General features: G+C 53.6%; 2 protein-coding genes across 4 annotated transcripts; both read left to right on the top strand.

The window, feature by feature from the left end:
• The first annotated feature begins 31,839 nt into the window (after nucleotides 1–31,839).
• Nucleotides 31,840–38,440, top strand: LOC136571422 (collagen alpha-1(I) chain-like). Its single transcript, XM_066571798.1, has 6 exons — nucleotides 31,840–32,608; nucleotides 34,993–35,265; nucleotides 36,010–36,041; nucleotides 36,274–37,037; nucleotides 37,406–37,658; nucleotides 38,321–38,440. The coding sequence occupies exons 1-6, from the start codon at nucleotides 31,840–31,842 to the stop codon at nucleotides 38,438–38,440; spliced, it is 2,211 nt and encodes a 736-aa protein (XP_066427895.1).
• A 20,754-nt stretch (nucleotides 38,441–59,194) lies between these two features.
• Nucleotides 59,195–117,832, top strand: BCOR (BCL6 corepressor). Of its 3 annotated transcripts, XM_066545484.1 has the most exons (15): nucleotides 59,195–59,766; nucleotides 78,483–78,612; nucleotides 80,106–80,184; nucleotides 81,099–83,930; nucleotides 84,630–84,683; nucleotides 85,147–85,330; nucleotides 93,305–93,586; nucleotides 93,983–94,336; nucleotides 99,998–100,326; nucleotides 100,657–100,926; nucleotides 106,882–107,048; nucleotides 113,805–113,950; nucleotides 115,089–115,166; nucleotides 115,377–115,527; nucleotides 116,706–117,832. In XM_066545484.1, the coding sequence occupies exons 2-15, from the start codon at nucleotides 78,527–78,529 to the stop codon at nucleotides 116,998–117,000; spliced, it is 5,307 nt and encodes a 1,768-aa protein (XP_066401581.1). In that variant the 5' UTR covers nucleotides 59,195–59,766; nucleotides 78,483–78,526; the 3' UTR covers nucleotides 117,001–117,832. The 3 variants fall into 3 exon arrangements, with proteins under 3 accessions (XP_066401581.1, XP_066401582.1, XP_066401583.1); XM_066545485.1 differs by lacking the exon at nucleotides 84,630–84,683; XM_066545486.1 differs by lacking the exon at nucleotides 93,983–94,336 and having other exon boundaries at nucleotides 59,196–59,766.
• Nucleotides 117,833–139,799: the final 21,967 nt, after the last annotated feature.

Raw genomic sequence — 139,799 nt, 5'->3', positions numbered from 1 at the left:
GGGACACTGAGGCACAGAGAGGTTATTGCAAGGAGAAATTAACTTCCATTAGGGAAAGATAGATAACACCTGTGATTGCAGAGATCTGACCATAATAGCCAGGAGGCCCTTGCCAAAAACTGACATTTCTATTTATTATTGCAGTGTTGGAAAAGCCATGAGTAGAGACACAAAAAGGATCTGCAAAACATCCACCCCACACCAGGATCACCAATAGTTCCCTGCAACCCATCACAGACTGTCATCAATGGCCTGCAGCTGTGTTATATTCAGTAAAAAGCAGCTGAAAAGGGCATGGCTGGGTCCTTGTGATAGCAGGGAATGTATAAAATTGCTAAAACAGATGTGAACACTGCCTATTGCTCCAGTGAGATCTTGGACACCAAAGATGTCCTGCATGCAGTGCATGGGAAATTAGATCTGTGTTTCCCTGAAGCCATGGCAGCCTACAAAACATCACACCAGGGGCAAAAACAGCTGCTCCTGGCCCAGGAGAGCCCAGCAAAAAACAGCTGTCTAGTGTCAGAGGAACAGGAGCGTTGCTCCCTGCCTCATGGTTGGTAGCTGAACTCTGAGAAGTGGCTGCTGCAGGAGTGCCCAGGCTTGGTGTGAGTGTGCCTCAGTCCTGGGGCTGCTCTGGCAGCTGGGAACAGCAAGACTGCAGCAGCAGCAGCCTGTCAGTCCCTGCCATGGCCCTTGCTCACATGCTGTGGGGCAGTTTGGCAGATGTGATTCCTGCACAGCCACTCCATTCCTCCAGACCCTGCTGGAATGGCTTTGCTGCCCCTCTCTGTTCCTGCACCACTGCAGGCAGCTACAGCAACCCTCACAACTGAGGCTACTGGCATTATCCTCCCACCACACACAGGATTCCTGCCTCTAAAACAGAGCAGGGATGGGATTAGCATCTTCTCCCTCTCTTGCTATGCCAGCTTTTGACAGACAGAGGGATGGGGGAGTAGAAAACGGGGTAAAGATAGAGCTGTGTGTTTTGATAGGAGTTGTCATTACCCTGATAGCAGTGAGGTTATGTGGGGACACGGTGGCTCTGACTTGCTGCAAGCCACTGGCTGGAGGAAAGGGTGGCAGAGGAGTTCAACAGCAGGTGAAGGGGCTCTCCCTTAGCACAGACCATGGAGTGCATGGGATAACAAACCTCTGCTTCTGCTGGCACAAACATGTAATTAATGCACAAACCCCTGGAGACTCAGGTCACACGTTTCATCCTATTGAATCCCACAGCCTGCAGGACCAGGCACAAACTTTAATCCTGTTTAATGTATCATTCAGGAATGAAGCAGGCCACTTTTACCTGTCTTTTAGAAGACACATGTTTTCATTGTATATGTTCCAAGTAGAAGTTAAATATCCAGAAGCTATGGCCATGGAGTTTTGGCGTTCCCTCTCATCAGTTTGGTTAATTGCTCGTTTCATTTACTAGCTGGGTTTTTAACTTTCCCATGGATCACTTGGCTCTTGAAATTCTGTAAGTATTGAAAGTCAGCAAATTTTAGGAAGTGTTCTCTGGAGGAAAGTCCTGGAACTCTTACAACAGGCATAATTTTCATTTGTGCAGGTTTAGTGCTCTCACAGAATAAATAAGCATTAACTATCCCACAACTGCGCCAAAATGCAGTCAGTTTGTAGCCTGCTGTGTGCTGCACTAGGAGCCTGAGCATTTTACCTTGCAGGCTAAATGCCTCTGTGAACAGAAATTGGGATCATTACTCAGGAGATACTTTCCAGATGAAACCTCACTCAAAAATAGCTAAGCCTGAATTTAATACCTGTAATACCAAGACAGTGGTATTTGCATTTAAACACTGACTTCAGTGTAAGGGAACTCATGTGGGAGAAAGGTGTATTTTTAACTAACCCTTCTAGCCACTGGGTGCCACTAGTGACTTGTTGGGTTGAGGGAAGAGCAGCTATCCTGAAACTTTAGGGGAACAGCCCACACGTAAATCCTCACAATACATTAATACATAGGAAGTTGACCTTCAACTGATTCAATTTACTAAAAAAGCATCCACCCTGTGTGTCTCTGATTTCCCTCTGTTCTAATTCCCAGTGGCTGCATTTCAGTGCAAGGGTATCATTCAGGGTGCTGGGTCAGAGGCCATGTAACCAGCTCTTGGAAAGCCTCATGAAGCAAGCAAAGCACTCAAGTTTATGCTTACATTTATGACAACTGAGCAGTGCCTTTGCAATCAGTGAAACTGCTCACGTGCTTACAGACAAGCACATATTTGACTGGATTAGTGCATGAAGTGACTGGAACTGAAGGCATGGCCAGCAAAGGAGCCCAGTGAGCTACTGCTCTTGCTGCTGGTTATCCTCCCCAAATTCATCCTTTGCAATGCAGATGCAATTCCAGACCCTCACATGCGATACATGTAATGACTGCTATTAGTTCTTAGCAGGGGACAGGATCAGACCCCTGGGTTTAATGGTCTGCTTTTCATCTCTGTAATCCCCATCCCATCTCTCATTCTGCTTTTCACTTCAAAATTATTTTGCCTGCCTCCCCCTCCTCCATTCTTATTGTTCTGATGTTCCCTGCCACGATTTCTCCAAAGGCAGGATGGCAAGGCAGCTCATCTGCAACAGTCCATTTCCACAAATTGGCACATACAGGTGGAAATATGTACATGAGTTTATTCTACACCTGAAAACATACAGGGCAAAATAAACCCCTGGAATCTACTTGAACACTGTACCTACAGAGAGAACTCCACTGTTTTATTATCTGATTTAAACCAGAGTGATTCAAATTCTGTGTAGGGACAAGCCTTAATGAGCCAGTCATTTGCACCTGTACACGAAACCCCTACAAACCAGGCTGAAATAGAAACTGGGCCCTCAAATAAGAAATCCAACAGAGGAACAGGTTTCTGGGGCCAATGAGCTACTGTGTGTCAGCTACCTCAGAGCAACAGCCTGGTTACAAATGCCCTAAGCAGTGGTACCTGCAGTGAGCATATCCTGTGTCTGTGCCAGCCCTGCTTCTCACATCTCCAGTGTGAGAGCAGGCACACCAGCACTGCATTGCCCTGCCTGATGTGCTGTGGATCACAATAAGAATGCCCACAGACCCCAGTTCACCACCTTCTTCCTTTCCTCCAGTTCCAGGGCTATCCAAAGTCCATCAGTGGCTCTGCTCACCCTCCCTGTGGTGGCCCTGCCCTCGCTGCTGCTGCTCCCACGCTCCCCTCTGTATGTCACTCACGCCTCTCTTCCCACTTAGAGCTGACTTCTCCTTCCTGCTGCCAAGAACCGTCTCTATTTGAGACTCCATTTCAAACCCATGATTACCAGGAGCCTTTCTCTCATCTCATCTCTCTCCAGCTCTTTCTCACTCTTCGTTTCTTCATCTGCATTTTATTTTGGTCTGCGAGCGTGTGCTCTGGGGCAGGGAAGCCCCACGCTCACTGCACTGCAAGAATGATGTGACAGTGTGATCCTCACTGTGCAGAAGTGACCTGGAAAAAAGGCATCTCGCCATCTGAAGGCAGAATGGACAGTGTTGTGATGAATTTTTAACTATTACCCCTGATTCCGTGGTTGGGAATGCTCCCATGAGCTCCTCCTGCCACTGAGGCAGCCTTCTGGATCAAGAGTGTGGGAGAAGAGGAGCAGAAGTGTCACACAGCTGCCTCAGGTCTCCCAGCTGATCCACCCTGCTCTGGGCCACCTCCTAGCAAGGGCTGGGAACCAGGCTTGGGGCAGCTGGGTGTGTCAGGCTGCAGAGGAGCACATTGATGGGAAGCTGTGGGTGCAGACAGGCTGCACAGCAGAGTGAAAACGTTCCAGCCAGAGTTTCATTTTCCAGTAGCTGTACTGGGTAAATAGGGGCAGGACACAGATGGGTAATGTGCATTGCTGAGGCCAAGTTCATGGGCTGTGCTCAACTGCTCATACTCGCTGGGACTCTCTTTTTAATTAATAAAGATTTTTCTCCTTCAGACATTTTAAAAATTACTCAGATGGTTCCTTCGAGCCACAGGTTTCACACAGGTTGCAAGAAATCACCATTTAATTAAATAAACATCTCTTTGAACAATGACCCTTCCCCAAAGCAGGAACCTCCTTGCCATCATTAGAGCCCCACATAAACTGTAGCAGTTAGCAGCCTGCTTCGGGATTACAGTGTTCCTAGCAAGAGAAATTGCTCCTGAGATCATTTAACCTCCCTGGGGAGATGACAGGAAGGAATTAATCTTCCGCTGCTAATCCGCCCTGTGCTGCTGGATCAAAAAATTGGCATCGATGGGGGTGCCTGCGCAGGGGAGCCTGCAGTGGCATTTACCATCCCTCCCACCTCCTCCTCCAGCGCTGCTGAGGAAACAGGGGGCAGCTATTTCAGGAAGTCTACGTAACATACTATTAAACCATTTGTGCTGGCTGTGAAGGAGATTTGGTTTCTGGCGCTCCCATCCAGTCCTAGCTGTGTCAGCAAGGTGAACGCTGCAGAAGGGCTTTCACTTCAGTCCCAGGAATCAGGCTGCTCGTGGGTTTTGTCACCACTTGCCATCTATTTTATTTGATTTTATATCAGTTTGGTTTATATTATCATTGTTATTATATTTGTTAGTGATTTATATGGATTATTCACCAGTGCCCAGGTACACCAGGTTTTATCCCCCAGATCGCTTGTAGGAAATAGAATGTACTGGCACGACTCTTTGCCTTTGTGTCAAAAGCAGTTCTGCCTGGAATGGAAACCTCCATTTTTATTTGTTTTTTTTATTTTCCTGGTGAGTAAAACGGACCCAAGAAACAATTCAATATGTTTGTGAGCAATCTGCAATCAGAGAAGGTGTTCAGGTTCACAGAGTTGAGGTGGGGCCAGTCCTGGAACAGGGACAATTCCTTGGGATACAGCACCCAGCCACACAGCGAGAATAACAAGTAGTGAACGCCCTTAGCAACTGGCTTGTGGAAAAAAATTAATTTGCTAAAGAGCATCGGCACTAAGTCGCCTTGAAGAGTTGTAAATCACAAGGCTGTACAAAGGGAAACCTGCTCCTGCACAGTCTGTGGGCAGATACAGACTATTACCATGGATTCAACTATTCCTAACTAATAAGAACTTAATAGGAGTTCAGAAAATGCTAGGCTCATCCAAATCAAAGACCAAGCTCTTGCTGATGTTGGCAGAGACAGGATGGGACCCAATGGGCAGATTTTTCACAGTAGAGGACAACAGGTTGTTTCCTTCTCCACAGCATTCAGGTTTTCAGCCCAGGACAACAGCTTGTTTCCTTCTCCATTCAGGTTTTCAGCCCAGCTGCCCCTGACAGACTTTGTGCTCCCACAGCTCCCAGCTCAGCAGGACCAAGGAGATCCAGCAGGATGCCCAGCTCAGGCCCTGGCACAGAAGGTGCTGTGGATAGAAAAGCCAAGCCCAGAGCAAGACAAAGCTGCAGGGAGGGCTCTCAGGAAGGCTCTCACCATCTGGGTGGTGTAGGAGCAAAGTCAGACCCTTCTATGGCTAAACCCAACCCTGACACAGGATCTTTTCTCCCCGACTGATCCAGACACCTGCAAAAGACAGGTTTTCTTTTCACTAGCAGCACACCACCAAATGGGATTTGCAGCAAGGAGGAGCGAGGGATAACAGCCCATCCCTCATACCCAACAGAGCCTGCAGGCTTCTTTTGCTGCTTTCAAGTTTCCTGTGCATTAATCCCCACAATAACACACGATTACCAGAAAAACCTTAGAAAATAGGGGGCAGGGGAATATGGACACTTTTCAGGGAGAAAGGTATAAAAGGAAGCAAAAAACAATCACAGTGGAAAAACATAGGTCGTTTGCTCTTCCATTTTTCTGTCAAATGGTGATTAGAAGAGAAAATGTTCTTTCTGTACCAGTCAGGAAAGGAAGAAACATGTTCCATTTCTCTCTCAAAAAAAAAAAAGTCCAGTGAAATAAGAGTGATGCCATTTCTCTAACTCAGAAAAGCAAAGCAGTCTCCAGGAGTCTGTGAAGGTTTGTGAAGGTGCCCTTGCAGTTATTGTATTAAACACTGAAGAAAGCTTGTTTCCCAAACGTGTAGGGTGGCACAGATGACTCCAGCAAGCTGCTTGTCAGTTCTTGGGTATCCCCAGCTACCCAAACCTGCCTCTTCCAGTGTCTCTCACCTGCAGTTTAAGAAAGTTTTCTGAAGGTTTGGAGAGTTTCTCTGTAGCTGCTCCCCCATCTCTCTGAAGATCATAAAATCACTAGGATGAAAGAGACCTTCAAGATCATCAAGTCCAACCCAGCCCTAACACCTCAACTAAACCATGGCACTGAGTGCCACACACAATCTTTATTTAAACACATCCAGAGATGGTGACGCCACCAGCTCCCCGGGCAGACAATTCCAGTACTTTATCACTGTTTCTGTAAAAAACCTTTTCCTGATATCCAACCTTTATATCCCTTGGCACAGCTTAAGACTGTGTCCTCTGGTTCTGTTAGTGTTGCCTGGAAAAAGAGACCAGCCCCACCTGAGCACAGGCACCTTTCAGGGAGTTTAGAGAGTGGTAAGGTCACCCCTGAGTCTCCTTTTCTCCAGGCTGAGCACCCCCAGTTCCCTCAGTGGTTCCTCACAGGGTTTGTGTTCCAAGTTCCCCTCCAGCCTCCTTGCCTCCTCTGGATGTGCTCAAGTGTCCCAAGGTCCTTCCCAAACTGAGGGCCCAGAGCTGGGCACAGCACTCAAGGTGTGCCCTCACCAGTGAGGAGCAGAGTGACCTCCCTGCTCCTGCTGGCCACACCATTCCTGATCCAGGCCAGGAGCCATTGGCCTTCCTGACCCCCAGGGCACTCTGCTGGCTCATGTTCAGCCGGCTGTCAGTCAGTACCCCCAGGTCCCTTTGTGCCTGGGCACTGTCCAGCCACACCGTCCCCAGTCTCTAATGCTGCAGGGGCTGATTGTGGCCAAAATGCAGGACTTGGCACTTGGGCTTATTAAACTTCCTCTAACTGGACTCTGCCCATCCATCCAACCATTCCATGTCCCTTTGTAGAGCCCTCCTACCCTCCAACAGATGGACACAAGCTCCCAGCTCAGTGTCATCTGCAAATTTACTGATGAAAGACTCAATCTCCTCATCCATGTCATCAATAAAAACATTGAACAGAACTGGCCCCAGCACAGACCCCAGGGATGCCCTTAAGCCTCAGCAGTGCTTGTCCTGGTGTGTCTTGCTGTGGCTCTACTCTCCAAATGTTGGTACTGGAGGAAACCAGGGTTCCCTCTGAATAAATCTTTTGACTTCTCTGCTCCACAATAGGAAGATACAGGTAGGAACTGGGATATACAGAAATGCATTTGTGGAGAACACATATTTTTATGTTCTTTATTTCTGGTCTGGGATCATGGGTTATTGTATTCTTGAACAAATGATAGCTCAGATGACACAAACACAAGTTTCAGCTCACTTAACAAGTATATTTCTAGTTCATCTCTTTCCCTCAGCATTTCTGCATTATGATGCCTCTTTTTTTGTACAATGAGCACTTCTCTTTAAGCCAAAAATAATGTTTGGATGTGTTTAGGATAAATCTCTTCTGCATTTTGCTTCATTTACCTATGTCAAGGCAAGTCCAAGCAGACTGCTAATTTAAGAGCTGGGGTAACAAGCTCTACACAACTGGACCATGTCACTGAATTTGTGGCATAGGCACAGACTGGAGCTGTCTGATCAATGTGCAGCCACAAATGAGGCAGAACTCACAAATGGCCACGTCACCCCGTGGGCTCTGGCACCACAGTTCAACAAGTCCCAGTGCCCAGCCATGGTCTGTATTCATTTTGTGGGTGCTGAGGACATGCACCAAGCACAGTAAGGTCTCATCTAATACCAGGTCACACAAGGAGTCACTCAGGCTGGTGGGTGTAAAAGTCCTTTAATCCACCTGGCCCTTTGACAGACAATTCGTGTTCCCCATCTAACACAACATGGATAAAAACAAACAAGCAACCCAGTACAAAACATAAGCAGCTGCAGCAGAATATATATTTCATTTTTACATTAAAAACTACTTACAGTGATAGATGACAGCACAGTACAATCCAGAAACCAGCTGCCTAGATTATGCATTATATCAATATTTATTTTAATTCTAAAGAACCATAGTCTAGGGACTTTTACTAAAATAGACACTGCAAATGGTATCCTGATGGATTATTCTTCATTCCAAAGTAACTTTACTTGGACATCTCTGAATTCTGTTTGTCACTTGTTCTTCTCTCAGTTTTTCAGCATGCTGAAAAAAGAAATGATAGAATAAAAATAGAGCTAACTGTGTAACTGAGGTGAGAATAATCTTCCCTGGCAATACAGCGCAACTGGTCTCCAACCGTAATTACTGCCTTCCTCATGCTCTAACAATAGGTCTGGAATGGTGTTTTGGGGATAGAGGGCTTTCCTTCACACAGCCATTGCTGTGTCATTCCCTGTGTTTGGTGCTTCTTCCCTGCCCCCCTTAGACCTTTGCCAGCACCAAACTGCCTCAGCACACACCACACACGTGCAGCAGGCTGTGATGCGCAGAAGTGTCAGAACTCAGCACATCCCTCCGGCTGTCCAGAGCTGCTGAGGACCCCTCCAGGGGGCTTGGAGACCCTGGCATGCAGCCCAGAACACCTGGGGATTTGATTTTGACCCCTGGAGCAAGTTGCCAGCTTTGTATGAGGACCTGAAAGTCACAGAGGTTTGAATAGTATAATAATAAAATCATCACAGACTGAAAATGTAGATTTTAGGATTTTTGGTATGGGGGTTATGGGGACAAGATGGAGGAACTTGGGCGCGTCTAGCCTTTCTTCTTCTTCTTCTTCTTCTTCTTCTTCTTCTTCTTCTTCTTCTTCTTCTTCTTCTTCTTCTTCTTCTTCTTCTCCATTTTCTGCTGTGATGTTGGCACTTTGGGATTGGTCTAGAGTAGAAGCTCACTGTCTAACATAGGGGATAGGTATTGGGAATTAAGTGTAAATATGTTACACGTAGTTTGTAGTATAAAAGGACAACACTGCCTTGGGGGTGGTCAGAGTGCCTGTGGCTGCCTTGCTGAGCAGACCTCAAACTCTGCTGGGCAGGGGCAGCAGCCAGAGCCCCCTGAGCACAGGAGCTTGGGCTGCCTCTGCAGTGACCCAGGATAGCAGCTCCTTGAGGCCACTTCTTTCACAATAGACAGGGACTCAACATTCAGAAGCCTCAAAGACCATAAATAAGGACATTTTGCTGTTTCACTAATCTACAAGGTTTTTTCTTCTGCTCTTCCCTCACAGAGACAGAGGTGAAGTAGCGTGGGAAACACAATTCAGGAGTTATCAAAAAAGAACACGGACAATTTTCACTCCTTGAAAATGTGTTTATGTTTTCGTGTCATCTCCAATGCATAATTGCTCTTTTTGGTGGGCAGCATGACTAAAATGTAGCATTCATGTCTATTAGAAATTGGAAACAGTGAGCCATTTCTTTGGTGCAGCCCTGTTTATTTGCAAGCAATTGGTTTGTGGAATGCAAGAGGAATCAAACAAGAGGAAACAATTTCTTTTCTTCCAGTTTCAACTTTGTTTCTGGAAGAACTTTAACCCCAGAACTCTCTCTGAGCATTTTCTCAGTCCTGCTAAAAGTGGTGCTATGATTACTGCTTGCTTGCTGACTTTCCTGAAGCTGTCCATGTGATTTCTCTTACTCATCATACATACAAGCATCTTCTTCTACTCATTTCCACAGCCACCTATTTCAGTTTAATCAATCTCTTAAGATGGTGGTTGCACACTTCATTTCCCATGTAACTGTATTAGCCAGGTTAATTATGATGTTTAAAACCCAGTACTTTGTTGAGGATATTCAAATAAATGACAATTCCTTTGTTATTGCTGTTACTGCAATGATCCAGAATCACAGAATCATAAAATCACAGAATCACAGAATGGGTCAGGTTGGAAGGAACCACCATGGGTCATCTGGTCCAACCTCCCTGCTCAAGCTCTGGGAGCACATGGCACAGGACTGTGTCCAGATGTGTCTGGAATAGATCCAGTGAGGGAGACTCCAGCCCTTCTCTGTACAACAAGTTCCAGTGCTCGGTCGCTGAGCAGGAAGAAAATTCTTCCTCATGTTCAGGTGGGTCTTCCTGGCCATCAGTTCCTGTCCCATTGTCTCTTGTCCCAGTGCTGGGCACAAGGGAGCTGAGCCCTCCCTGCAGACACTGATAGGGATCAGGGCCCCTCTCTGCCCTCTCTTCTCGAGGCTGGACAGGCCCAGCTCCCTCAGCCTGTCCTCAGTGAGATGCTCCAGCCCCTCCATCATCTTCATCACCCTCCATTGGACCCAGTCCAGGAGCTCCATGTCTGTCCTGTCCTGAGGAGCCCAGAGCTGGACACAGCACTCCAGGTGATCCTCACAGGGCTGAGAAGAGGGGCAGGATCACCTCCCTCAGCCTGCTGCCAGTGCTCTTCCTAACGGACCCAAATCCTTTTGAGATCCTTTTGGGCTGCAGTTTCAGAGGGAAGCAGCCGCTGCCGCAGGATGGCTGCTGTGCACAGAGCAGTGCCAACATCCTGCTCCTTGCTGAGGCCTGCACCCTTACACTGCCTCTCCACAGGGAGCTAGGGCAGGACCAGAATGTCATCATCTTCACCAGCACCAGAAAAGGCAGGACCTGCCAAGACAGAGGCTGCATTTCCAGGGGATCCCGAGTGCCTCTGTTGTAGGGTCTGGCTCTGAGGCAGATCCCTGTGGTGGGATACAATTTTGTCTTGGGCAGCTTGCAGCAGGCCCAGAGCAAGCTCAGCCCCAGTACAAAAGCTTTTATCATCTTCAGACTGCTGGCTCCAGGAACGAGCATTTCTAAAAGTCTTGAGTTGAAAAGTTGTCTAATCTCCCAGCAAATCTAAGAAAATCAATCCCACCTCAGAAACAAGTTTACTAAAATGCTATGATGCTTTTATTATTGGCATTAAACCACAGCCAAATTTTACTGGGAGGTGCTCAGTGGTGACAAGGCTTTTTCTGCCCTTGCATTATTTAAAGGTTAAAAGTAGAAGGGTATATCAGTTAAGTTATAGGACAATATATAAATGTATGTAAAGATAATGATCCTTCAAATAGTGAACCCCGAAAAGGGCTGCGTGGGTGTAGCCTAAGGAATGACATAAACATCAACCAATTATTTTTACATTTTCTCTTTCTTGGTGTAAGCTTCAGCAGCTGGGTCCCATATGAATATGTCATGACAGATGACAGTGGTACGAGCAGATGAACCCCAAGGCAACCCACTGTCCTGTCAAGGAGAAGGCAGAGCTGGGTCCCCTCAATATGCATAGGCTGTGTCACTGACAGCAATTTACTGTTGTGGTCAGGCATCTGGAGTCTGTATGCTTCCCCAAGAAGCAGGTTTTGAAATAGTTTTAGGCATGAATACCAATAAATTTTGTCTTCAGTAAGAATCACTGAAAAAGGAGAGCCCAATCTTCCACAACCTGGTGAAATTTTCCCTTTCTAATCTAGCATTTAAAACCATGCTTAACTAAGCCCTGCCAGCTGCCTTACCTGTCCTACCTAGCAACATTAAGCTGAAAAGATAGGAAAAGAGGTTACTGGCATAATTTGTAATAAATGCTTTCATTTTATAATTGGTTTAGACCTGTGGTTTTTTCTGGCTGTATCCATATGCTTCAAGACAGTGAAAATGGAGGCAAATGTACAGTTTCTTCTTTTAAAGGTGAGGTTTCCAGCATGAGAAGGGTACAAAAGGAGTGGCCAATCCATTACCTTCATTAGGAGCTGTATAAACAAAGCAGCCACCCTGTGATGCTGACAACACAGAGCCTGTTCCTCAAACGGTTGGATCAGTTCTTCTTCTGGCTTGCACCACAAAAAAAAAAAGCACAGTGACTACCACAGACTGTGTCTGACAGTGCAAAGCAAGGGCTGAGTCTTGCTCCTGGTGTTTCTGTAATGTGAGGAATTCAAGAGCCTCATTTAAATATTAAATCCTTCCTTTTCCATACCCCATTTTTAGTCACTTTCTCCATTTGAAATATCTCCCCTGCTCTCAAGCAGTGACCAAAAGCTTTCCATGGTATTTTGAAGGTATGCCAGTGATTTCTTATGGCAGGGATTCATATTAGGGGAAGCTGGTTTGCATACCACTAAAATAAATTGAGCTCAATCGAGTAAAAGGGGGGATGTTAGTGCTAAGGTCACAGCTAAAGCCAGTCTGGAATTTGCAGCCAAAAGAGGAATCAAATCCCTCTGTATCAAACTTCTCTGGCTGAGTTTAATCTCCAGATTTTAGAGACTAGACCTTGCATAAGGCACAGAGGGCTTAACATTATTTTCTGGCACATCAAATAATTTCTAAATTATGTTCATTTCCTTTCTCATTTAGTTCTAAATAATTGTAAATACCAGACTTTATAGATGGAAGATGTGATGGCACCTCAAGGTTTCTGCTGTTTTGTACCTGGGGAATTTTGGGCACCACAAATCATTCCTCCTGCCCCGGCTGGCAGGTCTGAATTATGCCGAGTTTAGCCAAAAGGAATGGCTGGGTTTGCCAGTAATGTGAGTTTAAAAGCCTTCCACCTCTTGCATTGCTCACCTGCTAATAGAAGCTACAGAGGTGGATTTTCAAGGTAACAGGGGAGTGAGATGTGTGGGACACAAGGGCTGTGCACATGATGTGACGAGCAAGTGACGGCACTGGGTGTGAGTGCTTAAGCCCCACTAAGCCCCAGGTGCTCCAGTGCCTCTGCAGAGAGGAGGAATGGACTAAGCCTGGCTCTGGGCCCTGAGCTTCTGCACCAGATCAGCAGCACTTGCAGCTGTCCTTGCAGAAATCCTGCCCACGTCACCTTCTGCTCTCCTGCTCTCAGCCCGTGCCAAGGGAGCTGCACCTTTGTGCTGGTGTGTGCCAGCCCTAACTGCCCCACAGAGCTGAGGCAAGAGCCAGGGGCTTCCCCTGAGGGCTGACCCCATGGGGTTAAGGGCTGCTGGGCTTTTACCCCTCCAGGAACCCAGCCCTGGTCCTGCTCCCCCAGGCTATCCCTGGAATACTGTTTATATAATACTGGGAATCTCAGCTGGCAGGGCAGGGGAGTGCAGGCAGCTGCAGCAATGGGATTGTGTGGGGCAGCATGGAACGGGGTGGGGGGGAGAGCTGACATGAAAGCTGTTCAGGGTAGAGGGGCTGCCCAGGCTTTGTCAGCTCCTCTGTTTCTCCCTGCTTGGGTCCAGATTGAGTGCAGAGCCAGTTTTCTCACCTCTCCCTCCCCCTTGGAGCTTGTTAGTCCTGCAAACCGACAGAGAACATTACAGACAAACCCCCACCTACACTTCAATATCTTTACCACCTCTTCTCATGCTGCCCTCCTTACTGTCCCACACATACCCCCTTTCTCTTTCTCTTCTCCCTCACTGCCTTTATTTTTTTCTCTGTGCCCATAATATATCAACTCTCCGGTGATTCTGTATAAACAAGCAGTGAAAGAGCTCACCAAAGAGTCAGAAAACAGAAGAAAATAGTTAATCTGTGCTCTAGCAGAATATAGAATTAATCCAGGACATAGTCTGGAAAAGGAGAGAGAGAAGGGGAGTCCAGTAAAGAGGTCATACAGAAAGCAAGGTGGTATGTGAAGATTTAGGGCTTGGCAAGACACTAGGGGAGGAACAGAGATGAAAATACATGAGCTACCCATGCCATCTGTCAATGTTTGCACAGAAATCCCACCAAACCAAAAATATTGTTTAAAATCCATTAAAGTTGCTGGTGGCACATCCCACCAACAAAAACATTAGAAAGCCATGAAGTCTCTAGCCAAGGCTTCACTTGGGGTTTGAAGCCCTTAACCGCAGTTTCACCTTTGGCGTGTCACCCCACAGACTTCTAGAACCCACAGGCTTCCTCCCTCCCTTCTCACTTGAAACCTTTAACCTGAACCCTGCACACAAACCTCTCCTGCCAAGAAAACAAAATTCAGCATTGTACTTCCTCAGTGCACCACGGAACTCACACCAGCACAGGCAGTAGGGGAGAACTTCTCCAAACCATCAACTCTCCTGCAATAGATTCCCACTTATAAACAAACAAACAAACAAAAAACATTTGTGCCATCTCACATTGCTCCCTCCCACCAGCTGCTGAGACCATACACCCTGAATTCCTGCTGCTTCTCAGGGCACCACACAATTTCTCCTCCTGCAAACCACACTGCACAGTTTGAGTTTACAGTTATGCAGCTTGTGTGGGGACAGAGGGAGGAGGTGTGTGGGTTGTGGGTGGTGGATGGGGCTGATGTAATGTGGAGAAGGTGAAATCATGCTCACAGATAGCTGAGGGTGACAATAATCAAATTAATTGATTATTCCTATGGCTTTGGAAGTGCCTGGTGTAGGTAAGACACTCTTTTTTTTTCTCTTTTCATAAATTCTGAGAGAGGATGAAAGTGGTGGTAAGGAGTAACCACTAAAACATAACAAAACAATAAGCTGTCTTTCTTCCAAAATTGTTGTTTTGTTGACACATTGAGATCACAACTGTTGGCTTCATTCTCCCACTGTGAATGAGAGTGCACTTCAGTGTTGGCCAGGACGTGGCCCTATAATCTCATGAAGATCTGGGCTGCTGCAGCATTGGGTAGGAGGAGCAGATGGCCTGAGAGTGCAGTCATTGGTTCAAAAACAGAACTCAAGTGCATTTAGCAAATGTAGTAAATTGTTCTAAAATGAATAATCTCACAGTGCAGAAACAGTAGAAAATATCTTGAAGTGCACCCTCTGCTCACAGTTTTCACCGTCTTCCAACATTACTGCACGTGCATGTTTTAGCATTTTTATCCATTCTTGGCTGACCAGCATTAAGCTGGAATTTTTCTAAATAGCTGCTGATTGCAAAAGCACCCACTTTTCTACACAAGCTGTAGCTGAGTGCCCAGAAATGAAGGCCTTTGTAATCAGTGGCTTTTTCTGAAAGTGCCTCCCATGAGATACCTCTCCAGTGCACTGGGCTTTGTCTTTAGAGTTCTTACAACATGGGGAGGGAGCAGGAGCACCATTTTTCTCCTGGTGTCAGTATCTGCAATGAGTGTTGTAGTTGGTTTCAAACTAAACAAGGGTAAGTTTGGAACGGAGCATTCTGCACATGGGGAGATCTGGATCCTCTTTGCACTGCTATAAAGAAGCAAATATGATCTATCACCATTTAGTAGGGTACAGTCTTAAATGGTTGGCAGCTGGAGTGGCAAAGAGCAGAGCTTTTTCAGACAGAGAGAGCAAAGCCCCTGCTGAAGCCCAGCAGTGCTGCGCTTTGCAGGGTGGGCTGGCCAGGTGCTCCTGCTCCTCTGGCAGCCAGATCGATGCTTCCAGCCAGACACCACCCTCAGAGGATGCTTCTCAGCAAATCACAAGGCTCTGGGAGAATCTCTTTGCTCATCAAATGCTTGGCTTTTCCTGCCAGGGATTCCCCAAAATCCAGTAATTTACCAGTTGTAATTTTACTGGGTCCCCAGTTCAACTTACCTCATTTAACAGAAACCGTAAGTTTAAAAAAACTTTTAATATAATCATGGACATGAACTTAGTAGAGCACAGATTAGAAATCACCCTGCATGAGAGCTGGTTTGATGGCCTCTGGGAACCAAGGTAAACCTTTCCAGCGATTCAGCGACTGGGACAGATTTCTGGGAGACTTTGGATCAAGCCAAAAAATTCTACATCTGCTCAATGCTACTCACAAGGTACTAAATATTGTGTTAGTATTACAAGGGCTGGATCACTATGCATGGCACAGGAAGGGTCCACTGTTTTGAAGTTAGTGTTTTACTAAGCATCAGTGGCCAGACATGATGGCAACAGAGAAGTAGAACACAGAAGAGCAGTTGCACCAGGTTACTGGCATGGTTGTTGGTGCAGAGACAACTGACTGAATAAAATAAAATAAAATAAAATAAAATAAAATAAAATAAAATAAAATAAAATAAAATAAAATTACATAGTACAGCATAAAGCCACGTTACTCAAAATAAAGTAATGAAATCCCCCGCGTGTTGTGAGGGTTTCCCATCCGTCAGGAAATAATTTCTCCAACAGGAGGAGCTCTTTGCTTTGGTGAGACGGTGTCAAAGGCGTGGCCACGGTTTTACTCCAAACCCCCTCCTCCTCCTTCCCCTCCCGCCCCCGTTCTATACGAGAGCGGCAGCTTAATTGATTTGATAACAAAATAAACAGCAGCCGAGGGCTGCCCGCGGGAGACGGCACAGGAAGGTGATGGATGCCCGCCGCACGACTTTCCCTGGCCGCCGCTCTGCGGGCCCGGCGGGGAGGGGGATGAGCGCTCCCTGCGCTCCGCGGTGCCCGCACCGGCGTTCGGCGGGGCTCAGCTCACTCCCGGCTCCGCGGGGCTCAGCTCACTCCTGACTCCGCGGGGCTCAGCGAGCTCCCGCACTCCGCGGGGCTCAGCTCACTCCCGTCTCCGCGGGGCTCGGCGCGCTCCCGGCGCTCCGCGGGGCTCAGCTCACTCCCGTCTCCGCGGGGCTCGGCGCGCTCCCGGCGCTCCGCGGGGCTCAGCTCACTCCCGCACTCCGCGGGCCCAGCGCGCTCCCGCACTCCGCGGGGCTCGGCGCGCTCCCGCGCTCCGCGGGGCTCGGCGCGCTCCCGGCGCTCCGCGGGGCTCAGTTCACTCCCGCACTCCGCGGGGCTCGGCGCGCTCCCGGCGCTCCGCGGGCTCAGCGCGCTCCCGGCTCCGTTCGGAGCCTCTCTGCGGTCACGGCAGCGCGCAGCCGGGAGCGGGGCAGTGCCGGGCAGTGGGGACGGCAGACGCGGTATCAAGTCCTGCCCTGGGGGCTTCTGAGCGGAGCGAAGGGTCAGCGCCTGGGCTTTCTCCCGGCGCCACGCGGGTGATGTTTTATTGTGCTTGGATCCCCTCGCTGCGCCGAACCTTCGAGGGGGGAAACGGCCCTCACTGATTATTCTGGGAGGGGATGTCCGACCTGAGTTTGTAGGGTATTTCTTGCCTCCAGGGCGGGCGCTGCCGGCGCCTGAAACGTCCCAAACTCAGCGCGGGGAGAAGCCGCATCCTACCCGCGGGTGGCCCCTCTAAGCTATCCCTCTAACCTCGAGCACTGTAGGGGTTCGTCGCCGGCCTGGCATCTCCCACCCGTGCAAAAAACCCCCCCGCAGCCGCCCCAAGCGATAGTGGCTGGTTTGCAGAGCAAAATAATCTGCTTTCCGTAAAGGCACTTCGCTATAATTCTGGGAACCAGCGGGCCGAGAGCCCGCCTAAAGGTTGCCACGGAGGGAAACCGCCGTGGGGGCTGAGCTTGCCCGCAGGGCATGTTTGTGACGGGGAAAAGTGGTTCCCGAGCAGCCGCAGCGGCAGAAGGAAAAGCTGCCGAAATAGCTGCGCTGAGCGGCGCTCAGGCACCGCCGTGCCCTCCCGAGGGGACTGCCCGCCACCTTCGTCTCCGGCGGGCTGCGCTCGCCCTCCCGGGAATATCCCCGCGCTGACCAGCGGGTCCCCGTCCCTGCCGCAGAAGAATCACCGCGCCTGCCCCTCCGCACCCTCCGGGGTCCCTTGGGCGGCCGCAGAGCGCTCGGAGCCCGGCGGATCCCCCGCGCTGCCCACGCGTGTGCGGGGGGCACGGATGCAGAGGGCAGTGGGCAAGGATTCCATCTGCTCCCTCCCGCCTTCAGGGATTAGCGCAGCCACGAGCAGCACCAGCGTGGAGTTTCCAGCGCCTTGTCCGCAGTTTCAGCTTGTTTTTATTCCTAATTATTTTTTAAAGACACGATGACTTCTCTGTGTGGGTTGCGCCTTTTTTTTTTTTTTTTGGTTGGTTGTTTGCTGGGGTTTTTTCCCCTCGGGTTTTGTCTGCTCTGCGCTGCGATGGGGATTTTTAGCTGTAGAACCCAAAACCGGGAACCGTGACTAATTTAGGGGTGTATTTCTTCAGTGCATTCATTTTAAGACAGTAAAACTTAAAAGATGGAGTGATCGGGCCGTGAAAAGGAGAGAGAGGCGGGAACGCGGCGCTGCGGCTCCGGTGAAGTTTAAGACACGGCCGGTCGGTGTGCGGGGCTGGGGGCGCGGGGGGCGGGCAGGCAGCGGTAACGAGCAGCTTGCCGTATGATTTAGAGCGATGATGAGGTTTATCATTTGAACACTGATGAATTCAGGGAACATGAGAGCTGCAATTGACGTTCCTAAAAACAATTAAATCGGTGGGGAGTACTGCTGGAAAATCGATACGGCCCAAGGTAATACGGTTTGACTATAAACAGATTCCTCCCGTAGTAATAAACCACGAAGTGAGTGTGAAGTACCGCGATTCCCTGGCTGAAAGGAGCTCTTCTCCCTCCAAAACACATCCCCCCTCGCCCTCGGCAACGCTCCCCGGCTCCCGCCGTGCGTCCTGGGGAGCTGGGGCGACGGTACCAAATACCTTTGTGAAATTCTCCAGCAGCAAACGTTCATAACCGCGAGGGGAGGTCGGGGAAGGTATTTAAATAGCTTCCCGAATAAGTAGCGAGCGTCTTTGGTCTTGGACGAAAATAAACTGGGAGTTAAGCTTTAAATATCCAGGCTTGATTTAAGAGCGCGATGCACTTGGCTGAGTGCGCTCTCGGGGTGGCCCCCCGGGAGGAGGCCAAGGAAAGGAAGGGGAAAGGGAACGGTGAGGGAAAGGAAGGAAAAGAGGAAGAATGAGGAATGGAAGGGAAAGGAGGCTTCCGGGCCCCGCTCGGGCTGTGCCGCCCCCGCTGCTCGCCGCTGAGCGCGGAGGCGACGTTTCCTGCGTCCCCTCGGTCGGATTTAGGGGGGTGTGGGGGACCTGGCCGACGCCACGGCCCCGCACCGCGTGGAGGTTCCCAACAGAGGGCGAGGGAAGCTCGTCTGGGCTCCGAGTGCGCGGGGACCGGGATCGACAGGGGGGCCCAGGGACACCTCGGCTCCCGGGACCCCCCCCCGCCCCCACGACACTAGCGGCTCCCACTGGAGAGAGGCTGCGGGGGATAGAGGGGAAAGCGGCGCCAGGCAAAGCCCGGGGGCGTTCGCGGAGCTGGCTGCTTTCATTTCGGCTTTGGCTGGCGAGCGGGGCCGCCGAGCCCCGCTGTGCCCGCGGCTTGGCACGGGCAGGCAGCGCCGGCTGCCAGCGCTGCGCCGCCCTCCGCGGGCTGCGATCGCGGGTTCGCACAGTAGCGGCTGCACGCCGGGGGTGGCCAAGGGTGGCCCGGGAGCCGGGCGGTGGCCGAGCCCCGCAGGGGACGCCTGGCAGGGCCCGGGGGCCGCGGCCGTGCGGGGGCGGAAAGCGGCCGCATCCCGCGGGACCGCCGCGCTCCGCCGGCTGCGAGGGAAACAGGATCCCGCTGCCGTACGCTGCACGGGAGCCTGTTCCTGGCAGCCGCCGGCTTCCCGGTGCCTCCAAGGAAGAGGATACAAGTTGAATATTGTTTGTGCGGCCGGGACAAAATATCCAGGGCTGACGGGGATAGGGGGGAGGGGGCAGGGATTGTGTTCGTCCGCCCGTGATGAATAATCCGGGCCGGCCTCCCGGCTGTGGCGGCCAAATCGCTCTTGGATCTGCCAAGAGATCAGCCGCTACCTCTGCCCGCGGTCGGGCGCCGTTGGCCTTTCCCCGGCTGGCTCTGGCAGCACGCACATCGCAGCCGCCGAGCGCACGGCGCTGCCTCGGCCGGGGCCGACCGCCCGGGGGCCGGGCCGCAGCCCCAGCATCAGCCCGGGACGGAGAATGGGGGACGGGAGCATAAAGCGTGGCAGCGAAGTTTGGGGAGGAGTGGGGGGTTTCCCCGGTCTGGGGATGCCCGGCAGCAGGTGGAGGCGGCCCGGGGCGGGGGGCACGGCGGGGAGCGGAGCCCCGGGCTCCGCCGTGCGGGACCTGCTGACCCTTCCTCCCCCCGCCCGCCCGGCCGTCTGGTGGGAACAAACACAAGCTGTTCCGGACCGGGGCCGCGCAGCTGGCCCGGCGGTGGCGGCGGAGCGCTGCCAAAGAGGCCGCAGGGAAGGTCCTCGGGTTTCCCGCAAGCGCACACACGCGGCCGCCCGGGCGCGGCGCTGGGACCGCTCCCAGCCGTAAGCGGAGGGGGCCGTGTGTGTGTGCCCCGGGGGGGCGGGGGGGTGTCGGGCGTGTGCGGGTGGTGACGTGCCCGGAGAGCAGCCGGGGACGGCGGGCGGCTGCCTGTGTGTGGAATTGTGAGGCGGCGAGCGCCTGCGAGACGATGTGCGTGGGGAGCGGGAGCGCGCTGCGGGGGCGGCGGCGCGCGTGTGCCTGCGTGGGAATCCCTGTGCGTGTGCGGTCAGCGTGAGCGTGTGTGGCTGTGTGACAGCCCGTCTGTGAGAAAGGGAGCTTGAGAGGTCCTCGGCGTATGTCCCAGCTGAGAGATGCAGCGAATGTGTGAGAACTGCCGTGCTTCCCCCGGAAGATGCAGTGCCCGTGCGGGAGGGCCATCGAGTGTGCGTGGGAATAAACGCGCGTGTGACACGGAACGTGTGCGTGACACGGCACGATCCAGAAGCGGCACTGTGTGTGCCACACGGGGCGTGTGCGTGACACGCTGTACGAGAGGCGGCGTGCCCGTGTGACTCAGCGTGCGACCGTGCGAGTGCACGCGTGGGTGAGAGCTGCCGAGCCGCTCGGGGGGCGGACGCGCTGCGGGGCCGAGGGAGCCGGGCAGAAACTGCTCCTCTGCCGCGCTGGCGCCCTGCCCGCGCCCTGTCCGGGCGGCCCCCGCTGCCGGGAGCGCCCTCGGAGTCTTACTTGCCACCGGCGGTCCCGTCCCTTCGCCGGACGGAGCCCCCGGGCCCATCCGCCTCCGCGCAGCGCAGCGCGGCCGGCGCCCGCCGGAGGAGGGAGCTCCCGGGGCAAGAGCCGCGGCTGGGCGGGCAGCGGGCCATGGAGGAGGGACCCCACGCCCCTCCCCTCCCGCTCAGCGCCGAGGGCCGTTCTGCCCGTCCCCACCTTGTTTATGTGCGGCAGGAACTGGGATTTTCCATCTGCCTGCTCCGCTGGCCGTGACCTCCGCGCAGGGCTCGCAGGCAGCGGCGCTGGGGAGCGGGCCCGGGCCGCAGGGGCGGCGGAAGCCGCTGCCGCCTCCCCGGAGCAGGACGCTCATCCTCGCAGGGGCTCCCGGTGTGAAAAGGGGACGATGGCAACGGCGGGGGGAAAGGATGAAACCGGCGGTGGGAGGCCCTGGAGACCTGCCCTTCCCGGGGAGCCCTGCCAGTCCTGTCCTGCCTCTGCACGTCCAACCACTTCGGCACAAGTTCGCCTTTTCCCGCCCCGGCCCGATCCCTCCTGCCAGGGACAGCATAGGCCCTTAGAGGGGTTTCGGGGGGAGGGAATCCCCAGCTTCCTTACACCACAGGGAGCAGGCAACCCCGCTGTGGCTGTTGAAGCGCTGACGAGAGCAAGGCCCTCAGTTCAGCGCGGAAATCTGCTCCGCTGGATCCCAGAAACACGAGCAACTGCTTGGGAAAGATGCTGCGCCAGTACGGGCGCCTGTTCCCACTTGCGGTGGTGTGACTCTCGCCCGAAAGGGCTGGCAGGAGGGTGGGACGCGGACACCGGTCCTGCTTGCTCGGGCAGGGAGGGGAGAGGGAACGCCGAGTAGCCCCGGCCGTGTCCGGGTCTCGGATCCGCTCGCCCTCGCCCGCTCCCGGACACGGCTGGGATCACCCCGGAGGGGCAGCGGGTGCCGGCGGGCTCCGCAGGGAGGCTGCACGGAAGCAGCGCTGCGAGGGAGCGATGACTCCTCTCCTCCTGCGCTATAGAGCAGGGGCTGGCTCTGTCTGAGCAGCCAGCAATGATAAAAGCTGATTTACAGGTAGGGGTGAAACGTGCTCTGAAAATCTCGTGACACTTTCCTCCGGTGGATTCAAATAATATATAAAGACCGTGAGGTGGCGATCTCCCGGGTAGCTCCTAGGATGCGTGGCGTTGTTGTTAACACATGTTTCAATTTTGGATTGAGACTGTCAATTACCCGCTGAGCTGTGAGTCTTAGCCTCAGGCGGGCTGGGAAGAGGGGACGGGTGTATTTATTAACCTCTCAAGCCTGGCGAAGATGCGCTTCCAGCCTCTTACTCGGCCTTTCTCGCACCTTCCCTCCGACCCTGCAGGTGCCACCGGGGCTGCCCCGGCGGCTTCCTCTGCCCGTGGCAGCCGTACTTTGCCTCCTCCGGCCCCTGCTGAGGCTCTCAGTCCTCACACGGGCACAGCACCACGATGAGCCCCACAGCTGAGGGAGAGGAGGCGGTTCGCCCCGGCTGTCTTGGCCGAAACGACCCCGGACGGAGCGGGGAAATGCACGGACAGCCTTTCCCCTTGCTTCCCAAATACATTCTCTTGCTCGGTCGGAAAAACAGGCCAGCTCTCCTCAGCGTAGTCGATTGGGTTTAGGGTTTTTTTCCCGGAGCGGAAGAGACCCCCATCTCCCCGGGAGCATAAGCAAACCGCTCCGAGAGCCCGCTCCAGAGGCTGAAGCGGAAGGGCTGACAATTAACATTTCCTCTGGTAGCAGAGATCTGCAGGCAGATCGCTCGGGAAGCGCATCGCCCCCTCCCGCGGCGTGCCCTCGCCGCATCGCGCGGTGCCTGCTAAGCACTATGCGCTGTTTGCAGAGCAGATTTCCTTCTGGAACAGCCCGCCCGCTGCCCCGGACCCTGCACCGCACCGCCCCGGGCACGCTCCGCTGGAGCAGCCCGGGGAGCCCCCCAGCACCGCGGTTTGCCCTTTGGCGTCTCCACCGCTCCCCTGCAACCACCTGAAAACAAGCCACGCTAACTCGCTCAGCGCAGCGCCTCTGCCGCTTTCCTTTTCCTTTCCCTTTCCCTTTTTCTTCCCCGCCCTGACCTCCCAAACTTCGCCGGTCGGGGCCGAGTCGAGCCCGGCGACCCCCGCCCGGCCCGTCCGCCTCTCTCTGTGCTGGGAGCCGCGAGTGCGCCTCTCCGCACCAAGCCTCCGTGACGAGAAAGGCATCGTAGGCAGCCTATAAATAATTTCCATTATGTTCAGCTGACAGCGCGAGGCGATTAATTTTAATAGCTGTATATTTGCCTGTTTCTCCTAATGCTCTGTAATGAGATGAGAAGCCATCCAACCCCAGATGGCTCCAGCCGCCTCGTTATTTATTTATTTTGTGTGTGCGTGTGTGCAAAAGAGGGGCGAAGGGGAGGGGGGGTGGCGGTTCCTGCGGGACCGGCAGCCCCCCCCGGAGCTGCCCCTGTCCCCGCCGCTCCCGATGTCGCCCCCGGGACTGCCCGCGGGCCGTAGGAGCCATCATGACACTGCACATTCGGCCGCCGGGGCTCCGCCACTCGTGCTCGGGGCCGTGGCGGGCAGGACCGGGGCCACCACCATCGGCTGTGTGCTTCGGGAATATTTATTTTATTTATTTATTCTCTCCGGTCGCGCAGAGAGTGGCTGCGGGAGCGCCGGGGGCCCATCGGCGCGGGAGTAAATGCAGCGGATCGATGTCGTTCGGGGTGAGGGGCGGGCGAAGGGGACCACGGATCAAAGCCCATCCTATTAACCTAAATTTCGGCTCTGCGTGGCCTGCGTACCGGGGGCCGGCGGGAGGGGAGCGCTTTGTGGGAGCCGGGAAAGAGACCACGCCGCCCGCCGCCGGCACCAGCCAGCGACGTGGTGGTGGTGGTGGTGGTGTGTGTGTGTGTGTGTGGCGGTGTGACAAAGCCTCGCCGCGCTGAGCAAGCTGTCCCTCAGCCCAGGCGGCGGGCGGGGGAAGGGAGGGAGAAGGGAGGTTTCGACATGTCCGAACGGCGGAGCGAGTCCCAGATTTGGGGACTCCAAAGCGGGGGAGGGGGAGAGGGGGGGCATTCCCTGGTAGGACGAGGCTGCTTAACCAGGTGGAACACTACCGAGGAGAGCACCTGTGTCTTTTTCTAAAAGGCGTGTACTGATAATTACGAGAGTTAATTGCATTGCTTTGAAGGTCATTTGAAGTTACGGGGCTGTGTTGGGTTTTTTGTTGGGTTTTTTTTGTTTTTGTTTTTGTTTTTTTTTTTTCCAGGCTAGCAGACAATGCCCGTGCACTGTTTTAAATGTAAATCAGAGGGTATCCGCATAAACCTGTATTGTAGGATCGAGGCGTAATGGATTCACTCCGGCTGTGCCTGAGCTCGCCACAATACAGCTGAGCAGCCGAGCTGCGAGCGCGCCGGGGTTTCTCTGCGGAAACGCAGTTGCCGAAGAACATGAAAAGCATTAAATCGTGACGGGAAGGGGGCGACGGGAAGGGGGCGGCGGGGGCGGGGGGGATGCATTTACGGTGCGTGGAGGGCGGGGGGGAATCTCGGGACCGAAAGATGCGTAGCAGCGGCGCAGCCACCCGTCGCTAGCAGCCAGGAAGTTTCTCACCCCGGAGAGACACGGGGCTGGCGTGTCACGCACCGTGGCACCGGCGGGGAGGGCCCTGGCATCGCTCCTCCCGCGGGCGTGGAGAGGCATCCACGTCTCTCGTTCCCTGGCATGCCCCACCTGGGGCACGGCCGTTCCCAAAGGCTGCTCGCTCATGCGGAGGGCCGGGGGGAGAAGGGCTGAGGGAGAAGGGCTGATCCCCCCCAGGCCCGGAGGACTTGATTCCCACACCCCCCTCCCCTGTGTGGGGCAAGTTCCGGCCCGGCCCGATCCAGAGGAATGTGGCAGAAGGGAGACTGGCCCTTAGCCCATCTCCAGTGCCTCTGAGCCTTCATTAATCGCAGGGCCCGGGGCCGCGGCGTACCGCCGAGCTGGCCTGCCGTGAGATTAGCCCGGCGCCCCGGGGTACGGCTCTTCCCGGCGGCGCTGACGGCCAGCCCGGCCCCCGCTGCCCCCGCTCCGGCACCTGCGAGCAGCTCCGCCGGAGGCAAGGACGTGCGCGGGAGTCCGCAGAGAGCCTTTCTTCTCTCCCCCTTTCCCCACTAATAACAGGGCACCGCTCGCAAGACGGTCGCGCCGCACGGAACAAGCGTTCATTGATTTCCACCGCGGGGCTGCGGGGGGGACGCGGGGCGCCATGCCGCGCTCCTGGCCCCGCAACAGCGGCGGGAGGGGGGCACGAACCGGGCGGGGACCCCACCGCATCCCAGATGGGAGGGTGTGTGCACATCCGCGGGGCCGCCCGTAAGGGAAGGCGTTCCTCTCCCTAAGGATGTGCCGGTGGTTCAGACGAACGGAGGGGGGCCGCAAGGCGAGCGGCGGCCGCGGAAGATGTGGTCTGTCCCTTGCCGCGATGCCGGGCCACCCTCATGCAGATCGCGCCGTGTCACCTCCCTGATGGCAACCACCACCCGCCTCTCCAGAAAAGTCGTCAGCCCGGTACCGCCGCTTCCCCCGTTGTCCACGGCAACCGGCGTATCTGATTGAACCTCGTTGTAGGCAGTGACACCCGCGTAATGGATCATCCTGTCAGTGCTTTTTTATCACAGGCATTTATTTTGGTCACGGCTGGTGATAACTTTGGTGTTTATCCCTTGTGTCGTTACGGGCCCTGCCGCGATCTCCTTTCCGCCCTCCCTCCCCGGCGGGCGGGCTGGGGGCGGACAGGCTGCTCTGGGACGGCGGCTCCCCCCGCCCGTCCGGGAGCTGCTGCGAGGGGTGCCCCGATCCCCCCTGGGCTACCGATACCCCCCGCTACAGCCCCGGGCTTCCGTGGCCTCGGCCGGAGAGGGATCGATCTGTTTGGTTTGGTTTGGTTAAGCGCCCTCCCCCGATCGCCCTGGCCTCTCCGGGGCCGGGTTATCTTGGGTCACGCTGGCGCGGAGCGCCGGGTGCGGTAAGAGGCTCCGGCGGAGCCCTGGTGCAGGAGGGAGCCGGGGGAAGAAAGTGCCGTTCGCAGTTCTCCATCAATCCAGACACTTCAAAAGTAAATAAAGCAGGGCAGGGAAGGGCCTCTAGGGAGGGGAAAGAAGAGGCCTCTGACAGGCGATTGTCCAGGGCGGAGCCAGGGCTATTTCCAGCCCGGGAATAACAACACTTAGGCTGCGGTGGCTCCGACCCGCGTGTCCAGGAAAGACCGGATCGGGGTGTTTGTTTTGCTTTTAATTATTATTTTGACGGCGGGCTGACGCAGCGCAGGCAAACAATAACCCCAAGCCGTCCGAGAGGGGCACCGGGGAGCAGCGCCGCCCCAGCCGGGAGGGAACGAGCCCAGCGAGGGGGCGGGCGCGGGGCCAGGTTTGCTGCCTCCCGCGGAGGTCGGGGCCGGAGCCACGGGGCCGGAGCCACGGGGCCGGGAGGAGCCCGCTGGGGCTGGGGCTGGGGCTGGGGCTGGGGCTGGGGCTGGGGCGGCCCCGCGGGGAGGCGGCGCGGGGGGCAGGGGGGGCGGTGAGAGCAGGACCGGGGCCCCCGGCGCGGGGGTGTGGGGGGAGGCCGCCGCTCTTATCTGGGTCACTGGGGTTAGAGGGAGCAGCTGATAGAAACAGAGGAGCTGAGCTCCCGCTGCTGCAGAGATAGAGCCGCGATATGGGCCAAGCAGGCACCGAGCTGGAGGAAGGGCGGGAGGGAGGGAAAGAGGGAGGGAGGAGGAGGCGGCGGCTCGTTCCGGCTCCCGAGCCGAGCCCAGGTGCGCTGTGGTTTCCCTGCGCTCAGCGCTGTGCTCGGCGGCCCCCCTTCCCTCGCTCCCCATCCCCCGTCCTCCTCCCCGTCTCCCTCCAACGTTTAACCCTTTCCCACCTCCGCGGGGCTGGAGGCTGAGGCGTGCGCTGGCCCGGCCGCGTCCCCTGCGGTTCCCCACTCCCTCCGTGGCAGAGACTGATCACGGTGGGGGAGAAGCGGGGGGGGCCGGGGGGTTTGGCCTTGTGCTGCCGAGCACCGCCCTCGGGCAGCTCCCGGGACCCGGCTTTGTACACACACACACACGCATACACACACTCGCGCACACACACGCCCAGCTGCGCTGAGCCGAGCCAGCCCCGGGCCAGCGCCCGCCTGCCGCCGCCGCTGCCCGTGCGGCCGATCTCGGTTACAGCCAGCCACACAGCGGGGTTGGCTGCTGCAGCCGCCGCCTTCCTCCTCCTCCCCGGTCCCCGCCGCCCTTTTCCTTCCTGCTCGGGCTGAGCTGCCCCGGAGCTCCCCCGGCTCGCCGGCGGCGGCCAGTCCCCGCTCCCGGGCCGCTGCCGGCGGGGAGGCGGATGCGGAGCGCCCGGCGAGGGGAAGGGTTCTCCGAGCGCCCCCATCTCGCGCCCAGCCCTTTAATCAATTTCACCCTATTAATTATTAATTTTACGCCAGTCAAGCTTGCCCAGGAGGAGCGAGGAGGGGGAGGGGAGGCTGATGTCAGTCGGAGGCGGCGGCGGGGCCGTGTGCCAGGCTCCGCGCTCAGCCCCGGCCCAGCAAGTTTCGGCTCTGCTGGCTCGGGCAGCTCCGCTCGCCGAGAACCGGGGGAGGCGGCGATCCCCATTCCGGTGAATGATGCGGTCCCCCCCTCGCACACACATCCACACACGCTCTCCTTCTCTCTTTTCCGCTCCCTCCCCTTCTCTCCCCGCCCGCCCCCCGTGTAGACACATCCATACAAGGGCCCATTGCATCGTAGCGATGATGGATCGTGCCTAGCGGGGGTGATTTGGTGTTGATCGCATATTATCACGGGCAGGTTGGACTGGTTGCTGATGGACGGCTTTCTAGCAAGCCGCTCCTTCCGACGCTCGGGGAAGCAGCTCGATCGAAAAAGCAGCTTGCTTTTAACTCCTTCTCTCACCAGCACACGTAGGGCAAAGCTTAGCATCTGTCGCAACAGCTCTCCGGATAGCACTTTTCCCTCCTCCCGCTCCGTTTTCGCCGCGGCAGCCCCGCCGCCGGCTGGTTCTCCCCGGCACCGGACGAGCACCGGGCCGGTCGGGGAGGCTGGCGAAGAGGGAGGGATGGCCCGGCTCTCCCGCGGGCGAGCTGCCTGCCGGGCGGCGCAGTGCCCTGGCAGAGAGAGAGAGATGTGCCTGGGGGTCCCCACACCCGCCCGGGGAGAGCCCCCAGCCCGCCGCCCGGAGAGAGCTGCTCTGTGTCCCTCTCCTCCTTCTCGCCTGTTTTTTATGTAAGTTCCCGCAGATACAAAGGCAGTTTCGCAATGCCTCCCGTCTGCGAGGAGCGGGGACCTTGGCTAACCTTTCGAAAAACTGATCGCAAGTGCCTGGGAGCGGCCCGCACTGGCAGCACGAGGCACCGGGACAGGGTCAGCGCTTCGGTGACAAGCACCGAGGTAGCCATGGATCCTTTCCTGCGAAAGGCCTGCTCGCAGCCTGCCTCCTCAGAAACGCTTCGTGCGAACGCTTATTCTCTGGCGAGAGAGGAGGGCGGTGGAGGGGAGGCTTAACCCTTTCGCTTCGCGCCGCCAGCCGCGTCCCAGCCGCCTGCCCGCTCCGAGCCGTGCCGTGCCGGGCCGGGCCGGTCAGCCCGGGGCACCTCCGCAGGACCAGGTGGGGCAATGTCCCGGGATAAACTGCCTCTTCTCCTCGTGATGATGCAGGACAGGGAGCCACGAATTGTATTTTTATTTCTTTATTATTTATTTTCATTTAATGATTATTTACTTTAATTTTTTCTCTTTTCCCCCCCTTTTATTTATTTATTTTGAACACGGGACTCGAAAGCGATGGTGCAGCGAGCTGCCTCCTTATCTCGCTCTTCGCTGGTAGTTTAACTCCTTCCGCCAGGCCCAGCACAGGTTCCTCGGGCCGGGGATTGTTTTCTGTTTGGAAACTGGAGAAGGGGGGAGGCTATCGGCAGGAAAGCAATAGCTCGCTCTCTCTGGAGAGCTGCTCTCCAACAGGCAGCGCCTTGAAATCTATTTAAAGAGAGGGAAAGGCGGGGGGGGGGGGGGGGGGAAGAACAAAGGGGGAGGAGGAGGAGGCCGAGCCAGAGCCAGCCAGAGAGGGAGAAAGCGATGGATCAGCCGGTTTGCAGCGTACATCAAGCTATCACATCTGTATATGCTCCGATCGATGAAAAGGATGGATAATATTTGTCAGCTGCAGACCTTTTTCTTCTCACTTCCCAAAGAAAGGACGGGGGTTGGGGGAAGAGAAGTAATAGGGAGTTTCAAGGCCAGAGGCACTTCCTGGTACAGCCAAATAGAAAAAAAAAGGCTAGGGATTATTATTAATTATTTTTATTATTCTTCAGCCGTCAAAAGGACGATCAGGGGACCGTGCAGCCCTCTCTGCCCGCTTCTTCACGCTCTCACTCCTTCCCCCCCCGCCCCCCCCCGCCTTTTTCTTTCTTTCTTTCCTTTTTTTTTTTTTTAACTCTGATTCCTTGTAGGGCTCCAAAGATTTAACCCTTTGCTTGAGGCTTGAGGTGGGTGAGGCACAAAAGCAGACCGTGAAAGCCTTGGACTGGAAAAAAAAAGAAAAACAAAAAAAACCACCCCAACACAAGCTCAGCGAGAAGTCAGTAAAACGCACCGTTACACACACAGAGACGTGGTTTGGCTTTTAGGGAAGACAAGGGGGGGAGGAAGAGCGAGAGAGACGTAGCCTCGCTCTCCACCGCCCCCCGGTTCTGCCAGCCCCTCGCCTGGTGCCTGCAGTTGCACTCTGAGTAAATAGTTCCCACACATGGTCCACATTTTGCACAGCAGCAGCGTGTTTCCTCTCGGTCTCTCGTTGCTACTCTCCGAGCAAAGGAAATAAAAGAGAGGGAGAGAGCTCTAGAGGAAGTTAAAAATCAGACGAGCTGAGAAAAGGCTCTGTGTCACACACATCCTGAACGAAAGCGAAAGCCCAGCATTTCAGCCCGGTGAGGGCCAAGCTCTCACCTCCTCAGTAATGTCACTAGCATACGTGTTGGACACCCCGCAGCTAATCGCTTACACCCGGCCAGACGGGCTTGGGGCGCTCACAATAGCCGGGCTGCCCGCGGAGCCCTGCGGAGGAGCCGGCTGCCCGCTCACCTCCTGCTCGCTTCCCGGAGCGGCTGCAGGGTCGCAGCTGCACGCAGGGAGCGCCCCGGGTGAGCCGGGCTTCTTCCTCGCCACCGGGGCCTTCTTCTTCCCTGGAAATGGGGGTGCCCGGCAGCTAAGCCGTGTGTGCAGAAATGGCGATGTCCTGGAGGGGGGACATCCCTGGAGGGGCGGTGGGACGGGTGCGCAGGTTTGGGGTGGGGATGCTGGGTGTGCTGGGTGAGCTCCTGGAGAGGTCACCGCTGTGAGAGACAACCCCACCGTTCCCTGCACTGGGGTCCACCCCGGGCCTGCGAGGAGCTGCTCTCTCCGCTTGCTCGGGGAGCTGGTGCAGGGCGCAGAGTGGAGTGTGCTGCTGGGAAACCATTATCCGGCGTTCTCCTTTTCTTCTCCTCCAGGCCCTGGCTCCGTCCCCGCCCGCCCCTGAGCCGGGATCAGCCAGATGATCCTCCGGCCGTCGGCTGAGTGGCAGCCGCTTCGTGGGTAGCATTAGGGCTCGGCCACTCCGCGCTCCCGTGACCCCGCCGTGTCTCTCTGCCTCCATCGCAGCCTCTCCGAAGCCCAGTACCCCATCAGCTCTCGCTGTGTGATATTTAAAAGAAGGGTTGCATTCTCCCCAATAGAAGCCCACTCGTTTCCTTGTTGCCAGGAACAAAGCGTACATTCAGAGGGGTGGCTGTTGACGGCTCCCTCTGTATAGCACTGGAAAGCGGGTGGCCTTTGGTTACTGGCAAGGAAAATTCTAATCAGGGTGCTTGTAAGCGGGGCTTTATAGAAGCTTAGTTACAAAAGGCTTACACCAGAGTAATGCAATAACTATAATAACAGCCAGGGAGCCCTAAAGAGGGTGGAATGTGCTTGTGTCTGGATGATTTTCCCCGCTCGCACAGAGAGGGACTGTTTACCGCGAGTGCCATTAAGTATTGCTGGAAACTCACCAACCGCAGACTTATTTCAATATACTTTATTGTTGTATCTGCTCTAAAAGCGACTTGCTTTGGACGACTTCTAGATCGTCCTAGAGGAGAAGAGAGGCCGCCCTCGGGTGTTGGAGGAGGCTCTGAGCACAGGGGTAGTGCCAAGGGTGAGGGAGCTGCGAGCCGAGGCCCGGCCGGGTCGGGCAGTGCCGCCGCCGAACAAAGTGGCGAGGAGAAAAGGCCCCCTGAGCCCAGCGGTACAAAAGCTGTCGGGTCCTGCCCCCGGAGGTGTGTACGCTGCCACGACTCCTCCGCGGGCCTCCTCGGCTGTCTCGGCCGATAAGGGCGTGGGGACCCCGAGGGACACGGGGAGAAGGAGGGGCGGACCCCAGCATCGCCCTCCCGCCGCTCCGTTCGGCGCCCCGGGGCGCCCCTGGCAGCGGTGACCCCGCTGTTCCGGCTCAGCCGCTCCGGCTTGACGAGGCTAATGGGATCAGCCGCTGCCCTCCGCCAGCGCTGCCGCGTGTTGATTTTTCCAACCTCTCCGCCCAGCCCCGATGCCCACCGTCCCCTAGCCAGACCCAGCTACTGCTTGGCCGCCGGCGAGCGGCCGCGGCTCCGGAGGGCAGGAAATGGCTTGGCCGGGGAGCCGGGCGGTCACCCCGCCCGGCCGCGATCCCGGCGTACGGCGGCGGCCGGCGGGGGCCGCGCCGGGAGGCGCCCCGGAGACCGCGGTGGCCCCGGAAGGGACGCGCGAAGCGGGCAAAGCTCCACACCCCCCCCTGCCCCCCCATTACCAGCCTCCCCCGGCACCCCCGAGCAGACTTTGCAGCGCTTTATTTTAACGAAAAAACAGAGCGCGGCGAGCAAACTGCTGCTCCGCGCAGGGCAAGAGAAATGGGTTTTTAATAGGCAAGGTCGGCGTGCTTGGCAGCCGGCCACCGCGGCCGGGGAAATAAACAAACAGAGGAGCTGCAACTTCAGGTCGGAGCAGAAGTTGCGCTCCCGGCGAGATGAGCCCGCGGCATGGCCCGCGGGGCGAGCGAGCAGCCCCGGACCGCGGAGAGCATCGCCGGCCCCTGACCCCTCACCTCGCCCCCGCGGCCCCGGGACCGGAGCGGGGCCGGGGCAGGCAAGCCCCGAGCGGTGCCAGGCGCAGCGCCGGCGGGCTGGCAGCGGGCGGAGGGCAGATGGCCACCCTTGTTTATCGCGTTCCGGCGGTGCTGCACGCCGAACCGGCGCTGTGCGGCACGGCCGGTCCCGGGGCGGCAGCAGGAAGGGAGAGGTGGAGGGAGCGGGAGCGGAGCCTCCCGATCGCGAAGCGGCAACACGGCGTCTGCCGGAGGATTTGCAGGCGTGCCCGGGGGTTCCCGCTCCCTCCAGCGCCGGGGCTCGGCCGTGTCGGCCCCGCCGGCCACACCGCGGGGGCGCCGCGCTCCCGCTCTGGCGGCGCGTTCCGGGCTCGGTGCCGAGCGAACACTCTCGGCTGCCGCGCATCAGCCTCCCCGCTGCCTCCCGCCGCCGCCTCGCTCACTCCCGGCTCTGCAGGCGGCAGGGCAGAGCTGATCCCGCAGCTCCTCCAGCGGCACTGGCCCCCGAGTGGCCTTCACGTCTTCCCCGAGGAACGGGCTCGGGCAGGGAATGGGGGGCCGGGGGTCCGCTCCTCCGATCGCACTTCCCGAGCCTTTCTGCAACGTCGGCCGCCGCAGGCCCACACGGAGGGAGAGCGGCCCCCGCCTGAGCAGGGCTTGTGCAGCCCCTCTGCTCCGGAGGGCTCGGAGGGTACATCACTCTTGCATCCAGTCGCTAACAGGGCCAAAAAAGCCTCAACGCTCTCGGGGTGAGGAAGGGACTCTGCCTGCCCTCAGCAGAGGAGGACGAAAGGAGCTGTGTCAGGAGCGAAGTCCAAGCCTGGGGGAGCTGGACGAGAGCTCGAGAAGAGGCCGGCAACACTCGCCCCGGCGGTCACAGACCTTTCTTTCCCGGCTTGGCGGTGGCAGGAGACGACCTCTCGCCGCTGCCATGGTTCCCAGCGCAGCACGGCCCGAGCTGGGGCCTCGGCACGCCCGAGGAAGAAACGGGAGCGAGCCGCGCCCCTCGAGTTCCCACGGAGCCGCGGCCTGGGCTCCCAGGGGGGCTACAAGGCCACCATCATCTCTCAGCCACATCACGGCAGAGGGAGAACCCCCTCGGTGCCGCCACCCCACGCCACTCCTGGCAGCTGGAGACAACCGGGGCTGCCACCGGGACGGGCACCGGGCACCGGGCAGGGCGGCGGCCGCTGCCAGCGGCGCTCCCGCTGCTCACCGCCCGGGCAGCTGCTCTGCAGACGGCTCCCAAGGACTCCTGCAAGGGCTGAGATGGGTCACGGGGAATAGCTGAATAGTGCGATAGGCCGGGCTAAGCGCGGCAGGGAGAGCGGGGACCGGCCAGGGTGGAGGAAAGGGAGAGGTGCAAAGGCCCGGGGTGAGGGGGTGACAGGCAGAGCCACCAGCCTGCAAAATGCTGAGCTGGCAGCATGCCGAGGAGCCGGGGAGCACTGCGGTCCCGACAGCCAGGGGAAGGGGACATGAAGGAGCAGCGTGAATGGGGTAAAGACTGTTCCTCACAGACCTGGTGTGACCCATCGTTTAAAAAATCTGGCTTCCCCTTCTAGTGCCAGGGTGTACCTGCAGGGTAGTCCCTGCCTTTCTGTCTCTCGTCCCATTATTCCACTACAGTCGAATCCTTCTGTTGTGACCTACAGCAGCGCTCTGATTTATTTTTAATGCGTTCCGATTCCTGTTCCGTTGTCAAGAGATGCATTGAGATTCATTTTCCATCCCCTGTTTTTCATACTTCTGTTCTGCTGGAGGGACCCGCCAATAGAGTTTAATTCGATTTGATATGATTTAATGAACACCTTTATCTTTTGTTTTTAGCAGAAGGATAAATAATACAACCGCATTCAGCTTTTGCTAAATCAGACATGTTTCCCACCAAAATCCTATCTGGTGACACACACTCACTGTAACATTTCATTAACAACCTCCCTGATTTATTGATTTTTAATATTTGTATTAAATGTTGTGTAAAATTGAACTCAGGCGTTAGAAGAGATTGTGCACGTCACAAGACATGACTCCTACTTAATTGTTATTTTTTTTTTCGGCCCTGGAACAACAGTTGGAAAGAGGCCAGCAGGAGGGAAAAAAAATTAAAAATAAATTATAAAGGGCAGTGCCCGGGAGAGCGTGGGGGAGCTGGAGAGAAAGCGCAGCCCTGAGGGAGACAGAGAGGGAGGGAGGGAGGGAGGGAGGGCGGCAGGGCCTGGCCGACGCTCTGCCGAGCCCCCCAGGCCCCTCGGGGGCCGCCCCCTCCCGCCCCAGCGCCCGCGGCCGGAGCGGCCACCCGGCTCCCACTGCTTCCCCCGCTCTCCCAGCTCGCCCGTTCCGTATCGCCTCCCTCCCTCCTGCTCCATATGGTTTCTCCCCTCCTCCTCCTCCTCCTCTTCTCCCCCCTCCATGCTGTCTCCGTGACGCTCCCCACTCCACGCTACTTCTCCATTTCCCGGGGGAGCGTTTCCCCGCAGAGCGGCCCAGCCCGGCCGCAGTGTCAGAGGGGCTCAGCCGGGCCAGCGTGCAGCGTGGAGGGACGAGAGGAACAGCAGGGGAACCTGGGGGTCAGGAGAGGGCCGTGAGGAGGGGTGGCAGCCAAAACTCCCGGCCAAAATGTTTCCCGGGTGTGTGGTAGAGGAGCTTAAAGAAGTTCATCTCCCCCACACTCCCCTTCTTCTTGTTTTCTTTTTCTCTCCTCCCCTTCTCTCCCCCCACACCCTCACCCCCCGGCCGCCACCAGGAATACGAGGCATTCAGAGATCAACATAATTCACCTGCATCAAAAAAAACCTCACGAGCTATAAACTAGCGGCTGATCCTCCGCTTAGACTAGTGTTTAGCCGTTCATGCATCATGAGTGTCAAATAAATGCCTGATTGAGGCCCTCAGCGGAGGAATTAGCTTTCCTTGTGCTGGAAATGCATAATAGAGAAAGTGCTGAGGCATCCTCCCCGGAGTTAGCTCGGGCTCCGCTCCCCGCTCTCCTCGTTTCGGGAGTTTTCCCTCCCTCATTCCGGGTCCGTCCCCCTCCCCACCCTCCAGCCCCCCCTTATCGCTCTCCCTTATCAGCACGCCCAGCTGGCCAGAGGCGAGGGAAGCCCTCCGGTGTGTCCCGGGCCGAGGGGGCCGGCCGAGGGCGACAGGAGCAGCCGAGCATCGCTGCTGTGGCCCGGGGCCCCGGCGCTGCCCCGCGGGGAGCGCAGCCTCGCCCGCCCGAGGGCGGAGACGTGGGCGGAGGGAGCGGGGAGCGGCGGGGGGGACCCTTCAGCGAGCTCCTTGTCGCTTGGCCGCTCTTCCGCGCCGGGGGCCTCATCCTGCCGGCGGCTACGACCCGGCCCCGACGTTTGGTGGCGAAGGGGGCGGGGGGGTGAGGCTGGCGAAGCGCTCAGCTCCGCCGCCCCGGCCGCCCTCCGCAGCTCCTGCCCGAGCGGGTCCCGAGCCCCTCCGGGCAGGGCAGGGCAGGCGGCCGAGGCACACAGGGGTTAACCGCGCCGCGGCCGGGAGGAGCACTTAAAGAGCACGGGCTTGCAGATGCTTTTCAGGCCTCGATGTCTACCGTTTTAAATTAAAAAAATGCACCCGGCCCGACCATGCACCAGTGACCTGCAATTTCCCCTTCTTTTCAAACTGAAATATGGCCAAACTATCTTCAAGTTAACTTAGGGGCTGGGGACGGGGGTGGGGGAGGTGGGAATGGGGGGGGGGGGGAGGAGGAAATCGCTCTGGGTTGAGATCTCTGTGTCAAGTTTCATCCCCTCCTGACATGTCTGGCTCCGTGCCAAAGTCCTGAAAATGGAAAATTGGGGAAGGGCGGGCTGTGAGGGGTGGGTGGAGGAGCAGGGGGGGTGGGGGAGCGGGCCAGAGCTCTCGGCGGAGCGGCAGTAGCGAGAGGCTCCGGCCAAGAGGGATGCATGAACGAGCCCGTGTGAGCGGAGCGCGGCGGCATCTTCCGCCATCCATTCCGCCGCCCAGGCGCGTGGAAAGCCGCCGGCCGCTGCCATTGTTACCGGCGGGCGATGCGGGGACCGGAGCCGCCGCTCCGGCGAGAGATAAATAGCCCCTGACAGCGCCTCTTCGCACCCACAGCTCGGCGGATCGGATTCGGTGGACGGCCGCAGGTCTGTGTCGCTCCCTTTCGCGGGAGTTCCTTTAAATCACGGCTCCACTCCCCCCTCAGCTCTCCCGGGGGATGTTCCCGACCGTCCCCCTCGCAGCAGCCCTGCCGCCCTCCCCTGCTCGCTCCCCCTCCCGCAAGCGGCGGCGGCCCCGGCTCGGCCCGGCGCGGAGCTCCGCAGGGGGAGGGGGAAAACTCCCTGGTGAAACACTTTCGGCACGCTGCGACTTTGCCAGGAGGGGTCTTGGCGTCGGATCTTTTGTCTTGGGGACTTCGGCTTCGTGCCCCGGAGTGGCTGGCGGCTCTCCCGGGAAGAGACTCTGGGCAAAGCGCCGGGGAGTCCCGGGCAGCCGCCGCGGGCAGCCGTGCCCCGGGCCCCCGCTGCCAGCGCCCGGCCGGCATGTCTGCAGGCTCGCCCGCCTCCCGGCTCTCCTCTCCCGCCGCAGGCACCGAGGGGCTGGGACTGGGACCTGCCCTCCGGAGCCCCGTCCCCCGCCCCGCGACGCCCACGGGTGGTGACCGTGACCGTGTCCCCACGCGGGGGCTTGGGGGGGCGTGTGTCCCTCGCCATCCCGGCAACAGGAGCAGGGCACAGCTCCGGTAGCCAGGGCGCTCCTTTCCAGCTGCTGCCCTCCCCTGCGCCCGGCGGCCGGGAGCGAGCGCTCCGGAGCCCCTGGCACCTCTGGGCTGCCTTCCCCGGGGACACCGGGCAGTGCCACATCACACGCGGCTGCGAGCGGCTCGGCGTGAGGCGAGCCTGCACTTTATTATTTTCCATCGTCACTTTCCTCCCCCGCGCCCCAGCCGGAGACGAGCCGGTGTGCGTGTGTGCAAGACGAGGTTATCGCCAGCTCGAGTCACTATTTCCAGGCCGACTGCCGCGGGAGTCTCTCCCAGGTGGAGCCGGTGTGGGCGGCCGGTGCCCGGGGAGACAAAGGCCGGAGTTCCCGGTGCCACCGGAGCCCTGCTGCGCCGACAAGTGCGGGCCCGACCGGTCCCGGTGCGGGGGGGCTCTGCCGGGACCGCGGGGTGCTGCCGCCGCCCCGGGCAGCGCGGACTGGGTTTTCCGAGTTACATTTGTTACATTTCCGAGTTATATTTTCAGTTCTACGGAATCTACTTTTAGGCGATTGTTTTCCCTTTCCACTTGTTTGTCTCCTGCTAGCCTCGTAAACTGCCTCATGATTTATTACCTAGGCTAAGTGCTTAATTTGTGAATATGAAACAGATTAAAAGGAGATCGGCGTATTTTAGCAGTCAGGCCAGAGCAAAGCCCGGCAGCTGTTTCGAGTTTGTAGGCATCTCCAGCCTCGTGTAAGCAGCCCGGTCTGCGAGTGATCAAGGGGGTATCCCCGGGCTCTCTCCGAGAGGCCCCACCGCCGCTGGCTCCCCGTGCGTGCTGCTGGAGCCCGGGCCGCCACGGGATGGCCGCTGCGGGCTTTTTCGGGGGGGGGGGGGGACAATGAGTGATGCCGTCCGTCAAAGAGAAACCCGTGGCTCTGGGATTCAGGAGCGGCTGCGTCCCCGCCACAGGCGGGCTCTGCCGGCGGAGGGCCCGGCAGGCACGCAGGGGGTTAACGACGGCTCTGCCCTCTCCTTCAAAGGACTCACTCGAGATAGAGTAAATACGGTCGGGGCGGGGGGGGGTGTGTGTGTGTGTGTGTGCCGCTCGGGCCACATGATGCAAAAGTAAGACAAGCACACTCCGGAGAACAAAGGCTTCCTACCCCCTTCCTCCCCCTCCCCCCCCAAATCTGCCTTAATTCTGCAAGTAAACTTGAGCAGCTATAAAACAAAGGCGAACGATGAAAGTTATAGCCAAGGGACAATCAAAATAAATACCTTTGATGCAGTCCAAGCACGCACTTGGTATTTTCTGGAGCTCCCTGCTACCCCCAGGCAGCCGGGATGTGGACGGCTCTTCCTAGGACAGGGGTGACTCGCACGGCGGGGTTTTGGCTCGGTTTGGTGCAGGCCACGTTCCTCAGCCCAGAAAACTGCCCTGGGCGAGGCAGGCAAGGCAGGAAGGGGCCGTGCCGTCGGGGCTGGGGCAGGGGATGGCAGCAGCGGGACAGGGCTCCTCCGGGCGTCCCCGCGGGGCCGAGAGAGGCGCCGGCTCCCCGAGGAGGATGTGGGGCTGGGAGCGGTGTCGGAGCTGTGCCCCTGCCCCCCGGGAGCCCCACGGGAGCCAGGCCAGGGCGATTTGTCCCCCGGCTCGGTGATGGCCCCGGCCCCAGGTCATGCAAGTGACACCTCCTGCTCCCGACTGCCTTGTGCTTGCAGAGCTGGCCAGCTGCCTTCAGGCTCGTCACCAGCACCCTGGAGCGATTCCCATCCCACGGACCTCTGCCTTCTCCCTGCTCCCCTCCACCCCCGGCCTTTGGAGGACGTTTTAACGCGTGAGGGATGGCAGAGGAAGTGGAGGGGCACAGCAGCAGGCAGCTGCCTGTGCAGCCCCACAAGCAGAGGTGCTGCTGCTGAGCCCAAAAGTCAGAGAGAGACAAAGTCTGTAACCTGCCCTGTACCCCTGAGCACCGCTTAAGGAGCAGGAGCAAGAGCACTGTGCCACTCCTGCTGGAGCACAGCAGAGAGGACTGGCTGGGAGGTAAATAAATGATTCATGTGCCCTTGCTGCACCTGAGCAGTTGCTCTTGTCCTCCAGAAGTGGCTGGTGTTGGCACAGTAGAAGGTGCAGGAAATGGGGATGGACTCTGGGCAGACCATGGGGAAGAGGTGTGGTGTGGCACATGCCTGGACAGGCTGAGCCCTGGTCTGCCTGGGAGCAGGAGAGGAGCAAAAGATGATGCATATGGCATTCAGAAATGATCCCTCTGTGTGTGTGTGTGTGTGGAGTTGTCAGAGTAACTCTTGTCTGGGGAAAACTGAATATAAACCGTGGTTGGGAAGCAGTCCTGTAGGTACATATGAATGAGGCTTGGGGATACCCTCTTCCCTGGCAAGGAAGCACCTGAAAGAAGAGTGCAAGAATGAGACAACAGCAGATAGGTGTGTGTCAATACAACTCTTTCAGGCTGTCTTGAAACAAAGTCCTTCTTTGGTATTTGGGACAAGGTTTGTGGCAAACCAACACTAAAGCTCATTTCCCAGGGGCCTGATGGGGTTTGGGTGTAGTTGATTGGTCCCTGCCTTGTGAGGGGAGAGATATTGCACAGGTGTTATATACCACCACCCTTTCTAGCCCCGAGCCTTGCTGTTCACTGTCTGAAGGCAGGACTGAAACTTTTGAGCAACCTGAAGAGCAGTAGGCAAAAATAGCCCCAGGGTCTCTACATCTCCCTGTAGGTTCTGCATGGAGCTGCTCTCTGACTAGGAACATCCAGCATTTTAGAAGGGAGAGAAAACACAGGCTTGTGTCATGGTGGTAACATACATCCCTTTTCAAGCAGTATGCTTGAATCAAGAAGCTGGAAAACCAGACAGCAGCAATGAAAAAGGAAAACAATCCTTTCCAACTTGTTGGCTTGGCCTTTGCAGTCATCCCTACCTCAGGGAGGGCTGTGGTCACAGTGTTAAGCCTTGGTTATGCAGCTGAAATTCACCATGCTGAAAGTCACCTGGTCCCTTGAGCGCTCTTGTGAAGCACTCCAAGGTCCCATAGAAAATGGTTTGTGTGTACTTGAAACGATGTGGATTTGCTTCCAACAGCACATTATGCCACTCACAGCCTGATCCTGTCTGGCTTTCACTGAATTCATGCCTGGATGGATCTAAGTCCCAGCATCTCAGACCAAGGTGATTCCAACAGTCTTCCCACTGCAGTCCCCTTGCAGCTCCAAAGGCAATTTTAAATCCCCTTGGAAGTGCTGTTACATGGTGATGGCTAAGCCTCAGAAACAAAGCAGTGGAGAACATTGCTAAAGCAGAATGGGCAAACCCCAGGGGCTTGGAGCAGTTGGTTGGTATACACCAAAAGGTGTGAAAGCTTCTTCAGTGTGGAACACAGGTGTACCCCAGGCCCCTCTTCCATCCTCAGCCCTTTGCTGCCTGTTGTAATTCTGCAAGAAGTAGCAGCCTGCAGGCCTTCTTGCAGCCAGGCTTACACCTTTGATGTTCTCCCAGTTACAGTTTGTCAAGTCTTGTCTCTCTTTTTCACTGTTTTGACATCTCACCACCCTCAGAACACTTGTGAGAAGGGGAAAAACGGTTTTAAAAGTCCTGTCATTGAAAGTTCTCAAAGACCACTACATGACCACCTAAATGATGCCTTCATATTCTTAGAAACCCTGTTTATGCTGCCTCTCTTGTTTCTTTGGGGTAGACTCTGCCTTGCATCATCTAATATACTGTTCCTATTATCAAAATATAACACTGTAAGGAGAGGTTTTGGACTAGGGTAAGGCTCAGGACACACAGAGATAAATAGGGGGATCAAGATATGCTAAATTTGAATAGTATTTTATCTTTCCAGCTTCACAAATGTTGTGTTATGTGCCAGGAACTTTAGGGTGCTGCACACTCTGTAGACACAGAGGACAGATTGCTCCTGCCTGCCCTAAAAATAGAAGAAAAACTGTAAAGTCTGTAGAGGCAGATGACCACGAGTGCTGTGCTGGTGGTGCAGGGAGGCAGGTGAGCTCCTGGGCTCAGTCATGGGCTCCTTTGCCATGTCTCACCAAGGCCACCACTCCCAAAGTCTGTGTCCTGTGGTTAGAAGGGAACAGTGTGTGTTTGTGTGTGTGTGCTCATGTGAATGTAATTTTGTTTCCACATAATGTGGATTATCTTTCTTTTGGCAGCAAATCTGTTCAGGGGCTTAGATAAAAAAGATAAATCCTGCAGCCGTTCCCTCCCTGGGAAAGGGCATGTCTTCCATCACTTTCTCTGCTCCCTCTTCTGAGCTATCCCCAAACACACTTTTCCTAGCTCAGCATCTGACATCACCCTGACAGCCTGCTCTCTCTCAGCACAGGAATGGGGGGAAATGCATGGAATAAGGCACAGCAGGTGAGATGTTGCTTGGATGAATGGGAAGAGAGAGGAACTGGGGTACAGGGGGTAGAAGGATCCCCCAGCAGCATTGCCCCAGATGGTGCTGATGTGAGGGTGACACTCCCACAGCTTCTCAGGAAACTCTCCTGGCAGGGAGATCAGGTGTGCCATGGGTGCAGGACACCTAATGGTCTCCCTTCTTTGGAACCCTGGTAGAGCTGCTTGGCTTGGTGTGAGGACAACCTTGTCAGGAAAGAGAGCTCCATTGATTTAAATGCAAAATTACCCTCCTGCAGTTCTAATTTCCCAGGCGAGGGCCATACAGGCTCTGAAAACATGAGAGTTGTTGATGTATTGGTTCAATTAATTTTTAAAATAAGTTTGAATGCCATTTGTTTCAAATTTGATAGGAAAGCACCATAGATTTTTGCAAGCAGAGAGCGAGGTGAGCGTGGATGGGGTGTGTATTTTGCATGGCCTTGAAAACAGGGCTCAAACGATGCATTCATTCAGTAGCAGACCTCTGCACAGGGATAAGTGAGGCCCATGGTGAAAGAAAAAGACCTGAACATCTGTATTTGCTAAGTGGCACCGGCAGCAGCCAGCCAGCTCACAGAGAAGGGCAGACAAACGGGTGTGGGGCCCAGCTGAGACTGCTGGGTCCCTGGTGCTTTTAAAAGGAAATAATAGCTGCTGGGGGAACCCTTTCTGGTGGCCTTGGCTCCCGTGACCCCCCTCTGATGTAGGATATTTAAACAAGAAAATGTCAACATTGGTTTTTACACAGACAGCCTCGTCCTGCTCTCCATGAGAATCACTGGCAAAGCCCTAAGAGAGCTGCAGGGGAGCAGACCCCAAAAGAGTCGCTCAGACCCAAACACTGTTGGCTGCAGCCTGGCAAGAAGCAAGTGCAGGTTGTCATGAGTGGCTGGGTGATGTGTGCAGGTAAATTGGACAGAAGAGAAGCAATCCCATCCTGCAGTGTGCAGTGCCTCAAAGCTGCAGGTCGGATGCTTTGAATGATTATTGCTTTTTAAAATTATAAATTGCGTTTTTGTACAGCGAGCAAGGAAAATGTGCTGCTTACTAGAATTAAGTGCAACTGAAGGATGTTTTGTTATAACAAAGGTGACTTCTCTGTGCTCCCCTTTTCACAGTTGGGTCTAATGGAGAGGTTGATCTGAACCCGATGGCTCCCTAGCAGTGGTTCTGGAAAGGAGTAATGCCCATTGTATGAGAGGATATCCATAAACTGGGCCATCAGTGTGTCCTCTGATATATGTGTCCTCTGAGGCAGGAAAGTGTAAGTCAGAGGAAGAGAGGGCAACTGTGTCTGACTCATAGTAAAACGAGGGCACGTGGAAAGTACAAACGAAGGGAGGGCTGCTACTAGTAGGATTTGAAGGCTGTGCTATGTGTCATGGGAAATATAATTTAAGCTCATGGATAATTTATGATTAAAGGGGCAGATGTGGTGCAACTGCATGGTGCAAAACGTGAGATGGGGCATAAGCATAAAAGAAACTTAACCCTTGATCCTGTGCTGTCCCTGTCTTGTGTTGGTTTATGCAGGCTGGGCCTTGACAGGTGTTGCAGTAGCAGCCTCTAGGTTCTCTAATGTAATGTGAACTTCATCACAGATCACCTTAGCATAAAAAGTGTAATTACTCTGGCTATAGGCTCTGCCACCACATTCCCAGAGGTGGTGGCAGAATAAGTGGCATGCAAGTCCCTTCAGCACCTCTGTGCAAATGCAGAATCATTCCTACATGGGGACCAGCTTCCCTGGGCAGGTCACAGCTGCTTTCCCACTGGGAGGTGACCCTGGTGCAGGCCCACTAAGCTCACCCAGTCTCCAGCATGTGCCATGACCTCTGCTAGGGCACAGAGCTCAGTGAGGACAGCCTGGCAAACCAAGTGAGCTCCAAGATGCCAGTCTGATTGCCCTTGGTAGGAAAAGCACCTTTGGTCTGATGTGTGACCATGACCAACCCGAATCTCCAGCAGGAACCATGAAAAAAGACCTATAATTTGGGAGGAAAATAAATAAAGGAGTGTTGCTCAGGTGTGACTCCTGCTAGGAAGCACAGAGATAGTGTATGAAGCTGAGGCTCAGCCATTCCCTAGAATGTGTCTGCCCTATGTGATATTCTGCTTTTGAGGGTACAAATAATATGAAAAGAGATCGTTGGGTCAGAATATTTCATCCTTGCTGTACAAAGCCCAGCACAATGCAATCCCAGTTACTGCTGAGGCTTTTGGGAGCCTGTCTCACCCAAATAATCCAGGGCATTTTGGCTTCAGCTCAGGCCACCTCTCATGCAGAACAGAGTCCAGGCTTGCAGCACCTGATGCAGTGTCACTCACAGTCTTACTATGCTCAATGTCCATTTTTTGGAGCAGATGTTCATGAGAAGGAAAGATAAATCCTGCAGCCGTTCCCTCCCTGGGAAAGGGCATGTCTTCCATCACTTTCTCTGCTCCTTCTTCTGAGTGATCCCCAAACACACTTTTTCCTAGCTTTAACCTGGGCAATGGGCTGAGGTGTGAGAGCAGACTCTTTGACATGGTTGAAAAAGCCTTCATGGAATGTCTCTGTGAGCTACCTGGGGAGGGGTGTCCCAAAACCGAGCCCCATCACTGGGGCACTGAAAAGACTGAATTACCCTGAGTCTTGGAGCAACTTAATGAGGGCTTTGGTACTGCAAGAGAGGAACAGGGAAAAGAGGGAATGGTGTAGTCAAGCTGTGCCCATGCTTCTCTGTCAATGTACGTCCAGGGCTAGTGCCATTGTGAGAATATCCAACAGTTGCTTCTTACAGACAAAAGAAAAAAAATATGAAGCCCCACTGAAGGCTAGGGCTGATGGAGGACTGAAAAAGCCCCAGCCAGAAAATCTAAGCTAGCTCTGCACTTTGGTCAAGCTATGCTCAGCACTGTGATTTTGATGAACAACACTAGTCTGCATGAAGACAGGTGACTTTTTAAATGGGGTTTTAATAAAGTCAGTATTGCTAAAGCTATCTATAAAAGTAATCTGCATAGGGTTTTAAACAAGTAAACTTAATTATGCCATTAGTGCTTCCGACATGAATGGGGCTGTGCTGCAATACTTGTGTCCGGCTCTGTTGTGGTGTTTGCATGTTAAAAGTGCATTGGCAAATTAATATGGGATCAGAAGAGAGCTGGAAGAGTGATTCAAGGTCTGGGAATCACATCCTATTGCAAAAGACTAAAGAAATCCCATCTATTAATTTATCCAAGAGGAGGGCTATGAGTTGGTTTGATCATAGTCTTTAAGTGCCCTAAGTGTCTCTATGGGGAGATTTCTGATAGTCAAGATCTCTTTAATGTGGCAGACAAAGGCATAATGAGATCCTATGTTGGAAAATGAAGCTCTATGAATTCTGAGCAGAAATAGGTACTTTTTAGGAAAAAAACAGAGACATAACCACTGGAACAACTGAGGCAAGCAGTGGTTTTTCCTGTTACTTAAAAGTCTTCAGAGCAAGATTGGATGCCAAGTTAAAAGCTCAGGCAGAATTTATGGGTCTGATACAAGAACGTCTGGCTGAAATTCACTGGCCCATGATATGTGGCAGGTCAGACCAGCTGATCATAACAGCCCGTTCTTGGTTTAAAAAATCTATGAATTAGGTATTTCCAGTCCCCTGAGTCCTGATATTACTGGAGGTCTCAAAGGAATGCATTATAAGCTGTCATCATTTAATTGTAAGCAAGCAGGGGCATTGCCTTTTTCTTTTTTTTTATTAATAAACTTATTTTCCAAGAGCTTGTTAGGCACTGGAGTTAAGCAGCTGTTAACAAACATGACAACATTTTAGAAACAGTTCAAATAATTCTCCTTCTCCCGTTTCCTCAGCTTTGTTTTGCAGCAGCACAATTTCATTCATGCCACATCTACCAGTGCTTCTCTAGATGAAATAGCAAATTCCAGCAAAATGAAAAATGCAACCTCCATACTTAGGGTGGGCTCCTTACACCGTGTCCTCTTTCATGTGCATCCCTTAGTCCCACAGATACATTGCAGGGTTTCTCTCAGCACCGTGTATGAGCAGAGCAGGGAAGAAGTCCATCTGTTTTCTGGTGCAGGCCCCTCAGATAGGAGGATTCAGGTAGGAATCCATTGTCTGTCACGGGAGTGCTTGGCCTCCAGAGCTCCTGGTTTGTCTGAGTAAATGGCAGAGAATGAGAAGAAGGTATTAAGGAGAGACCTGGTATTCCTGAAATTATGCAAGCTATTAACCTCCTTGAGGTTTCATAAAATGGCCTCCGGCAAATGGTCAGAATGTTTTTCTTACGGAGGAGTAGTTTTCAAGACAGCATAAACTTTCTTAATATCCTTTCAAAGGGGAAAAAAAAAAAGAAAATAAGAGAAGAGAGAAAATAAGATAACAGAAAATCCCAGCCACGGCTCCTGGGAGTCTTGAAAATCATATCCACGGTTGCGTAGACATTCTAAACCTCTGATACATTCAGTGCCTCGTTAGCCTCAGTTATCAAAACTGAAACGAGAGGTGGTGAGGAGCGCAGCAGAAGATGGAGTTTAAAGTCGCTCCAGGACTGCTCTCCCGTCGACGGGAGCCCTCAGCCGCCTCCCTCGGCCCGCGCCCCCGAGCCCCGCGGCGTTTGATGAGCCGGCAGTGAGTCAGGGGGACGGGGCTCCCCCGCCGCTCGGCCGGGCCGGGGCCGCCGCCGCTGCTCGGCTCCCGGGGCGCGGGCGCGGAGGTCGGCGGGGAGCCGAGCAGCGGGGGGAAAGGTGAACCCGGAGCCGAGCGGGGCACAAACCCATTAGTCGCACATAACTTGGGAAGACGCTTGGCCTCGCCATGACAACCGGCGGCCCGGGCTGCTCCCACGTCCCGCCGCCTCCCCCGGGAGCCCCTTTCCGTCCTCTTTCCCGGCGCTTGGGGAATGCGGGGCTGGAGAGACGCGCCCGGTGCGGGTAACAAAAGGGAATGAAAGGAGCTCTGTAGCTCACTTTACACGTCCGAGAGGCATTTTCATGCCCCATAATGAGAAGGGATCATTCCGAGGAAGTTCAGATCAAAGGGGAGAGCGTCCGGGGCATTTGCATAATTGCCGGATTTCGGAGCACGGGCTGCAACCTGGGCACCTCACCGGGGGCTGCCCCTCGCTCGCCCAGGAGCGCCGGACAGAGGGGAGGTCGCAGCCCGTGCTCCCGCGGGGACAGAAGAGAGGCCTGCCCCGGGAACGAGACACGGAGGCGGCCGGGCCCCGAGCGGGGTGCTGGGGCACGGCTGCGGTGCCCGACGGCAGGAAACCCTCGGGGGCTCCGGAGGGTGCGAACCCTCCGGTGCGCGGGCAAGCGGTGCCCGGGTCCCTGGGGGCTGCTGCCGTTGTGGAGGTGATGCCGCTGGGGATCGACTCCCGGCTCCCACCCGGCGACATCTGCGGCGCCGAGCCAGCACGCTGCCTCCCCGGTGGCTGCCGAGTGGCTCCCGGCCCGGCGGCTCGCACCGCCAGCAGCGAGCGGGGATAAAGGGATTAAACGGCACGCTCGTTCCGCCGGGCGGGGGCGGGGGGGGGCTTGGCCGGCTCCAGGCTCCCGTTCCCCCCGAACGCCTCCCCCGGCCCCGCGGCACTGCCCCCGGCCGGCCCCGGCAGCGGGGAGGCACCGGGCGCGCCCGCGGCCGCTCATTGTTCCCGTAACCGAGCGGGGCCGCCGCCGGCGCCCGCGGTGCTCGGGGCGACGGGGTTCGCCGCTGCTGCTACCGGGAAGGGGATGCCCGGGGACACCCTTTTCAGCCATTTTAAAACAGCAAAGCTAGCGTCTCGCTGCGGGTGCCCCGCTCCCCCCACCTCTCTTGGGAGCCCGTTCTACGATCCTGACGGAGATGCGGGGGTTCCCCCCGGCCTGAAGTCAGCACCACCCGCATACGCCCCGCACCTGCGGGCCCCGGGCGAAACTCCACCCTGCGGGGACACCGCGCTCTTCCTGAGCCCGGTCCTGGGGATGTGGCCAGTCCTGGCCCCTGCTCCCGCCTCCGGGCAGCCAACTCCCGTTCCAGCCCCAAACCGGGATGCGGCCGGACGCTTTCCCAGCTCTGGCTTGGGCTGCTGCCAGCCCCAGGACGGGCTGCAACCTCCCCACGGGAATCGCGGCTTCTCCCTGCACGGCCGGGCCGGGGCGGGCTGGCGGGGCGCCAGGGAGGTGAGGTTAGCCTCGGAGCTGGCTGGCGGATGGCATGTTATTGTGAGAAGCGAAAAGCGAGCGGGGAAGGCAAATAGGAGCATGGCACCGTATAGGCTCGCCACGTGACCGAAATGTGTTTATCTCGCCCCGGAGAAGCCGGGCTGCCTGCGGAGGCCAACCCTGCCTTCATGGCACAGGCACAACTCCCGTGGCCGCGGACGGTTCTGGGCCCTGCGAGAGACCACTTCTGTTTGCTTTTGCTGTCGCCTCGGCTCTTATCATTTGCCTTGTCATTCATCATCAGCCTCTCCCGGGCTCCCTCCCCCTTGCTCCCCCCCACCGTCTCCCCCAGGGTCAGTCGGGAAAAAACTGAGAATCCATCTGAGGAGTGAGACGCGGGAAGAAGGGTTGGATGGTGATGTGGCTGGGTGGAGGGTGTGTGTGTGTGTAAAAGCAGCTGCATGCAGAACAAAGGTGCTGGAGGGTGGCTTTTGGTGCTGGAGCAGAACCTCGGAAATGGGAGATTTCCGTTCGCAAGACTCCGCTTGCACAGTTTCTGTCCTGCCCTTGAACTGACAAGTGTGTATCTGCATTGCAACCAGAAAGTAAATCACACCGAGCCTGGCTCGGGGAGGGCGCGCACGACGCCTCAGTCTGTTGCTAAGTGCGAAAAAGTGGAAGATCTCAGCTCCCCAGCGCAGCCCCGCTTCTCCGACATAGTATTTACTTTGGGCGCCCGGCGAAACGCGCTCAGTGTTTATTACGGCGAGCGCCGGGGCAAGCTCGCATTTGCGTGATTAGGAGCAAGCGGAGGAGCGGCCGTGGCGCGGAATATCAAAGCGAGACCGCCTTGGCAGGGCTCCCAGGCAGGGCTTTACTGGCACCCGCGGGATTCCGCGGGGCAGGGCGAGCGCGGCCCAGGCGGCGGCGGCTGCCGCTCCCCGCTCGCCGCCGCCGGGGCACGGGGGGAGCCGGCGGCGCTTCGCGGGAGGCCGGGAGCGAACGTCGTTCGTGCCCCGGGACCCGCGCTAACGAGGCGCATTGGCCGGGCCGGGCCGGGCTCTGCCCGCCGCCCCGGCGCTTCCCGGCCCCAGGCGCGGCCAGCCGGCCGGTAATCTCATTAGCGCCGTCGCGTTTGGGGAGCAAAGCGCCCGGCGTCCCCGCCCGGCCTCGGGAGAGCAGACAAAGGTCTGCGAAGCAAGGCCCTGCGGCCGTGCCACGCCGGCCGGCCCTGTTAATGTTCAATCGGGAGCCGGAGAGCGCTGCCTCTCCGTGCCGGGGGGGCGCCGACCCCCGCCCGCCGCTGCCGGGCAGCCCGCGACGAGGCCGGTCCAACGCAGCCTTGCCCCGCCGGGATATTTTCTCCCTGGAAGTTATGCTAAAATAACATTTGTGTGCACGTTAATGATTTATTTATGTGGCTAATAACGCTCACATTCTCGCTGATATTTGTCTAGGCGAAGGACCAGCTGCGAAATGCCCCGCAGCTGTAGCCAGAGCTAGAACAGAGTGCCTTGGAACCAGAAATCAATGCTCCTGAAATGAACAAGTGGACAACTTATTAGGCTCAGTCACTCCACACGCCGTCCCCTGATAACGAATAGATGAAGTAGACGCCAGAGAAGGGACATGCCGGGGAGGGCTGCACGTGCCTGCTCCTTCCCAGAGTGGCTGGGTGACACCGCGGGGCACAGCCAGCCGCACGGACATCCCCGGGCAGGACAGGGGCCGTGACAGGGCCCTCGCGGGCTGCCTAGGGTTAGATGGCGATAAGTACAGCGAACGCCCGGGAGAACGGCTTCGGGGGTCACCGATAAAGGTGTCCGGTTTCCCTGCTGCTCCAGAGAGCACAACCGACAGGTTCAGCGAGATCACGTAGTCGTGGCTTCTCTGCCTGGAAACAGTCACGCTAATTTTGCATTTTTACCATCCACAGGGAGGAAAAATACCTGTCGTCCCGCAATGCAAATCCTTACGCAAATAGATCTGCGGGTGCACGGGGAGCTGCTGGCAGCCTGACCTGCCAGCCGACAGTCGCTGGCCCCGAGTTTAGAGGTGCTGGCCAGCAGCGGCACGCCCCGAAAGCACATGGGATCTTGAAGACTCCCTGTAAGTCCCTCGGAACTTGCTGCAGCCTCAGAAAAGTCCGAGAAAGAGTCTGCGGTTAATCTCCGAGGCCTTCATACATCCCTGGCGAGCAGCGCCCCAGCGCTAAGTGCAATTAACATAACAGACACTAAAATAGGAGAGCGGCGCTGAATTTAATTTGCAGGCTTAGGGAAAAAAAATGAAAAAGGAAAAAAAAAAAAAACTTAGCACTTAGAGCGGTCTGGTGATGAACGCAAGAAGTGATGGGGAAGGCGGCAGAGTAGCCCTCCTGCCTCGGAGGGGGCCGCGGCCAGTTCCGTGGACCCCCTCCGGGAGCCGGGACCACCCTGGTGCGCGCAGGTTTCTAGGCAGGTAAACTCCGACGGAGCTGCCTCCCGCTGCATCGCTCCAGCGCCGCTCGCCCCCTCGGCCAGCGCTCCCGTGGCCACCAGGTCACCCGCAGCGCGACCAGGTCGCCGGCGCGGGCAGTCACCTCCCAGAGCCTCCCCGCTGCCCGCCCCGACACCCACGCACCGAGATCCGGCTCACTTTGCTGCCCCCGCCGCCCCTGGGGACAGGGAGGACATGGATGGGGGGCAGAAGCGACGGGATAACCCCCTCCCCGCTTGTCCTTCGCCCCCTCCCCCCCGGCTCCTGCAAACTGCCGCTGAAGTTCACAAAAGAGCGAGACATAAAGAGATCGAGGTTTCCGAGAAAAGGGAGAGGCGAAAATAGCGAGGTAAAGAAAAAAGGAAAAGAAAAAAAATCGTCGCAACAGAGGGACCCACCGACCGGCTGGGAAGCTGGTGGTATCCGGCCGGGAGAGAGGGGGGGAAGGAAGGAGCAAAGAGGGCTTTAAAAAACTGGAAGGCAAAAGCTGTTGGGGAGGAAGTGTAAACCGAGAGGGAGGCTGGGGGAGGGGAGAGAGCGCCATCTTTTCATGTCACAGTCACAGAGACAGCGCTGGGCTCGGCCACAGTGTCTCGGTTTCTTTTTAACAGCGGAAAACGTGCGATTAGCAGGCAGACGGGCGGAGACTAGCAGCCCTGCGCGCACACAGCCCGCAGCTCTGTCTCCGCGCCGTGTAATCCCAGCGCTCAGCCCTTCTGCACCCCCTCATTAAAAACCCGGAGATTTCCTCCTCCTCCTCCGCTCTCCGAGGAAAACAACGCCTGCCACCGCCTGAACCCTGGCAGCGCCGCCCGCCCCGCACCGTCCGCCCGGAGGCCGCCCAGGGGCCCCGCGCTCCCCGGCGCCCTGCACGCCGAGCTGCGCTCCCCGGCACTCGGCCCCCGCTTCCTCTCGGGAGGCTGATTCTGGCCCCCCCATCGCAAAGGGCCGCCCCCGATGGGACGCACAGCGGGGGCTGGGGGGGTGTGGGGAAAGCTGGCTACAGTCCCCTCTACCCCCCGTTTCCCGTCCCCAGGGGCTGCCGCTCCCCCGCTCCCAGGGCGGCTGCTCGTTTCCCCCCCACGCCCTCCCTTTATCCATCCCGAGGGCGAGGGTGGGGTGCGCCGAGCCGGAGCTCCCCGCACTGGGGCCGGCGGCGGGGAGCAGCGCCGAGATCGCCCGGGAGCCGGCGATCCCGCGGTGGAGCCGGGCACCGCCGCCCACGGCCCCATGAACAGCGCTTTATTCCGCAGCGCTCAAACCCCTCATTGTGTTTGGCAGAATCACCTGCCTCCTCCGGAGCCGAGCGATTAATTTAATGCGATACAGAGTGCGCTCCCTCCCGGCCCCTCCTCAGCGGGGAGATCTCCGCTGGGCGCTCCGCGCCGCGGAGGAGGGGCACGGCACGGCACGGCACGGCAAAGCGGGCTGGCATCCTCCGAGCACCGGCTCTCCCGGCGGCGCCCGGGGAAACATTCCCCGCCCGGTAGCGGCGGAGCGTCAGCTCCAATCGGAGTCGCACACAAGCATCCGCCGCGCAGACCTGCTCGGTGCCCGGGGGGGCTGCGAGGCGGGCGGGGGCCGAGCCGTGCCTGGCCAGGGGATTTGATGGGTCGTTGGCTGCGCCTGGGGAAAGGCGGGCGGGCGGGGGGGGCGCTTGGCTGCGCCTAGCGATGGGGGATTTGAGAGGAAAGGGGAGGGGGGCTGAGCTCGGTGGAGGGGGTGCTGACTGCCGCGACTGCCGGGGACGGCGGCTGTTATTATTGTTATTACTGTTATTGTTATTTTTAGGGGGCGGTGGTGGTGGGAGCGAGGGGGGGGTAGGGCTGTCCGCGCTCGGCGGGGGGCGACGTGGTTGGGGGGCCGCCGGCTGCGCCCGCGGAGGGGGCATGAGGTGAGGGCGGTGGGAGGGAGAAGCGTCTCCTCTGTTTCTAATAAAGGAAACGACTTTTATTGAACGATAAATGCAGGGGAACGAAAGTCGTGTGGGTGCGCCTGGTGGGGGCGATTGATTTGGCAGGGGAGGGGTGGCGGCTGCCCGTGCCGGCGCGGGCTCTTTGGGGCGGGAGGGGCCGCCTGGCCTCGGCTGCTCCTGCTCGGGAGGGAGCACGGGGAGGGGGCGTTGGCCGCCCCGGTGAAAGGGGACGAGGGCTGCCCCTGTTCGTAGGGGGGGGGATGGAGCGGGGGAGTGCGGGATGCTCGCGGTGGGGGGTCCGGCGGGAAGGGGACGTGGGCCATGGGGTGGTGCCGCCTGCCCCTCTCGGGCAGGGGGGGCTGAGGGGGAGGTGTCGGCTGCGCCTTGCCAGTTGGGATTTGATAGGGGCGGTAGGAGACACGTCTCCTGTTTCTAATAAAGGAATCGGCTTTTATTGAAGGATAAATGCAGAGAACCAAAGTCGTGTGGGCTGCAGCCGCCGAGCTTCGTTAGCTGCCGATGTGACGGTGAAGATAAAACGCTCCACAATAACTCGAGCGCGAACAGCGCCGAGGATGGGGACGCGCATTCCCCGATGGCCTTGGCCTCCCAGGCCCCTCAGCCCCGGCCCCCTCGGCCCCGGCCCGGCGGCGGAAGGTGCCCGGGGAGCCTGAGACCGTGTTAACGGCTCGGCCTTGGGACTTCGCCAAGTTTCTCTGACTTAGGGGAACTCTGGGGATGAGTAATCGCGCCAGCCTAGGGTTTGGGAGGGAGTTTTTTTTCGCTCGCTCGCTCTCTCGCTCTCTTCTTTTTTCCCCTTGTCATCAGCTGCTGACCCACTCACTTCGAGAGCACGGCACCGACGGGTTTCTGAGAACGGCGGCGGGAGCAGATCGGGGGTGTGGCGAGCCTGGGGAAGCCCCCCCCCCCCCATAGTCTTGGCTCTCCGCCGAGCCACCCCTGCTCTGCTCCGGCCCTGAGCACGTTGGGGCAGCGCGGGGTCGCTGCTATCGTGTTTCCCCTGGGGTGCCCTCGATGTGTCTTTGCCGGGGGACAAGGGTACGCACACAGGCCCACGCCACACACGCTCCGCTGCCTCGCGTGGAGGTTTCCCTGGGCAGCGAGGAAGCGGCGCTGCCGCTTCTTGCCCTCGGGAAAGGGTCGGGAAGCCTTTTCTACTCTACATCTCGATTTATCGCAGGTGGCGACGGCTCAAGGACGGGAGGGGGAAACTCCGGGCTCAGGGGGAGGCCTCCGGGGACTGGGAAGCAGCGCGGAACCCCGGCCGTGGCAGGCGCGCCGGGCCGGGGCGGAACAGCGCCCGCATCCTGCCCGCGGGGCTCGGGGCGGGCGCGGCGGGGCCTTGCCCGGTGCCGCAGAGGGCAGGGCCACCGCCGTGTGCACCGGGCACCCTGCCCGCACACGGCCTCCGCCTGTGCCTGCCGGGCAGCGGGGGCGGCCGAGAGGCTCCGGATCAGAACCGACCCGACGCCGGGCACGTCCCGCCCACAGCGGATCCTGCAAGGGGGACAGGCCGGGGGGGTGGGGGGAGTGTCGCCGTCGGGGGTGCTGCGGACAAACGAACCGGGCAAGGCAGCCCGGCTCTCGCTTGGCCTCAGCCTGCGGGGCTTTCCCTAGCCCGGGTCTCTGCCCATTCTACGGGCAGCGAGGGGCCGGGTCCCCCGCCTGCGATGGGGACGGCGAGCGGGCACGGCCAGAGAGCGGCGGGGAGCCACTAATCTCGGCGCCTGACAGGTTTCGGTCCTCTGATTACCTGCGTGATTTGGCTTCCGAGAGGCGCTCTATGAAGCGGCTGCTGCCCTTGTTTGGGTACCGTGATGGTGGGGGGGAGGGCGCGGGGGAACGACGATGTAGAGAGATGAAGTGAGGACGGGGTTTTAAATGGCACTTCTGAACGGAAAATACTTTTATTTTCCTTTGGATTTTTGAAGCTGTTTTCGAAATGAACATTTTCCGAGATAAGAGGTGACCGATCAGAATCGCTGGGGGGAGGTTGTAAGCAGACGTTTTGCCCCAGCTTACTGTTATCTTATCTTTCACACTTGCAGGGCGAAAAAGTGGCTTATCTTTATACCCACCCCCCTCTCGCCTTAATTGCTAAAAACACTGTGAAGTGTTAAGTACAGGACTGAAGAATCTCTCCTCGTGTCTGCCATGCGAGTGAAGGGGCGGGAAGGTGGGGGGGGGGGATGTCCGATTTTTAAAATTAGGGGCTTTTCTCTGGAAAGGTACACACATGTACGCACGGAGAGCCCCTCCCTGCCTCCGCTCTGCTGCTGCTTTGATGTTGCAGGCTCTCATTTCATATGTATGCACCCCAACGAGCTACCCGCCGCTGCCGGGCTTCCAGCCGGGGCGCAAATCCCGCTCGGCACGCCGGCGAGCCCGGGGGCCGCGCCGCGGGGCGCGGGCGCGGAGGGCGGCAGAGGCCTCCGCTGTCACCTCTGGGGCGGAGTGAATAACCCCAGTGTTTATGAACCCGGGCTCGGAATTGGTATTCAGCGCCGAGCCACCGTCTCCTCGCTCTCTCTCCCCACCCCCTTCGAAACAAAACACAACACAAAAACAAAACCAGAAGGAGGACGGAGGTGATTCATCGACTGTATCCAATTATTAACATACAAGCTGTAGTCTGCACAAACACACCTTCAAACCATGGCGGTTCCCCCGGCCGCCGCCGTATTATGTTTAAACTCGGGAGCATGGTGGCTTCTGTTCCTCCGCCAAGTCACCGCTCGCTACCGCTCCTCCCCAGGCCGCCGAGGGACGGGGACGGGCCGCAGTCCGCGCCTCCCGGGGCTCAGGGACCCCCACCGGGAAAAGGGCTCGTAGCCTCCAGCTCCCGCGCATCGCCTTCAAAGGCGAAGGCTCAACCTCGAACGCGTCGCTTTCCGCCGGGCCGGGGTTTTGTCTGGCTCCCGTTCCCGTTCGCCCCCCGAGCCCTGCACGCCGCCCTCCCGCCGAGCCCCACCGCTGCCCCCCGCTGGGATGGGGGGAGGCGAGCAGAGCGACAACCTCGCCGGCGCTATTTTTACTCCTCTCCAGACTTGTGCGGCGCACGCCCCCTCCCCTGCAGGGCCTTGCCTAGCGGCTGCATCTCTCCGCTCTCAGGAGCGGCCGGGGCCGCCCGCCTTTCACCTCCGCCCGCCCCGCCGGCCCCACCGCCGGCCCGGCCCAGCCCCCGCGCCCGGGGCAGCGCCCGCAGCGGCCCGAGGGGACAGGGCGGGGGCGGGGGACACGCACACGGGCGCGCCGCAAGCAGACAAAATGGCCGTGGTATGCAAGTGGGAGAGGTGGAGGGGGCAGCTCGCAGCCAGCCTGCCCTCCTCTTGCAGCTGGGCTGCCGCCCCCCTTCCCCACCCCGGGCCCGGGCCGCGCATCGAAGCCCGGTGGGCTCCGCGCTGCGAGCTCTGAGCTCTGCCCGGGCCCGGCGAGAGCTTCCCCCGGCCGCGGTGCGGCAGGCCGAGCTCCCCGGCTGGGGGCAGGCCGATAGTGCGAGTGTTTGTCTGTGTGTCCCTGTCGTGCTGTCCCCTCCGGGCGCCGAGCGGGGACCGCAGGATCGCGGACATCTCCGCTGTTTGGTGGAGCGGGGAAGGGGTGCGGAGAGAAGCAAACGCAACCGAAGCGATTTGTCATTCGCCTTTGTAAGAAAGATAGCGGCGCTTAGTCCGTGAACCGAGCGCGTTTCGGGCTCTTCTGGGGAGACGGAAAGAAAATTATGGATCTCCTGTCAACGGAGTAGCCCTGAACTACGAAGTAAAATTATAGTACTTCTGCTATGCAAAATCCCTTTGATTGCACGGGGAGTTTGCATGGCCGTGTTACAATATACTGACGCCGTGTCAGGTCTGAAAGCGCTGCAGACCCTGTATAACGCCAATTGAGGCTTGTCTTGTTTTGTTATTCAGATTCCTACACTTCCATTAAAAACAGCCTTACAATAACCAATGATAAAGGTCTGATTTAAGACACACTCAACCAGGGCAATTCAGAGCTTAGGACAGTGATCTGTTATTTATAGGCTTTTCCTAGCACTCATCACCAGGCTGTCTGAGCACCTCGCTCGCATTAATTCATTTTACCTTCGCAGCGCACATCTCCCCTCTGTCTCATTTCCCGTGCCCGAAGGACTCAGGTGCTCCGGTTGCCGTTTGGGGAGCGGGCCGTGGAAGGGCCAGGGCCCGGCCTCGCCACTCCTGCACTTTAACCCTCAACTTTCTGAGGTGCGCGGGCCGGGGGCGCGGGGAAGCCTCCAATTAGAGGCGGCGCTGGAGGTAAATGAGAGCCGGCATAAAGCCATCCCACTTGGAAGCCTCCTGCGAGAAGCCTATTCTGCCATTAACAATGGATTTGTCTTTACGAGGAGGTTAAGTACTTAGCATTATCGGAGCAGCCGTTTTTGCGAGCGCATCCTCGCCCCGCTTCTCGGCGGCTGCAACAGCAGCGACAGAGCGGAGCCCCCCTCCCCTCCCGGGGAGAGAGCAGTGTGCAGCGGCCTGACCCGGGGGTCAGCTCCCTCCGGGGCGTGTGGGAGGGGGAGAGGCCGCCCGGTAATCCGCAAGGCAAGAGCATGCTTTGAATTTTCCGGGGTTAGCTCGGCGGTGCCCGGCGGAGCCGCGCTGGGGAAGGCGGCGGGGCGCGCAGCCGGCCGGGGCAGGCCGCGGGAGGAGCGAACTGAAGCCCCAATGTCTTCTCGCCGGGAGCCGCCAGCCTCCCGCTGCAAAGCTCGGGGACCCGGGGAACAAAAAAGGCACAGAGGCGAACAAGCGCGGGTCTGTTCCTCCCTACCACGAAGGAAGCTGCGTTCACAAAGAAAGTTTACGGTTAAAAATAAAAGCGGAGCAAGTTTACCCCGAGATAACTTTTAAGTCATTAGTGAAAAACAAAAAAACCCAACCACCCCTGCCCCAAGGATCCAGCCCCAGGCTGTAGGCACACAGTTGTGATCTGGACTTCGCAGCCAGGGGGAAGGGAAGCGGGCGACTTTTGTGATGCAAGTGCGGGCCGCTGGCACCGCAGATCCAGACCTGTGGGGAGAGACAAAGCCCAGATCAATGAAGCCGGGAAGCTGCGGCCACCTCGCCAGGAAACGCGCTAGTTCTGCTTTCATATAGAAAGAAGCAATTTTAATGAGGTTTTCCTAGGAAAGGGAAAAAAAATCCAACAGAGGCCTCCCCTCCAGCTGTGTGCCTGTAACTCACGTGTGTTCAATCTAATAACTTTTAATGTCTAGCCCTAAAACATCTTTATAAAAAATAGCTTTACAGCGTAATAGGCCAGGTGTCCTTCTGCTTGTTACTGGAGATTAAAAAAACGTGTGGGAGTCTTTTCAGATGCGTGGCCCGCCGCACCAGGATCAAACCCGGCTGCTACTCGGGCAGTGCTCCCCGTCGGCCAGCACGGTGGGACCGCTGCCCGTTCCCCATCCTCGGCGGCTTCCAGGGCTCCCCTGCGAGGAAGCTGAGCGGTGCGGCTGCCGTTTCGGGTTTCATTCAGATGGTGGATATTTCACTTCTGCTTTGAGACGGGCGAGTTTTTTTTAAGAGACGCAGTGAAACTCCAAAGCCCGTGATGGCAGTTTCATGAAATGCCAACCCTCTGGCCATGACCCGGCTGCGTGTGTGTATGTGTGGGGTGTGTGTGCTTTTCTCTGGACTCTGTGTCCTTTTCCCGTGCATTGGGCGACCCCCACTTAATTTTTTTTTTTCCCCAGACGTAGTATATCTTCTCTATTAAACGCTTCTGGATTTGGAAGAGGGGGAGCTTTAGTAGGGACAACTTCGGAGAACTCTCATTTTCCCATGTTCAGATAAGCAGCGGCGCAGAGCAGGCAGGCAGCCCGGGCCGTCCTGCTCTGGCGTTGAATTCCCATCGCCCTGCTTGCTGCTCCGGCGCCCTCGGTGAGGGAAGCTTTTGCAGCTCAGAGCGTCTCTTCAGCCTTTTCGCGCAGGGTCCTGAACGAAGCGATTAAAAATCCCCCCTGGGGCAAACTGTCCGCGTTAATCGCCTGGCGTTTGGCTGGCAGTCGCTCCCACACGGAGCGGCGGCGAGAAGGGCTCGATGCGGCGCCGGCGGCGCTGAGGTGGCAGAACTCCCGTTCCCCGGGAAGGCGCCGGGAGGTGCGGGGGAGCAGAGGGGCCGAAAGCCCGCCTGGCCCTGGGGCCGGGGCCGCCCCGGGAGCTTCCACGCCGCGGGGTCTGCGGGACCAAACCTGGGAGTATCAGCGGGGATGGGCGTTATGAACCTGAAATTTACGAGTCGAGCTCGCTGAGCCAAAAGTTGCCTTGCCAAAGTAAATAGATGCAGCCGATAACTACCAACCCGGAGATTAAAGGGCTCCACGATCCGGGCAGAAATCTTAAAGCAAGCCCTAGAAATGCCAGCGAGGGAAACGGCCCTTCAGTCGTGACCCCACCCCGGGTTGCCACACTGCTCACACCGGGTAAAAAGCGCGTTAAGGGCTGCCAAAGCCGGATCAGGCGAAAACGCGCTTTAATAAGGTCCCCCTCGGCCCCCCCGCCCCCCGCAATGCAGACGTTGACAAACGAGTGGCTTTTTTTTTCCATCCCGATTCAGAGCTCAGAGAAGCGGACCGGGGGGAAGCGCGGAAATCAGCGCGGCCGAGCCGCGGACCACGCGAAGTTGGGGGCGGCGGGTGGCACCCAGAGAGGGGCCCCGCCATCGGGGGGGCGACACACCCCCCCTCCGCGAGTGTGAGAGGCCGCGGCCGAAAGGCTCCGCTCGTGGAGTGGCCCCTGCGGGGGGTTACGACGGCTGCGAGCCCTCGGCCGGTCCTGGGGGAGCGGGGATGCCTTTGCGCGAAGGGGGAACCCCGGAGCCGGCGGGTGTGACTGTGGGCGCGGGTTGCAGCGCCGGGGGGTATTCCAGGTGCCGCGGGGATCACGGGGGAAGCGGGGTGGGGGGGCCGGGGGCGCCCGGCGGAGGGGCCGGGGGCGAGCGGGGTGGCGGGGGGTGGCAGCGCGGCGCGACCCGCCGCGGAGGCTCGCAGCGATGTCTGGCAGCGCCGCCGCCGCCGGGGTTTTGACAGCTTGGCGGAGCGGAGTGAACGGAGCTTTATGGTAATTGCGGTTCTCCACTGGCCTTCTGGGTAGCGAGAGAGGGGAGTATCGGCGGGGCGGGGGGGGGGGGCGGCTTTCCCCTCCTGCCTGCCGGGGAGCGCGGGAGCGCGGAGTCCCCCCCCGGGGCGCCGCAGCTTGGCAGCGACCTGTGCCAGCCGGGGGGAGCGAGCGAGGCGAGGGGCTGGCGGCGCGGCGAGGGGGGGCAAATCAATTAGTCAGGGCAAGGGGGGGAGCGGGCGAGCGGCCGGGCGAGCCCTGCCTGAGCAGGGAAACGCAGCCAGGGGAGGGGGAAACTTGCTGAGGGAAAAAGCGGTGGCGGCGCTGCTGCCGCTGCTGCTGCTGGCGGCGGCTCCCTCGGTGCAGCGCCTACCCGGGGGGAGGGGAAGGGAGGGGAGGCGACGGCTGGAGGAGGAGGAGGAGGAGGAGGAGGGAGAGAGGGAGGGGGGATGCGAGGGGAGCGCAGCGTGCAGCAGACGGAGCCCGGTCTCCCAGCGGCAAGGTGAGGAAGAGCGGCTTTCCCGGCGGACTAAAGAGGGGAGGGGGGGGGAGAGGAAGAAAAAGAGAGAGAGAGAGAGGAGGAGAAGAGGAGGAGGAGGAGAATTAAATCCCCAGCCACACACACACAAAGCCGCGGCGGCCAGGGCACGGGAGACGGCGGCGCGGGCGAGATGTGGGGAGCGCCGCGCTCGCCAGCGCAGGAACTTCGCCCGGAGCAAGCCAGCAACATGGCGCTGCCAAACCAGAGCCGGCAGCCGGAATGAGCATCGCGGGCTGCCGCTCCCACTCCCGCTGCTGAGCCCAGTCGAGCCGAGGAGCAAAGCCCTTCCCGCGGGCACCTGCCCCGTCGGCGCAGAGGGCGGCCCCGCTCCCGCTCCCCGCGCCCCGCAGCTCCCTGGTCTTTCCGCGCCCCTTCCCCGACCCGCCCGCGCTGGGGCAAGCCGCGACACACGCACCCACGGAGAGGGGGAGTCGGATCGTGAAACTTTTCTCGTCTCTTCTTCTCACCCCCGACGGGGCTCCCCTTCAGGGAGAGCAGCAGGGCCAGGCGACGGTGTGAGGACCCGCGTCTCGGACCGCGCACGCCACAGCCCCGCGGCGCGGCAGGAAGGTCAGTGTTCCGCTCCGCGAACAGCTCCCGTGCGGAAACGCCGCCGCCGAGTCCCGCGGTGCCGGGGCGGCTGCGGGGCTCCCCTCGGCCGGCCGCGGGCAAGGCAGAGCGGCGGCGGGGCAGAAAGTTACGGCGCGGGGCAGCGGGGCTCGGGCGGGAGCGGCGGGGGCAGGAGGGTCTAGCGGAGCGCCTCCGGGGCTGCGGTGTCGGAGGGGAAGTTTGGTGGCAGTTGCTTGTGAAGATGCCTGTTTGGGGCAGCGGAGGCGGGGGGGAAGCACCCGATCGCGTTGTCGGCTCCGGTGCGCCCGTGTGGGGAGTGGTGGCGGTGTTCCCGTCGTCTCGCACTTTGTGACTGGGAAGGCGCCGGAGCAGCGGCGTTACGGGGGCTCCCGTGGGACGGGGCGAGCAAGGAGCGGCGCTGCCGGCTCGCGGAGCGGGGAGAGCTCCCGCGCCGGGCGGGCCGGGCTCCCCGCCCCGAGCAACGCGCGGTCCGGCGGCGGCGGCGGGCAGGTGAGCGGCGGGCAGAGCCCGCTGCCGGCCGCCTTCTTCCCGCCGGGAGAGCCCGGTGCCGGCTGCCTTCTTCCCGCCGGGAGAGCCCGCTGCCGGCTGCCTTCTTCCCGCCGGGAGAGCCCGCTGCCGGCCGCCTCCTCCCCGCCGGGAGAGCTTGAGGCGCTGCTCCCCCCTGTCCCTCCGCCCCGGCGGGGCGGGCGCCGCGGCGCACGTGGGACAGGGCGGCCCGGGGCTTTCCCGTGCGCGGAGCGGTGCTGGCGTGAGGTCCGGAGTGACACGGAAGTTTAGTCAGCCCGAAAATGTAGTTTGGAGTTGGGAGAGCGAGCCAAAGGGAGGCTCGGGGCTTGCCATCAATGGGGCAGCCGGAGGGGGACGGCCAGGCGGGGAGGCAGCGGAGGCTGCTTTGTGAAGGCAGGGCCAAGTGGGGCGGCTCTGCGCAGCATATGAGGCATGCATTTGATGTTCGCGGAGCGATTCCGGGGGCGAGGGCTGCGGAGCGTTCACGTTCCTCTTTCTTTGTCGATGTGTGTATGTTGGGTGGTTTGTTTGTTGTTTTGGTTTTTTTTTCTTTCCCCTTCCTCCTTCCTCCCTCCCTCCCTCCCTCATTTCCGCGATGTCTGTACGATCCCGGGTTTGGCGATCGCAGAGGGGGCGAGGGGAACGCGAAGAGCACCTCCCCCATTTACCCCGACAAGAAAAAAAAAAAACCGCCCCGACCATAGCGAGCGGTGTAAAACTGACAAAGTGTGGGGACTGACTTTAATGGTATCGCCTCGGAGCTCCTCGCAGCATTAATTCCCACTAATGAATCTTTTCCAGAAACTCCGTTCATTGCTTTCATCTGCTCTTTAGAGCCCGCAGCTTTTGTATTCGTGTTTGCATTAAAAAAGGAGGGGGGGGGCGGGGGGAGCCCAACCCGCACCACGTAGCCAAGCCCGGATTTTCCAAAGGTTTCTATTAACTTTTTTTTTTCCCCGCCCCCTCCCCGTGGCCCTACCGCGGGGGGCGGCCGGGAAGAGCAATGCCCCGCCAGAGCCACTTGGGAACAAAGGTGGGGGCGAGAGCGGGCGGGCGGTGCGGGGTCTGGGTGCCCCGGACAGCGCCCGCACCCCCCGCCGGTGGCTCCGCCGCTCCCGGGTCACCGCCGCCCGCGCTCCTCCCGCGGCTCCGTGCGCGCCGCTGCCCGCCGAGACCGGCGTTCCGCTTCCTCCGGCCGCCGCTCTCACCGACTTTCGTCCCCGAGGTGCTGAGGCTTGCCTGTCTGTCTGGAGCCCGGTGCTCTCGCCCTTGCGACACACCGATTCATTTCCTTTCGGTTCTGCTGTTGGAGCCGCTGCGCTGGGTGGGTTTTTTTTTTTCCCTTTTTTTTTTTTTTTTTTTTCCTTCCCGAGAGGTAGCCAGCGCAGCGCTCACCCTAATTGCTTTTAGGAGGATTAGGAGCAAATTCCTCCTCCCCCAGCGCCCCCCCCTCCCCGCCGCCTCTTCCCTCCTCGCTCCCCCCGCCGGGTTGCCTTCGCGCGCCGGGGCTGCAGTTTATCCCTGGTGCAGTTCTTTGAATTGCTGTCACAAATAGGTGACTCAGAGTTAATTAGGAAGTATGCACCGGATCAATGGGCTGCACAGATCATTAGTTATTCCCCAGCCTTTTGCAGCGTTGGACCTCCGGCTCCTCGCCCCGTATATACACCTCTTTAATACGCAACCTGGAGGGCTGGCAGGGCCCAGGGAGTACTTCGGGTGAGGGGGGCCGGGTGTGAAGGGGGCGTGATGAATACGGATATTGAAGCTTCCAGGGTGGGAGGTTGCATATGGACACGAGTGACCGGGACACCTACTGCTGGCCCCAGTCCCTCCTGCCCCCGCTATCAGACCTGCCGTCACGCACGGGCGTGGTGGGCCCTCGCCCGCCCCGGGATCGGAGGGACGAGACCGGAATGTTACCAAAAACAAACAGACACACACACAAAAAAAAAGAAAAAAAAAAAGTGTGTGTGTTTATTGGAGCGTACGTTGAGAGAGCAGACAAAATCTCATTTGTCAGGCATGAAGGTGGGCTGTGTGGAAGGCTATAAATATACCGGGGAGGATTGTATCGCGGTCACTTTTCTGTTCTTCGCCATTTCTAAGGTGAGTGGCGGAGGCTGAGGGACCGGGCAGGGGCTTCTCCTGGTATTGTTTGTCCGTCTGTGATAGATCGGTCTAGACAGCCGCTCAGGCTCCCTGCGAGCTCAGGAACCGGAGCCTGAAAGGGAGAGTGGGGGAGACGGAAAAGGTCACCGCGATATTTTTTCTTTTTTTTCCTCCCTCTTTTCTTCCTTCCTTTTTTTTTTTTTTTTTTTTTTTGTGTTGGTGGAGATGGTTGTTAACCCTTAACGCCGGAGGGGATCGGGGCTGGCTATCCCGGCCTGGAAAGATGCAGCAGCGATCGCAGGGATGATGTCGGAGCGGGGGCGGGGGGGACAGGGTAGCGCGCCTCCGGGCCCCGGCGCTGCCCCGTCCATCTAATGGCTTTATACGAGATGTTTCCCACAACAGGAAAAGAGTTCATGAGGCGAGTGCCAGATGATTTCGTTCCCAGGAGTTTCCTCTCTGGAAACTCCGAGGAGGAGCGCTTGGAGCCGGAGTCAGGCAGCCCCTCGGGCTCGGGGGTGTCCCCGGGGCTCTCCGCCCCTCGCCGCCCTGCCGTGCCCCTCCCCTTCCCGCCCTGGAAATCCCGGGATGGAGGTTCTCGGCCCGCGGGGGGAGCGAGTTTCCGTGGCCGCCTTCGGGTTCCGTCAACTTCTCCCCCAGCAGCTCGGCTCCCTTCGCCCCACGGGGCCACATCTGTGCTCGCAGCGTGGAGCAGCCCTCGGCTCGTGTCGGTGCAGGCAGGAGCCGGCCGTACCTGCCTCGGGCTCTTTGGAAGCCCACGGGAGCGAGCACACCTCGTGGAACGTGGAACGCAAGGGCAGGTGGAGAGCGGGGTCTGCCTTGCAGCTCGGGTGGGTCGGGGGTTGTTTGCAGCTCCTCCGTGCGCGTGTGCTTCCTTTTGTGCTTGAGACGTCCTCGGTGGATGAGATGCGATCCTGGCGTGCAAGCCTGGGCGGTACAGATTAAAAGCAGTTAAGGCTTTAGAGCGATAGATAAAAGCTGGTTTTGTTGGATTCGCCTGCAGCGCAGACCATTCCCAACCCTCTTTGTCTGAGCCCTGGTTCCGGGCGCTACAGCCTTATTGGAAATGCTCCTGAGCAGTCCACGCAGCCAGGGCAGCAGGCAGCTCGGCGCTTATTTACACGTCACATCTAAATACATCTCTAATTAGATAGAAGCAGCGCCGGAAATGGCAGATTTGTTGCACATCTAATAGAGACCAGTGCAAACAGACTCAGCAGGGTTTCCCTCTCTTCTCCCCCCACAAAAAACCCCCCCATCATCAAGACCAAGCCAGTAATCTGAGAGCGAACAGAAATGACTTCTCCCATTTGAGTGCATTATAAACCACATTGGCGAATGTCTCTAATATTTAAAGCAATACTTGGGATGTGTGAGCTGAATGCCCAAATATGGACTGGGTCTTGAAACAATACTGGTGCCTTGGCTTTATTCCTGTGCTGGTGGACAACCCAGGCTCCATGTCACACGCTGTATTTGCCTTTACCAGATTGTGCCAAGAGCTGCAGCTTCTCAGGCAGTTCAAAATTGTCATCCCTCTTCCCTCCTCTTCCTTCACCCCATGATAATACGCTTTTTTGAAGACTGATGAGGAAGCCAAGGTCCCCTAACAGTGACTGAGCTGCAGGGGTGCCTGTACAATCCATGCAAGCAAACTTTCTGGATCTGTGCAGCTGTGAGAGTGCACAAAGTTGTTGACGTGTTTTTGTGTGTCAGTTTGTGGAGAAAATGGACCCAGGTCACCAAGGCCCAAAATAATGAGTGCTGCACATACCAAAGTAGTTTTGGCAATGTGTGGCTGTCGTTTACAGAGTCTCTCAACTTTGACCGATGAGTGGCCCCTGCAAAGACAGGCAGAGGGCCTGCTGCGGTTCAGGTCGTAGCTAAGCAGCCACGTTGCCCTCAGATTAAATATGGTTTGGAGTAATTCGGTGCTTAGAGTGGAGGACAAGTGATTTCCGATTTCTGCATGTCTCGGCAGAGGTCTGTGCTCTTGCTGGGACCCTGCAGCACACTTGGGTTGCACAGGTGATGTGCAATGCGCTGTCTTTCCCCTGAACGCTGCAATACATCACATTTTAGTGCGGACTTAAAGCAGCATGAAGCCAAGTTTAATACTTCCTCCTTAGGCTGGTGTTTCTTTAGAAATAATTGATGGCTGGAGCGGGCCTGCTCCCCTCTTTCTTGGTTTTGCAGTAACCTGAACAGTGGCACGGAGAGCCGGGCTTGCCCCTTTGGAATACCCGAGCAGCGCTTGCTGGCTGCATGGCGTGTGCGTGCCGGAGGGAACGCGGAGGCCCGGGCTGCAGGCAGGGGGAGTTCCCCTGGCTGTGAGCAGATCCCGTTAATCCTCTGGCCTTTCAGGGAACCGACTTACAGCAGTCGCTGCTCCGGAGCGACCTTTCCCTCCGACCTGACCCGCTCAGGTCCCCGGGCTGCGGCGGGCAGGGTGGGCTCTGCCAGGAGAGCGCATCCTTCCTCGGGTCTCTCCGGAGCAGGATGCCAGCGCTCCAGCAGAATGAGGTGGGAACGGAAAGGAGGAGGCCAAGAACTCCTTGCAAATGTGGCTTTAGGAAAGTTCTGCTGCTTTCCAGCAGGGAATTCATTTTTCCTTGTTTGCTGGACAGCAGTTCTTGGCTGAGGGGAGATTTTTTCCCCTCCTCTCTTCCATTGGTGGAAAAGTTAGTGAGTGAGAGCATCACTCTGTACCTGCCTGCCTGTTTTCCAGAATTGTCTGAATTACTTGGGACTCTTCCTTCACTCTTTGCACCCCTAAACTACCTAATGAGCTGGTAGATTCGGTGCCATGTGATTAGACATGCAAGGAAGTCCTCTTGGAGAAGATCCTGACAGCATGAAATATAATTTGTGATCTGAAAGACAGTTTCCAGTATAATCTCATTATGCACCATAGACTCCCGGTGTTATTTTGTAGAAGGCGGACAATGATCAATTTACATTGACCTAGGGCTGGGTGAGCTTTTAGATGGTAATTGCCATATTGATTTGCATGCAAAAAGAAGACCTGCTAAAACTAAAGACCGGAAGCTAAATTAAACTAAATTTATTGTCTAGGTGCAAACTAAAAGACTTGTTAAAGTCTAGGATAGACTTGGAAAGCTATGAAATTGAGAGAAACATGATTCTCACCCTGATAACTCTGTAAAATGAATCTACATGACGGGACAAGGGGCTGCAAAGCACCCATTGTGAGTGGAGGCACACAAGCCAGGGCTGTTCCCTGTAAGCCCTGGTTCCCTAAACAATCAGAGAATAAAATATCTCCTCTGTCCAATGAAAATCTCGGTCTGAATGTTGGGATTGTCGTGCTAAGGAAAACAAAGCTTTATTTGGATAAGACAATTAAAGTGGAAAGCGCAGAATGCACCAGCCACACTGGGAACAGCTCGTATAAAGAGCTAAGTGTGTTTGGTAGAGCACAGGGGAAAGGGGAGGCTCGGGGGCTTCCTCTGCTTCCTTCTCAGAGTGCTCCCAGCCTCGGTGCTCTCCTTTCTATGGCTCCTGCTGCCCTTGGAGTTATCTTCCACACCCAGGAGCTGCAGCAGCTTGGTGTTGTGGTGGGCTCCTTCCCCATGCACCTCTAGACAGCCCATGGTGGATTGCAGTCTGGCAGCTCATTCTTTCTCAGAGTGTGGTTTGCTTTTCGTTTTCAGCTGGAGCAGGTCTTGGTCTTACCCCAGTACCTCACCTGGGGGCCTTGTGTGCCTTTCAGTATTTGCATATTACAAAACATTTGGGCCTGTAGTGTCAGTTATAAAAGTGAGAATTCCACGTTCACAGGAGTATTGGAGTAGCTGGCACTTAGCACAGTTTACAGCAGAGGGAAGTACACCTGTACTTGCACAGAGAGCAGACTGCATGCTTGGGGCAGCCTGATGGGTGTCCTTGTCCCCGTGTGAACAGGTGCTGTGGGGCTGACTGTCCCTCTCCCACCGCTGTGTTTCCTTTGTGTTCCCCTGGGGTGGGGTGGCATTGCATCTGGGAATCTCCTGGAGGGGTGAGACAGCTTTGTGGGGCTGATTTAGTCATGGTTTGAGTATGGCATTTGTGTATGGTGACCGGTAGGGACAGAGAAGTGAAATCAAAGCTGGAGGGGCATATTCTCAGCTCTCCTTGAAATTCACAGAGAACTTGTTAATGGCACAAAAAGGGATGGGCTGAGCTCCTCTTTCTAAGTGTAAATTCCCTCCCTGAGCCAAACTTTCTCCATGTGAAAGCTCCTGGCTATGGAGAGATCCTACAGGGATCTCTGATCCTCGAGCAATCCCCTTTGCTCCCACGCCCTGGTGCGCTGGGTTGTGCTTTAAGCTTCTCCGACTTGCCCACAGCAGTAGGAGGCTGAGCTGGGTGCTGAGGAAAGCCCTTCCCACAGCCTGCAGTCCCCCAGGCTCACCTTGCTCTGGCCTGGTCGTGCTCCCCCGTGCAGTGTTTTCCTTTCCTCCTGTTTCAGTAGTCGAGCACAAAGTGGATTAGCAAAGCCCCGTGCAGAATTAAGCAGCCCGGCGTGAAGTTATGCGGAGCTCTGAGGACTGGCCTGCCTTTCCCTGCAGGCCTCCTGTGCTGTGCCGTGCCGTGCCGTGCCAGGGCAGCCCAGGAGCAGTGGGCAGGGGTGGATGCTTTGTGGGGTCTCCAGGCCTTGCTGGGTGAGGAGAGAAATACCTCTGGCTAAAGTTGGGAGCAGCAGGGGAAGCTGGAGCAGTACTTGTGCAAGCAGGAAGTGATCTCCCAGGGTAAACGTTTTAATGGAAGTGTAACCTGGCATTGCACAAAACCCCAACCCAGGGTGGCTGCTGCCAGCTGGGGAGGATGCAGGGCTGGAGGAGACGCGTGGGAGGCTGTGCTGTGCTGTGCCGTGCTGTGCTGTGCTGTGCCAGGGCACCCACAGCCAAGCCCTGTGTGCCGAGCTGGAGGCGGCTGTGGCGCGGCCTGCCCTGAGCAGGTGGCTGAAGGTTGTCTTATTTTAGCTACAGAAGTATCTCTCTAGATCCATTACTGCGAGATCTCGTTTGCAATAAACTATATTGGCTCCCCTCTTTATACAAATTGCTGGTATGAAAGAAAACCCAGCCTATATGCATGGAGGCAGGCATGAGCTAGTGAGATCAGGTTTCCTACTGAGCTCCCAGAGGAGAAGTCAGCATTTGATTGAAGCTACACTTGGTTCTTGGTTCCCAGGGGACAGCAGCCCTGAAACACGAGAGCCCTCCCTCCTTTTTCCCCCTCTTCTCTCTCTTCTTCCTCTAAAAGCCTTTGTGCTGAAAGAGCCTCAGTAGGCACGAATCGGCTGTCTCTCACAAGACTGTGTTGCAGCCTTTGCTGACATTGTTCTGTTAGCAGTGGTTTTTACCAGGCCAGCAGATTTCTAGCTACGTATAGGCAATGAATAGTCGATGACACTGACCTGTGAATATGTACCGGTGTCTTTGGATGGTGAATCTGATTCGGAAGTCGATTGGAAACTTACCACATTGGTGTGAAGCACCGTACCTGCCGGGGTAGTACTGCCCTTTGGCAGGAGTTAGGCCAAGATGGAGACATGCTTCCAATAAAGTCAGCTATTTTTCCTTACTGGTGCCATCTCCCAAGCTGCATATAGGTACATAGAAAGTGTTATTTCAGCTCCTGTGGCCTCGTAAAGAGTTTGTGCAGGACACAAATTTCAGAGAAAGTTGCCATGTCTTGGTTTTCCCTTAAGAGGTGAGCAAATTGGGTAATGCCAGGAGTCAGAATGGGCAAGGAAAGGTTTCCTCGAACAGATTTATTTTCCCCATGCTTCTGTAAAGTAAATTCCACGTCTCCTCCAACTTTGCTGCTGATGTAAAAATAAGTAAGGCAGGGAAGGAGCTATGAGGATTTACACTCAAATTCCAGCTGTGCCCAGCAAAAGGCCCTCTGAGAGTTGGAAGCAAAGGAGTGTGCTGCACAGTGGTTGTATCATGAACGAAGCTGGAGTCGTGCTTGAGGTTATTGGCATTTTTCTTTTCTTGTTATTTTTTTTTTTCCTCCTTACGGTGGAAAGAAGGTGGCAGCGTGTCTCTGCCGCCCGGCTGAGCGGAGGGGCCGGGGCCGCCGCGGCTTGCGGGGTCACCGCCCCGGGCAGGGGTGGCGGAGGGGCCCCTCGGCGGGAGGTTCGCTGCCACAGCAGGTCGGACGCTGCCGGCGGCGGCCCAGGGCCGGGCAGGGATCGGGGGAAGCCCGGCTTTCCCGGGGAAGGGCTGCTCGGAGGCGCGCCGCGCCGCGGGGGCGAGCTCGCCGTGTGCCGCGGAGCGCTGCGCAGCTGCAGGCGCGGCTTTCCCCGCTACAGCGGGGTTCCCCCTCGCCTTTCCCAAAAGCCACACCGAGAGCGGAGCTCAACTTGTGATTGTGCAGGCGTTTCGTCGGGCGTGAGTGCTGACTGGAAACCCTTCTGTGCTGTGGGGGAGAGCCCCGCGGCGCTTGGCACCCACCGACATCGGGCTGGCGGAGCAGCACCCCGCAGCCCCGGCCCGGCCCGCGGAACCCCCGGGCAGCGCGGCTCCGCCCGGCCAACCTCCGGGAACAAGCACGTTTGTGGCCCCGGGGCGGGGGAGGTGGGTAGAGGGTGTTCCTTGTTTCGAGTAAACCAGCTGCAGTAGTTGATGGTAAAGCAATGAAGGCAGACACAATGCTGCTGTTGTTGGTTTGATCTCTAACTGGGGATTGTTAGTCTGGATTTAACTCTGTGGCAAGGGGGGCGGGGGTTTTGAGGGGAGGGGGGAAGGCGAAGGCTGTTTACAGCCAGTGCAAATAATGTGACAGCTGTTGGAGCGCGAAAAGCCCGCGCCTCGCTGGCACTCGCACACAAAAGCTCTCGCTGCGGCCGGAGTGGCCCCGGGGCCGCCCCGCCGCTCCCGGAGGCACCGCCCGGCGCTGCGGGGCCCGGCGGGGCGCCCCGGGGCCCGGCGGCATCCCGGGCGGCGGCGGCGGCGGCGGGGCGCCCAGCCGCGCTCCCCTGCCGCCCGCCGCGACGCTTCAGCAAACGCCGCTGGCCGGGGAGAAGCGTTCCGCCCCCTCCCCCCGGCCCCTCTTTCCGCCTCCGCTTGATTTACAAGCGCAGGGAGGCAGCTGGAGGAGCGGCCGGCTCCGTGCCCGGCCCCGGCGCTGGGAAATCCCTCCTGGCGGCAGGTTTGCGCCGGCCCCGGTGGCTTTGCGGGAGCGGCGGGCGCGGTGTCCCGGCAGCCCCGCGGCAGGAGAGGGCAGCCCGGCTGCGGGCTCGGCCGGCCCGGGGCACGGCACGGCACGGCACGGCACGGCGCGGTGCGGTGGCTGGCAGCACGTTTCCCTCACAAACACGTGTTGGCAGAGAAGTTGCCGCTTGAGATGGCAGCGTACGACCCCTGATAACCTGGATGTGCAGGGATCCCTGGAGTAGGTCTTCAGTGAAAAACTCCTCGTGCATTAATTTCCCGAGTGGCTATTTTCTGCTCAAAGCCTCTGCATCTAAGGCCCTCGGTGTGTCTTCTGAGCGTAGGATATAAAATGCTGTCTGTTCTTGAAGTTTGCTCCAGTACCCAGAGTGATCTCCTGGCCCTTTCAGAAGAGCCTCTGGAAAGTCGAGGAAACTTGGAGAACTGGGTTCCAACCTATATTTGTACCTGACATAATTTCGCTACCTACGAGAACCGCTGTGTTTTATATAGTAAGTGACCTCCACGTACTATTGTCTTTTTGACGAGGTGTCTCTGGGGTGGAGAGCAGGTAAGAAGGGGAGATGCTTATTTCCTCCCTCACCCCCCTTTTAGTCGTTTTGGTCGATGGGTTTTGTCTTTATCTATTTCTCTCCAGTCAATCTATTATGTTTTTTTTTTCTCTTTTGGCCTTGACTGTCCCCTTGGTCCTTTATGGATTACACTGTGCTATTAGTGGCAAAAGCACACCAGTAGTCATTCAACAATTTTAGCATCAATTCCTATAAACTGGTGTTTTATATGACATGTGCCATTTTTCTGCAAGAATACTGCTTGCGAAACTAGTTTCGCCTTGGAGCAAAGGCGGAAAGATAAACAAGCCTGCATAGCCAAAACACTTGCATAGCCAAAACACTGGCAATTGCTGCCTCCTTCCAAATCTTTTAAAGTCACGGAGCAATATTTTAAGGATTATGCTGCTGCCTCTGAGGAGGGAATGTCGGCGGCGTTAAAAAAAAAAGAAGAAGCTAATGCAAATTAGAGAAAAATAATTTTCTTTCAGCGATATGCAATGTATTAGTCACTTGTTATCATGCTTAGAGGCAGACCTCATTTGCGCGTCTGCCAACTCGTTCACATCTGCTCAGAGCTGTTCAGGGCATTTTAACCTTGGCGGTGTCGTGTCGTAGTCCCACGGATCAAGAACGAGTAATTAAAGCTCTAAGCAGCAGCAAAAAATTCATAGCCGCCCATCTGCATCGCAGTTGATTCGCTGCTTTGTTTCGGTGCGGAGCGCCGGGATGGGAAGGCAGGGCCGGTGGCGGCCTGCACGCTTCCTCCTCTACACCGGGGCACCGCCGCTACCGGCAACTTTATGTCCTTTTTATTTCCTTTTTCTTTCTTTTTTTTTTTCTTTGTAATTTTTGTATTTTTTCACGTGGTTAGGTTTTTTTGTTGTTGTTGTTGTTTTTTTTTGTTTTGTTTTGTTTTGTTTTGTTTTTGTTTTTTTTGCCCCCGGTGCCTTCCGCACGCTGAGTCGGGCGGTGTTTGGCGCTGGCTGTGCCCACCCTGGACTGGCCTTTCCTCTCAAGGTGGAGAATAGAAGGTGGTGGATGTGAGGTCGGGACACGTTGCAGAGACATTTAGTCGAGGTGCTCGTAATGCAGCTTTCGTAACTGAGGGCTCGCCAGCGCTTTCCAGAAGTGCTCGGGAAAGCGTTTCCCATTAAGGAGAAACGTTAGCGCCATAAACCCGACATAAACTTTGGGGCGAGGCTAATTTTTATGCATTGTTTAGCAGAAACCAGCCTGTTTATTTGTTTGTTGTTAGGAGGAGGAGGAGGGAATTAAAAAAAAAAAAAAAAAAAGAAGGAAAACCCCCCAACTTCCCAAGCACTTTTTCTTGGATGTAGTCGCCGAAGGTCCCCTGCCCCGGCCCTGGCCCTGGCGTGGCTGCGCAGACAAAGCCTTGCGGGAAGCGAGAGGCTTCCATGCTGGCCGCGCTAGGTAAAACGAGAGACGGAGGCACCTAAGTTTAATATTTGCCTGTTGTGCGCGGCCATTTGCTGCATGAGGAGCGGAGCCGCCGTCCCCTGGCGGGGCTGCGGGGCTGGGGGAGCGCAGGGAGCCGCTCCCCATCCATCAGCCCCGCGAAGCTGTTGCTCCGTAAATGAGGGAACCACAGGCCCTGTCAGCCGCAGTTATGCAAAATGAAGTCGTCCGTGATCAATATCTCCCAACGTCCCCGACGGATGTGTGGGGGGGCCGCCCCCGCCCAGCGTGCCGCGGCGGCTCCGCGCCGGGGAGCGGTGTGCCGGGGTGGCCGGAGGGAAACCAAGGGCGTACGGCCCATTAATCACTCCACCCCCTGGGGGTGCCGCGGGGGCTGGGGGAAGGAAACGGGGGCCGTGCTCCGGTATTTCTGCTAGGATAACGTTGCGGAAGTGAGCGCAGGCCTTCGCCCAACTCTCGCAGGAGCGCTGGGGCTTTTGTATCCAATGTGGGGGGGTTCCCCCCCACCCTGCCTCCTAAGTTTCCCGAGCTATTGGGGGCAGGGGAGTGCTCGCCGGAGCCCGGCTAATAGCGAGCCCGTGGCGCTGCGCTCTCCCAGCCTCCCGCGGACGAACAATGGGGGACGAGCGGGGGGAAGGGGCTGGCTCGGTGGTATTTTTCCTTTTTTCCCCTTCCTCCCTCCCTACCCCTTTTTTCCCCCCTTTCTATCCCCCTCCTGGAGAGCAAAAGCCATAGGGAATAAAGGCAACAATGAAGGGTTCCCGGGATGCCAATTGCGCGGCGGGTTAATGGGCTGGTGGGGCGCAGGCCTGCGCTTTTCCTTCCCTGCGCCGGGAATGCGGCCTTAAATTACCTGAAATGCACATTTCTGCCTGGCTCGCGGTGCGTGGGTGTGTGTGCTTGCGTGTGTGTGTGTGTGTGTGTGTCCCTCTCTCCCACTGCTGCCGCTGCTCCGCCTGCGCAGCCCTGGCTCGGCTGCTGCTGCTGCTGCTGCCTGTTGTCTCTGGCAGCGGCGGCGGAAACCTCGCTCCCGTGCGCGCGCGCGGTGTGTGTGTCTGTGTGTGTGTCCGTCTGTGTGTGTGTTGTGAGATAGAGAGTGTGTCTGTGTGTGTGTGTGTGTAACTAAAATGGCGCGGCCGGCCTGGGTAGGCAGATGCCGCGGCGGGTGGGCGACGGAAGGGAGCCCGGGCTCTCTCCCGTCTGCGTGGGGGCCCGGGGGTTCCTGCGGCTGAGCCGGTTTGAGGCTCCCTCTTCGAAGCGCCACCGCCTCCTCCAGTAGTAGCCTTGTTTCCCGCCGCGGCCGGAGCGGCAGCAGGAATCCCCCGGCCCCCCCCTGGAGCGCCCGTCCCGCCCGGCCACCGCGGCGAGCGCCTGGGGGGACAGAGGCATCGCCCGCGCCGGGGAGGGACGGGGGGGCCCGGGGGTGGCCGCCGTAGCGGCGGTGCGGGGCTGCCAGTGCAGCGGACGGGGTCTGTGTTTCCCGCGAATCTCTGGGAAATCCTTCGTGCAGTGATGCCTCAAAGTTGGGTACCAGCCGCCTCACCTCCCCCCGCTGTGTGTGTGTGGGAGCCTTTGCAGCCACTCTGTCGCACCCCCACGATGTGGTGTAACCGGGGGAAGGGGGGGGATGACGTGAGTGCCCCCGCTATACGAATGTCCCGTAGCCTTCAGGTATGGGCATCGCGGTGTGCGGAGGCAGCCTTGGCCGCCCGAGGCAGCTTTGGCCTCGAGGAGCGTGTGCCTGGGCGTCCGGGTCTTCCCCCGGGGCTCCGCGGCAGGCAGTGCCGTGTGGGCTCCAAGGGAAGGCAGCCAGGGTTATTTGAAGGATCGCCAGCCATTTTAACTTTCCCTCATTGGCCTCCTCCCCCGCCCCCTTCCCCAGTTCCTAGGCTTATCATTAATTGAAAACTTTTTTTTCCTCCCCCCTTTTGGCTGCCGCCGGCAGCTGAGAGCGATGCAATGATTCGCCTCGCAGCATATGGGAGAGGGGATCGCGCCGCTGCCGCTCCGGCGCAGCGCCCGTCTGTGCAGGGTCCAAGGCGTGACAGGCGGCGTGACAGGCGCCGCTCCCTCGGGCCGCCTCTGCCGGGGGGAGCCAACCCCACCGGAGCCCGCTGCACCGGGGGTGTCTCCGTGGGGCAGAGCGGCCGGCGGCCCGGGGCGGGGAGGATGCCCCGCTGGCTCGGCAGCCCCGGGTGCCCCCGGTCGGCTCCGCCGTGCCGTGTTTACACGGCAGAAAGTCCCGGTCGCTGTTCGACACGTGACGGTGTGGGAGCCGCGGGAGGGGGAACACGGGCGACACGGGAGCGATTGGGGGGTGGCTGCGGCAAGAGCCTTAAAATAGTGGCCGACCCCCTCGTGCTGCCTGCACGGTGCCTAAACCGAGATGCACTACTGTCGTGCATGACTCTATATGTATTTTAAATCGGTTTAGCGATCTCGCTGGCGCATTGTGCTTAGCTTTATGGTTAAATGAAATGCCACACGTCCCGGGTAAAGGTCAAACTTCTTCTCTAATCCGCGGATCCGTGCGGCGGCTACTTAGTCTGCAGCTTCCTCCTCTGGTTTACAAAACGTGTCACTAGCGGTGATGTCGTGTGGAGATTGCATAAAAAAAACCCCATAGCATATTTTATTTTTTTATACATATATATATAAAAAGCGCAGCCAAGCCTATTCTTTTAACACTTGTCTAATATTAGATCGCTGGCTGCTGCCAGAGCTTTATACGGCGCATTGTAAACGGTGCAGCAATACGGTGTCTCTGAAGTCTCCTTTCTAGCCGTGGCACAGGTCGTTGTTCCTATAAGTCGTAAATATATAAGTCGGAGGTACAAGATAAACGAGGTACCCAAACACATTCATAAGCATCAGCCCGTATTTAAGCTTATAAATACCGTGCGAGCGCTGCCCTTCAAATCAAGCTCCAGATGATCGGGGCTGAGGGCTAATCGAAGAAGATCACTACGAGTCCCCGATTGCTTTTCACTTCTTTCTCAGGGATTTTCACAAATCTAGAAATGATCCTTCCAGTGGCCTGGAACCGGGCGGCGACGGGGCGGGGGGAAGAGGGGCCCGGGGGGGTGATGTGGGGGAGGGCTCAGAGGCCGGGAATTTATTGCATGGCTTTTAATATCCGAAAGGCTGGGTTGTTTGCCGAAGCTCCCGGCGCTCCGTCGGTGCCATCGGCTCTCGCAGTGGTTTCTTTTTAAACCCCGCGCAGCCCTCCCCGCCGGCTGCCGCTGCTGCTGCCGGCTCCGTGGCTTGTGCAGTGGAAACTGGCAGGCTGCCAGGCGGAGCTCGGAGGTGGAAAAGAGTAAAGGCGCCAAAAGGGAACTCGTGCGCCGCTGCAATTCTCCTCCCGACCCGCTTCCTGGCTCGCTGCAGCCGCCGGCCCCGCCGGGCTTCCTCCGGGCGCCCCCCCCTCTTCCCCTCCGCCCCTCCACGCCCCTCGCTGAGACTTTCACCTCGCAAACTCGCCGGCAGGCACCCCGGGGTCATGGGGGTGGAGAGGGAGGGGGGAAGAGCAGGCTGCCCTGTCCCGGGTGGCGCTGCCATCGCCTCCTCTTTTCCCCCGGAGGCACGGAGAAGTGGAGTCTTCCTCTTCCTCCTTCTCCCCTTCCCCGCAGGCATCGGGTTTTTCTCGTTTCCACGCCAGCAGCGTGTTAACAAAACTTTGCTGCTGCTGGCGTCAATGGCTGCCAAAAGTCTGTTGACGTTGCGAGGGAGACCCAAACGTTTCCCTTTTTAATCAGCTGCCCGAGCAGTGCGGTGTGTGCCTGTGCCTGCCTCTGCGGCGCGGGGCCGGCGGGGCGCGGGCAGCGCGGGAGCTGGGTGGGTGTTCCCGGCGCGGCTCGGCACGGCACGGCTCAGCTCGGCTCGGCAGCACGCCGGGAGGCAGGTTAGTGCTTGCAGGCGCTTTTCACAACTGGTTTCACACGGCGGCATCGCTGCGGAACCGCGTGTGCGTTGCGCGTCTCACTCTCTTCCCCCCCCCCCCCCCCCCCCCACCCTGCGCCTCCCTCCCTCTCTTCCTCCCTCCCTCCCTCCCTCCCTCCTCCGTGCATCACCGTCTATATTTAGCCGCAAATGGCTTTATCGGCCAGACACCTCCCGGAGGAAATGCCGTGCGCGCTCCGGCTGCCGACCCCCGCTCCGCGCCCCGCCGCGCAGCGCAGCGGGGGCAGCCGGGGGGGCTGCGGCGCCCTGGGGCGCGCTGGCGGTGGCCCGGTGGGTGACAGGAGGAGGGAGGGAGGGAGAGACGTGTCCTCGGTTTCCTCCGTGCGCTGGGGCGCTCAGCCCGCCGTCGGGGTTGCATAACGGGAGCGGCTGCGCCCACCCCCGCGGAAGCTGGGTGTATAAATAGGTGCGGTGCCCCCCACGCCCCCATCACTGTCCCCCCCGTCCCCGCAGCGCAGAGCGCTTGTGGCGCTGCCCGCGTTTGGCCGAGCCTCTGTGAGCCGGTATCCCCGACAGGCAGCTGCTGGTGGGGAGGGAGAGAGGAGGGGGAGGGACAGGGTGTGCGAAGAGTTAAAAGTCTGCTGCTTGTTGCAATGAAATTATGGCTGGCAGTGGCGCCGCTGCTCGTTCAGCAGACCTCCACTTTTAAACAGTTCACAAGAAGTTCATCAGGGCGGCGATGATTATAACTGCACACACGCGCGCTCCCGGGGCGCGCAGCGAGAAGGGGTGGCTTTGGGGAAGGGGCTGGCAGCCCTCGGGGGCGCGGGCTCTGACCTGCCTGGTGGCCCCGGGACATCCCACTACGTCCCTGAGACCGGGCGGGTTTTGCCCTTGCTCGGGTGGTGGTGGCTGTGGGACATGGGGCCTCCAGATTACCCGCTCTTGGCTGGGGAAGCTCTCACTCTCCCCCCATGCAACTTCAGCATTTCGCTATCTGCACGTGTCAGGGGATTGATGGGCTTTAGTTCAGGCACCTCGCCTTATCTTAATGATACATTTCCAGCGAGGAAAGCAGGCGGGAGGGCGCAGGCAGCCCCTCGGAGGAGCCTGGCCCCAGAGGGAAGCGGGGCACGGAGAGCGGGACTGTGCCGTCGAGGCCCTTCCCTGCGCCGGTGTCTGTCCCTTACAGATGAGGCAGCGCACGGGGCGCCTGCTAACCTTCCGTAAAACCCTAAATCACTCTCTCCATGCTGCTGCTGCCTCTATTGAAAACATTACGAGCGACGCATCTGGAAACCAGTAAATCTGTCCAGAAAACGTCTTTCCAGTGAAATAACTCCTTTTGAATGATAGCGCGGTAACTAACCTCCGTGGATTTTTGTTTCCTCGCGGCGATTTGTGCGGACTTCATTAGGAAAAGCTAACCGTTGTGGAGAAAGGAGGGTCAACGCGCTGTTTCATTAATATACATTTGTTCCAGACGTGGAGTTTTGCACAAAAGGCTTCTCTGAGGGGAGAAAAAAGTGTTGGGGAACAAGGCTTTCCTGCCGTTTCAGTTCTTAAACCTCTCTGAACGTGTGTGAAGTATTGTGTTAAAGGCCCAATCTGGGCTTCTTCCCTATTAAATGCCAAAGTGATCATTTGCATATTTTGTAGCCTGACAAAGGAAATGAGTTTGCTGGGGAAGCATGGATGCTTTGGGAGACGTTAGGCATTAAACTCCCAGTGGTCAATCGCCCGTTACTGGCTTGTGTGTGTGTAAAAGGAGTATCATGCCTCCTGCTTAAAGGCTTCTATTTTTGTGAGAGAGGAAGAGCTGAGGGATATCCTGTGCATTAAAGGCTCCCCCTACTTATTAACCCAGCATTTAGCAGCAGGATGCAGGCTGAAGCTCAGTCAAAAGAAACGACTCAACCTCCGAAGAGCAATTAAAATCTTGCACTGGAATAAATCATGTGCCGCGATAATCCTGTTAATAAAACGCAGCTTGTCCTGACACTTCGCTCATGCAGCAAACTAGAATTTAATGCGAGCGGAGGTGGCATTAGGCAAGGTAGAGGGGAGGAAAAGCCTTTCCCTCTCTGCCACTGGACGTGAAAATGTGGTTACCTTTCACCTGCCTCTCTGGCTGCACACAGCGCCGATCCTCTTGGACTGCTAATACTTCTCCAGTGAGCCCGCTAATGATTTCTTTCCCTGGAGTGAGCAGGCATCATTGAATTACTGAAAGCACTCGCAGCAGCAGCAGCAGCAGCAGCAGCAGCACAGCAGCTCCAATGCAGAAGCCACCAGGGCTCCTCGCTTAATCAAATCAAGGGGTGGGGAGCTCGCCAACCCACTTACTATTTTTAACCCCTTTTTCCAAGTTAGTCATGTGCAGACGCTAAAAGGGAGGGTTTTATTTAGATGCCTTCTGTAGCGGCGTCTCTTCAGTTTTAAGTCCTCGTGTAAAAGCCTTATCAGCAATCAGCGTAGCTAATACACGCGGTATGTGGTTGTTCTTGCCATGCTCTCCTGCGTGTTCCTAATGCAGGGCTTTTGTGAGCTCCTGTGGGTTGTTTGAATGTCCCCCCACACTCACAGGATCTCCCTCCTTGGTTCAGTCTATGTGAGATGAAGATTTGGGGACTGGTGTGTTCTTGGCCGGCTGAGTCATTTCTTGTGGAAATGAAATGCTGTGGAGAAACTTTTATTTGTCGATAGTCTGGAATGATTCTTAATTTTCTGGATGTGCGCTGGGGAAAAGATCCATCTCCTCTGACCTATAAATGCCCTCAATTTGCTCCTTTATTGCCGGGTATCTCCCTTAGCGGTTAACGTAGGCAGCTCACTCCCCGCACCAATCCTGCATTCATTATTAATTACCCGGAGGGAGGCTGGCTGCTCCGCCGTGATGTTTGCACTTCCTCCTAGACAAATCTGCTCAACTTTTTTTTTTTTTCTTATTTTCTTCTTCTTTTCTTTTTCTTAATAGAATATAAAACCTCGAAGAAAAGCGTTGATTTTTAAGAAGACGTCATGCTTTCTGCAACTCCCCTGTATGGCAACGTTCATAGCTGGATGAGCAATGAAAGGGTCCGCATGTGTGGAATTAATGAAGACAGGTAAATATTTAAGCTTCTGGCGAGTTAAAGCACACTGTAATTCTGCAGAGCGAGGTCTCGAAGTTTGCTCGCTTCCCTAATACTGGAGCAGAAAGCTGCCACCTTGAATCGAGATCAGCCCAGCTTGGAGGGAGGGCAAAGGGAGAGAGTCAAGACATGCCTGAGAGCAGTAGAGCAGATGCTGATTTACTATGGAACAGGCAACCTGGGTCAGTGAAGTGGGGACGCACCCAAAGCAGCCTTTGAATGTGCTTTTACAATTAATTTATTGTTTTGCATTTGTGAAGGGGGATTAAACCAAATAGTGCACGTTTTCTTCTGGTGATTCTCTGCAGCAGAGGGGCTCGTGCCTGCAATTTGGTGTTCCCTGCCTTTGGACCAACAGCTTGTGATGTGAAATAGGATCAGTAGTGTCTGTCTCCCACAAGTGAATTTCTCCTCCTCCCCACCTTTTTTCCTGCTGAATATAATTCAATTGATGATCAAAATTACAGTGTTTGATGGGATGACACAAGCACTGGCAGGTGTCCCCTTCCCTTAAATCCCAGCTCTTTAAAAAGCAAAATGATGCTGGACAGAAGCTGCAGATGCTCCTCCAGTTCTCTGTGCCAGTTTTGTGTGGTTTTAGTGCTTTTCTCTCCTCATTCTCTGTTCTCACTGTTGAGTGAAAAGCCTCCAAAAAGCTGGTGGAAGTTTTTGGTCTTTGCAGGGAATACTATTTGCAAACATAAGCTGAAGCAAAACATCCAAGCATCTCACTTTACTTTCTCACCCTTCCTCCCCACTTTCCTCCCAGTTGTTCAGAGATAATAATTGTATGTGCTGCTTGCAGGGACGGTGAATCTTTTAAAAACAAACTGATTAAAATCGCATTTCTGCTTTATGGTGATGATATGCCTTTAAGCACTTCGATTGAAAGGAGTTCTTTTGGGTAATGCTGAAACTTTCCTTCTGCTGCATGTCAGTGATTTTCATCCCTGGGATTTGAAATTTGGCACTAAGGTATATTCTTTATTGGTGATTTTTGTGATAACAAGTCCCAGAGCTGCAACACTGGTATGGCACAGATGTGCAGCTCCCTCTTAAGCATGGAAGAGCTGATGTTCATATGATATTAGCGTGTGTGTTTTAATTTTATCCTCAGCAGTCTTTATGGATGGTATATGAGCAGAGTATGTTTAAAATGGGATATTCTCCCCCTGGAAAAAAGAAAGGGCAAGGACCAAAAGAGAAGACCTTGACAAAAACTGCTTGCTTTGGAAGAGGCTGCTCTGAGATGTACTTGGTGTGTTCCTGTTGTCAAAGTCCTTTATGCTTATTTTCAAATGGTCCTTGCTTTTCAAAGCAGTCAGCATGTATGGGGACAGAGAAGGATAAATATGTTATCTCATGGGACTTCTCTAGGGGAATCAAAATATGGAGGTGATACGATATTGCACTGATCTGAGATGCACAGGATGTTTTTCAAATAGTAAGCTTCTGTTTTTCAATAGGAAAATTCCCGTTAATGATGCTGATGCACCGAAAAGCAGACTGGAGTTGAGGGAGGAAAATCACCTGAACCACAGTGTGGTAAGAAGTTACAAGCTTCATGCTGCATATGAATTTGTGCCTGTCCTCCCCACCATGACTGACTCCTGCCCCTGGCTGTTATTACGTGGTCCATTTGGAGAAATGATTAAAACACCTTCCTGTTGCAGCCCTAGTGGGCTTGAGCACATTCAGGTTGTTTCTGTGAAACAGTGAAGTTGGGGCTTTGTTTATTTATCTTGTTAATCTCTTGATGCTTTGTGATATGTGTTGTTGTATGACTTCAGGTTCTTAGTTTTGCTGTTACGAATAATGCCATGCAGAACACCAGCATGTGTGACAAAAATACTTCATGTAAGCATGAAAAACATCAATGTTCCAGCAAAGTTGGTGGGGTTTTCCTTTCTTTGAATCTACATGGGGAGCAGCAGGTGGGAAGGAAATTTGATGGCAGACCTTTCTTCATGCTGCACCCTGAGATGCCTTGCCCCATGAATCATGTGGCAGTGGTGAGCCCCAGAGCAGAGAGAGGTGGAGGGAGAGGTCCTGGAGGAGGATGAGGAGGAGAGACACTTAATCCTTCTCTTTCTGGTCTCTATGCCACAGCCCACCTCTTGTTCTGGGAGGGCTGGGACTGAAGAGCTGGTTGCACAGGAGCAGTGCCTCTGAGCATTGTCTCTGGGCCACTCCTGGCTGCTTGAGTCCTCACACCTTTGTTCTTGGCTGTTTGAATTTTGGATTTGGAGAGATTGGTGTTAATGTTTGTGGTGTTATACGTATTACCTTGTAGGTTCCTGTTCTCCCATTTTCCAGTGTAATCAGCCTCTGTACGTTTTCACAACAAACAGCATGTTTGCATTGTTACTGTTTCTCATCCAAAATGCTGATCTATCTGTAGCTTGAATGGTAGTCATGTTAGTGAGATGGGAAAGTAACGTGCTTCTTGTTCTGTAAAGGTGGATGCAACTACAGCACATCGCATCGACAGCCTTGCAGCTCTGAGTATGGACAGGTCTGGGCTCATGCGAGAAGGACTCAGAGTGCCCAGTAGCATTGTCTACTCCAGCTTGTGTGGACTTGGCTCGGAAAAATCGCGGGATGCTACGGGTTCCATAGCCAGCCTGGGATTTACTCCTGAAAGAAATCCAGAGATACAGTTTAAGTCTAATCCTCCTGAAGCGGTGGAAAGCGCAGCTGTCTCTGGAAAAGCCCCGAACGGCTTCAGCGCTATATACAAAACACCACCTGGAATACAAAAAACCTCTGTCCCGACAGGGGAGACGCTGGGTTTGGACCGAGCTGCGGGTGACAGGCAGAGTCCCCTCGGTGTCAATGGTGCTAGTTACCTAAGGCTCCCCTGGGTAAACCCCTACATGGAGGGTGCAACGCCCACCATATACCCTTTCCTTGACTCACCAAATAAGTATTCGTTAAACATGTACAAGGCATTGCTACCTCAGCAGTCCACCTACAGCTTACCGCAGCACCTGGCTTACTCGCCCGTGTGTACGAACGGTGAACGTTTTTTATACCTGCCTCCCTCCCACTACGTTGCCCCTCACATCCCTTCGTCGCTGGCGTCGCCCATGAGGCTCTCGACTGCTTCAGCTTCTCCAGCAATCCCACCTTTGGTGCACTGTCCGGATAAGAGCTTGTCGTGGAAGATGGGTGTGAGCCCGGGCACGCCTGTGGACACGCACGCCTACCCCCACATCCAGAGCAGCAAGCAGCCCCGGGTCCCCGCCGCCAAGCCGGCCCCTGCCAACTTGCCAGGAGATCCTGCACTCCTGCTGCCCCACTCGCCCCGGCCATCTCCCCGCCTCCCCCTGCCTGCCCAGGTCGGGGATGCCTATGCTGATTTCCACAAACATTTCCCCAGGATCACCACCTCTCCCTCCTCTGCTGTTACGCTCCCAAAGCCCTACGTGAACATCGGCAGTGAATTTCCACCTGCTCGCCTCTCCAATGGGAAGCTTCCCAAAGGCAGTGATGCTGGGGAGGCACCCATGCCATCTGCCCCCCATGCACGGAAAGCTGGCCATGACCGGAAGGACAGCAGGTCTCCCCCACTCCTGGAAAAGCAGACCCCGACCAAAGACGTCACCGACAAACCGCTGGACTTGTCGGCGAAAGTGGTTGATGCAGAAACCGCTGGCAAGTCTGACCACAGTAAGAAAATTATGCCAACAGTGCTGGTGCATGGAAGGGCAGGAGGGGGGACACACTTGCCAGGCGGTGAGATCGTTCAGAAAGAAACCATTTCTCCCGGGAACAGCTGCCCCATCTACAGGCCTGAAATTATCAGCACGGCGCCATCCTCCTGGATCGTTCCCGGTCCCAGCCCCAATGAGGAGGCTGGGAAGAATGTCCAACTGAAAAACAAGGCACTGGACTGGGTTATGCCACAGCCGCGGAGCTCCTCCTGCCCCAGGATGGGTGGCACGGAGGCAGTGGTTGGCAGTGTTTCGGGGACGGTGTCAGCAGGGGGGCGGCCAGCGTCAGCGTCACCAGCTCCCAATGCCAACGTGGACTGCGCCAAGACGGCGCGGAGCTCTGCAGAGAGCACGGCCTCGGTTATCCAGCACGTCGGGCAGCCCGTCGCCACCCCTGCTGCGAAACACAGCAGTAAGGTGGCCAAGTCCTGTGCTCAGGAAGCCAACTTCAAGGCGACTGAGACTGCCCTGGCCTCCAGCCCCATCTTCCTGCCGCCCAACGAGGCGTTTCGGTCCCCTCCTCTGCCCTACCCCAGGAGCTACCTCCCATATACAGTGCCAGAGGGGATCGCCATCAGCCCTCTCACCCTCCACGGGAAAGGACATGTCTACCCTCACCCTGTCTTGCTGCCCAATGGCAGCCTCTACCCCACCCACCTGGCTCCCAAACCCGGCCTCCCTTACAGCCTGCCAGCCGGGAGGGGGGAGTTCATGACCTACCAGGATGCTCTGGGAGTGGGGATGGTGCACCCCATGCTGTTGCAGCATTCAGCTCTGGAAATCAATAAGGAGGAGAAGACAGAACGGAGGTCACGGTCTCACGAGAGGGTCCGCTATGAGGACCCGGCTCTGCGGGGCCGATTGCCAGAGCTCCTGGAGAGCGGTGGGAAGATGCATTTTGAAATGCCCAGTGACAAGAGCGTGAAATTGCACCAGAACTCTGGCCATAGTAAAAACTCTGCAAAAAGCGACAAACACCTTTTCCCAGATCTTCTGCGAGACGAGCAGGAAGCTAAGAGCGAAGCAAACGTAACGAAAGCCAGCTTTGGTACAGAAAGCAGTAATCAGACTAATGACCCTACAAAGCACAAGGTAGAGCAGGCGTCTCAGCACAGAGATTTTATTGTAATGAGAGAGGAGTTTGGAAGAAATAATGATGTTCACGAAACCTATAATTTCAAGCAAGCCCAGAGTTCATCAGTGTTCGGCTTAAGGAAAGAAGATTTATCTGCGAGCCAGCCTAAAGAGAGAGTGGCGGTCCAGCCTTCTCCTGTTTTCTTGGAGAGCGCGCACGAGAGCGATGCTCCAGCTCTGGCTTTTGGCAAGGTGCAGGAGGACGCGAAGCCATTCTGCGTGGGGACCGTGCCGCCGAGCATCGATGCCAGCCAGACCTATACCAAAGACGGAGCCGACGACGCGGAGTCTGCCGATGGCAAAACGCTGAAACCCAAGCCGTCCAAACTGGCCAAGAGGATCGCAAACTCTGCCGGTTATGTAGGTGACCGATTCAAGTGTGTGACCACCGAGCTCTACGCCGACTCCAGCCAGCTCAGCCGGGAGCAGCGGGCGTTGCAGGTGAGCCCGCGCGGTCCAGCACCCGCCGCGCTTGCTGTCGGTATTTATTTCTCTGTTGCAAGTCACAGTTGAGTTTTTAAAGTTGAGAGAAGCGACGCAGGTGGGGAGACCAGAACGTTTTTTTTTGTTGGGGCGTACTGGCCATAAATTGGTTTTAAATAGCAAAGTGAGTTTATTAATGAGAGTGAGGAAATGTAAAGAGTATGTGTGGCTTATAGGTATGCATGGGCTAGCCAGCTTTAAAGGGCTTTTTTACTAAGATCTGATACAAATGTTAATGCACGTTAATGAAATGTTTGTGCAGTTTCAAGGGGAGTCGGACAGGCATGCATGTTACCTTGGCGCTGGCTGTAATTTCTGAGCTGGCCTCAGAGCCAGCACAGCACAGTACCCAAGAAGTTATGATTAGTATGCCAAACGTGCCATTGGATGGTGAGGAGTTGCAGTCATGCATTAGTGGGTCTCAGGCAACGTTGGTTCCAAGTGAGCGCCTAGGGAAGAGTAGGAGTGGTATTGAGGTTGATGCTGAGGGATGATAGACAGGTATTGTGCAGGAATATTCTTAGGGTGTTTTACTTTTAATGAAGGGATGAGTTAAGCCAAATTGTTTTGCATTGTTAAGAAAAGAATTGGTTTATGCTTATAAAAATGGATGAAATTATCTAAATGATCCATTGAGTGCCCATTTTAATTACATAGATGGAAGGATTACAAGAGGACAGTATTTTATGTCTACCTGCTGCTTACTGTGAGGTCAGTTCTTCAAATTTTTATTACTAGACTCTTACATAAACCTTTGAGTTAAATTTCATTTCCAAATACACAAAGGGAAGTTTGTGGGCCATGGTCGTCTTTTATTCATTGTACGGTTTTGTGTTGTTGTTTTTTTTTTTCTTTTTAATTTTATTTTATTTCTTTTCGTTTTTGTCTCTTTTTACCTCCAAAATGGAATGTTTTTGTTTTATATATAATATACATTTATATATAATCTTTTACATATATATACTTATATATGAAAGAATTGTGTGGCTGTTTGCTTATAAGATTCTAGAACACTGTTTTACAAGTCAGGTGTGTTAAAATCCTACCCTTAGCTGTTTATCTGAAACCCTGGTTTTGAGTCAATTTTTCTTTGGAAATGCTTTCATATAAGGTAAGGTGTAAATGAAGTGGTTTTTATTGCAAGACTTTTTTTTTATATCAATTCTCTTTCTAGCGTGCAATGATGCGCTTCTCAGAGTTGGAGATGAAAGAGAGAGAAGGCCAAACAGCTACCAAAGACTCAGAGGTCTGCAGATTCAGCCAGGCAGATTGGGAAAACTTGAAAGGAAACAGTGAAAAGAAGCCAAAGTCTGTTGCTCTGGAAGATGCCATTGCTGACCAAAATGACAATGACAGATGTAAGCGAATTTAGATGGCTTTCTGAAGCGTGTATGTGTCTCTTTGCCATGGCAGCTTGCAGCAAAGCAAGCAAATCTTCGTGTTCTCGCTGTGTTGCTGGTGAAAGTCACTGACCTCATCCTCTGCAGGTGCTGAGTTGCCACGGCTGGTAGCCTCTGTGCTTGTTTTGGGGCTTGCAAGTTTCTGGTTGCCATTGCGCCTGCTTTTCAGGAGATAGTTAAATGTCTGTCACTGCCTTAGAGAGATCCTCTTTTAACTGATGGGGTACTACACCAGCCAGTGAAAGCAAAGGTCCAAGGTTATGTTTTAAATACAGAAAGGATATGGGGGAAGACAGGAAGGCAAGAAGGAATTCAGCTTCCTGAAGTTGCAGTAGCACTGGGAGATGCCAATATTGCAGTCTTCAAAGCAAGGATGGAGGACAGAAGAGTGAAGGGAAGTGGGGAAGGATGTGATCTGCCAGGCTTGTCCATAAAAGCTGGCAGTAACAACTCCAGATGATAAGAAGTTATTTTCCTGGTGACTTCTGCTGCAGTGGCTGGGAGGTTTGTGAGGCACAGGTTCTTGCAGGCAGAGTCTGTGGAACTCCCTGTGGGGCTGTCTGTTCCCTCCAGGCTGTTACAGGGTGTCAGAGGACTATGGAAAATGCAACGTCCTAAAAGTAAGATAAAATTAAAAAATGGTGTTAGGGGATTTTTTACTATATGCAAGAGAGATCACTTCTTTTTTGTTTGCACTCTCAGTAAGCATATGGCTTCTGTCAGTTTCCACCTTTTCTTTGTTTTTTTGTTTTACCTAGGTATTTAAAGAATGGATCAGTTCCTTCTGTTGCTACTTTGTTTTGAACAACTCAGAAAACAAGATTGGTGCTGAAAGCATTGCAAAACAAGGGGAGCTGTACTGCAGACTGCACTGTGTGTGTGTGCGTGTCTTTGTAACTCAGTGGTTAAGTGTGCTCTTTGGTAGGTGGAGATTCATGAAAAGGGCTAGTAGAAAATTTCATTCAGGCAATTTAATAACTTTGAATTATTGTTCTGGTCTTTGGTTAATCCTTTTGGCAGAGAGCATGCTGGTCAATCGTGCTTGCTTGGTTACTCACCTAAATTCAAGTTACCGTGGCATTGCTATCACCGAAATGACAGCCTCCACAAAAATTGGCATGCCAAAATAGCAAGGGAAAGTTTTAATTGTGGAAGTGGAGAGGGAAGCAAGGTGGGGAGAGGCAGGCTGAGCCTCTGGAAGCTGGGCAGCCTTTTCCTTCCCCAAACTGTATTGTGGCAGCTGTGGGGAGGAAGGCACAGCTGCCTGTGCTAAAGCTGAGAGCTGGGCAGGCTGCTGCCCTGGCTGTCCTCTTTGCAGCCTTCCTTGCTCCTCAGGGATGCCCTGGTGATGTCCTCTGTTAAATCCCACCCTGGGTGTGCAGGAAAGCTAGAAGAGCAGCAGCAGTCCTGCTGGCTGGTTCTGGCTGCAAAGAGGGTTCAGCAGAGGGGGGATGATGGGCTGTGGAGTTGAGAGGGGGGCACAGGGGATTAACAGAGGGAGGGAAGGCAGGCTTGCTCAGGGACATGGGGCTGCTTGTGGGGGGCTGTGGAGAGGTTGAGTGTTAGAGCATAATTGTATGCTGAAACACCTACTCCCATCCTTGCAAAAGGCTGATGATATGGTTTGTCTGTAAATTCACCATTTAGTGAGATCTCTGGCACTTGAATCTGCTGGCTAAAATTTGTTTGAGACTGTTAAATAGTTGTTGGAAGCAGGGAAAGTATGTTCAGTCTTATGTTAGTTCATTCCTCTCCTCTGCTAATTAGCTCTGACTTAACAGGCTATTTCAGACTTTGGCCAAATGTCTAAACTCCTAAAAGCATGGATCTGTTCTGCTGAGGGAGCTCCTTTTTTTTGTACGCCCGCCTGGGCAGCAGCAAATACTTACCAGTACAGATTCAGGTCTCAGTAAAAGTTTTTTATCGCGGTGGTTCACCTCCTGCCCCTCGGGATAGCAGCTGATAAATCAGGAAGCCGAGTTTCACACCTCTTGAATGCCTCTACTGTGGTGGCTTGGGCTCTGTGTTGGGGCTTGAGCCACCAGCAGCCTTAATGCATCTCTCACTGAGCGACTGGCAAAGGGGAGATGAGCTCTGCCTTCCCTTCCCTTTCGCTGGGAGCCAGGGCTGCTGATCCTTTGCCTTCCCTTTGCCTTCAGTTTCTGACCACGCTGTTGGTGTGTTTGGCTTTAAAGCTCCTGAACAGGAATGAGCTGATGGTTTGCAGCCTCTCGTGTCTCCTTTCTGCCTCCTTTGAGTGATCTTGCTGCTGGAAAAGTTGTTTCCTTGTGTTCTGTGTTTGTCTGGCGCTGGCTTGAGAGTGAAACAGCCGTGCCTTTACTTGTGTGAGGAGGGAGTTCAGGAGTGAAACCGACAGGCTGTTCTGCCTGCACTGCGAGCACTTCACCTGCCTGATGAAGAAGGAAACTGCATCCAAAACTGTGATTGTGGCACGGAGCCAGCTCCCAGGGCTCCCCTGCTGCCGCCGCGGCCGCGCTTGGCACGGAGCTCCAGAGCCGATCGGCCCTGGCAGCTGCCTGCCCCCTTGGCTCCTCTAAACCTACCAGTGCAACAAAAGCCTAAATAACACAGGCAGGTGATGCTTACACAGGCATTTCATGGGATGGAAACTGCTTTTTTTTTTTTGGCTTGTCCTAGGACTTGCTGTTTTTCCTAGCTGAATTACACATGTATAGACTTTTTTGGAAGCCTACGAAGGCACAATATCCGGTTCCTTAAACTTTTCCTCTGACTTGGCAGTGTGTGATTTTCTGTACTGGGAGTCTCCTTAAGTTTGAGCATTGAGCCTTCTGGAGAAGGGTAAAAGAGGTGGGCTTTTGTTTAGTTTAACTTTTTGTTATGCTTCTTTTTTTTTTTTTAAGGCCCAATTTAAGGCAGGTAGCCATGTTAGCTAATTAATGAGCAATTAAAGCCGATCAGTAAATTAGAAGTGCTTCACTTCTCTCCCATCTCGTCTGGGTTTTGCTGGGCATCTGAGACCGGGCATCTGAGAGCAGCCGCAAAGCTGCTTTGTTGCCAAGGTGACTTGTAAATGTTGCTGAGGCAATGCTGCTCCAGTGCATTTTCATAGCACAAACATGATAAATTATGGGATGCATATGTCATGAGTCATAGGATTGTTCAGAGATCAAGTGATTTAAGCTATTGGCACGGACACACGCATCAATACGGGCATGTGATGATCGCATGTCGGTTCATAACAAAGCTCTTCCAGAGGTTCTGAAAATCATACCCGAATGTGAAAGAGTGAATGAATTCTACAGACTGTGAATTTCTTGACTGGGGAGCATGACTTCACCTGTTTATTTAATTTTTTAGGATGGGAGACAGTGCCTGTTTAAGCCTTATCTGGGCAAAATTACCCCAATATATTAGAAGCCTGATCTTAAGGCATGAGGTCATAAGGAAGAAGTTAAAGCAGTTGGTATGCGTGAAGGTAAATGGTGCAATGTGCCAAAACACATTGCACAATTGATCTCAGCATTGTAGTGAGGTACCACTGTCCCTTTGCATGGTGATGCCCTGCTTTTCTTTTTTCTTGCTGGGCTGCGTGTACACTGGAACAAATGAAAGATGGAGCCAGTAAACATGTCCTTTGCCCTGGTCAGTTATTACCTTCCTGCCACAGGACATAGTGGAAGAAAAAAAAAGAGGTCTGTGCACTGAGAGTGGTGGTTGCTTGTTTGTGCAGTGTGGTAGGCTTGGGCAGAACACAACAAATGCAGAAAGCTCCCAAGCTGAGGTACTTGGAGGGAAAAGTGGGATCAACTGGGTTCCCTCTGCCCCATGGGATACTCAGAGTTGAATTCTGAGGATATCATAGGGAATTTCTTACTGTTGTTGTGATCTCCCTGCTGAATACTGGGTTTTAGCATTTGGATAGTCATTACTGTTCTTGGATGAATAAAGGGTACCTTGCATATAAGTGAGCGCAATGAGAGGTTGCTCCAGGGAGGAGGAAAGGCTGTTTTTAGCTGCCATGTTATTTGAACAAAAGAATCTGCAGCTTTTGAACACTAAGATGTGTTTCCTTGTTTGCATCGAATGGGAGGGTCTGGTCTTGTTGACAGCAGCTGACAGCAACAGGAAGATGGAAAAACGAAACAAAGTTTTTTGGGTAGCGTATTTGTGCATGTCTGTAACTGCTCCTTGTGAGATTTGTAACCTGTGCACTGAGAAGATACTGCTTCAGAGAGAAACCAGCTGTGAAGAAGCATCTTCTTAATTCTTCCTTGTTTCTAGATTGGTGGGACAGTGAGAAATGGTTTGAATTGTTGGTGCTGGTTGTCACAGCTGGTGTGACACTGGCAAATACTGGAGGCTTGAGGAGGGAGCACATTTAAGAGTTTAATCTCCTTACTCATAGAGGTGTGTTGCTATGAGAACTCAGCATTTATCCTGTGTTTCTGGCTACCTCACCACTGTTTGAATAATGATGATACGAGAACTCCCAAGTATTTTGTTGTTGTTTTCTTCCTGAGGCAGAGAAAAGGATGTTGTAGATACATGGCACAGGAAGGGGGGTGGTGGGAACAAAAGCAGATAAATTCTCCTCATCCTTGTTGGGCACGCATGTTATGCTTATGTTGCCGTGCTTCTTGTTGACATTTGTATCTTAATTTGGGGAGACATTGCGTCTGATCCCGGTTGCTTGCAAAACAGTTTGAGGACGGAGCGGAATCCGGTGGTAAAATATTAATAGAGCCTGCTCTCTGTGAGGCAGCCACAGCTGTGCCAGGGGGGAAAAGGAAAAACCTCTGGGCTCGCGACGTGTCGGTGCAGGCTGCGAGGAGAGCCTGGAGCCCGTGGTGTCCCCAGCCGTGAGTGAGTGAGTGAGTGAGTGAGTGAGTGAGTGAGTGAGTGACCTTTGTGCTTTGGCACTGAAATCCGGCTGCGGGAGCGCACAGGCAAGGGCACGTCCCGCAGCTCCCGGGCTGCTCCCGCCTCGGAGCAGGGTGATTACACAACCGGGATTAGTGTGCGGAGATGCCGCTTCCCTAATGGCCTTACTGCGGGAGCGGGATTGCACAGCCACGGGCTGCACAGCCATGGATTGCACAGCCATGGACTGCAGAGCCATGGACTGCACAGCCACGGATTGCACAGCCACGGATCGCACAGCTGCGTGTGCAGCGGGCAGCCCTTGAGAGGGATTTCTGGAGCTCTGTCCCCTGAGGGTCCCTCTGGGATGTCACCAGGCAGCGGAGGCCAAGGTGTCACGGAGCTGCTGGCAGCCAGGGCTTTTTGGATGAGCTGCAGTAGGTGTGTGCTGTTCTTCCCAGCACGTGGAGCCCCGGAGGAAGGCTGACAGTGACAAGCTGTTAGCGAGGGCTCTCCCCTCTTTTATTTTTCAGCACAGTCTGAGCGAGCGGCGCTCGGCATCCCCGTGCCAAGTCCTCTTGCAGATAGAGAAGGAATTAATCTGCAGCAGGTTGCTTTCGGTGGTGGCAGGCTGGAATTAGCTTGCTGTTTCCTGCAAGCCGTAAAGATTAAGACCATCACCCCCCTGCCCCCCCCTACAGCCTGCTACTTCCTTTGACCCTGCAAGAGCTTCTCTGGGAATTGGTCAGGATGTGCCTGCCTTTTCTCAGGCCAGACAGTGTTAGGAGCAGGAAAGCTATCCCAGTGTAGCGACTCTCAGCATGAACCATGGGCTGTAGCTGTTGGTACTGCTGGAGATGAGAGGGCTCTAAGACAGCAGGGGTGTGGCTGAGAGTGCCCTTACCTGATCTCTTCAGGGAAACTGACCACAGAAGTATAATGTTTCCTTATGAAAGGAAGAAAATAGCAGATTGCATTAAAAATGTAAAATGAAATCCGATAGACACGTTTATTTCTATTGTGATACTTAAAACGTGGCTGGGCCAGCTGCTTTTATGCTGTGTGAAACGGGACTGCTGGTGCTTTTGGTGTGGTTATAGGGTACAGCTGTGGGGCGGCGTCCTTGTGCCAGATGTGCGAGCACAGGGTGCTGCCAGCTTCATTCTGATCTGGGGGGGCTCTGCTATTCAGAGGCACGGCCACAGTAAGCTGAGATACCTGTTCTCTGGAACATCTCAGTGCTGTTGGCTGGAAGAAGTGTGACAAAGTGCATTTTAAAGTCTTGCAAGGAGCATGTGTTGGCCAGACGGCCTTGTGGAGCATCGCGTCGCTGAGCAGCGGAACAGCCCGAGCCTCCCGCTCGCCTGCAGAAAATCAGCTTTTGTTTTGATTTTTCTTGGCCCATATCTTGTGCTGTTTTACAAGCAGCCCTGCAGGCAGCTTCCCAAGCAGTGTAAAAATTATGCTGGGGTGTCTTCTGGTGCCGACAAACATTTCCAGAGCCCTTGGTGCTACTTGGAGCCATTTCCAGATTGTGGTGAGGAGAAAACTCATCAGGGAAGTTTCCCCTTGCCACCCCCCCAGCCTTCCATTGCTGACAAAAGGTATTTTGAGGACGGTCATGAAACCAGGAGGGGCTGGCAGAGCTGTAGGAAGGTGCTGTCAAGATAAAGTGGGATTGAGTTGGGCTGCTTCCAGATGCTGCCAGTGGTGGGTCTTGGAGGGCACAGGAGCGGAGAAGGGGTTGCAGGGGAGCAGTGTCAGCCCTGATAAGGGGATAGAAAAGCTGAAGGCCAGGCTGGACAGGGCAACCTGTAAAAAACTGAGTGAAATGGAGTGAGGATCCATGGGAGGGAATGGCAACAGAGCTGTCAGGAGTCCAGGTAGGAAACGAGCAAATCTGTTTGCAGGGAGGGAAGTGGGAGAAGGAGGAAGGGCAGGAAGGAGGAAGAGGAAAAGGGACAGTGAGCCATGGGGAAGTAAGATAGAGCATACAGTTTGCCAAACAGTGGCAGAGGTGTGGAGTGTTGGTCGGCCAGGAGGGCTAAAACACCTGAGAACCCCAACTTGTTTGTGGGAGTTGTAAATAGGAGCTGATTGTCTGTGTTGAAGTCTGTACTGCATCTCTGCCTAACCTTGCCTTTGCTAGTTTGGTTAAACCCAAGAAAATAATGTTACTCAAGATGGTGATTAAGTGTAATTTTAAATCAAGCATCCATTTAAAATTGCATAGGCTGTCTCTGAATTTGAGCAAACAGTATTGGAGGGAAGCTGAAGTTGGTGAGGGTGAGGCAGCATGGGTGTTTTTGTGGCTAATTTGTCAGACTAGTTTCTAGTAAGCTTTTCAGAGCTCACCCTCTTGCTATTGCTGGAAATACTCCTTGAAAAAAGTGAGGTCTGTTTTAAAAGGAGGTGACAGAGATCATGTGAGGTACAGTGACTGGTTGGTTACTTGAAGTGAGGAAGCCTTTTTATAACCTTGGATTCAAGTAGTGCTTTTTTGCAAAATATCACAGCTATTTTTAGTGGCATTTCTGTGTCCGTGTGTGCATGTTCTGTATCCCATTTATATCTCCAGAAAAAGGGATGGATGCTTCTAAGTCAGACTCTGCAATTTGATGGGAGAAGTTAGTGAAAGATTAGGAATTAAGGGAGGACTAATACTTAGTTGTCACCAGAATGTGTTTTTGAACTGGATTGTTACTTGCCACAGTTTAGGGGGTGAGGTTGCTTTCTGAAAAGGGTTTGTGCTTTCAGTACCTAAAGATGTTTCTTTATTTAAAAAAGCATATTGTGATGTTTCTATGGATACAAGTATGCAAGTGAATATTGTGCTTCTTAAATTAATGTAAAAACAACACAAAGTAGTGTTCATTTGGGAGTTTTGTGCCTAACTGTTGAGAAAACTGCTGTCTTAGGCTGGGCAGAGGAGACTTGTTCCCAAGTACAATTTTGTGTTTATTTGCATGCCTCATGAGCTGTAATTCATGATGGAGATGACATTGAAGAGATCAGAAAGCAAAGCCTTCTCACAATGAATTGTGTTGTATTTATTAGGTCTTGTGGTATTTGTTTGTTTTTTATTTTTAGGTAACTTTACTAGTACAGAAAACAACCGAGGTCACTTTCTTGAAACTCCAGAGGAAAAAGATCTCTCAAATGAAAAATGTTATTTAGAGAGACATTCTGTGTATGAAAAGGCAGAAGACCAGCCAACAGAAGATTTTGGCCAACATTCATGTCCACGTCTGGACAGGAAACGTAAACACTCTGGTGAGAGAGTGCAAAATGATGGCAGCCAAAATGAAAGCTTTGTGGATGAACTGCAAGAAGAAGTTATATCAAAAGCAAAAAAGAAGAAGAGCTCCAAAGGTAAGACAGCATTTTGCTTTGGTTTCTCTCAAGGAATGTCTTGTGAAAGGAACGTCCCTTTGGCTTAATGTGTTTCCATTTTTGAACTTGCTAGTTACTAATGTGAGCACTGTCATTTCACTTTAAATTATATATATGTATATATATGTATGTATATATATGTGTATATATATATGTATATATAAAAAACTTGGTATGTAAGGATAAAGCACTAGTCATTGGCCACTGTAGCCACAGCAGTGCAAGTTCCTGTAGTGCATGTAACCCGTAATGAGCGAAGCTTTAAAATGCATAGTGTGGTGGTAAAGCTGAGACTATATGCCCCGAAAGTGAAATGTAGCTTTTGTTTTAAGTTGAGGGGGCTTTTTGATTAATTTTTAGTTATTTTTCCATTAGATGACTGGCCTGAGAGGGAAATGACAAACAATTCCTCTAACCACTTAGAAGAGCCCAATTGTAATGAGGTGACCAACCTGAAGGTGTGCATTGAATTAACAGGGCTCCATCCCAAAAAGCAGCGTCACCTGCAGCATCTTAGGGAACTATGGGAGCAGCAGGTGTCACCAGAGAGATCCCCGTCCGGCAAGTTGGGCCGGCAAAGCAGGAAAGATTTAGCTGAGGCTGTTCAGCCAGAGGCCACTGCAAAGGTCAAAGACTTCACAGAAGAAAGGCACACCAAGAAAAGGTCAGAGGCCAAAAGCAATAGAAGTTGGTCTGAAGAGTCCCTCAAAACAAGTGACAATGAACAAGGTATGCAGAGACTACTAGGGAAACCAGCTGGCTTTAGCATTTACAGTGACGCATGCTGCCACCGATGTGAAGGAATTGTCGAGAGTTTTTTTTCTTCTTTCTTTTTTTTTAACTATATATATATTTCTGTAGATGTCCATTTTTATAAGGACTGACACCTCCTCTTTAAGAATTGCACTGTAGCTGATATTTGTCAGACAAGAAAACATGTTTGTGTATGTGTGTGTAACTCTGTGTTTGTGTGTGTGTGCGTGTGTGTTTTGGCTTTAAATATTTTCGTAGATTATGTGAAGATGAAGTTTATCTCTAGAGGAGAGCTGGGGAGGGCATAAAATGTGGGCATGCTTTTGGGTGAGAGAGGGAGCAAATGGGCTGCTAGTTGGTGTAAGGGTGTTTAACCGCATGTAGGGTTTGAGGGGCTGTGAGCTTCTAAAGCAGCATCAGCAAAGCTACAGCTGCTCTTGATCTTGGGAACCCAACTCCTCCAGCACCTCAGCACTGCTGGCTTCCCCTGCCTTTCCCAGGCCATATGCTCAAGAGCAGAGCTCATCCTCCTCCTGACAAGGATGCTTTCTTTGCTGGTTTGTCCTGAGCACATCCTGTAAACCCCTTGCATCCCACTTCCTGGCCCCTTGGCAGAGGTTTTCCAGCAGCTCTCTCCTAAGGGGTTGCTTCCTCAAAGCGTATCAGCTTTCCTTGACTTGTTTTTGCCTTCTTCTTTACCTCTCACTCCACTTCCTCCTTTCCCAATCCTCCCTCCCTTTTCTGTTGATTCCCTATCCTGGGGGAAAGCCTGTGGATACAATCTGCCAAATTTTCACTGGATGGACAGGTCACTCTCCTGTCCCCACTGTCCTCAGTCCCTGGGCACATTTTCTGCTCTGGTGCCTTTCTCCTTCCCTGCAACATTTTGCTGCTGTAGCTTGGCAGGAGAACTGATGGGGAATGGAATCACACAGTGCACAGGGCAAATCCCCTTTTCTTTCTCTTTTCCTGCTCTTACCTCTCCAAGGGCTCTGCTTGTTTTTGAGGAAAAGCTGTTTCTGGGAGCAGGAGCTGTGTGTATGGCATTTGGGCTCCTTGCTCCTTCACAAACCTGGGAGCTTCATCACCTGGAACACATTCACATTCCAGCTGGCCTAACCTATAGTTCAGCTGAGATCCCCTTGAAAGAGAGAAGCATGAGGAGAGTGGATCCTCTTGCCCCACACCATGGAAAGGACTGAGTCCAGATCATCCTGTGCCAGTGAAGATTTTCCTTGGTAGTCTCTGAACGTCACAGGCAAAAATACCAGCTTCCCTTCAGTCCTAAAGCTCCTCATCTGTCCTTCTCCTTGGTAGGATTATCTGAGGGCAGAAACCCCCAAACTTTGATGCTTACTGATGGGGAAGGATCCATCCAAAAGGATTTGTGCAGTAGGAGAGCAAAACTTTGGTTAACAAACCAAGGACAAAAAGGAGCTTTTGACTCTAACTTCCTTGCTTTATGTGCTGCCTTGGTGAGCATGGTATTGGCTCAAACACCCTGCCCCTCACATTAGTACTTTCAGAGAGAGATACCTTGTATACCTTGTAGAGATTAAACCAGGGTCACTGACAAGAAGCTGTGTTGTGTAAGGATGCTCTCACTTTCCCCTGGAATCCCTCCTGTGGCAGTGGCAGGCTGATGACCACGGGAAAGAAAAAGAGGTGGCTCCCAGTTTCTGCACCGTTCCCAAAGGCATTCAGATTCAGTTGCCTATGGCTGTGAAAAAACTCTTGGGTTTGGAAGCTGCTATAAAACCATAAACTTGACTAAATTGTGCCTTGCTGTTCATTGTAAAAAGACAGTGGATATCATTCAGATAATTTTGCTGGTGCTTCTCCAGCCCTGTTGAAATCTCCTCGTTCTTAGTTGACTGGGATGAAGACATTTTTCCCCATTGTGTGACAGAGCATCCTCTGCATGACAGTCTCATGGAGATGGAGTCTTCCAGCTTGTCTGTCTTGCTCAGGACTAGTCCTCAAACTTTTCTTAAGCAGAGACTGAGTATGAGAATGTACACTGTCACTTGCAGCTTTTTTTTTTTAGTTTGGGGCCGGGAACAGCTGTTCTCTGTGCTCAAGCACTGCCTGCAGTTGTGGCAGTCTCTGCTGCTGGGCAGCTGGTTGTATCCCAAGGAGCAGCCTGTAACAGGACATGAGGGTTGCCTCTGAAGCCTCAGTCTAACATTAGCAGGATGATTTGCCACTCCTGCCTGCAAATCTCTGGGAATGTGAAGGTTTCTGACTTCTGGGTTTGTTACTCCAGTATTGTTTATGCAGAGCAGTGTGGGCAGCAGGTCAGGGGAGGTGATTCTATCTCTGCTCTGCTCCTGTGAGGCCCCACCTGCAGAGCTGTGTCCAGTTCCTGGGCCCCCAGCATGGGAAAAACATGGACCCGCTGGAGCAGGTCCACAGGAGGCTGCAAAGATAATCAGGGGGCTGGATCACCTCTGCTGTGAAGACAGGCTGAGGGGGTTGGGGTTGTTCAGCCCAGAGAAGAGAAGGCTCTGGGGAAACCTTATAGCACCTTCCAATACCTAAAAGAGGGCTTTAAGAGAGCTGGAGAGGGACTTTTGACGAGGATATATAGTGATAGGAAAAGTGGTAATGGATTTTAAAGGGGGTAGACTTAGATTAGGTTATTAGGAGGAAATTCTTGACTGTGAGAGTGGTGAGGCACTGGAACAGGCTGCACCGAGAAATTGTGGCTGCCACATCCATGGAAATGTTCAGGGCCAGGTTGGATGGGGCTCTGAGCCACCTGATCTAGTAGAATGTGTCCCTGCCAATGGCAGAAGGGTTGGAACTGGATGATCTTTAGGGGATGGTCTCCCTTCCAACCCCGATTCTGTGATGGTGTTGCAAAGTGATGTTGCCGTGCTGGGTCTCTGGGGTGCAGCAGGTCCATGAACGTGGGGATGCTGCTGCTTCAGGGCATCACACTGCTTGCCCAGCCCCATAACCAAGGCAGAAACCACAGCCTCTGCTGGGGTCCCAGCTGAGCAATAACCCTGCACTGCTGGAGCATCTCCTGATGCTCCCCCTGGGAGCCACAGCCGCTCACGCTGTGCGAGGAGAAAACCAGAACAGCGCGGAAACAAAAGCCCTGAGGAGAGGAGCCAGGAGGATCTCGCCCACTGGGAAGCATGTGCCAGCCCCTGGGAGCTGCCTGGGGCTGCAGGCAGTGTGGCAGCCACGGGCTTGGCAGGCGGGAGGAGGCAGCTGCTGGGGGGAGCTGAACAAGGAGCATTCCGGTGACGCGGCGGCAGCTGCTGCTATTCCGTGCGGACCTCGCAGCAGCCGCTCCTGCGGGAAGGGAGACAGGTCCTGCTCTGAGTCAGACTTGCCACAGCCCACATCAGTCAGAGGCCTGAGTTTTTTGGGGTTTTTGGTTTGGGTTTTCTTTTTTCCTATGGATGTTTAGGTGTATTCCTGCTCACTCTTGTTTTTCTTCTCTCTCTTCACGTGGTCAGGAAGATGGGGTGGGATTCCAGGATCAGTCACTTGCTGCTTTTCTGCCCCTGTTGTCTTGCATTTCCCAGGCTCATGCTTGGCTTTTTCTGTGTAGTGCTGGTATATTGCAATGTTACTGATCCTGAAGCTCCTGGGTGCACAGCATAGCTGCTCTCCATCTCTCAGCTCCGGTGCACATTTAGCCTGGTGCCTGCTGTCGCCACCGTGGAGGGTCAAAGTGAAGCACAGAGTTGATGTGGAGTTTGCAGGCAGGAGAACACATTCTTTGTGGTGATTAAACTTCTGCTTTGAATGCCTCGGCATGTCTGCATGGGAAAGCCTGCAGTTCTTTGAGATAAGCTTCCTGTGGTTTTTTTTTCCTCCATCCTTTCAGTATTTCTGTCCTTCTCCAGACCTGTGAGTTTTTCAGTCTATTGTAGTTTTCCACATGCAGCTGTTTGTTCCATTTGCGCTCACCAGAGCTCCTCGCTGTTGCTTTCCATCTTTTCCATTTTTTTTTTTCTTTAGTAAGTGATTAAGTAGGTAATGATGGTACTTCTGTATTGGAATTGGGCTTTTCACACGCTGCTCAATTAGGATAGTTGGGAACATGAAAATTAAACACTCCTTACTTTGTGCTATCTACAGAGTTGGAAAGACACCTTTGCATCCATAGGCTCAGCCTACAACTAGGTGCCTTCCTTCAGTATTGCAAAGCCTGAAAAACTTAACATGATTTTTGCTGAACAATCTGCACATCATGTGTCCCATAAATTCCCTGACATCTGCTTGGCAAGCCGTGGTATGTGTCTTTTTCTAGAAAGTGGCTCAAAAGAACTGAGGGATTTCTGTTTTCATCCTTAATCTAGAAAGCCTTCTGTGAGTTGCTTTCACAGATCTATTTAAGGAAGACTAAAGTGTGAAACTGCCCACCAAGAGGATTCTAGATTTTATTTTCTTTTTTACCAACTGGTTCTGGACCGACTCTCTTTAAGTAAGGGTGTCTCTCCCCTGAGCACCTGCTTATTTGCTCCTGCCATCTCTTCTATTGTGAAAGTAGCATCACTTCAGAGACTTCTCAGAGCAAGGGAGTCTCTTTCAAGTTCTCAAAGTTTTTTCCACACCTTCCCTTGGTTGTGTGGTATTGTTTGGCTGAAGTTGTCCCTTCCTTTCTAGCAGCCTTTAATTTTTCTGCAGAGCAGTTGGTTCTGAGGTCACCTCAATTCTCTTCCCAAGGGAAATTCAGACTATAAAAAGTCAACTTTCCTGTCCTTGTTTTGTTGTAAGCCTTCTTGCACTCCGAAAAAAAACCCCAAAACTAACCATGCTTTTTGCACGTGGCCCAGATTGTGGGATCCAGCTTGTTGGAGCTAACCCCCAGAGAAAACCCAGCCCTGCCAGTATCCTGCCACAGACAGCAGAGCACTGGCCTTACTGTCCCAGTGTCCCAGAAAGACTCACTTCTGAATGCAGTTCTTGGGCAAAAAACCATCTGATTGCTTTTCCTGCAAAATCTCTGTGCTTTCTGATGGAGAGCTTGCACAGAGCTTCTCTAGGAACAGCTCCTTCAGTAGTCTTTCTTCTCTTGGCTTGTTTTAGAAGTCAAAATGCTGCTGAGAAGGTGTTCCCTGTCTTGGGACTAAGCTCAACATTTTCACGTCTCTCAAAACATCACTTCCATGATGCAAAACCAGCACACTGTCCCAATAAATCTGATGCATGCTCCCCCCTTTCTTCCTGTCCCCTCTTCCCTCACCATCCCTGTGTCTGCACTGAGACAAGCCGGGCTGGGCCCAGGCTGCTGGAGGAGTTGGTTCCCCTTCAGATCAGGCAGTCCTAGGTTAGGAGGTGAGTTTTTCCCTGCAGCTGTTCCACTCTGCCCGTGGTGGCCGGGCTGTGGCACTGCCAAGCTGGCCTGGCACGCATCCCCACGGCCCTGGCACTGCCCAGCACCTGCATGGGGCATTTCATTGAGGGATTTTTATTAGAGCCCGATAACCGCTAGCACAGCGTCAACGGGCGAGATGCTATTTACAGTTTGGATGTGGAAGGCTTAAAATATTAACGATTTGAAAATGTAATTGTAGATCTCTTAAGCAGTGGAGGAGCTTGTGTTAAGTGCTAGCAATGCGTTTTCCTTTTAACGCACCATGCGATGTGTAATGCCTTTCCCTTCCCGTTTAGGCTTGCCCGTATTCCCGGTGTCTCCGCACATGAAGAGCCTTTCATCCACCAATGCAAACAGCAAAAGGCAGGCTCAGCCAAGCTGTACTCCAGCCTCGAGGTTGGCTGCCAAACAGCAGAAAATTAAAGAAAGCCGGAAGACAGATGGGCTGTACACAGACGAAGAGGAGGATTTCCAACATGCATCTCTGATGCAGAAATACAGCGAGTGTGAGAAGCCATCAGGGAAACGTCAGTGTAAAACAAAACACTTGGCACTGCAGGAGAGGAGAAGGAGGTCATCTCTGACAGGGGATGACACCACAGATATCGAAAATGCTGAAGATAAGGTATCTTTATTTAGACTTAATTGTCCACCAGCCTCTGAGAAAGCAGAGCCAGCTTGCTTAAAACTAACGCACTGTCGTGCATGCAGGGTAGCGGGGATTGCGTTCGGATTTGTCTGTGGATGCTTTGCACATTTTGTGTTTGCTTTTCTTAACCTTAGTTGAAGGCACTGTTACAAGGGTGAAGCATTTTGTGTTTAAAAGCTGTAGCGGGTCTTCCTTTAAAAATTAAATACCAGTAGAAAAGTCTTAATTCCTCACTGCCAAAGCACAGTCCCATCACAGTACTGTGCAAACAAAGATAAAAAACCCCTGCCATCACGGTTTTGACAGGTAACGGTAACGAGGAAAGTCAGGAAGCGACCGGAGCCGAGTTCAGACTGCGACTCCTCGCCGGCCAAGCTGTTCGAGCAGAAGGTGTACGAGCGGCTGCCGCAGGCGCCCGCGCTGCTCCCGCTCCCGCAGCCCCCGCAGCTGCCCCTGGCCAGCCCCAGCCCGGAGAGCACCCCCAGCCGGCCCATGCCCCCCGAGGCACGGCGCCTCATCGTCAACAAGAACGCGGGGGAGACGCTGCTGCAGCGGGCGGCACGCCTGGGCTATGAGGTAAGGCTCCCCCCGCGCCCCCTGGGATGGGCTTTTCTTTTTGATTCCAAAAGTTAGCAGATTTCGGTTGGGTCGCTGAAAGTTGTAGCCCCCGTTCCCCTGTTGCTTTCCCTTCTCTGGTGTGGGGGTTTGGAGGCAGGTTGCTGTGGGAATGACTCCCCACCGCTGCTGGGTCAGCTGGCAGGGATACAGGGTGAGCAACATCTCGAGGGAATGAGCAAAGGGTAAAGTTTTATTGGTAACCCTCACTTCCCTTTAGATATAAACCATCTGCAAACAGAACGAATGTCTTTTTTTTTTTTTCCTTTCTTTTTTCCTCCCAAGTAATCTTTATGGTGATCTTTAATGAGCTGTATGTTTTCTGCTTTTGTTGTTTGTGAAGAGCTTGTAGTTTAGGAGAAGGGTTTTATTTTTGTTCTTCTCTCCAAGGAGTATCTGGTATGTGACACAGGATGTAGCGCTTAGAGTGTCCTCTTGCATGATCAGACACATCATAGGAGCACTCTGCATGCTTTATACTCGGCGTCTGGAGCTGCTTGGTGTAGCTGGAACAATGTTGTCTAATGAAAGGGCCCCCCTGTTGCTACAAAAATCAGAAACTGATGAATCCCTTAGCTCGGCCGTTTTGAAGCGCGCTTTTATTGGGGAAATGTGGGCATGTAGGTATGAGCGTCGTTGCTGCTCGGTTTCAGATCTGTGCAGAGGTGTTTCATTGCAGAGAGCAAATGCTGCCCTTGGCATGGCTGCAGGGTTTGCTGTGCTGCTGAGGGGGCTGCCTGGACCTTGGAGCTGGGCTTGAGCCCCATGAGGAAAGGTGGCATCAGCCCAGGTCCAGGTGGGGCCTGCGCAGCCTTGGGGATTTGCTGAAACCTTGAGATGCCCTTTGTATAGCTGGAGAGAGCTTTGTGTGGAGCAAGGCCTTGTCCAGCTCTGGAAAGTAGGGTTTATTGGGAAGGTTTTGTTTACCTTAGACAAAGGCTTCTTCTAACCCAGGGCACTTCAGCTCTGGCTGGGAGAGGTGGTTGTTACAACACTGCTGTGGAATTCTCCGTAATTTAAATGGTTTCATTTTCTGTGGGTCCAAAATCAAAATGTGCTGTAGCATGTGCTCCAAGCTATCAGTGTGTATTTTCTTCCTGCATGGGGTCTGCCAGGGTGAGCATGCTTGAGCACTTGGCTTTCTGTGGCCAGCACCTCTGCTGAGCACAGCTCAATGGGAGCAGCTCCCAAACTTAGTGAGGGGCTGATGTCCTGCTCAAGCAGGGTCCCAGGGCTCTCCATTTGCTCTGATAGCAGGAGCTCTCTGCTATCAAATTGGCTGGTTGCAGAAAGCTGGGGATACCCAGGCTCACCAAGGTATCATTGTGAGTAACATTGTGTACCACCATGCCTTCCCATTATCAGCTGATTGAGGATTTTCATTTTCTGGCTTAAATTCACCCAAAAGTTCAAGGGAACACCATGTTTTTAATAGACTTAAATATTCAACTTGTTTGGTTTGATTGTTCAGGTGGTGTTGACCATAGAGCAGTTGGTTGTGTTGTTGTTGGAATGCGGGGCAGGGAATGAAGACCACTCCATGCACCCAAACTGCTGCCAGGATCTGATGTTGTCTGTGTTTTCTGCGGCTCAGTGGTGGATGTCTGTGTCACCCTGTTGGAGCTATGTTTGGCCCATGGTGAGCTGTGATAGTTGGATCATCCATGGAAGCTCCATAGCTGAGGGGTTTTTCTTAATTGTGATGGCACTAATGCAATTACTAGAACGTTGAATTTCCTCTGTCTGCACAAAGAATGAGAATGGTCAAGAAGTAAGAAATTCCTCTATGTAAAAAAAGAAGAAAAATCTGATGAGTCAAGGTAACGTGCTGGTCAGTGACCTGTGGCAAGTACACAGGTCACTTTTCTGCCACCCCTGTTAGCAGGGCAGCAAGCTCTGGTGGGCACGTGGGGCTTCCCTGGCTGCTGTGATGGCACAGCCCTTTGCCAGCTCCGTGGCAGGGGAGGCAGATGAGTTTGCATCATCAGGGCACAGCGTGCAGAGGGAGCTGAGTGCTGATTCAGGACTGGGAGCTGGAAGCGGCTGGCACCGCAGGGCACCACGGAGCCCTGGCAGGAATGCTGCGCTGCCCTGAGACCGGATGAGCTCGTGCCTGCCCTTGGCAGCCTGCCTGCCTTTGCAGCAGGGATGCCCTGAGGCTGTGCAGAGATCCCACTCCAAAGCCTTCAGCACGCAGAGGTGCTGGCAGGCTGTGTGTATCACTGCTGGAGCCGTGGGGAGCCCGAGTGCTGCGAGGCCATGAGCTGTGTCCTGCTGTCAGTGCCAGTGCCGTGTCCTGCTGTCCTAGTGCCGATGTGCCCCAGGTCACTGCAGGAAGCAGGGCACGAGCAGACACGATTTTGTGTGTAAAGCTGACCCGAGTGTGAAATGTCGAAGGAGAAGTGTGGCTCCTGTCTGGTCACATAAATTGCAGGGCTGCAGCCTGCAAGGCTGCTTAAAGACAGAGCAGCAAATGGTCTTCAGCCCTGGAAATCCCTGCTAAAGCTGGTGGGAAGCTTTGCCTTTCCTTTCCTAAGCTTCTGCGCCAGGCCATGCCTCAGCAGGATGTTACCAACTCATCCCAATGTATGGCCGCTCTCGAATCCCTTCTGTTTTCCCCCATTTGAAACAAATGACTTGAGATAATGGTAGTCTTAAAACTGTAATTTACTTTTTGTAAAGAGGGAATTACAGGGAGTGTAGAGTCTTTTTGGGAAAAAAATGACAAAAGGCTTGTGTAATGAATTTGATGTGAGAGGAAACACTGGCTATCTTTCTGCCTCATGTTGCTTTTTGGTGTGTGTCTGGATTTGCTGGTTTTGGCTGGGGTAGGGTTAATTTTCTTCTCAGTGTGGCTGGTATGGGGCAGTGTTTTGGATTTGTGCTGAACACAGTGATGATACTATAGGGATGTTTTTGTTACTGCTGAGCAGGGTTTACACAGAACCAAGGCCTTTTCTGTTTTTCCTGCTGCCACACGGGTGAGGAGCCTGGTGTGCATGGGAGGCTGGGAGGAGACACAGCCAGGACAGGTGACCCAAACTGACCAAAGGGATATTCCAGACCCTGGGACATCATGGATCAGAGTGTAAAGTTGGGGGAGAAGGGGAGGAACATTTGGAGTGATGTTGTTTGTCTCCCCAAGTCACTGATAAGTGGGGATGGGGCCCTGCTCTCCTGGAGATGGCTGAACACCTGCCCAGCCATGGGAAGCAGTGAATGAATTCCTTGTTTTGCTTTGCTGGTGTGCATGGCTTTTGCTTTCCCTATTAAACTGTCTTTATCCCAGTCCATGAGTTTTCCACCTTTGACCCTTGTGCTTCTCTGATTCTCACCCTGGTCCTGCTGCTGGGGGAGTGAGTGAGAGTGAGTGAGTGAGTGAGAGTGAGTGAGTGAGTGAGTGAGTGAGTGAGTGAGTGAGTGAGTGAGTGAGTGAGTGAGTGAGTGAGTGAGTGAGGCTGCCTGGGGCTTGGCTGCTGGCTGGGCTGAAACCACCACAGTGGACTTGGAAAGTTCCCTGTCGGTTTGTTATTAAATCCTTCCTGGGAAGGCAGAGAAATCAGCAAAGTGAGTGGTGTGTGATAGGGCATTTAAACAGAGGTGAAGGCAGGGCTTACCCAGTGTCACTGCCACAGGAGCAGGAGCTCCAGAGCCCCATCCTGCCCCTGCACAGCTCCTGCAGGGCTCCTGCACCCTGCTCAGGAATGGACACCACCTCAGGGGTTTGGTGTGATGCTGGGGGGAATGTTAAGGCTCAGCATATAATACCTGACCCAAGGGCTGTGTTTTGAGGCTGGATGTGGGAGAATAGTGCTTCTTGGGGCCTGGGGGATGCTGAGCTCTTCCCCTGGAGAAGGAGTAAATAAGAAGAGCAGCTCATTGCATGTGAGGATGGACCATGCGTATGTGCATACTTTGACGTGGCTCTTTGCAGTTTGGCTAAGAAACTGCAAGAAGCAGAGGTGGAAGTGTCTGGTTATGTTCTAGTTTGACTCTTTGGATTAACTGTGAGTGATTTTCAGAATGCTGATTTAAATAGAGCAGCTGAACAGACATTAAATTGCCCTGTGGCATTCTCACAGACTTCCCCAGACCTTAGCAAGAAATGCTTGTGAAACCAAAAGTGTGTTTGTGGCACCACACGTTCCTGTATTTGGCAATGGTGGCCAATTTTTTTTTGTAGATTGAATAAATCATGTTAAAAAAAGTTAATGAGGCATTTAATTAATTAACAATGTAGAGTTTTATGGTCTTTATGGTTACATTTTGTGGTTAATGACATTCTTCTTATAGCCTCTTAACACAGAATTGCCCGACAAAATTAGCTTTTTTTGTCCAGTAGTAGGTATTCCACCCTAGGACGAGTCTTTCCTTTCTACAAAAATAGATGAAACATCTTTTATTTTGAGTTGCAAAGTCTATTTTAAATGGTGACTGCATCCTAAAAGTGGCACTGAGTACAGCAGCTGCTTCTGCTACCTATATCCATCTGCTAATTTGCCTGGCAGGGTGGTCTGCTTTGAAGGAAAATTCATACCTCCAGAGTATAATTTTGCACAGCCTTTTCTTATGGGCTTGGCCATGTGCAGGGTAAAGAGCCATCCGTTCTGGAGTGATTTTTGGCCCTTGGGCTGACTAGCAGGAGCGTTCAGAGGCCCTGTTTGGTGAGAGGTGGGCCTGTGGGGGTCCTGTGGGTGCACTGGGGTGGGTGGGTGCATCCCCCGTGGCATTGGAGGGGATGCTCTGGAGCCTGGGACAGGCAGCTCATTAGCTCTCAGCTCTAGCCTGGCTGGTGAGGGCCTGCTAAAAGAGCAGCTTCATGCTGTATCCTGGATACCAGCTCTTGAGTCAGGTGTACCCAGAGAACAGATTATTGCGGGCTTTCCGGTTTATTTTGAAACGGGAAGAATAAATGCGCTGCGCCCGACGTTGTTTTATTCTCCTGCTTTGGCAAAACAAGCACTCGCCCCCTCCGTGCCGTTTCTGGCTTTGCGGGGATGTCACTCAAATGCAAAATTAATGGTTAACCACTAATCTGGGAACGTGGAGGCTATTTTATGCATTGAACATCTCTCAGAAATGTGTTTTGTTTTGTTTTGCCTTCTTTTGCATCCGGCACGAGTCGAGGAAGACTCGCACCATCCCAAATTTTCGGTTGAGTGATGGAGCAGTTATTGTTCCAAGGCTGCAGGGCAGTGCAGAGCTGAGCCTGGCCCAGGCTCTGGAGCGTGGTGGATTTGACTGCAAGATGAATTGTGTTAAATTCACACGGCTTCCTGCGGCGCCGGGCTCCTCAGTGGGACCCGGTGCCTGCCTTTACTTCTGCCTGCAGAAAACCAGGGTGGGTGAAAATGGGATTTCCCCAATCTCGATAGAGGCTGGCTGGTTTTTGTTTGCTGATAGCAAACCATCCTTTGTGTGTCTTAAATGTGTTTTGTTTCGGGTCATGCACTTTTTCTTTTAAAACCAAACTGACGTTGGCCGTGCTGCTGTTGCACTCGCAGAATTTTCTGTTTAAAAAATGCAGATGTAAGAGTAACAACCTTCTCACTAGATTTATGTGTACAAGTTCTCAGAAGTGGAACACTGTGAGTTTTGTCTGTGAAATTTTTGTGTTCTCCTTCTGTGACAGCTCCTGATGTTGGGGGTTACAGGGTCCTGCAAGGCATGGAGCTCTCAGTGTCACTTTGCCCAAATTAGTCTGCTCAGGGAAGTCTCTGCTGTGTTTCCTGAACAGACAGGACTGTCAGCAGCTCCCCCTTTTATTTTCCTTTTGACTGACCCATCTCGTAGATGGTAACTTAGCATATCATAGAGATTTTGACTTTAGCCTTTTCCCCCCTCAAGCAGAGAAATCCGCGCGTTTACCCAGCGAGAAATAACTCGATGTTCGTCCGTTTTCCTTGCTGTTTGCAGGAAGTGGTTCTGTATTGTTTGGAGAACAAGGCGTGTGACGTGAACCACCGTGACAACGCGGGTTACTGTGCCCTGCACGAGGCCTGTGCCCGGGGCTGGCTGAGCATCGTGCGGCACCTCCTCGAGTACGGCGCGGACGTCAACTGCAGCGCCCAGGATGGAACCAGGTGAGCAGCACCCCCTGGCCTCTCTGTGCCTCCCTCCCCTCTGTGCCTGTGCTCTGTGCTCCCCTGGTGCTGCCTCCCCAGCCAAGCAGGGCACACACTCGGCCTTGCTGCTGGTCCTTGGGCAGGGCCGCGCGGGGCTCCGTGACCTCAGCGGTGGGGACTCGCTTCTGTTGTGGCTCGAGTTCAGGGTAATTTCTCTTCGATTCTGGGAATTTTAATAAGCTGTGCTTTGGTCGGTTGTTGTTAGTCGGTGGAATTGCCAGCTGCAGGGTAGGAAGGAGTGATACTTGAGCTGCAGCCCTGCTCCTGTGCCCTCCAGGTCCTTAGAGCTGTGCCAAAAGAGTGGAGTTAGCCTTGTTAGCAGGGTTACTTTGGAGAGCACTTGGGGCTTTTATGGCCATCGGGTGTGCGAGTCCTGTATGTTCTGTATAAAAATGTTGTTTGCTGAACTGTTCAACTATCTGCTCATTTGATATTTTGGATTTACGGGTTTTTTTTTTAATTTTTTTAATCCCGAATTAGCCTTTTTTTAGTTTCCTTTAGAGAATAGTAGGGGTGCTTAGTTCCTGTGCTGGCAGAATAGATAGTGAGCTTTTCTTTTTAGCTTTGTGGAGAAAAAAAAAATGCTGCTCTGGACCTTTTTGTAAGCTTCTTGTGTATCTCCTAAAGCACCTCTTTGACCACCTCTGCGAGGCTGACCTTGGGGTAACTTGTCCTGAGCATATGCAGAGCTGTTATTCAGTCTGTGCATTTTGGGGACAGGTCTTTGTATTCTGCGAATCTCCTGCAGCTTGTTATCTTAAATGGTTTATCGCCTTCCCTATCACCATCCAAATAGCCAGGGAGGTAAAATTAGCGTAACTAAGAGCCTGCTTCTTTTGTTTTTAAGCTCTTTATTTATTAACTTGAGAAGGGAGGAGTCAGGAAAACAAAAAGAGGTCTGGTTAGGATGGTCCATTAAAAGTTCATGATGGTCCATTGTTCCCGGCCCATCACCAGCCCATCACAGCCCAAAGGAAAGCTTTTTGGAGAAACATTAAAACCCCGACTGGATTGTCAGATTCCTCCTCTGTCGCCCACGTCTTTGTAAAGAGTTCTGAGCTTTCCAGGCTGACAAACAGCCTCGCATTTTCTGCTGCCTTCAGCTTTAATATGTGACCTGTGCAACAGCGGTGAGTTACCGTAAAAAGAACCCTAAATTATTTTTGTCTCACTCGCTGGAATAACCTATATAGAAAATTATCCCTGGGAAGCGTCTGAGCAGTCTTAATCACCCGCCAGTTCAGAATCCACCTTTGATTTCTAGTCACAGACGGAGCTGATTTTCAAGAAAGAAACTTGGCCAGTGTACCCTGAAAAGTTGTTCTTGGGAAAATGGATTTTAGAAATGAACATAATGATGATCTGATCATAGATGGTAATGTCAGAACTCAGCGTGCTGTTGCCTCTCTTTTCTGAGGGCAGACTTACTTTTCATTTGGAAAGCTGCCCAACAGACAGCAAGAATCCAAAACACAGCTAATACACAGAGGAAAGATGGTCTGAGTTGGGCAGGACAGAGAGCAGAAGTTTGTGTAAGGAACTTTGGATCTGTGTAATGCGTTGCCTTTTGGCAGGGTCAGACTTCTCTGTCTCTGTAGAGTAAGTCAGGACATTTCTTCAGACAAGTCCCATTTCTCTCTTGAAGGTTTTTCTCCTTGAACTTTTAGGAGGAAAGATGACTTCCTCAGCTGTGTTGCTTTTAAAATTAAAATCCAGAACATGTTCAACACTTAGAAATACAGTAAAGTCTTAAAAATAACGACAAAATCCCCCTAAACAAACCCCAAAAAAGAGCACTGTCAGAGACTTGTCCTTCTCCCCTGCTTTTTTAATGACTCTGAATTGGCTTTTTATTTTCCCCTCTGCCACCTCACTTATCCTGAAGTACTTTTGGTGGTGCTGTGGAAGTTCTCAAGCCTGCAGACAGTGGCAGTGGATGTGTGTGGTTCTGTTCAGCCTGTTTTAATGTAAAGCAGCACAGAGGAGTGATGTAACTGCGATGGATGCAGCTGCATGTGCTGAGCGAGCACAGCTGTGCTGGGGAGGCAGCCTGGGGGCTCACCTGGAGCCCTGGGCTCTGCTCCTTGCTGCCTCTGCCCTCGGCTTTTTCGAGGACACCCTGAAAAGTTGTGGCTGGTGAGGGTATGGGTTTGGTCTGTGCAGGGTGTCGGTGTGAACGTGGAGGATGCAGGAAAGTTCTGTGAAGTCTGTGCCTCTCTGAGATGCTGCGGGTGCTCTGATCATCGTGCTGGCTCTGTGTGTGTGTTTTGGGATGAGGCAGGTATCCAGTCTCTGCTTCCTCGTGGTATGAGACATCTCGGTGAAGCCAGAAACAAACGAAGCACCAGTCTGGTGTAGGGGCAGTGAGGAGACAATGCTTGGGAATGGTGCGGCCCTTCCCTTCATTCACCCCAGCTCGGCACAGGGTGTCCCTCTCTGCCCTATTCACGGCACATCTGGCCAGGCTAAATGTGGTAGGTCTTGGATGTTTTTCCCCTTAAACTCTATGCTGATGGACCACATGCAGTGCCTGCAGCCCCTGAATACACAAGCACTCTGCTGCTCAATTAGTGCCTAATCAAAGATTATTGTAGAACCCGGAGATCTTTAAGACCTGTCTCCGAGGTGCTGCAGTCACTAAGGGCTCTTAATCGTCTTACCTATAAATAATAATAGACCGTGCTTAAGAGGTGAGAGCTTCCCTTCCCCGACAGGACCCCAGTAAGTGCAGTAGCTCCACTAGGGGTGTTGGGACTGACATTAGCAAGGCTGTTTGCCGCCTGTATTTGGCCTTATCTCGCTGTTCTCCTCTTACCTCTGCAGCACGCCCTAGCTGAGCCCTTGCCATTTTGGAAACAAAGCCACATGCCAAAAATACAGACATCCCCTGCCTGTTAGCGAGGGCTCCACGTTGCTTCAGAGTTCTCTGGCTAGATCCTCTCTCTGCAGCCAGTTTTGCTATATCCTTCCCGCTGGCAGCTGATGAGCTCAGCCTTTTTTTTATTTTTTTTTTCCCTGCGAGGACCATGCCAAGATGGCTCTCTTCCTGTGTCCTTTCAGCTGGTCTTGGCACAGCCATACCATCCAGCAGCTAATTGCGTTCAAGGAGAGGCAGCCCAGCCTGCCCTCCTGCCACTCCTGCCCTGCCCCTTCCGTGGGGCAGCCTTGCGTAACAGAGCGGGTGGGAATGCAAACAAAACGCCAAAATATGGCATTGCTCCCTGCTACTGCAGTGGGGAGAGCTCTGGTGGTGCCTGAGAGGCTGAGAGCAAACCCTGACTGGTCTAAATAGTTTATAATTTTGGTGGTGGAATGATAAACCCCCAGTGAAATGTTTTCCTAACTCTAGTGGAAGTAAAAATAGTAGGAAGGATTCGGCGGTACACAAGAGAGGGTTTGAGATGTGTGTCTTCTGTAGGATATTGCAGCTCTCGAATGTCCCCAGCTCCTTCTGGGGCCTTTTGAAGGGTTTGTTTTAGAAACGAGCTGTGCTACATTAACTGTACCATTAGGGATAGAGAGTGTTTATTTCCACGATGCTCAGGGTGGAAGAGATTGTATGGCACAGCAGCCCAGGAGAGGACTCCCAGGGATCTTCTTTTATTTTCACATCTGAAAAAGTTGCCTATTCCAGTAGTTGCTCTTGCATCCTACAAAGAGGATGGTTAAACTCTGCCAAGACTGAAGAATACTCCCTCCTCTGCTGGCTCTGCTGGGAGAAGCAAACAAATAGCTGTGCCTTTGCATGGTCTCGCTCGTCAGCTTGCCAAGAAGCTGTTCTAGCCAGTAAAAGAGTCTGTCGGTGCTCTGTTTTGGCCTTTTCTCCCTTAACTTATCTATGGGGAATCTCCTTCCCCGCCCACCCCCCCCCCCCATCCCCGCCAGTGTTTTCTTTGCTTCCTTCTATTTATTGTTCTTCCTCCTTCCGCACTGCCTTACTACGCCTTTCCTTCCCCATGCCTCTATAAATTCCCTCTCATGCCCAGGCAGCCTCCCTGTGTAGTCTGAGATGACGAATCTGGTTCTGCCTGCCCCTCTGCCTGCCCTACTGCCTGTGTCTGCAGCCCCACGTTGGGCTTGGTGACCTGCAAGGAGGCAGAAGGTGGTTCCATCACAGGGTTACAGCCCATGTGCTGCAGTTTTTCCTTCCTGGGGAATGCCCAGGCACCCTTTAATAAACTCGTCTGAGTGTCGTTAAATCAATTGGAACACTGGGCAGTGATTTAGATGCTGTTTTTAATAAGTTAAGGGATCATCTTGAATTCATTACTGCTTCAAAAGCCACTTAGGTAAGTCAGTTAAAAAAAAAAAAACCCAAAAGCAAACAAGAAAACCCACAAACCAATAATCCCACAACACTCCTCAACCCTCTCCCCAAACCAGAAAATCGTAATTCTGAAATAAAATTTTAAAAGAGTTGAAAATTAAAGACTCCAGCGAAGCAAGGGAGTGGGGGAGAAAGAGCATTGCCAGCACTTGGCAACAGCCTCTGATCTGCTCCTGGTGCCTGATGCCAGACTTTCAGCCAGGGATGCTTCATGCCCAGTGGGGGACAGGAGGGTTTGCAGCAGGGCTGACCTTTCCTGCTGTAGATGCTCAGAGTGCCATGACCCAGCAGCTCAGGCCTCAGATGCTCGCTGACAGCAAGAAACACTCGATACTTCTGCAGCCCCCGTGTCAGAACCTCTGTGATTTGTTGCCTCCTGCTTGGTGTCACCTGGGATGTGACACTGGGATGTAGCACTGACCAGATCCTGGATGTGATGCTTGCCTGTGGGGAAGCACTGAGTCAGTAGGTGGAGGTGGGAGGGTGAGACTTGCAGGGGAATCCTGGGAATGTTGGCTCCTCCAGCACTGTCTGTCTCAAAGGCATCAGTTCAGTGTTATTTTAGAGGCATTCCCTCAGAAACTGATAAGGGATATCCTGATGCTTTGCCAGTGATCCCCATGGACCTCTCTGGTCTTAAAATGTGAAGGTGGCTTTCCAAAGAGTGGTGTGTTGGGCTTTGAAGGTGTCCACATGTTGTGCTCTCTGCTGCCAAGGGTCTGAGGACTGGCACAAGCTGGGCTGAGGACTGTGCTCAGCAGCTCGAGGACCACCTGCTTCTTCATCTGTTGGTGGCATGGGGTGTATGGGAGGCAGGCAGCATGGGATAAACCCTCTTTCCATAGGGAGCAAACCACCAGGTCCCCAAGTGCACCTCCTCAAGTCAGTGTATTGTGCACATGTCAAAAATGATATGACATGCAGCTTTCCAGCAAGATGGATGCAAGCAAGAACCCTTCACATGGAGCAGATGTTAGTCACCCTAAATCACTGTGGAAAGTATTTGGAGTAAATACATCTGGGACATCTTTCTGAGACTTACCAGAGTCACCCTCCTCCCTCTCCTACCACCAGTGCTGTGTGATAGATGGGAAAACGGTGGTGTGCCATCCTCTTCTGACTGATTTGATCCTCCCCTCCTCTGTCCTGAGCTTTCATGTGTGCCAGGTCATGTCAAAGCAGTGGTGACCTTGAGGGGACATTGCCCTGAGAGGCAGGAGTGGTGGGATGTGCCCTCCTGGCAGCAGGAGGGAGTTGAAGCCCTGGTTGTCGGCCGAGTGCTGCTTGGCAGATCCGGAGATGGAGCAGAGAGGTTCACTTGGCTGTGCTTCCAAACGACTTCCCCTGGTAACCTCACTGTGAAAGCTTTCCAGGAAGGCAGTGTGTGATCCTGGTGAAAGTCCTTCCTTGCCTTTTCATACGAGCTCCCTTGACAGCCTCGCTGGGGGCAGCAGTGCTGACAGCCCAAAGGAGGAGCAGCGTTGTGCTGAGTTGGACTGCCGCGATCACTGCCCATGCATTGGGCTCTGCTTTTAGTTCCCTGCTCTTGCTGTCTAAGGAAAAGATGGGATTTTAGCACATCTTCATTAGTCTGAAGGGTAATATGTTCTACTTCCAGACAACTCCCCGTTACGTATAATCAATTTTAAAGGCAGAAGTTAATGCGATTTATAATTAGCGATAAGGAATTCTGAACCTGGAATTGCAGGCCTGTGTATTAATGAATAATCCTTCTGAAGGCTCACAAAATCTATGTCGAGCTTGTATGGATTGCTCACGCCGCATGAAATGCTTTAATTTCTGGGTGGACTACAACTTAAAATAACATGTTTTTCTATTCTCTGATTAGAAGGGTTGAATTGTGCTGCAAATATATTTACAAGTACTGTTTAAAGAGGATGTTCTGCATGGAAGTTTAATTCCTAGCAAATTTTCATAACTTATTTCTGTGTACATAATTTAGGAGCTTCGGGTAACTGATTTCCCTGCTTGCCCAGAGGCAGGTTGAATGAGCCTTGCTCCAAACACGCTGTTATATGGCAGAGATTTGGAACGCTAGAGTGACTTGCAGCAAAATGATGTTTGTGAGGCTTCACACAAACTCCTGCTTTCTGTTACAGCACTGTAATTATTTTACTGTCCCTCCAAAATGTGTACAGCAAGGAGTAGACGTAACAGAAATATGTGCCCTGAGCAGTCTGACTGAAGACAAGAGGGGAGGGGGATGATGTGCAAGTAAAACCAACAAGATGATTGGCAGCTGTATTAATAGTGTTACTTTCTATAAATAGCTTTGATCTACAGTCAGAAGTTTCTCGTCAGAAATATTTGCATAAAACTGTTGAGTCAAAACGTAACTCTGTGCTTTTTATTTTATTTCACACCAGACCAATCCATGACGCGGTGGAAAACGACCACTTGGAAATTGTCCGCCTGTTACTGTCCTATGGTGCTGATCCAACACTTGCAACCTACTCTGGGAGGACCATCGTGAAAATGACCCACAGTGAGCTCATGGAGACCTTCCTCACAGGTCAGTGCCCACACTGCTTGGGGCTTTCTGGTCCTGGCACATGGGGGGCTTGTTCCCTGTCCCCCAAATCCCTCCTGCCTGGCAGGGGTGGCTTCGTGCCAAGGAGATGTGGGGTGGGCTGGGCTGCAGAGCTCCCTCTTTGCCTGCAAAAGCCCAGAGGTTGCAGCGGGGAAGCACAGCCATGCTTGGGGGCTCCATCTAATTGAAACTCTTAATAAGTCATAAGGATTATTGCACTGTCAGATTTGATAGGTGGGTAGGAGGTCAGTGGGCTGTTTCGGTGCCTTCAGTTTTCTGCTTGAAATGAAAATAAGAAACTTGCCAATTCAAATAGCTGTTTGTTAAACATACTCGTGTTTTCCCATGGTCTTGCTTTTTATCTTAGACTATTTGTGGTTTTGCCAGTTCTGCCTTGTTTTATATCTGAAATACTGTAAAAATATATTAAAGGCTTTAAACATATCCATGTTATAACATGGTTTTAGGGTTCTTTTTCCTTCTGGTTTTGGATGAAGACACTTGCATTCCCTAATAACTTACCTCTGAGCATGTTTGCAGTGTTCATAGTCCATGAGTTTAAGTATTCATCTGTTTACCTGTTTAAATGGTGCAGTACAGAAGGCACACAGGTGTTTCAGGACTCCAGTAAAGTCAAGTCCAGTATCTTTGACTTCCTAGCATCCTGGATCCCAGTATCTTTTCACCAATTCAGCTTGTAAATCTCCCAGATTATATCTGTAGAAAAGAACTACATCTTCTGAACATACCTGTGTAGAAAAACCTTTTTCATCTGTTCATTTGGGGCCACAGTTTCACCCTCAAGTTGGTGTCCAGAATAATTGTGAAGGCCAAAAAATGGAGTACACCCTATCTCCACAAAAATAAGATACTGCTCTCAGCATCTGAAGCTTAATGTTGGGTGTGTCCCTGTTAGCCCTTAGGTGATTATTTGATGTGGTGGGTCATTATTTGATGTGGGGGAATGGTGTATATATGCTGTTGTTTGCAGCATGTGTGCCAGGAGTACAGTGTGGGATTTTTTGATGGAAGGTGCTGAGGCTCTGTGACGTGCAGTCTCCTGACTTGCCAGCTTTTTGTTCTCATCAGTATGTTTTTGTTGTTGTTTTTTCCTCTCCAGAGTATTTAACTGACCTGCAAGGTCGAAGTGTTGATGACCCTGGTTTGTACTGGGATTTCTATGGCAGCTCTGTGTGCGGTGAGCAAATGTTGCCCTTTATTTCTTTGTATGCAGAGACTTTAAAAACATGGGGCACGTGGGGGTGGGGGCTGTTTTGTTCTTGTGGTGGAGGAAGCTGGGAAGGAAGCAAACTGATTTTGTTTACAGATCACGTTATTGGGGAAAAAAAGCAAGACCTGCAACAGCCTTTTCATTGCTGACTTAGCACCTTTATTCAATTTTATTTAGATCCAAAAGATGAGTCTGGATTTGATGTCTTGGCAAATCCTCCCGGCCCAGGTGATGAAGATGAAGATGGCTTCAGTGATGTGTTTGAATTTGAATTTTTGGATGAGCCTCCCTTACCGTGTTACAACATCCAAGTGTGTCTCTCTCAGGGGTAAGAACAAATACAGATTTTGGAGTAAAAACAGATGGGATGGTCTGCTTGGGCTGGTGGCAGTTTGTGTCGGTAGGGAAAAAGTGTTTGTGTTTATGTAACATAAATGAGAGATCAATACTGTAACTGCTGGTGGTTTTTTGGAAATAAACTAATAGGAGGTGAGAGGGGAAAAGGCTGATTTGCCAGGGCTGAGTTTTTACTGCCATATTCCAGAGCAGGACAAGTGATGTTTAAACACAAAAAGTCCTTTCCTCATCCCAGACAGGCATCTTGTTTATAACTTCCCAAAATAGAAGTGCTTCTAGCACTTACATTTGGGTATGATGTTTGTTTGTACGGTGTTAATTTTATTCAATGGGTTTTTCTGTTCTGGGACTGAGTGGACATGCTTTTGTGGATGACAAAATCACACCATTACTGCTTTTCTAGACTTTGTAGCAAAACTGGTTTAGAGCTCTGGATTGGAACAAGCAAATAAGTATCTTAGGGAAGATCCTGTGATACTTACTAATAAGCAAAGACCTGGAAAGTTGTGTTACCTATTATATTCAAGATATAAATTAGATTTGTTAGTGACCTGTTGTTTACCATTTGCACCAATTTTGATGACAGCTAGTTTTAAATATTGATCATGCAGGAGTGTGGGTTTTACTGTTTTTGTTACATGGGTGATGGATCTAACTTAATCCCCTGAAGTGGACAAGTACAAAGATTGAATTTTAAAACTGTGTTGTTTATCTGACAAAAAGCCAACTTACTGTTACTTCTATTTAATATTGGTCTCTCTGGAAGTCAGGGCTGCTGAATTTTGTGGTTGTAGCTATAAGCCATCTCCTTATTTGTGAAATAAAAGTTGGGTTCAGATGGGCTAACCCTCCGAGTAGGGGTGGCTGCTGGCCCACATGGGCACTGAGGAGCCCAGGTTTTATAGGTCCCAGTGCCCCTGCATCCTGGATCTTCCCTTCCCAAAGCTGCAGGTAGCAGTACTCTGAATAAACACACACACACACCTGCTCATGTGTTATTTTCAACACCTGGGCACCAGCCTTGCTTTCAGAGGGATTGTTTGTGGGCGTGGGATCGGGTAGGGTTTGTCACACAGAGATGTGGGGAAGAGTCAGGAGTCCTGTGACCCTAATGTCAGTTATTGGAGCCTTTCTCCTGTGCTCCCACAGACCACGGAACTGGCTCCTGCTCTCGGACGTGGTGAAGAGACTAAAGATGTCCTCACGCATCTTCCGCTGCAACTTCCCCAACCTGGAGGTCGTCACCATCACGGAGGCAGAGTTTTACAAACAGACTTCCCTCAGCCAGTTGTTCTCTTGTGCTACGGACCTTGAAGCTTTTAACCCAGAGAGCAAAGAGCTCTTGGACTTGGTGGAGTTCACAAGTGAGCTCAAGACTCTGCTGGGCTCTGAGCTCCACTGGTTGCACCCGCACGAGGAGCCTCCCTTCGACATCCTCTGGTGAACCATCAGCCCTTTAATGTACAGTGCTCTATACAGCTACATCTGTATGTATATGTGTTCAAATGAAATTGTTTCTGTAAAGAAAGGACACTATTAAATATGAAAATATCTTTCCTTTATATAAGAGATCTGAATTCCAGTTGGATGGATTTTGGAAGAATTTTTTTTTTAACTTCAATCAGTTTTTACAAAAAATTGTTATATAATGTTTCTTTAAATGCACACAGGCTTTGGGATAAGTTTGTTATTACTCTGAACACATTTTTTTTTTAAAAGAACACACCCACACACATTGACTTTGTTTCATGCAAAGCACTGATTACACAGAACATACTTTTTCTAGGTGATGTGATCAAAGTCGTGTGGCTTGTTTGGGAGATAGAATTTGGTAAGGCACTTGGTGATGTTATTTTCGTTTTTTTTGTTTACAGAATTACCTGCTTTGGCCAGGTAAGCACTATTGAATATAATTCAATAGTTTGTAATATAAATTAAACCATATCCATACACATCAACTAATTGTAAGAACTTTTATATCCTAATTTAAAAGCTGTGAAATTTAGTTTTCACACATCAAACCGGATTGTTTATATATGTTTAAACATTTTATGCTCTTTATTTAAAGAAGACTTTGAACTATTTTTTCTGTACCTTGTAAAATATTGAAAAACTAACATATGTTGAAGTTGCTTGAAACTGTACATAAACTAAATTTTCTGAATTGTGTGTTTATGTTTGAGATCTGTGTTTTAACTTTGTAAGTAAATCTTCTGCCTTTGTATTTATATTTTACAAAAATTTTCTTAAAGGCAATAAAACTGTTGAGAAATGAAGAGGCTAAAGTGACTCCCATTAACTCTGTGCCTGGTTTTGACATGAGCTTCATCTCATTAATGTTCATTAAAGGAGGGTGGAGTTTCCAAAGTGGGGCAGGGCTGGTAGAGGTGCAGGCAAGCAGCTGATGAAATCTGGGCTACAGTCTGTATTGGCTTTCTAAATTGCACGTTGCAAGAAAACATCAGGCTTGTGCTTTTGGTGGGACAAGGGTTTAAAAGTGGTGTTCACAATACTTTCTGCACCATCTTTTAAAGAACTGTGAATAGGTTCCATCATTTTCCCTCCTTTGACATCCTTTTAATTTCAATTGGCTGAATTCTCTTTTCAAGGAGTCTGCAGAGTGGAAGTTAATAGTACCAGGGGAAATGCTTTGGTTTTAATGTGGAGCATTAAACCTGTGAGCACATTTTGGGAGGATTTAAAGGGACAAGGACCAGAATGTCACTTCTGTGCACCTCTGGCACTTCCATCTACGAGCCTGGGCTCCCTGGGCTTGGGCAGACCTTCTCTGCCTTTCCCTTGTGGAAGGAAATTCTAGCTGTGAACTCAGACTCCTGAGTTTTAATTAGGGGCTGTTATTAAGAGTAGTATGACAGCCAGTTGCCACTGAGGTGTTTGTTTAAACTGCACTGCTCTTTTGATGGGGGCCAGCACACAAAGGATCTTGAGCAGAGCACCTGCTCAGTCTGGGAAAAGCATCTGGGAAGGAGTTTCTGCATTGTCCTGAAGGCTGACGGTAAGGGAGAACATTTCTGAAGGTGCCCTGGAGGGGAAGACTCAGGGCTGCTGCCTCTCAGGTGTGCTGAGTCTTTTGCCATACATTTGTGCTGTGTGGCTTTACAGTGGGGCTGTTCCTGTGGGTTAGGTGGTTTTGTAGCTGAGCCAAGAGGTGAGAGAAGGGTCCAAAAGCTGTCTGCTGCTGGATGCTGAAGTCTTATTTCTGCTCAGGACAGGGAATTTTTAGTCCTAACATGTCTGCTGACCTCCTTTTTTCCAGACTTGGGGTAAGGAGGACGATGGTCTCTCCTGCACAGGTTTTATGTGCACGCTGGATTTCCTTTTAGAGCAGTCTTCAGCTTTGTAAGGGACTGAAACACAGACACCCCTACTCTGCAGTGCCATCTGCTTGCACCCCCTGATTTTCCCAGAAAGAAGGGGGCCAGAAAATGAAAGGCAAGAAACAACACTAAAAGCAATTGTTACAGACACCTTTATCTGATCAGCTGTGTGATCCCAATGCTTGGATGGCTTGAGCTGGGTATAAATCAGCTTGGTGCCACTTCCCGGGGTGTGTGGCACACACCTCATTTCTCCCTGAGCCCCTCGGGCAAACAAAAGATTGTCACAGCTTCCTCTTTTGGCCAGCTCCTCCTCGAGGAATCCCGAGCACGAGCATCTCTGCTTAGTCAGCTTTCCCTGCCTCCACCGGGTACAGTTGGGATTTCTCCATGCTGGCTCCTGCCTGATGCTCAATACAGTAACAGCCTCATGCTGCTGTAATGTGTGTGTGAGCCTGCCCCAGGCGCCTGTGCTCTAAAAATAGGGCTGTGGCAGGGGACACCTGATCCCAGTGCTGTCCCTTGACATAACACAACCCTTTTATACTCTGGGATGTGCTTTTTTAAAGGGGCATCGCTGTGTGAGGGTTTAGAGAAGCAGGAGCCTGGCTTGGCTGCCTCTGTGCTGGGTGCTTTGGGAGAGGTTGTCACAGGTGTAATTTTGCAGGAGGCAAGCCTAGGGAGAATTATCTTGGGAGAGGAGAGATGGCAGTGTGCCAGCAGGGCATGAAGCACTGGCCACACTGGGACTGTCAGGGTCCTGCAGGGCACAGAGCTGGGGCTGTCAGGGTCCTGCAGGGCACAGAGCTGGGGCTGGGCGAGCTCCAGCCAGCGTGGGGGCTGTGTTCAGAGCTTCAGCTTCTGATCTCACACTGTTCTCCTTTAAAGCCCTTTCCTGTTCATCCTGCTTGGGCCAAACATGCTTGCTTCACACTGCTGGCTTTGGTCCAGGTTAATAAAAAAATAAGGAAATGGAAACGCAGCCTTTGGGGATGGTAAAACCCTGCTGATCCAGTTACTTGCCTTCTGCAAGGTGAAAGCGCAGTGTTGCTGCTGTTGGGGACAAAGCCAAGGTGTCTCCTTGAATTTCCCCTGCTTACCACTTGGATTTGCCCAGCTGGGAGTCTGTGCTGCCCTGTGGAGGTGTTGGACAAGCAGTGGTGCAATAGGGAAAACCCTATTTCCAGCCAGAGCAGGCAGATGAGCCTGGCTTCAAAGAGGTTCCTCTGTCAAACTTTCACTTGTTGCTGGCTGGGAAATCCCAGGGAATACCCAGTTCCAGGCTGGCTGCCTGGCAGGGAGGATAAGGGGGAGCCACAGCACAGGCAGTGCTGGGAGATGCTGCTGAGGACCAAAATATGGAACCCCTCCTTCGCCTTCCTGCCTTACCCGAGAGTTCTGCAGAGTGGGGTCAGCCCTGGGTGTTGCCTGTTTGGGTCATTTCTCCCTCCAGCCACTCTCCTCATTTCTTCTGCTTTGCAGGGGTGGCTGAGCTGGAGCCTTGTGCCAGAGAGGCAGTGAGTGGCAAGCAAGGGTCAGAGGAAGGGGAGATGTGGTGCCCAGGCACATGGCTCAGTGGTGGACTTGTCACTGCTGGGTTAACATTTGGTCCTGATGATCTTGGAGGTCTTTCCCAACCTTAATGATTCTATGGTTTTAGTTAGCAGGAGCAGAATGGAAATTATTTTAAAAACTACTCCCAGGAGCCAAGCTCACTTCATGAATCAAAAGAGTTTGAAGCTGACTCCTCCCTTAATTTCTGTGCTAAATAATGAAACTATAGAGGAGACCCATCATTTGAGCATTAATGTATCAGGGAGTGGTAAGTGCAGGCAGCTGCCATTCCCAGGCTCTGTGGGGATGCTGGTAAACATTCAGCATCATCAGCTTGCACAGGGAAAAGGCACACATTATTGCTTTAAACTTGCACAGACCCAGGGTAACTGGAAAAATAGCATTTTTTTCTGTTAAATTTTTTTTGCAGAACATATTTTTATTTCAGTATGAGGCCAGTGGTGGTAGGAGAGGGCTCAGCACCACCACACAAGGGAGAAGAGTTGAATGCCATAATTGTAAAGACACAGATATTTTCTCAGTGTGCTCATTCACCATTGCATTTCTGCTAGAAGGACAAGCAGAAGAAGGTGACAGGAACCCAAGTTTCACTTGGAGCGGTGGTCAGGGACAAACATCTCCAAAGAGATCTGAAGAAGATGAAGTTTTAAGCATCCCACCATGATGTCTACCTGCATCAGCCTTGCTAGTTCTGCATTTCACCCTTGCATGGGTTCCCCTGATGGCACAGTGCAGTGTGGTGGATCTTCAGGAGCAGCACTGCCTCCTGCCCTTGGGGTGAAGAGATCCATTGCTTGTTTCTGGTTTGCCAGTCCTGAAGAAAACCCCGTCCACGCCATGTGCACACTTTCCTCCAGCAGACTGACGTGACTGTTGATGGTTGCTCTCTTGAGCCAGGTAGGAACCACAAATCTGTCACTAAATAGATTTTCCTTTTGTTGTCACATTAATTTGCAACTCATTAATAGTGACAGCAGTGAGGTACTGCATGGATGCAGATTTGCATATTCATGGTTAACTTATTATTAAACAAATAAGATTTCCCTAGCTTAGGGAAAGTACCAGAGTAATGCCACATTGTGCATTATAACAGCCTGAATGTTTTATTTGCTTTTTAATATGTTAATAGATGCAAGGGGCGCTCTTTTTTCAAGTAAATATGCATCTACAAAATAACGTGTAATTTAAAATATCACAATTGTTTAAATAGTAATCTACTAACAAACCTGCCAATAATTGAGCACAAATACCTATTTAATATACAAATCAATTAGTCAATTCTAAATGCTGGCTTTGTTGCATGATGACCGTAACATAGGCAGCACCAGCAAGGCACAGCCAAGCACTCTGCTGGCGAGGTGACCCAGAGGTGGAGAGCTGATCCCATGTTTTATGGTTCATTACAGCCAAATTGGTTGGTTTTCAGTCACTTTTGTTTCTTCTCCCCAGAGGAGGGGTGGGAGAGAAAGAAGACTGAGCTGGCTGTGGTGCCCACTGCCACCCTCCCGTCCTGCTGGGCATGGCTGAGGAAAATGTGGCCATCTCAGGGACCTCCCTGCTCCCCCTTTTCTCTGCCAGCAGGCAGCCACCACCTGGTTGTACCACCTAGACACCAGCTTTGGGCCAGCCCTGATGAGGAGGAGGGCAGAGCCCTGTCCCCAGCATGTCCCCAGCAGACTCCCCTGGCGCCGTAGGTTTCTTCCCCTGTGCTGAAGGAACCGTGGTGAAAAGCCCTTGGAATTCAACAGGCACTCAAAACCTGCAGGTGAGAGGAATGGGAGGTGTGGAATGTGGGGCTGTCCTGCAGGCAAGTGTTTTAATTCATTTGCTGGTAACAGAGAAGGTCCTTTGCCCTCAAGCTAGCACAACTTATTTTTCTACTGGGCTATTCAAGACTATCCAGTATGCACAGCAACCCCCTCTTCAGATCCCTACTGCCACATCCACTTTTTCATTCCTTTCTGGCTCTTTTAAAAATTTGCAGGGTAGTGAGCATAATTACATGTGAGGAAACCAGCTGGTTATTGCAGTTCCCCTCAGTCCTGAAGTGAGGTTTATTCCTGACCTGACTTTCCAGAGTCCTTTGACGGTGTTGCCTAACCACAAAATGTGGTTCTTACCCCATTCTGCTGTTTCCTTGTGAGTCACAAGGCAGCCCCTGAACCAGTGGCCTGTGCTCCCAGCCTGCCCAGGCTCTGGAGCTCCTGTTCCTGGCTAATTGCAAAGGGTGCACGGCCCTGAAGAGGCGCAGATAAAACCAAGGATGCTGAAATGCAACCATCAGTCACCCCAAAGACTCCATCCCTGCAGGTGCAGAGCAGGGTGAGGCTGTCTTTAAAAGCTGTGTACAGCAAGCTCAGAATGCCCTTCTCCAACAGGGGATAATTTCATTTTCTGATGTGGGATTTGCTTTTATCTTCATCTGCTGGCTCGGGTCTTTCCTTGGCACAGTGAGGAGTGCCAGTGGGACTGCAGCCCAATTTCCACTGCTCTGGGGCTGAGGCTTTTCCACACACTGAGCATGTAGAGGGTTAGGCAACACATGTGGCAGATGCTCATGATGTCAGAGACAGTGTTTAGTATTTGTAGCTGTCGAAATTTCAAGGAAAAGGCTACCTAATGAAAACCCTTTTCAAATATGCCATGAAACTCCTGTTTAAGCAAAGCCTTCGTGAAGGCAAGTCCTGACAGGCCTCCTGAAATGAAAAGGGCAGATTATTTAACAGCTGATCAACACTAATAACCCTTGGCAAATACAGAATGCAAATTCAGAGCTGGAGCTAACATGTGCCAAAGGGACTCTCCTGTGACAGCCTGGCCTGGCTGCTCTCAAAGTGCTGCTGGTAACCACAGAGCCCAGCCCTGGGAGTGGGGAGACCGGGGCTGCCACTGCCACGTGTCCTGCCCGTGGTCTGTGGTGCTTGTTGAGGAGAAGTTCCTCCAGCCCCACAGGAATTTAGTGGGCATTTGGTGTCTGACCACTCCGTGGGGCTGGGCTTGGGCTCCCTTGCTGAGCTGCTGGAGCTGATGGCATAAAGCACTGAGGGAAACAAGTAGTTTGAAGCTGGGTACTTGTCTCCCCACTTCAGGACATTTGTGGGTAAATATCACTTTTAAGTGTCTTTGTGACCTGCCAGTCTACACAAATGTAGTTCTTCTTTCTGAGTTGGGCCAGCCCATGGGCAGTTAAGCAAGGGATGGGGTTGGGTTTCCAGAGTGAGTTCATCCTTCTGCCCCCTAGCTCCATGTCATGAGGGTGGCTGGCTTTGTATCTGCCTGGCTGCCCTGCCCAACTCCGCTTCCCCAGCCCAGGGACCCTCTCTGTGCTGCCACTGGCTGCTGTGAGCATCTGGGGGTCTGAGTCACCTCCCTGCAGGGCCAGCTCAGCACATGGCAGTGCTTGGGAACGTCCCCACAGGGGCTGGGTGCACTCACTAACCCAGCAGATAGAGGCAGCAGCCCCTCAGGGTGGGATGGCACAGGGTGGGACACAACCCATCCCCCTGCAAGGGCAGGAGGCAGTGCTGCCTGGGTCTGGGAGCGGGGCAAGGGGTCAGGGAGAGCCAGGGAAGTGTTGCCCTTTTGGTGGCAGTGTGGCATTACCTTGGCTCAGAAAGCTGGGTAAGGCAGTGCCTCCCAAACCTGGATGCTGTGCCCATCCACCAGCTGGTGCTCCCAACACAGCCCTGAACAGCCTGGGGACCAAACCTGCCTGGTCCCCAAGGGGTTACCTCTCCTGAAATGGCTGCCATGCCCAAAGAGATGGAGTGCCTTTGAGTACTGCTGCTTTCAAAGGCTCAGGAGTGAGCTTGATTAGCAAAATCAACAAAGAGATGCAAATAGGCTGCAGCAGAAAGGTGCTTTGTGAGGCTGGGAGTCGGGCCTGGGCGGTGGGAAGCCCTGGAGAAGGGAGGGTGTGTTGCTGCCCAGAAAGCAGCAGCTCACACCAGCACAGGGCTCTGTGGACACAAAGCAGCGTCTCTGCCTTCAAGGTTATTTAAGAGTAAACAAGAGCAGCCAGGAGGGAAGGAACCCACGGCACTCCCAGGCTGTCCTGTGAGCACAGCAGATGGGGCACAGGCAGAGCAGGCTGGGGGAATCCAGAAAGTCTTTGCCCAGGCTTATTCTGCAGCTGCAGATCACCTCAAACACGGCCTCATGCTCAGCCCACGTTGAACTTGCCAGGGCTTCAAACACCCCACCAAGTTCCCGACAAGGTTAAAGCCTTTCCTGCTCAGTGTTTGCTTTGTGTGGTAACTCCTGGTGCTCCTCAGGCCCTCAGCTTTGCTTGAGAGGCAGAACAAGGTGAGTCAGCCCCATCCCTCACCCAGCCAGCGCTGAAGGACGAGGATGTGGGGGATTAGCAGAGCAGGTCTGCTCAGCACTGGGGCTGAATCACAGCGAGACAGCCCCAAGGACGGTCCCTCTTCTGCTGCCAGTGGCTCCCAAGTGCACAGGAATGCAGTGTCCCAGGCAGTCTGTTTGTGAAGGAGTGAGGGAGATTTTAAAACACACAACAGAGACTTCTGCAGGGCTTGGTCCTTTATAAAGTGAATTTATGTGACAGGTTTATTTCTTTATCAGGTATTTTTCTAACCCCATGACACTGAGAGACCTGATTTCCTGGTACAAATGTTAAAATGTAAACTCCCAGAGATGTGGCCTGTCACAAAACACCCTCACCCTGGTTTCTTGTTGAGTGTCCTGGTGTGACAGCAGGAGACCCCAGAGGTGCTGGATAATCCCCAGAGATGCTGGTTACATATAGTGTGATCACACCAGGAGAAGAGCCCCAGTAAGGGGACAGCAGACAGGTTTCTGGCCCATCCTGGCTGAGTGGCTGGTGGATTCAGGGGTTAAAAAAAGGCCCTTTGCAAGTGGTGCCTCCATCCAACAGGATGGAGAGATTAGAAACACCTAAAGCGCCTGAAGGTTTGCAGAACCACTGACTGATCAAATAAAAATATGTGAATCATAAATCAATGTAATTTAAAGCAGACTTATTTAGAAATTGAGATTGGGCACTGAGGGACTTATTCAAATCACTCTGGCTCGCCATTGGCCACCCCCTGCAACTCTGCGTGCTCTCTTGGGGTGGCTGAGGTGGGGCTGCAGATGTGCTGCCTCCCTTCTGAATCCCACCTGGGCAGGGAGCCGGGGAGGTGCCCAGGGGGGAGCAGGGACTCGGCTGCCTGCTCAGCCCCGGCCCTGCTGGCCAGCGCAGATGAGGGACAGACAGACAGACGGCAGCAGCAGCCTGTGCCGTGTGCTGCAGGGTGACAGGAGGCCCCAGCACAGCCCAGCGTGTCAGGGAGCACAGCCAGGCCCTGGTGAGTGCCTTCCCTCGCCCTCTTGGCCGAGCAGGCAGCTTTGGCCGTGCTCCTGCCAGCATTTACCAGCTCCCCTCCTCAGCATCTCCAGGGGTGTGCAGTGCCTGTGTGTGTGTGCAGGGGGTGCTGGCTGCTCCTTCCTGCTCCAGCTGTGCAGGAAATCCTATTACCTGACCCAGAGCAAGATCCAGGTTGGGGAAGGTTGGCTCTTGGCTCCCTGTTCCCATCAGGCTTGCACCCACCCCACAAACACATTAGTTTTCCTAAAAAGGCACCGGAGAGCTGGAACAGCAATACCACCGTGGCATTTATTAATTTTTTAGCATAGCTCTCCCCCCACCTCCACTGTGATTTGCATACCTGTTAATCCTCTCCCTGCTGCAGTAATTCTGTGAAGGATAGGGAAATGATTTCTGAGCAATAACTCCTTGACTCTGGAGCTGTGGAGCCCTGTGTGCCATGCTGATCAGAGCAGAGACTTCCCATGAGTGCAAGCAGGAGGTGTCACCTCCTAAGAGATGCACCTCACCTACAAGACCCAAGGAAAGCCATCCATCCTGATTCTGTGGATCCCAGCTCTGCCATTCCCAGGTGGCTCTGCCTCCAGGAAAGCCCCTGCCCTTGGTAATATTTTACCTTCAGAAAATCCTGTTCCCTCCTGGCAGTGTTCTTCCTGCAGCAAAGTTTGTTCCCATGGGAGAAGGGAGGAAAGCCCTGCACCCTGGAGGTTTCATCACTTCTTGCAGCCCTGCCTGGGGAGCTGGGAACACCACCAGCTCCTGCTCCTGCTGGGATTGACTGTCCCATGGCAGGACTGTGCTGCAAGCCAAGCTCTGGCCCCAGCACTTTGGATGGCTTCTGGTGAGGCCTGTGACAATTTTAACCAGAAAGAAGCTGCAGACCCTAGAAGCTGCATTAAATCACTTTTCTTACTGCTGTCTTTATCCTCTTCCCCCCAGGTTTTTATTTCATTTGGGTTTGTGGGTGCCTAACTCCTTTTGCAGTAAAAATCCTAAAGATGAGTCAGTCAGGTCCGGATCAAGGTTGAGGTTCAGGTCCAGGGAACAAATTCCTCCAGAAATCCCTGGAAAAGTTGAGCCAGTTTTTCTTGTCATCCCACTTCCTCTGTAACCAGGAGGGGACAGGGCAAGCAGGCAGGGGAGGAAGGAAAGCAGGGGGATGAGTAGGTGGGGGAGAGCTCTAGGGAGCTCACTGCCCTTACTTGGAGCCAGCAGTGTGGGTGGACAACAGAGGGAAGCACAGGAGAAGAGCAGGAAACTGAGTTTGAGGAGGACACTTCTATCACATGATGATAAGTCCCTAAACAGCAAGAATCTCTTGGTGAGGGAGTGATTAAACCCCCAGTTCACTGCAGCTTTGTGCTACGCTCTGTCAGGGTCTCTGCTGCTCAGAGTGACCCCGAGAAGAGTTCCAAAGTCTCTTTTCCCAGCTTGGTGCTCGAAGAAGGAGTCAGAGCTCTTCCTTTCTCAGTCTCAAGGTTGCTTATTGTATCTTATCTATAAAATTCTTTCTCCTGTCCTGCTGAAGTCTGCTCAGCAAGACAGTTCCAGGCACTCTGCCTGCCCTCGGGGCAGTGTTATGTCTTTATACTAAAAACTATGTGTAAAATGTTTACAATTACTTTCCAATACCTATCACCTATGTTAGACAGTGAGCTTCTACTCTAAACCAATCTAAAAGTGCCAGCATCACAGCAGAAGATGGAAGCCAAGAAGAAGGAGAAAGGCTGGACACGCCCAGATTCCTCCATCTTGCCCCCCTGAACCCTCATTCTAAAAACCCCAAAATCTACTTTTTCACCTTGTGATAAATTCACTGTCATTCTGCTTAATTTGTCATGGCTTGCAGATCTTCGTCTAAGGTTGGTAACTTGCTCCATGGGTCATAATCAAAACCAGAGGCATTTTGGGCTCTGTGCCGGGGTCTCTGAGCCCCCTGGCAGGGGTCTTGGCTGCTCAGGACAGCCAGAGAGGTGTCCTGGGTCCTGACAATGCTCCAGCTCTGCTGGAAAAATAAATAATCCTTAAGGTCTGAAGGATGGATCTTTGAGGGCTCTGGCACCTTTGTGTGCTGGATGTGCCACTACTGCTGCATGGGTTCAGTGTGCAGCAGAGGTGATGCTCACCACCACCAGGACAGCAAAGCCAGGGTGAGGAAAGGCTCTGTCCTCTAGGGCCAACAGGGAGTGTCCCTTGGCTCTCTAGGGACAGAAGCTCATGCCACAGGGGGGCTGGGAGGGAGGGCAGGGCACACCTGGAGCAGCAGATTAACACAAGCAGGCTGGGAGTCCATGCTCACGCCATGCACAGCCTGGAAGTGACCGAGGCAGGGGCTCTCCAGGCACCCCAGCCCTGCTGGCAGCGTTTGCTCCATCAGGCACTGCCAGTGAGGTCTGGGAGGTTCCTCTTTCTGGGCTATATTAAGGCACACACAACGGCTGGAGATGGGCGAGAGGACAGTGAGGAGTTGTGAAAGAGCAGCACGCAGGAGCCTGTGAGCAACTGAGGCCTTTTGGCAGCGTTTCAGAAAATGGGGTGGTCCAGTTAGGGAGTTCAGGAAATTGTCTGAGTTAGATTAAACATTTTCTGAAACCTTCTGGGTTGCCTGAGAGCTGACTTGAAAGTTGGCAAAGCTAAATAAAACAAAAGTTAACACATTCCTCTTGAATTATACTGTTACAGGTCTAGTATAAAATCAGACTATTTTTCATTAGTTTCAACATCTCCTTCCATCTGAAGGCAGGAGTATCTGCACAGTAAAATGCTGGGATGCTTGAACAGCCATGCAGGGGGCCACATGTGACACATAAGAGTGTGTCTTATTCCAAAAACCATAAACCAGATAGCTTTCAGGCAGAAAACTTCATTTCTCCCTAGTTGAAGCCTGGGTGTAGAAGGGTCTCCATAGGTCTGAGGCTCACTGGACTCTTCCTTCAGCCCCAAACCCCTGGAGTGCCCAGCAGCAGAGAGCTTGCTCTGCACATGCTGCTTGTTCTCCAGTAGCTGCACTTTGTCCCTCAGGAGACAAGGCTGCCACAGTTTGGGCAGGAGAAACATCACCTCTCTCATCAGCCCTGCACAACAGCAGCAATGGAGGCAGCACAGGGGTTTCTCTCTGGAGAGGATGGGAAACACACAATGCCTGAGCAAAACAAGAGCTCCTCTGTTGTCATTACATTGCAAGGGTTCTATTGTCATTATATTACAAAGGTTCCATGTTGCCAGAGTTTTGTACCTCCTTGATGTTTCTGGTAGGCAGCTCCTCTAGGCACTGACTCCTCCTTGTCCTCCCAGTAGCCAACTGACTCCAGTTCCCACCAATCCACTCTTTTATAACACTCTTCTTATTGGCTAAGGTGTGGCCTGTTAACATCAGGCCTGCTCCCAACCTTTAGTAATTGGCTCAGCTGCAACTCTTTAGGGGGTGAGATTACTTTAGATTACTTTCTATACCACCTTTATTTTCTCATATTGTATCCCCCTACACTCCTCTGCCCTCATGCCCTCTGAGAAGCCTGACTTCAAGCTGGGTGTCTCCCCTTCCCTTTGGAGAGCAAGTGGAGCTGGAGCTGCCTGAAGCAAAGGATTCCCACAGCTCCTGCAGGCTCTGTGCAGGCAGGAGAGGCAGAGCACAGCCACAGCCTGCACCCATCCATCTCCCTGCTGGAGACACAGGCCCTGATCCCAAATCCCCACCAGCCTGGGAAACTCCTCGCTCCTTGTCTCTCGGGAAAGGTTTCTGCTCGTGGGATGGGAAGTGGTATCAGGCACAGAGCAGATGTTGGGGCTTCCTCACTCCATGGAAATAAGGAAGTAGGAAGCCCATTTAGACAAACAGTTCCACATAAATCTTAGCCTGATGCTTCTTGCCTGTGCGATCTCTGCAAAGGGTAAATGGAACTCTGCTTCATTGGTGAAGCCCAGTGCTATTAGTTATACCTGTCTTCACTGCAGAGCTGCTCTGGGTGAGAAAAGAAAAGCAGAATGGCCCCAGGAGAGAGAGAGAAATCAGAACATAAATGCAGGTATCAAAGCAGAAAAATGCAGAGAGTGGTATTAGCCCAGGGTATGCTGGAGAAGAAAACAAACTCTTATCACAGCGAGAGCAGAGGAAGCCATCCCACCGGAGGGAGGGGACAAGGAGGACAGTCGGCATCCTGTGGAGAGCAGATCTGAGCTCTGGGGGAGGGAGAGCACAGCCCCAAAGGCATGGCACTGCGAGGGGATGCTGCTCTTAAAGACACAGCTGCCCTGCACGGCCCTGCTGAGGGAGCTGGAGCCAGGCAGCCCAAGGAGCAGCCCCAGGGAGGCTCAGGGCAGGGCTGTGAGTGCCCCTGATCCCAAACCACGGGGCTCACAGGGTCCTTGCCAGCCACACAGCCCCAGGAGAAAGCGAGAGCCTGAACACCCACCTGGAACCTGGTCAGATGAAAATGAATTATTGAAAGAAGCGAAGATTTATTGCCTTTAAAAATTTATTAACAGGACAAGGAGAACAACTTTCTGCAGGAACAATGTTGGGAGGCAGCAGCAAGGAATGGACTTGTGCCTTTGAAGGTGGCCATCTCCAGGGGGGAGCTGGTGGCTGATCTCTGACCAGGGGGTCAAAAGTGGTCAAAAGCACTCCAAGTCCCACCCAGTGCCCAGTTCTTTTTGGCAGATGTTGAACATGCCAAGGGCAATGCAGGGGGACCAAACAGAAACAGGAAGGACAGCTTCCCTTTCAGTGTACAATTCTCTGAGTGATGGCACCTTCTGTTTAGAAATGTGCAAAGCCTGCAGTTATGGCAAACGGATATCACTAAATACCCTTCCTTTGGTAAATTTAAAAATATTCATGTTTCAGTGGACATGTTCTCTGGTGAAATTTTTTGCTTCTCTTCACGCAGGTGAAACAGGTAATCATGCCTGTCATCATTTTTTGCAAGCTTTTGCTTCATTGGGTGTGCCTCAAGAAGTAAAAACTGACAATGGTCCCAGATATATATCTCAAAAATTTGCCACATTTCTAAACAGAACACATTTCTATTTGCTCTGCCTTTGAAAGGAGCAAATCTGCCCTCAGGCACTGGATTTCCAAGATATCACTTTTTTTATAGCTAGGAATTGAGAAGTGATTCCTGCTCTGACCTCCTCAGAGGAGGAGTGACGCTGTGGGGATGAGAAAAGGAGGTATGATCCAGGGGAGGATTCCCAGCAGTGAGTCAGAGGGGAAAGAGACTGAGGTGGAACTCGTAAAAATAGTTCAGGGAACAGGGACAAGTCCTGAAAGAAAAGAGTCTTTGTGCAGAGAGGATAAAATAGAATCAGAAAGGGTTGGAGCAGCACCACAGAGATGGAGATGAAGACCAGGAAAAAAAGGCAGGAGGGGAACACAAGAGAGGTTCCTGTCAATCCTTGTGGTCAAATTTGAACACCTTTGTAACATTTTGTAACATTGTAACACAATATTTAAGATTTAAACACAGGGTTTATTGGAGACCTTGCTATTTCTAGCCATCTGCCAGTGTTGTCTGCACTGAAGACACATTCCCTGGTGACTTCAGCTTCCAATTGTGTTCTTTATGTCCAAAGGGTGGTACTTGAGAGAGAACAGCCAAAGGAAGACCCTCTTTGTCCACTCCTGATCTTAGTCACACCCTGGTAAGTATTTTCTGGTGAGTCCACTCATGTTGGAGTTGGTAAGGAGTAAAAATTCCTCCTGGTGCTCCCACCCACTGGAACACTGCTCGAGAGCAACTGCTCTGCCAGTCTGGATTCCATCCCTCAGCGCCCAAACCCATGAAAATGAATGTAGCCATTTGTCTTGTCACTTCCCTTCTTCTCCAGGGGTTCTGTCACACGAGCAAATCACAATTACAGTGAAAGGGACCAAACCCAGCATGGACTTCCCACAGGTCCTTCCCCTCCTGTCCATCTCTGGCCATCCACTCCTGTGGGCCTTGGTCTGCCTTCCTCACGGATTTCCTTTTGAACTTTTATTTTTCCTGCCTGTGGTTGAACATCCTTTCATGCACACAACATTTAATTTGTGTGCATAGCAGGGACATTGGCCACACCAGTGTTCTTCATGCAACAGAAGCAATTTGCTCACTTGATTTACTTTTTAGTAAAAATCACTAAACTTTTACATTTTTACATTTTTACTTTTTTACTTTTTTACTTTTTTACTTTTTTACTTTTTTACTTTTACATTTGCTGACTGAGATGTGATCTCTTGCTCATTTCTATTGAAACACACAAAGAGTACTACAGCTCAGAGCAGTGGCCCAGTCCTGAGGAAAGCATCTTGGAGCCCTGGCAAAAGTGTGAGGGAAGTCCCCCTCTGATCCCTGGGCTGTGGTTTACAAACCAGATGGTAACTTTTATGTATATATGGCCTTTTCTAACCACACTTAGACACTTATTTGCAGAAGATCTGGCCCTGATGATAGAGGCTCCTTATTTGTGAACAAACAAACCTGTCAAGATAAAAACAAAGTCCTGCTTCAAAGTGTGTTTCACTGGAAACAATGCCAAACAGTACCAAACTCAAGTCCAGCCATTATATTCAAAAGAAAAGAAAACTCTCCCATATCTTGAAAATCCTCTTATCTCAGCACAAAGACTACCAGGGCCCCAGCTCTGTGCCAGAGCTGAGTCACAAGGTGTCTGCATCAGGGTGTTTTGTAGGTGGGGAAATACCACTGCTCTGTACTGGCAAAGGGTTTTACCTGGAATACAGAAAGCTGGCTGGATAAAACTACAAAAACAGCCATGCCAAAGAGAGCAGCAGTATCTCCAGCAGCCCCAAGCTGACTGTGCCTGGCTAGCCTGGTGTGGGTTGCCTGCAGGAGGCAGGGGCACAGTGACACTCACACTGGGGTGGCTGTGGTGGCAGACGCTCCTGGTGCACAGCCACCTCCCTTACCAGAGCTCTCTCTGGTATTGTTCCCAGCCACTGTGTGTACAAATGCTTGTTTATAAAGTAAGATAAAGTAACAAACTCTGTGGTGACTCCTGCACATGTGGTGTGAGGAGAGAAAATGGGATTTTGCTGCATTAAAGGAAAATAGGGCGAGATGCTAACTCATCAGTATTTTTATTATGCTAGTTAACCTACCTCAAACAGGTACACAACAAGGCCAAGCAATTGTGGAGTGTGTTTGAGCTGAGAAAGAAAAAGGGAAAAAAAAAAAAAGAAAAAAGTTCTGTAAAGGAAAGTTCAGATACATTTCAAAGTGCTACAGCTCTAAAAACACCAAAGGAGTTTTATCAAACTTCCCAGCAAAACTTTTCTCTGAGAGGAAATAGGGCAAGTGAGATTTCAAAGGGAGACATCTGAGATGATGACTGAAAAAACCTCCAGCCCTGGGCCTCCTGAATGTGCATTTGTCCTGAGCTGTATGAAGCATGGCTACTGTCAGCCTGTAATTAAGATGAGAATATGCACTAAGCTCATTGACTAAAGTTCTGGAATAATCTTGGCTGTAGTTGAGACCTTAGATTCACCCAAAGCAGCTAAGTTACCACAAAGCACTGATCCACCAACCCTTAAAAAGAGTGCAGCCTTTAAAAAAAAAAAATTATTTAATTTCTCTTCTAATTAACAGCAGGTAGTGAATAGGAAAGTGTTTATCCTCCCCCCACCTCAGCTCACTACCCTGCTGTGTTATGACAGATGGAATGTTAATTAACGTGACCTGGCATAGAATATTTAATTCAAGACAGAGTATCATGGAAACATCTGACTGCCTCAGGGCTGGTCACCTCCCAGGTACAGCCTGGAGAGCCCTCCTGTGCACTGTCCCACGGGCACCCATGGATTTCAGCTGAGCTGATCCAAAAAAGGGTGAGAGGCTGTGCTGACACCAGGCTTCTGAGGGCTCTGGGGCTGAAGCCACACTCTGAGAGGAAGAGGTTCCTCAGGAAGGAGAGGAAACTGCCTCAAGCCAATCCATCCCTGGGTGACCTTTCCATTCAGCACCTCAGGAGTGGGAGCACTGTGTCCCTGCTCCATGAGCTGTGTGCCCGGCCTCCTGTCCCTCCATGCAGGGGCAGCTCTCCTCCTCCTTCACCAGGATTTTCACTAACCCTGCTCACTCCCTGCTGTGCCCACCCAGCACTCCCAGTGTGCCCAGTACACCCAGTGTGCCCACCCAGTACACCCAGTGTGCCCAGCACACTCAGTGTGCCCACCCAGTACACCCAGTGTGCCCACCCAGCACTCCCAGTGTGCCCAGTACACCCAGTGTGCCCACCCAGCCTGACCAGTGTGTCCAGCACACTCAGTGTGCACACCCAGTACACCCAGTGTGCCCAGCACACTCAATGTGCCCACCCAGTACACCCAGTGTGCCCACCCAGCCTGCCCAGTGTGCCCAGCACACTCAGTGTGCCCACCCAGTACACCCAGTGTGCCCAGCACACTCAGTGTGCCCACCCAGCACTCCCAGTGTGCCCAGTACATCCAGTGTGCCCAGCACACCCAGAGTGCCCAGCACACCCAGTGTGCACACCCAGTACACCCAGTGTACCCAGCACACTCAATGTGCCCACCCAGCACACCCAGTATGCCCAGCACACCCAGTGTGCCCACCCAGTCTGCCCAGTGTGCCCAGCACACTCAATGTGCCCACCCAGCACACCCAGTGTGCCCACCCAGTACACCCAGTGTGCCCACCCAGTCTGCCCAGTGTGCCCAGCACACTCAATGTGCCCACCCAGCCTGCCCAGTGTGCCCACCCAGTACACCCAGTGTGCCCACCCAGTCTGCCCAGTGTACCCAGCACACTCAATGTGCCCACCCAGTACACTCAGTGTGCCCACCCAGCACTCCCAGTGTGCCCAATACACCCAGTGTGCCCAGCACGCCCAGAGTGCCCAGCACACCCAGTGTGCACACCCAGTCTGCCCAGTGTACCCAGCACACTCAATGTGCCCACCCAGTACACTCAGTGTGCCCACCCAGCACACCCAGTGTGCCCAGTACACCCAGTGTGCCCAGCACACCCAGTGTGCCCACTCAGTACACCCAGTGTGCCCACTCAGTACACCCAGACTGCCCAGCATACCCAGTGTGCCCACCCAGCCTGCCCAGTGTGCCCAGCACACCCAGCATGCCCAGTACACCCAGTGTGCCCATACAGTACACCCAGAGTCCACATCCAGTGTGCCCAGCATGCCCAGTACACTCAGTGTGCCCAGCACACCCAGTGTGCCCACCCAGTACACCCAGTGTGCCCACCCAGCACACCCAGTGTGCCCACCCAGTACACCCAGTGTGCCCACCCAACACTCCCAGTGTGCCCAGTACACCCAGTGTGCCCACCCAGTACACCCAGTGTGCCCAGCACACTCAGTGTGCCCACCCAGTACACCCAGTGTGCCCACCCAGCACTCCCAGTGTGCCCAGTACACCCAGTGTGCCCACCCAGCCTGACCAGTGTGTCCAGCACACTCAGTGTGCACACCCAGTACACCCAGTGTGCCCAGCACACTCAATGTGCCCACCCAGTACACCCAGTGTGCCCACCCAGCCTGCCCAGTGTGCCCAGCACACTCAGTGTGCCCACCCAGTACACCCAGTGTGCCCAGCACACTCAGTGTGCCCACCCAGCACTCCCAGTGTGCCCAGTACATCCAGTGTGCCCAGCACACCCAGAGTGCCCAGCACACCCAGTGTGCACACCCAGTACACCCAGTGTACCCAGCACACTCAATGTGCCCACCCAGCACACCCAGTATGCCCAGCACACCCAGTGTGCCCACCCAGTCTGCCCAGTGTGCCCAGCACACTCAATGTGCCCACCCAGCACACCCAGTGTGCCCACCCAGTACACCCAGTGTGCCCACCCAGTCTGCCCAGTGTGCCCAGCACACTCAATGTGCCCACCCAGCCTGCCCAGTGTGCCCACCCAGTACACCCAGTGTGCCCACCCAGTCTGCCCAGTGTACCCAGCACACTCAATGTGCCCACCCAGTACACTCAGTGTGCCCACCCAGCACTCCCAGTGTGCCCAATACACCCAGTGTGCCCAGCACGCCCAGAGTGCCCAGCACACCCAGTGTGCACACCCAGTCTGCCCAGTGTACCCAGCACACTCAATGTGCCCACCCAGTACACTCAGTGTGCCCACCCAGCACACCCAGTGTGCCCAGCACACCCAGAGTGCCCAGCACACCCAGTGTGCCCAGCACACCCAGTGTGCCCACTCAGTACACCCAGTGTGCCCACTCAGTACACCCAGACTGCCCAGCATACCCAGTGTGCCCACCCAGCCTGCCCAGTGTGCCCAGCACACCCAGCATGCCCAGTACACCCAGTGTGCCCATACAGTACACCCAGAGTCCACATCCAGTGTGCCCAGCATGCCCAGTACACTCAGTGTGCCCAGCACACCCAGTGTGCCCACCCAGTACACCCAGTGTGCCCACCCAGCACACCCAGTGTGCCCACCCAGTACACCCAGTGTGCCCACCCAACACTCCCAGTGTGCCCAGTACACCCAGTGTGCCCAGCACACCCAGAGTGCCCAGCACACCCAGTGTGCACACCCAGTACACCCAGTGTACCCAGCACACTCAATGTGCCCACCCAGCACACCCAGTGTGCCCACCCAGTACACCCAGTGTGCCCACCCAGCCTGCCCAGAGTGCCCACCCAGCACCCGCAGGATGCCCAGGCAGAGCCAGCCTGGAGCCAGGGCTCCGGCCTCCCGCTGGCCTCAGCAGCTGCCAGGGGACGTGACCCCAACCCTGCCCTGCCCTGCAGATCTCCCTCCCAGCCAGGCTGTCCCCAGCACATGCCTGAGGTCTGCTCCACACAAACTGCAGGCAGTATTTAAAGAGAAACCACAGGAGCATGACTTTACAAACCCTCAGACTAAAGCTGATGCATCCACATGGTTGCAGAGTAAAGCAACAAACAAACAAACAAACAGTCGGTGGAGGCTTTTTAAAGGTCTGTGTTGCTATAGAAGGACTTTAGAGGGGATATGACAGAAAACCTGACGTGAAGAAAAGCACCTGACTCCCCTATTCTCAGTCAGTCGGCTCCAGCCCAGTGAAGGCAAGGAGCAGGCAAGTGCTGAATTACAGGTAATCCTGTTATTTTTGTAGTACTTGATGTGAGGTTATAAACATGAGTAAAAGAAGAAACTTGTTTCCCAGGCCTGATTTGGGCACCAGGACAGCAGCTGCTTGGAGACTGAGGGGTGCTGAGCCACTGTGTCCTCAGCATGCTGAGCTCAGTGGGAGCTGTGCACACAACACCCAGGAAGTCACACAGTTTTTACACCAGTGTCAAAATGTGAGCACCTCAAAGTGAGATGTTGAGTCTGAGCAACTCAGCTGTGACTTTTAAATTGAGGGTATTCCTTTAAAACAGTGCTGCTTCTTTGCAAATACAGAAAGATCCTGACATGGTGAAGAATCCTTGCCAAGCTGCCCCCAGCCCTGTAAGTGAGAGATTGAACTTTCTGTTATCTTTGAAATTACTAATTTAACAGATGAGTTACCAGATGCTATCTCTTAAGAGATTTGGGACAGTGATTTCTAACAACTTTAACAAATATAAGCAGTATCATGCACGCACACACAAACACATCTTGAAATGTAGGAATCAAAAAGCTTCTCTGGCTGCAAAAAGCTACATGCTGTTATTGCTAGGAGCAGCCTTCCTGACCACGGATATCTAAAAGACAGAGTGGTCTTTGGGTACTATTTAGTTCCAAAGGGGCTATAAAAGGCAGATGGTCTCATTAGAAACAATTTATGCATATATATTTCTAGGAGTTGTACACTGCCAGAATAGGTTTAGCTCTTTCACCATACCGAGGAAAATATCACCACTTGCAAATGTTTCCAGTTTGCAAAATAATGACCTATCCAAAGTAGCTAAGCAACTAATTACTCAAATACTAGAAGGTTATATGCCAATATTATCACATTGTTGGTCTCCTGGGCAAACAACTTCACATTCCTCAAACTGCCATACAGTGTCATTAGATTGTGCAGGAAAGTCCTTTCTGAACAGTACAGCAAGAGCAGCCCCAGTGCCCCTGTGCTTATGCCCTCATTTCAACTATTATTTCCAATCTCCAAGTCAAATCACTTATTAATTAGAGAGGCAACTCTAGCAAACCCAATTACCCGCAGGCAGTTTCTTCCCAGATGTGAAGCCCTTCTTGGAGATGGACCATGATGACAGTTGCTGGGGAATGTTTGTGATTTTTCTCTCCAACATATCAACTTTAACACTTAACTCTGGCAATACTCCTCGTGGCCCCTGCCTGTGACGTGTCTGCTGGATGCATTCCTCCCCCAAGCTCCAAATCCTGGAGAATTCAGCCCATACAGCCTCAGGAGGTGTAGACACAGCCATGTGCAGGCATGTGTGCTTTCAAGGCTGTACTCAATGTCTCTGAATGTTTCTTGGGGGTAGAGCAGGCAGAGCACAAAGAAAGCAGTGATGAATTGTGCAGAGAAGTGGGGCTGGCTCAGGAAATTGCAAAAGACAGCAGTTCGAAGACCTGGTTTCTGGATTCACTTAAACCAAATAAATACTTTTGAGGATGGATTTTTCACCAAAAAAGCAGAGAAGACTTGTTTTGGAAAGGGAGGGGAGACAGTGTAAACAAATGTTGGAAGATTGGATGTGGTGTCAACCTATGGTGTGTGTCATGCTGCATGTGGGGTGCAAAATATTGGGTCTGTCCTTTGGAATAGCTGAGGAAATAATAAATACTTGGGACTGTGTGAAGGATGTTGCATATGGGATATGAGGAAGGAGGATAGGGATTAGGAGGATGTACCTGTTTTCTTAGATAACCTTCTCCTGATATTGCATCTCCAGGATGGCTGAATTCCAGTTCAGACACTCCCTTGGGAGACAGTCACTGGCACTAATTATGCCCATACAAAAGAGAAGTGTGCTTGAGACATGAAACTATAGAAAAATCTGTGTCAGCAGGAGCAGTTGCAAATTATGGTCTAGTTTCCTGAAAATAGCCTTGCCTTTGCCAGGCACTTGTGTGGAACCCATCCCTGCAAACAGCCTCAGTTTGTAGCGTACGTCTGCGCCACCCCAAAACTGTAACAAAATATTTTGCCATCACTTTCTCTTCCACACTCATTCCCAGCCACCTTCTGCTTTTACCCTGCTGCTGTGGGCCAGCAGATGCCCTTGTAAAGAAGCTGGGATTACCTGGCTGAGGCCATGCGCCTTCTTTCTTCTCCCCTTGCCCTGAGAGACGGGGTGATGCTGTTTTGCAGCCTGTGAACTCGAGCACAGAGGCCAGTGGCCATATTCGAGGATATTCACGCATCAGTGTCACATGGAAAATCTGCAGCAAGCAGATACCCAAATCCATATCTCCTAAATCCAAGGTTAGTAGATTAATCATTTCCTTTCAGCCATCTGTCCAACAGCAAAGTGTTGCTGATTTTGTATTGGATTTCTCCAGGAGGAATTAACAACTGACATACTTTTACCTTACAGGTGATAAAAAAAACACAAAAAACAAGGGAGAAAAAAAAGAAGAGAGTAATTACATCATAAATATGTATAGCTTAAACCCTTGGCTTAACCTGAGCTCTTCAGGACTGATCCTCAGTTTGCTCCAAGTTATATTTGCTAATAGAAAACAAAACCTATGGCACCATTGAAAATAAGTAACTAACTTAGAAAAAAGTTATTTTTGCCCAACAATACAGGAAAATAGAAGGATGTGAGTTGGAGCTTGATTTCCTATGTGTTAGTGAGTCAGGTACCATATTTCTGTGAGCAGTTCCCAGTGGCACAGGTGCAGCAGGGAGCCCCCAGTGTGTCTGTAGGTGCAGGTTCCTGCTCCCACCCCTGTGAGGTGATCCCCATAGCAACCTGCTGCCTCCAAAGGTCAGCCGGGAAAACAACAACAACAACAACAACAACAACAACAACAGTGTTTCACAAAACCTCTAAAACAAGCACCACTCCATTTCAGTGAGGTGGAAATTAAA

This window comes from Molothrus aeneus, chromosome 2 (genome assembly GCF_037042795.1).
Source record: "Molothrus aeneus isolate 106 chromosome 2, BPBGC_Maene_1.0, whole genome shotgun sequence".
NCBI lineage: Eukaryota > Metazoa > Chordata > Aves > Passeriformes > Icteridae > Molothrus > Molothrus aeneus.
This window is presented reverse-complemented; position numbering and strand designations above follow the sequence as displayed.

Excerpts from the sequence above, each read along its gene's own strand:
- BCOR (XM_066545484.1), top strand. The coding sequence starts at position 78,527 with ATGCTTTCTGCAACTCCCCTGTATGGCAACGTTCATAGCTGGATGAGC. Across the intron at positions 94,337-99,997 it reads AACAAGTGACAATGAACAAG|GCTTGCCCGTATTCCCGGTG; the intron begins GTATGCAGAGAC and ends CTTCCCGTTTAG. Across the intron at positions 115,167-115,376 it reads CTATGGCAGCTCTGTGTGCG|ATCCAAAAGATGAGTCTGGA; the intron begins GTGAGCAAATGT and ends AATTTTATTTAG.
- LOC136571422 (XM_066571798.1), top strand. The coding sequence starts at position 31,840 with ATGAGCCCGCGGCATGGCCCGCGGGGCGAGCGAGCAGCCCCGGACCGC. Across the intron at positions 32,609-34,992 it reads TGCTCCGGAGGGCTCGGAGG|CACGCCCAGCTGGCCAGAGG; the intron begins GTACATCACTCT and ends CTCCCTTATCAG. Across the intron at positions 35,266-36,009 it reads GGCTACGACCCGGCCCCGAC|CTCGGCGGATCGGATTCGGT; the intron begins GTTTGGTGGCGA and ends TCGCACCCACAG.